We start from the raw sequence: 144,179 nt of genomic DNA on the forward strand, positions 1-144,179 counted from the left end.
TGTCACAAGGACACATATCCCATGAATAACTTGCTGTCCACCAGGATTCCAGTGTCCTTCTCCATGGGGCTAGTCTCCAGCAGATTGCCTCCTAACCTGTACTGGTGCATTTTGTTATTCCTTCTCAGATGCAGTACTCTGCAGTTATTCTTGTTGAACCAGATTAGGTTCCTCTTGGCCCAGCTCTCCAGTCTGTCCAAATCTTGCTGAATGTCATCAAAGCCTTCTGGGGTGTCACCCACTCCTCCCAGCTTTGTGTCATCAGACATAGATGGGACACACTCTGTCCCATCATCAAGGTCACTGATAAAGATGTTGAGCAGGACTGGACCCTGCACTGATCCTTGGGGCACTCCACCAGTCACAGGTCTCCAGCTGGACTCTGCACCACTGATCACCACTCTTTGGGCTCTATTGTGTAGCCAGTTCTTAATCCATCTCACTGTCCATTCTTCTATTCCACATTTCCTGAGCTTGATCATGATGATGTTATGGGAGACTGTTTCAAAAGCCTTGCTAAGGTCAAGGTAGACTTCATCCACTGGTCTTCCTGCTTCTACTCATTCAGTCATAGCTTCATAGAAAGCTATCAGATTAGTCAAGCATTATTTCCCCTTGGTAAATCCATGCTGACTACTCCTGATAACTTTCTCCTCCATGTGCTTAAAGATGACCTCCAGAATGCGCCACTCCATCATTTTTCCAGCGATGGAGGTGAGGCTGATAACTGTTCTTCCAGGAAGTTACATTTTATTTTAATATGCTGATGTAAAGAATGATGCTAGTCATTCATCCCTTATGTTACAGATGAGAGCAAACTTAGGAAGCAAAGTAGTTAGATAATTTACAGAGAGATTTCTTTGAAAGCATGCATGTTCCTCAGTTCTGCTGTATTAATTTTTCCTTGAAATGTATTTTCCTCACAAGTGGCTTTCCCTTTCCATTTCTTTTACATTTGCACTCTTTAAAGTATAAGTCCGATTATGTCCAATAGTATTTTAAGAAGTACTTTCCCTGGAGAATGTTTTTTTGATAGCCAGCAAGGGACTGCTCTTAACTATGACGGTGAACATTTTAGAGAGATTTGTGATATAAAGTGAGTTGCAGACATAACTCACAAGTGCATTTTCCTTGACACAGAAAACTGGCAAAGGGCTGGGGCCTGAGATTTTCATCTCTGAGCTAACCAGTTCCAGGAGCAGTCCCACACTGGGTACTGAGAATCCAGGCAAATCATATCAATAGTATCTAGATGAGAGTGCTTCAAAAACTTAAAAAGTAGAAGGCTGTCTGTCACAATGGTCGAGTGTAAACAGCTGTATTCAAACTTAATCCCAAGGCACTAAATAACTCTTAATGTATCTATGTTAGCTATATTTCTATCATAGCTACTCAGGGTATCTATGATTCACACAGCTTGGCTCCTTCTGCAGGAAAGTTGAGGCTTGGGCATTATTCAGGCCCTCCCACTTTATCCTTCAGCTATATAAACATGACTGGTAGCCAAACAGTGTCAAACAGATTGCCCAAAGTCTGACAAAACTTCCCTATAATCCCACACTCTGTTGGCCTGTTTGTGTCCCAGTGCTGTATTGCACAACATTTCTATAAATTTGATGTTCCACTCAGAAAAATCCTCATAGGACATACAGCAGGACAGCCCTTCCATATGTTGAGAACATCTCTAGGAAACATGACTGAGGAAGGGAGACAGGGGTTCTGGAAAACCTGGGTTACACATCTTCTCTAGTGGGAAAGTAATGAGACAGTAGTAAGGGTACATGTAACCCTTACTCACTGTGATCACAGAGGAGCAGTGGAAAATCAAATTTTGAAATCTGAGATCCCTGAATGTGGATTATTTGAGAAAGCCTAGAGTGTGCCACAGCCCCATGTCAGAGCAGCAGTGGTGTGGGGAATAAACTTTAGAAGGTGAGGACCTGTGGGCTCTACCCGTTGTGGGACACTGTCGAGGTTTAAATTAAGCAGACAAGGTGTGTGAACTGTTAAGGAATATCAGAGTCCCTCCAGCACTCCTGTCCCTCATTTGTGCATGACTTCCTGGCACAGGCAGAATTTCTGTGCTCTTGCTGTCAGCAGGCAGATTTCATGCCTAGCAAAGATTGCTAGGCATGTCAGGCCTAATTCTGCCTAGCTGCAAGAAATTAAATTACCATCTCAGATTCCCCTAGCCTATCGTGGATGCCCTCCCACCAATATTTATTTCCCAAGAAATTCAGGTTCATTGCAATGACTGCTGTTTATTGTGCATACAGGATGTGACTCTGTGGATTACACAGCAATGTTTCCCTGAATGTATCACCTATTATTATCCCCTATTCCCTTTTGCCATATGCTTGTAGTGGCATTTCTTGGCCTTTCCTAGGCAGGATGAAGTAGATTTGACACCACTTTTTTTTGGGTCTTCCAGTGACCAGACAAGCCCTGCTCATAGGGCCAGGTAAAATACAGATCTTAACAGAATGACTGGCTGGTTGTTAATCTGCAACAGGGATGCTAACCCACTGTCCAACCTTCAGGACTTCAGAGGCAGACAAAGAAGTACAGGCTGATGGGTTTATCGTGTAAGACAAACACTGGAGACATGCAAACTGGAGGCTCTACACAGCCATTTCATAATCTTTTACACGTTCTCTCCAGAGGTGTAGGAAAAAATATGCTCTTTCCCAACTATGAGCCAAAGATCAGGGATGAAACTGAACATCTCATGCAAGAGCTCAGACCATAGGATGGTTATATCATTCTCTAACATATTCCTGGAACTAACCAATGACTTTCATTGCATAAAGCAGCAGTAAAACACAAACACCCTGCAGACATCAGTGTGATGCAAATAGCCTTTTCAGTGGCTAACATATCCCAAAACCTCAGATTCAAGATGCAAAAAACAGGCAGAGGGGTTGCCATGCTGGTACCATATGTGATGGAACTACTTCCCTCTGACATGAAAGGAGGCTCAGCCATCTATGATGACATGTGGCTCAGTGGCAAAATTGCCATCGAGACTGTCTTAGGACAGACAGCAAGCTGCTAATGTGACTCAAGGCACTGAGAGAATCTATGACACGTCTTCCTTTAACTGTTAACACCACGGATCTGTGTGTGTACGTATGTGTCTGTCTGTGGGTGCACAGATCTGTACTTCCTTTGGCTTGATGAAACACCTAGATTCCAGGGAAAGGAGCAGGTTGTACTCATCCTGGGAACCTAGTGACATCTGGAAACATCTGGTTGACAGCACCCACACTTTTTTTTTTTTTTTTTCAATATTGATTTGTGCTCTCTGCACAAATCTCTTGTACTCTCTTCTTTTGTAAGAGTAAAGAAGTGTGTTTCGGATGCCCTGACAATGCCAGGAACAATTTTAATTGTCACTACCAGGGAGCAGTTGCTATGGTATGAAGGCATTTAATATTGTATCTAGTGAGCTGTGGGCTTCCTTGCATCACAGGAGAGACAGGCCACTCAATGTTAGGACTGGTGAAGTATAGGATAGACAACTGGGGGGTAAGGTGGGTGGAAAATTGGCTGGAATGCTCAGCTTAGAGGGTTGTGTGAGCAGTGAAAAATCCAGCTGGCGGCCAGTAATTAGTTGAGTCCCTTGGAGCTCACTCCTCCAGAATTTCCACAAGTATGCCCGTGTTCTGCCTTATGCTTCTTGTGCTCATTCACACCTCAGCAAAATGAACAGAAAACCCTCCTTGCTGCTAACTTCTACACTGACTTGTTTATACCCACTGGCTTTCAAAAGTTTAGGTACAAAATCTGGAGAGCAGAATGCTGCCTCCCACCATCTGCAGGCTAGCCTGCATGGGTGACAGGGCTGTGTTCTGGCACCCTGGCACCCTAGTTGGTGGCAGAGCATTCCTCCTTTAACGCGATGCCTGATGTGAGCAGCAGTGAAATGGGACTGAACGTGAGGCAACAATACTGCTAAAAGCATCATTCAGTTTGGCCAAAGTGATTGTTCTTCACTGGTGAGCTGCCTCTCATCACCTGAATTTTTCTGTGGGTCACACAAATCTTTTCAAGTTGCAGCACAGGTGCCAGCAGCCGTCCCAGCACTGCAGCCCTGAGGGGAAATCTGCTGCACCTGCACCGTGGCCCTCTGCAGTGGGGGGAATCCCCGCTGGCTAAAGGCTACTGGGGCAAGCCTTGGTAGCTTCACCTCTACTGTTACTGACTTGTTTTGAATCTTTTTGTATCCTTTGTGACCACAGAGAACAGTGGACTTTCGATTATCTCCAAATAAGAGACTTAGAAACCTTATAGTCCTTCTGAATCAGAGTGGAAGAATAGTAAAATTAAAAGAAAAGTGACACCATTGAGCAAGTGACAGAGGGGAACAAAACTGCCTCTGCTTGGTTCTCTTCCTTGTCAGTGGAACATTTTTTTAAAGATTTCTCAAAAGCAGTTCATATCTCCACCAGACTTTCTGCAACATTTCCTAGATTCTTCTTATTTTCAGATTACCAAGCACTAAAGCCAGCTGGAGAAATGTTTGTGCTTCCACAAACAGTTTAATCCATGATCAGTAAGATTAACAAGACCACTGAGAGACAAGAGAAGTCTGGGTATGCTTCGTGTAGCAAATACACCTTTTTTTTTTTTTTTCCCTGTGGTGCAAAATTTCCTGATTCTTTTTCTCAGAATAGCTTGAGAGAACAGAAGTTTCTCAGTCAGATCTAATCTGCTCTGCCTTTGCAGGAAGTTACAGCTGTCTTGAACAACTTTCAGTTGACACATTTTTCTAAACACATAGCTCTTTAGACATAGCCTTACTGATTAGAGGCAGGAGTGGTTAAACCACAGCTCATGCCCAAAGCTACCAACTAGTTGCAAGAGTACCTTTATCCTCTTGACATCAGCCCAAGTTACGCAGGGTTTGGTTCCTGTAAAATAACAGCAGCTTTTTGGGTATTCTGCTGTGTTATAAGCCTTGCCTGTCTTAACTATGAATGGTCAGGGAGGCCTATTTTTTTTTTTTAAATAAACGTAAATGAACATTTCTCAGAGTATTTGTATCACAAGACATCCTTGGTCTGTGGCTGTTAGTCTAATGTAGCTGTTTCTTGGCAGTTATAATCATGTTTGAACTCACCTTAATGCATTTTTACAGGTTCAACAATTTTACAGATATCTAGATATCAGAAGATTAAGTGCCTCGGCCACAGAACCCAAAAGATAAGCCCTTCTTCGAGGGATTCAAGCTGACATTAGCCCTTGCCTAGAATGAGGAGGTGATAGAAGCCAAACCTAATTCATTGTTTCAGAAGTTATTCAAGTCATATACTGTCAAGACACACCACTGGTCAGAAAAACCCTAAGAAACAAATAGAGCTGCTTGATACAGTCTCTCAAATACTTCGGTCAGCCAAGGGATTCTGCATCACTACCATGATTGTCAATATGAGGTCATTGCTGCTAGGTGATAAAGATTCTTGGCAGTGTAAAAAGTAAGGTAAATCCAAAATGAATCGTAGCATCTCTCATTGCTGTTTATTTTTCTAAACAGTTTATTTTCTCCAAGTCTTTGAAATATAGTAAATACAATTTTCTGAGATTGTAATTTTTTTACTATAGCCTTTAAAGCAGATCTGTGTACTAGGAGTCTGACAGCAGCAGCAATTTGAGGGGTCATGAAAACTAGAGAAAGCATATCCATTTGAAAAAAAAACGGGGGTGTGGAGGGGAAGAACAGATTTCCATTTTTTTATAGCTTCTGCAGGAAATACTTTTTTTGAGGGTGGAACTTTCTGTATTTCATCTCTTCTGAAGGTGATTTTTCTTTTGAGCTGTCAGCAGTATGTGGGCACTTGTTAAAAGCAAAACACCTTAAATTATGAAAATTGTGTGACTAATTAGTGTGCAAAAGTTTCTCTATCAATTTCACACAGGATATTATGCATAAAAATAATCAGTGGAGTTGCCATTTACTGTGTTAGTCTTAGAACAGAGCTGTCTTTGAAATGTAATGACCACATTAAAAATCAAGTAGTTTTTAAAGGGCTCAATGATTTTGTTTATTGTTGAAGGATGTACTCTAGAAGAAGACAGGCAGCTAAAAAGTGTATTCCAGTACAAAATACACTGGGAAATGACAATAAAATCTCATATGAAAGACAGGAGTGCACAATAATCGTATTAACTACTGAGATTTGAATACAAGCAAATAATCTATTAAGCTTCACACAATGCACAAAAGTCAACAGCTTCACAAAAAAATGGTCATAAAAGATAGCACTGAAACTGTTTTATTTTGCTCCAATCTTGCATTCTCTGTAGAATGCTTGGGAAGAATGAGAACAGGTGTGAAAATAACAATAAAGAAATTGGCAGTGCATAAGCTATTTGGATGGCTATGTTCTCTAAAAGATAATGAACACAGAGAGCTTGATTCAGATTCACACTACAGTTCTTTTGCACCTCCAGGATAAACTGTAGGAGATAATAGTCTACTTTAGAGCCTGTTTTGGAAAGGAATGGTAGGAACTACTTTAATATTAATGAGAATTAGCTTGGTACTTTTCAAAGAAAGATGTGAATGTATCCACATTTTTATTATGTTAAATCAATGAAAATACATTATGTACAAATATCAGCAAAACACAACTGAAAATAGAGCCAGTGTAATTAATCCATATATTTTAAAAAAGAAATGTACAGTATTTACATTTTAGACAGTTTCAGAAATGAACACATCCAGATAATGTACCACTACCTAAACAATTCCCTATTCTGATAGAAAATGCATTTGCTGTACAAATATTTATAAATACATATGTATAAACTTTTTAAGTGAAATGTCTGTGGATTCATAGGAAACAAAAGCATGAGATATTCATATTATCAGCTAACATTTAGTTATCAAGTGTCCATGTATTAAACAGTCCAGAACATCATACAGCAGACAGAAGTAGATTTTTGGTGTTGAGAATATTTTGTGTTCTGCTTCTGTGCCATCACACTGGCAAATTTGATTGTCTTTTCTGAAAAACTTCAGAAAAGCAACAGGACTGGATCAGTTTGACTCAGTGATTGCTATTGACTGCACCATGTCAGACAGGGTTTCTGAGTCTACTTCTTCTTTACCATTATCTGAATTTTCTGATGAGATGTAACAGCCAGAATCTCTCGGGCAGTCATTTAACTGTGATTTGTCAAAGCTGGGGTGAGGGCTTAAGCTCTGTGTCTCCTGACCACCCTCACTTTTCTGCTGTTGTTCAACTAGAAAGAGAAGAAGAAAGAAGAAAATATGTCAGAATATATATACTGGGAAAAAAAAAATCTTGAGGTAGCAACACGATTCATCTTAAAGAACTGCAGAAACAGAGTTGGCGATACACACATGACTAGGTCAGTATCTCTGTCAATCAGAAACAGAAGCCTCAGCATTAAAGAACTTAAAATATGATTCCATTACTATAATAGCATAGAAGTTCATGTTGAGCTTGGCTTTGATCCTGCAGTATGTTTTTGCCATCATTCTTTAGGCTGAGGTCCTTTAGCTGTCCACACATAAAACCATGCATTGTCACCACAGACACAGTGGAGGTGGCAGCCTTTTGCCTCCCACATTCATGTATTCCAGAGCCTTCTCATGCAGTTAATCATTTAGTCTACTGTGCTTTGGTTATAATATTTTGCTTTACAGGTGTGTCTTTTCAATGTACCCCCTGCCATATTACCCACTCTGCAGTGTGTACTGTGCTCATCTTCAGAAGTGCTCAGCATAAATAGGTGGTAATCATGTCTTGTAAAGCATCTGACTTTTCAGGGGGAGTGGGTGGATAATGGAAGCTTCCTAAGCTTAGCTTGATATCCAAAAGGTTTTTTTTTCCAAAACACAGACTTCAGAAAAGGCTAAGATGCCAAACTCCTCTTGTACTGCCTTTGAATACTGTTCCAAAACTAAGTAAAAGCAAATAATTTTGACAATAATTTGGCCTTGTTCAGCTGCTGAATGACTAATCTGTTTAAACACAAAACCCTGCAACTCAGCAATTGACAAACCTTTCAAAAAAACTTCAGTGAGTTTGTGCCTTGCAGACAGGGTATACCTGTATACCATCAATCTATCTTGTGGTTAAGCTTTGTGTACATATTTTCTGGCTGTGAAATACATGGTTCACTCAGTCAGTTTCTTCAGAAAAAAAGAGCTATAAAATCTTAAAATCTTTCTCAATATTTTTTTTTTAATCCCTGCTGTCCTATAAGTGTATTTTTACTTAAAATTGTGGCTTGCTTTCCAAACAAAGTATAAGGTACAAATCTCACAGGAAACAGGCGGTTTTAAACTAGATTTACCCCTACATAAAAATGGTGCTTTTTTGCTTGTGCAAAGAAAATTCCCTTATTTCACTTGACTTGTTAATCAGTGATTAAATGAGTTAGCTTGGAATCTTTGGTCAGATTTAAGATATTTTAGTTCAAGTCCAGACAGAATTAAAGTCCTAATATATGAAGGATTTTATTCTATGTCAAAATCTAAATATGTTTATCTTCCAGAATTATAAAATTTCTACAACAAAATTCATACTGGCATTTGTTTCAATTGTTGGAATGTACAAGATCTGGTAAGATGGGAAAGATTTTAAATTTGGATTTTTTATATTCTTTTTAAAATCTATTGTATAACAAAGAAAAAATAAGAAATGAAAAATGGAAATATTTCACTCTGAAAGTACATAAATGGAACAGCACGAGAGTCTGTGCCTTTATTATTTATTATTAGTTATTGTTTATTTATTATTATTGAGTGAGGTTTCAACAAACTTCTTTCACAAAGCATTTTGGCATATTGAGAAACATTTTTAGGTCTTGATGGAAGTAGAAAACATCTTGTAGATTTCTTTGGACTGCTACATTTTATTTAATATTTTCTAACTTTCAGTTACCTAATTAAGTCAATAATTTAATCTGATTTTTAAAGAAAAGAATCCAAAATCTCAACTGAGTCACTTTTGCATCGAGCCTGAGGTTATGGGCATACGCTGACGTATTTAAATGAATAAATGAAAAAAATTTACTTTAAATACTTTCCAAGGAGTAGAGGTGCCACTTTGTTACCAAATAAATTAATGGTTAATTGCACTTGTGTGAAAGAGTCCACTTTTCAGCAGATTTAATTGATATCTGTAACTGATCTCTGTCTCACTTTACAGAACACAGTTTGTCACGTCAAATGTTATCTCTCCTTGCAGGGAAAATATTTGATCACGTAGGGTCTGATTGATTTCTGATTTAAGTCAGGGAGGAATTACAAAAGGCATTACACCCGCGGAGGTATTACTGCTGCTATTAGTAGCAACAGAAGTAGTTTAGCACAAATAACAGCAGATGCCCCAGTAAAGTCTTCTCTAAACTGTGTCATTAGTGCCTTGCACCCATCCCACCAGCACCGAGATGACCCAGGTCCTGGTTGCTGAGCTAAGTCCTCCTGCAGGGCTGTGGGGAGGGGGCTCCCCTGCCCTCCCCTCTAATCCCTTCATCAACCTAATGCTGCTTGCTGGTGCTTTTATCAGCTTCTCGAGCATCATCTGCTGCCCTGGCAAGCAGTGACCTAAAAAGTGTTAATCCTGTTTACATTTTCAAGGTCAGAGAGGAACCTCTATACACACTGTTTGTTTTACAATGGAAAGAAGACCAAGTAACTAGTGGATTAAATAGAAAATGCAGTTTCAGTCAGTGTATTTGTACCCCGTAACTAGTTGTGATAATCTGATTAGTTCCTAAGTGAAAAACAGATCCTAAATTCTTCTGTAGCAATGTCTTTCCCTTGAGTGTTTCAGGGAAAAAAAGATGCAGATAAGCCTGGAACTGAGATTTATTTTTTTTTTTTTAAATATCTGAATTTAGGTCAGTTAGGATAATAAGAAATTTCTATTTAGAAATCATGCAGAATTGTAAAACTTCTAGAACTTTCTAGGTGTTTTTACACTAGGATAATTTTTTACATTCAAATCTGAAAACCAAAAAAAAGTTCAGGTGTTTTAAACCTACTTATATTATATTTTATATTCTTCACTCTGATCAGAAAAATATTTAGAGCACCAACTCTGTCTTTAAGAAGACTGAGAGCAAACTTTGGTGCTGTTTTTTCCCCTCCTCTTTCAGTAGCTTTAAATATTATGCAGTAACTCCTAAACCACCTGAATAGGATACTGAGTATTCTAAATACATATGTAGCATGCAACTTCAGATGTTGCTTCATGAGAAAAGAAACATTTTTTTTTCTCTTTTGCTTTGGGCTCTTACATTCAGTTCTCCTGAATTCCTTTCTCTAACATGCATGCATTCAAGTTCCACATTAGTAAAGGTAAGTTTACTGTCTTAATCTTTTGGCTATCAGAAGAAAGATACAATACACAGGAAGCAGGAACTGACAAAATTAAACTACCATTAAATGTTGCAGAATCATCAGAAATAGCTATCTTATCAACAAATGGAAGTCCTCTCCTTTTTCCACAGTAAAGCGTTTTCATACAAGATAAATAGCTTTCAGTCACTGTTGTCTATGATATGGTCAGTAAAGTCCAAGATATACATCATTTTGACACATATATTCTAATACTGCTTTAAATGATAGGATTGTATTCAGACTTCTGAAAATAATGTGAGACCTTTAGCCTTGGTAATAGATGTGTGATGTATACTTATATTTCTTGCTATTTAGATCTTGGAAATGAGTCTTTGTTTTTCAATGACATAGATGTGCGTGACACATGAAGGGACAGATCTTTTCCCTTTTTAAAATGAGTTTAAAGTCCTGATTAGGAAAGCACTTTAAGCTTAGCTTTGAGGCAATTCAGCTCAAGAATGTGCAGAGGTCACACTGGCTTCTGTGTGGTTGTCAGTCTAAAGGAGATGAGTGGCCAGAGGCTTGGATTTTGTCCAGAGGAAAAAATAAGTCACCCAGGAGCAAGCCAGACTTCATGAATCTGAGAGTTTGTCTTCCTGAGTTTTGCCCAGAAGGAGAACTGGGCTCAGAGCATGATGCTTTAGGCTGAGTCACTTAAGTGCTTTCCTGGAAGGTTACAGCAGTGATATACTCAGCAGCATTGCATACTAGCTAAATAGAACAGTGATAGTTCATGAAAAAGAAGCAAAGAAACCTGAAGTAATTCTGTACATGCATGCAGACTTTTTGTGGACTTATTTATGGATATTTATAGGCATGCAACTTTAAAAATTGCATGCACTAAAGTCAGTGCATGGTTTTTTTGGGGAAGAACACTGAACTGATGTGAGAGTCTATGGTGAAAACAGAAATAAGATTTTTTATTTTCTCTGAAATCTGGAAGCAAACAGTTGTGCTGAAAAAAAGTGAAAAATACTAATACTCCCACAAGGATAAGCTTCCTTGAGTTATCTAGAAATAATATTTCTAGGTCATTGAGTTGTATCGTGATATAGAATGGGAGATTGTCTTTGAGAAATATTTGACCTGGACATGATATTGTGTAATCCCCCATACTAAAAGGAACTGTCTGGTGTAAAATGGAAGTCTTGATGCTAGGTCCCCATGTAAGTAATGTAACAGAGAACTGAAAGTCACATTCTCAGCTCTACTATCTTGCTGTTCAAATGCAATAAAGAGGGAGCAAACCTTATCTGGTATTAGCAGTGGGATTTAGAGTACGATCTGGAACTTAATTGTGAAAAGTAAGCTAAGGAAGTTGATCTGGGGAGGTAAGTGTAAAATATTATCCTCCAGATGACACATATGCACCTATTTTTTGCTATCAAATGATGTGTATGCATTTATCATATCATGTAGGTTGGAACTGGGTGATCTTTAAGGTCCTTTCCAACCCTAGCCATATTATGATTTGATACTATGATATCCAGTGAAGTTAATTCTTCTTTAGTTTAAAATAGCTTTGGACTAATGCAAGCCTCTGGACTTCAGGTATGTACCTCACGACTAAGTGAGAAGAGAATCAAGGCTACTTTGCACACAGAAAAACATTTGTCCTGGGAAGCGGTTAAGAAAAATTTCCAAACTTCTTTTATTACTTTATTCATTAACCATCCAGCAACTGCTATACTTTAAAAATAGCATCATACAAAAGCACAGACATCCATCTCCTGTCTAGAAGCCATCTGGGAGAAGAATGGAAAGCTATTAAGAAATACTTTATGAAAAAGAGCTTTTTTTTTTTTTTTTTTATATCCTCAGCCATGATTTCACAGAAACCAATCACTTTTTCCCAAATATATAGATCTGATCAACTTATAGAAAATCTCAAAAGAGATCTGGGAAGGGAGGGAAGGTTATCAGGAGCTTACAAAACACCTTGCAGTTCTAGGATAGGCTTGCTATGTGAGGAACTTCAATATGGTGAATTTGGGCTGGGACTCCCAGGAAAGGTAGAAAGAAGATAGTGCAGTACCAGAAAGCAAAATCCGCTTGATAAACACTATGTAGTAGTATTTGATAAATAAAATTTACTTTTTCATTTCTGGTGTAAGATGGGTAAAGTTTTTCCTTTCAAATTAATTCACATTTACATCCAATGTAAGATTAAAAAGAAATCTCACTTCTTTTGGACAGCTTTAAGAAGCATATAATGTCGAAACTATTGTTGCAGGTCTTTTGGTTAGAAAATTTAGTAACTTTATTCTGCACCATGAATTACATAGTCACAGGTATGCAGTATGAAGAAAACACTTAGTATAACATACAATAAATGTCAAGAGAAAGACAAGGAAAGAAAATGAAATTATAGCCCCATGAAAACATTTGGTCCTTTCATAATAGCAGATACCACATTAAAGAAATGTTAGTTCTTGGTTTACTACATTTATAGTATAATCTTGTAAAATGAGGCTATGCTGCAGAATGTTTGGATGCTCTTAAAAATATCAGAGTCACAAAAACTCAAAACCCCTTGCATTTCAATTCTGGACCATACTTGTGACTCCATCCATTAATCAAACACATGCTTCATGGAAGCAGGATATAATGCATAGTGATGGAAGTCTTCCAAGCTCAGTGAGAAAAATTGGATTAGCACAGTAAATTTGGTCTATGGCCTTAGTATAGTTTTTTCACAAAGCTTATAAAAAGAGTGAACCTTTACCTGGAAAACTGCTGAACTTATATTTAGAATACTCTTGGCCAGTAAACAGATTGCCTTGTAACTGTGGGTAATTACGCTGCTTACTTCTAACAATGCAGAAAATAAATTTTAATTAAAAAATCATTTATGCTGGACTGAGTCATTCCCATTTAAGAAAAAAAATATTGACCTAGGAAAGTTCAGTTCAGATGCAGAACTCACTTTCACAGTAGCACCCAGCTCCTTGAACCCAATGTTCCAGTTGGATTGACAGGAGGACAGAAAGGTCAAAAGATTCAGATGAAGTCAGACTCACTCTGAACTTATCCCCAAGATCATCTTGACTTTCTGTCTTTCTTTATAACAACTTAAAAGATAGCTTCTACCAATTTTAGTCTTTAGTATCTTCCTTTTTAGAGCAGGTTGTTAAATTCTGTTCTGTCCCTACTGCTCATGACAAATTCTATGAACCTCTGGCAACCAGACAAGGTGAGGATTTGATCCAATTCTGATTCAAGACAGCATCCCAAACCAGGAAAGTATTTATGCATGGCTTACTTTAAAATATATGTGAGTCTTATGAAACTCAGCTGGACTTAAATGGATTCGTATAGCTGGCACAGTATATAAAAAAGTCTTGGTTCTCATCTCTGTGAGTCTTCTTAAATTCTTGGAATATTATTTTTATTAAATTTTAATACCAAGATTTTTGATATCTATCTAAGGTGGATGTGAAGCAAACATTCATTTAATCTCTTGATCTAAGACCAGGGTGTCATCACTGATTTTGAAGCATGGGCCACTTTGGGAGCCTTAATGATGTTATTTCCAGAAACATTAAAACAGCTTAAACTATTAGACAACATCAGGAATGCTGTTTTGACTGGAAAAGTGACGTAATCCCATGCTGCCAATCAGAAAGAGTCCTAGTTCTATAATTAAGGTAAATTTATTCTTTTTCAGTGTATGGGATATGTAAGGACCTTGTTAGGTGTAGTCCTTTCAAAGGTGTTTGTAGAATATTGTGTTAAGACACCTTCAGTAGAAGAAAAACTTGGTGTCATCTTCTAAAAGGTTAGGTGATTAATACTGATTGCTATCCTTATTGTTACACAAAGAATATAAATAGTAAACCATCCTCACTAGTCCAGGATAGTTTGACACCTGTATGATCAGTTAAAAAGCATAAAGTTTTGGTTTTGTTTTTCACACTGTTGTGAAACTGCAAAATTAAATTGTAGCATTTTATTTTATTTTATTTTATTTTATTATTTCTATCCAAAAAGCATACCAAATAAATGGTGCAGAAATTGCAACAAGGCTAGTTACCAAGAAGTATACACATATATACGTAAGCACAATTTAAAGGAAAACCAGAGAAACTGATGTATTTTCAGATGATTTCCAGCCAGATCCCTGCAATACAATACTTGGGAAATGTAGCTTTTTTTTCCTGGATTCATTCTTTCAATCACTACTTACATAGAAAGCCCTTCAAGAGGGCTTCCTAGGCTGTCACCACATGAAACTATAGATCTTCCAAACCCAATGGGCAAAAAGTACCCTTCTAATACATCTCCAGTGTGTTTGACAGAACCTTACCTTTCCCTGGAAGTTGACTAAGAACAAGAAAGACTGCACGTAAAATGAGGGTCCCAAAAAATCCCAAACATACAATAAAAAACAAGGTTGGAAAAAACACAAAGGAGATCAGAGAATATCTACATGGAAAGCTGAATGGATGAAGTAGCCAGGTATTGCTTAGAAACACAGAGAGTTATGTACTGAAGCATGCAGGGTATATCTGTGCATGCAAGTATGTTCATACACAAAAGTGCTGGAGTCAGAAGTGGAAAGAACTGATATTAAAAGATTCCAGGAAGACATTTTTTTTCCAGGTCTCCTTTTCTTTCTTTCAGATGCTTCTCAATTGCAAGTGCACATTTGATGAAATGACTGCTCAGCATAGGGGTGAGTATGTGTGAATATTAATGAAGAGGAAAACATCTCTTGTTTTGGCTGAGTGTCTAATTAAGTAGATGCTTAGCTGTAGTTTCTAGGTATTTGACATAAATTATTTAAAATTAGAAGTCAGGCTAGAAATGCCATTAAAATATCATGAGAATTGTACTTGCTGTTCTGTAGTGTAGCTTTTCCACTCCCAGTGAAAGAAAAAAATGAAGAAAACATAATGATGTTCAATACATGTACATAGACACAGACTGTATTATCAGCTTTTGGACGCTTCCAGGAAGCTTGAGTAAGATTCATTTTGAGAAAAGAATGCAAACCAGCTGTTAGCATATATGCATTTTATTTTTTACAAAAAAATCCTGTAAAAGAAATTTATTGGATAAGGATTCAAATGTGGGGTGAAGTGAGGGAAGCAACAACTGTGTTCTTGTGCAGAATGTAGTTTAAAATTAAAAAAAAATTAAAGAAAAAAAAGAGATAATTCGTTAGTGTAGCTAATTGAAATAAGATCTGTTTTATCAAGATACTAGCATAAAGTTTGGCAAGTTTTATTTTCTGCTCTTGCACAGACCTTGTGACTTTTGGGAAGTCACTTACACTGTCTGAGGGTTGGATACTGAACCATAAATAAGGTTATTCTTAATCAATAATTGCAACTAATCTCTACTGTAGGACCTATAAATAAGACATTTTAAATCAGTCATGTGTTACTAGTATAGTAATCACATATGTATCTAGAAAAGATGTATGGTTTGCTATCCAAACAATTAAGAAAACTGTATCTCATAATATGTTTCATATTTCAAAGAAAAATCATTTAACAGAGCAGTGTGAGAATCACTAGTTCTTTAAATGTGTTTCTTCAGTTAAAACTTGCACATGGCTTCACAAAGCTTAGACACTTACTGTCATAGTCCTGTAGATTTTCAATTGCTGATAACAATCTTGTCCTGTCTTCTGGGTTTGAAATATTTAATTCAATCAGGTGGCTTTCCTGTAGATCCTTTAGGTCCTCTAAAGTTTCATAGCCATTTAGCAAAAGGGTTGAGGCATATTCCTGCAAAAAAGAACCATGCAAATTCTCTCATGTAAACAATATGTTTAGTAAAGGAATAAGCACACTTTCTCTTTTTTTTTTTTTTTTTTTTTTTTTAATTGGGTAGAAATGAGCTCTATTCTACAGTCCGATTGATCACTCTTTGACATAAAACAAGATTTGGAGAGCTAGAGATGACAGAGGCACAGGGGCTCCTGTGGACAGCCCCTCCTGACAGGGGCTCCTCCTGGACATCCCAGCATCTGTACCTGAGCTCTCTAACAAGACTCTCAGCAAATTAGACCAGGACAGAGCTCTGCCTGAAATTATTTAACTGTTGAACTCCTGAACTCTTGTTGGTCACCCTATGAGTGCCTACCATGCTGGGTCCAGGAGGTCCTACCTCTGAGGTAGGATGTACCCTGCCTTTTCACAGAAGGAGCTCTGATATAAGGAAGGGTCAGAAGCTGAGGGAGCTCCCAGCCATGCTACATCACATGTGTTCCCCCTGGAGCTTTGTTTCACCATACCTACTCCAGGGAAAGGAGTGTTTGCATCCAGTTATTAAAATGTTACCTGTAAATCATGTTCTAATTACGCTTTAACACCCAGTTAGGACCCAGGGTTGCAGAGAAGGAGAGAGGCACAGCATAAGCATAGTAGAAAAAGACTATGGGTCTCTAAAAAACTTGAGAAATCAGAAACTCAAATTTTAAATGTTAGTGCTGTAGTCTGAGTGCAGTCCTACCCATGAGGTGTCTGCATTCACACACCTCCTGTGCTTAGGCACATGACTGTGCCTCTTCATGTGATCTCTTAGCCCAACCAAATGATGTGGTAAAGCTCCTATATGTGTGCAGCTCTATAAACCACTCACATCAGATAAAAGACAGACATGAAGCTGCTGTGCTTTGCTGACCACTGAACTTGCTTTTCCACTTCTGCCTGTAAATTGCAGCCAAACTCAAGCACACAGAAAGGAAACATTTCAAACAGAGAAAGGAAAACTCTTGGCTCACCTGCAGGTGGACACAATCCAGGAGCTCTTGCAATGTTTTAGGCTTGGTCCTTTTGCTTCCTCTGGGCAGCTTTATCTTTCTGGGTGCAGCTTCCTCTTCCAAGATAATATCCACATAAATGAACTTGAAGTTTCCTACTTTGTTGTTCAGCATGCCTGTCCATATGCCCATGGGAGTTTTACAGATGATATCTATGATGTCTCCTTTCTAGAGCAATAAAAAGAGGCACACTGCTTACACATGTGGTTTGTTATATGCAGATTTTCTTCGATGGACCAAAACCAGCACAGACAGCACAGAATATTAACTAGTCAGTGTTTAGTAACCTTTTTAACCTAGATTTAGCTCATTTGCTTTTATAAAGTTCCAGCAAAATAATTACAGAAATTGAAGCTAGTCCTTATCTACAAACATTTGTTAAGGAGGGGTGAGCAGCCCCTTCCACCATTTTTGTGATCCACTTGACTACTGAAATGGGGTTGGGTTGCATCACCAATCCACTTTTGTAATGGATAGTGGGCATAGCTTTGGCAAAAAGCAACAGGACACTGTGAGGTTTTTTTCCAAATGTGTGCCAAACAATTTACTCAGCAATCTTATTAATAGGCATCTCAAAGGTCTTCAAAAGGTCTCAAAGGTCTCAAAGGTCTTAAAAAAATCTGATAGAGGAGCTACCTTTCAGTGAAAGGTAGAATCTTACCCATTTTATAGTAAAAAAACACTGGTTACATTTCTCAAGAGCAATAAAGAACACTTAACTCCCTTAATATCTTCCTGTCTGTCCTTCCCAAAGGGTTGAAAAATTTCCCTACTATTTTTAAGGCAACTGACTGATAAAACAGTGGAAGGTGCCTTAGCAGATAGATCTAAAGGCTTCAGCTGCCCCCACTTGTGCATTCACTCTCAACTGTGAGTGCAAAAATGAGTGGCAGCACAGCTATTGCAAGAGGCTTTTCAGTAAAGGTGTTTACAGCCACACTGTGGGAACCAATGTCTCAGCTCAGCAAAAGAGTCATTCTGAGTAATTCTTGTAGTAAAAAAAGCTTCTTGTAAGTCATACCCCCTACAGAACTTGCTCTCATGACCTCAGAATTCAGTCCTCTCTTTGGGCAGGCATCACAAAACTTACAGAAATGTTGAAAGTCGTTAAAGAGATACCTAACAAGTCGCTACATACACTCTTAATTTGGCATCCTTTTATGAAGTTAAAAATCAAACTCTGTTTTTTAAAATATTTGTTAACCAAGACTTCTAAATCTTTTCTGGTCTAGTCAAGAAACTGCAAGTAAAGAGGTCATGCTAATTTTGGTACAAACCCAAGTATGAAATTAACTGTGTTACAGGAACCTGGTTTTGTTAAAATATGGAGCTTAGAGCTATGAGCATGTTTGAAATGGAAACTAAACAAACATTTGTTTAAAGCTCTATAAGCACATATATTATTCTGCACATTCACGGAGGCTCAGAAACTTCAGCTGGGGATGCAGATCAGGATTAGATAGTGGGGCTAAGCCAAGCTGCAGGTGCACTATGAATTCACATTCAGGGTACTGAAATTTTGTGAAATAAATTTAGAGGATTTAAAGCCTTAAGTATTAGTTTATAATTATAAAATACACTGCCCTAGTGACCAAAAAAAGCAGATACCTATGCAAGCAAGCAGACGTTTGCCATTTTGTGACCACTTAAACTGAATAAATGTGGGTGAGAGTGCAGGGCAAATGGAGAAGACTGCAATTTCTGGCAAAGAAATGGCTGTAACATGGACCAGAGAGGAGGAGAGGGAGACTACAGTGAGGTGCAGATGAGGATTTTGAAAAAAATAATAGGTTGTGAAGAAGGGTGAATGCTGAATGGTATAGAGGTGTTTACAGAAAGGGAAAAGAAAGAAGTAGGTGTTACAGACATGAGTAGTCTGAAGGATGATGATATTGAATGCATGGAAAAAATGAAAAGGGATGGGATTTTTTAGTAATGTTCAACTAGGCCCTTGTCTGTAGCTCCTTTTCTCACTCACAAAGCCTGGACACAAGGCCAGAGCAAATTCACAGTTCAAAAGCCTAAAGAAAAACCTAATCAATAGACAAACTGTTTTCATTAAAGACAAAGAGTGCCACTGAGTTTTTATATGTCCTTGTGACTGCAAAAGCTAGGAAGGCAACTTCACATCCCATGATACTCAAGTTTCTCTTATTCCAGACCTTGCATGTGGGAAGTAACATGTATTTTAGTCTTAGGAAATCTATGATGTCCAAGTAGATACCACAATGAGGTACCTACCTGGAGTCAATGCCTGAAAAAGCCCTTAGCTGTAGCTGTCTTTGCAGCATCTTCTGAACTAAGTCCTTAAAGAAGCACTGCAAAACCAGATTGGACTTGCTTTTAGAGTATTACATGTGTGTAAGAGTTAAAAATGCATCAGTAAACATCTTCTTCAGGTGTAAGAAATGCCCTCCAGGAATTCTGACTGGAAAAGAAGAAATCCTGGTGGTTGCCTCACCTTAATTTTCAGAGAGTCAGTGTCATAAGGACTCGGTGTGAAGTCAGTGTGCACTTTGGCTCGACCACAGAAGGGCCCACTGTAGGGAACTTCATCATCCAAACGGAGGCTGTCCCTGTTGCTTGTTCCATCTGAACAGCTGGTCACCCCACCTTGAAGAGAGTCAAGTTGAGAGATCTTGTGAACCAAATGCCCAGGCATGCAGTTCTGCACAGCAGCAGAGACTGTGCAAAAGCACAGAATTAGAGATAGACTGTGCTCTGTGGTTTTGACACACTCCAGGAAAAACACATTCAGTAAAAAGCATACCTGATGAGACCGAAGAAAATAGGCAGGAGATCTTTCATTAGCATCTTCCCTACAATAATCTTTTTCTGGTGATGATAGTAATAGACTATACATTTTACTTACAGACTTTCTGAAATATTACCTCTGCAGATTAATAAAATGTACTCTAAAAGTGCAATTTAGGGAATTAATTCTGCTGAACTTCTCCTGTTTATTCAGAGAAATGAAAACAAGTACCGTGGAAGTTATTTTATTTCATTACAGAGCTAGCTGAAACATCAAAAGGACCTGCATTGCAGAGGGAAATTTTAATCTTATCAACATTTCTGCCTGTCATTTTATCCAAGTTGAGCAATAAAATATCAGCAAAGTAATTCAAGCAAATTTGAGCAAGCTCTGCAATATCCCATCCAAATATGTTTTTAGATAAGAGCAGCAGTGTGTTGGAAGTAAACTCCCATATACAATTTTCACAAATCACATCACAGAAAATTATCATAAAAATGGTTTTGTTTGAGGTGATTGCTTAAGTGCATAGCTCTGTCTCAGGGCCAGATTAACTACTAAGTGCAAATATTCTGGACTGCAGCTCAGGTCCCCACTTAGGGCTCGTAGTGCCGGCAGTGATGGCACAGCAATGTCATCATGGACAGCTGGGGGCTGCTGCCCAGCAAATGTCCACAGCACAGGAACAGAAAGAGAAGTGGAAGCAAATTACACTTCTCAGCAGATATTCTTCTCTTCTCTCCTGCTGGGGGAAGGTTTTGAGTGGGTTTCGAGAGAAGCAAACCGTGTCTCACTGCATCATGATATGAAGCTGCCAGGGGTCAGGCCCCCATCACTGACCGTCTCAGAAACATCTCTCACTTTGCCTGCCTCACACCTGCTGGCAGACAGATGAACTCACAGTCACTTACCCCTGATAGGATGCTTGTGTGGCTGTACCCAGTAACTGTAGCCTTATGGGTGACAGACCTATAGAAGTGATAACCCATTTACAGCATTTCCTATACCCTATGTTATTTTTTTTTTTACTTCCATTAATATTTCCACTCTTAAAAACATCCAGCTTGTTTCTGGAGAGAATATCTACCCTAGCTGCCACCCATTTAATCAAATTACTTATTTCCTGCCAGACAGAAGAGCTCTCTACAGTCACATTTTTGATCACCAGCTGATACCTCAGACTTAAACAATAACAATATTGATCCGATGACTGAATAAGAGGTGTGGGTATCCTGTACTTACTAGAGGAGCTCTGGCCACTGTTCAGGCTATAGAGACTTTCCATAGAGTCACTGGCTTTTAGGGAGGCCTTCTCAGTGTGTATTCCACCACCAGGATCACTGTCATCTTTTCCTTCTTCATTCTTTAATGTAAAAATCAGATGTTACCATTAAGAAATGTATGTTAGACAAATATTTGTTGGGCTTTTTCCTTGTCTTTTAAATCATCATTCGAGATTAACTCATCATTACACTTTATTAAGAACCACTCTACTACAGAAAGCATTTTAGAAGTTGATACTTGGCACTACGAATGCCCTGCACCACCCCTAGAACTCTGTGATCTTGGATACATCCCACCTCCTCTCTGCCCAACTCCATTCCCCTCCTTCTTAAGCAGCTAAAGTGATCCTCTATCTCAGAAGACTGCAATATACCACAACATTGACAAAGGATTACAAGGCAAATTTGCAGGTGGTTTTTTTTTTCTGATTGTCTCAGAGGAGGTTATAGAAAAATTAATTCTGAAAGCACATGGTGAAGAGCTAACTGATGCAGCTGTGTTTTGCATTGAACTTCTGAAAATCATGAGTGCTTGGTGTCAAGCTGGCATCCAAGCCAGGGCAATCTGGAGACAAGTAGCACACACATACAGTATCCAGCTCCATGCTCACTGCATTGCCCCACCTACTCACTGGACTCATTGGACTGGACTTAGAAGCCAATGCCTTTCAGGATTAACAGGTACACTTTTCTTCCACAAAACCTGATGGTTTCTGAAATTGGACCTTTTTATATTATTATTGATATATTTTATATCCATATTTATATCATACATATTGTTTAATAATAAATATTATATATTTATAACATTAAATCTCAGCTTTGGGACTGCAGTCTATTCAGATCCATGTTTCAGTCACAGGTAAGTTAGGGAATAAATGATATAGACATGAGCTTCCAAAGCATGGAATTTTTTCAGCAAGTTAAATCATGGTGTCAACATGCATGATATTCTGATGCAACTGAAACATCCTGTAGTACTTAGGATTTTAAGGTTTATTGTGGAAAATATTTTCCTCATCAGTTGGCTGATGAAGTCAAGCAAAGATGATAGTGCATGTAGAAAGCAGAGACCCATACAGGTATGTATAAGGCATAGCATTGAAATGAAAGACTATATTGATTTTCACCAAGGACACTGCTTGCTACACGAGTCAGCAGCATAACCCATAGACTAATCAGTGGGCTGGTATTAATTGTCATCATTTCCTGCAAGAATGAAGATTGTGCTTCACATGTGTCCAACCAGATAATTTATTGAATTGCTGTCATATGAATTGTTTCTGTAGATGTGCAGAAGGTAAATGTTGAAATTCTTGATTTTTCTTTCTTGTTATATAAAAAGCAGAGGATTGCAACCTCTCAAATTTTATCAAAAAGTGCAAGCTAAACTTATGAAGTGTGAATCCTTGTCTTTGACCTCCAAAAACTGTCTAAAGAGATCTTGTAATATACTAGTTTCTAACTGTGAAGTTTCTTATTTATTTTCCCTACTTATTTGATATTGACAAACATTAGATAGGATGCAGACTAACCACATCTTTTATGATGGCTAAATATGTCGAGCCCTTTTTCTTTGTATTTCTAAAAATTTAGAATTCATTGACAAAACATATTGAGGAAACAGGGCTGGCAGTGTGTAAAACATTTTTTATGTTTAATAAAGATAGATTGATGAAGATTAGATAAGGTAAAAACAGATAAGGCATGTGAGTTGTCATGCTTTCGGATACTGGCTGACCTATATAAAATGGACTTTGGAATTAATTATTTTATGGAAAGATAAATCCCTCTAATGAAGTATTTTGCACAGGTTGAGTATCAGACTGCTGGTGGGGTTCATCCAATACTCCCTTGAGTCCATATCAGGAGATATTTTTTTTGGTGATTCTTATAGATGCATTCCTTGATGACAAAACAGATTTCAGTGATGTGAAGTTCTGATGTCTATCTTGGGCCTTGACTGAATGATGCTTTAGTTGTTTATGTGCATGTATGTGTACATTAACATGCACATGAAAGAAAGGGTACATATTGAAAACTGTTTTAATTCAGTATGTGTTATCATGTTTTCATGGATTGCCATAACGTGAATTGAAACGTGCACAGGAAAAATGCATATAACATTTTTAGTTCACATGTTATCAACAAACTTGAGATTCTTAAGATGTATTTACCATCTCCTCAGAGAGTGCCTTGGTGTACTTTCTACCCATCTTCTTCTTCATGGTAAGGGAAATGGCTCTCATCTTCTTCCCCAAACCTCCTCCATTATTTGCTGCTTTAGTTTGGACTACATCTCCAACGTCACTTATAGTCTCCAATTCAGGTATCTGATTCAAAATAAGAAAATAAGGAACAGCTCACCATGGAAATGAAATTCAGTGTAGTGGAACAGGAATTAAAAAAAACAGGAACAGGAACTAGAAAAAAAAATATTAAGGCCACCAATGCAGTCAATACAACAAAAGTCACTCATTGACATTTCCCTGGAGATTTGTGTACCTAAATAGGTCTGCAGCACACTGCTTTAACTGGGATTAACAGAAAGAAAATACACTTTATGCCAGAAAATGCTATTTCCTACTGTTTATTGTCTATAATTCAAATAAAAATTGAGGGGATTTATGCAGGTTCTTGAAAACAAAAATGTCACATCTGTGGGTTGTATACACATGCCAGTTACTTTGGGAATGCACCAACCTGAAGAGCACTTCTGTCTCTTTTAATTTTTTTTTTTCCTAATCTTTGTATCAAATTACCAAAGTTGAGGTGTGATTCTCTTGTTCATTTTGGCAAGGACTCAGTCAACCAAACAGATTCAGGTACACAAGCTAATTCTCACCGGTGTAAAATATACACAAAAGCTTTTGCATAACTCATGGGAAAGTAAAGTGAAGAAAGTAAAACTGTGTTATACAGACCTCAGCTGAATCATCTGCCTTTGATACTGAGTGATGCCTGAAACGATCAAAGCTTCCAAAGCTGCTTGTGCGCTGTAAAAAAAAAAACCAAAAAACATAGAAAAGATAAATCTTGACTCTCTGATGGTGTTTTGTTCTGTTATTAAGACTTAAATACAACTGTCAAGTCACTTGGTTGTGTTAAAAGTTCCCCGCAGACCAGTGGACCATGAACAGCTACATGCAGCTAGAAATAAGCAAGGAGGTGACTATAGGGGAAAAAAATAGTGATTGTACAGCCAGAAGCAGAAAAATGAGGAAAAGAGACCAATACTTCTTCAAATGGATATGACTGAGTTATTCTACATTAGTTTCACATTAATTATACACAGTTACCTATGAGTTATTTCTAGGTAAGATTGCTGTCCATGAGCTTAGAAAAACAGATGTTTCCATAAATATTATATGAGCTGTAGAGTCAGTTATGGTTGTGTCAACTGTGGCAAATTGCACAGTTTACTTTCACAGATGGAGAGACTGCTTATGGTTCTTTACCAACTGGAATCAGCAAGGACCATCAAGGATTATGAATGTATTTTTTCCAAAATGCATATGTTGCAGAGGTAGTAACCAATAAACTATTGAGGCAGGCTCTGTGCTTTAATTCCCAATCCCCCAATTTAAAAATCGGGTTTTTAAATGTACATGGGCACAATTTTACCCTGTGACAAAACACATAAGAAAAGCTGGGTCACCTGAGCTGTGTATTAGGAGACCATGAACTGATTGGTATTACTTCCTTCTAATTTTCACCCTTTCTGTGTGTGGATAATTAATGTGGTAAGGATGGAAGTGGCAAAGGAGATTTTTGCAAGAGAGGTCACACAGAAATACTTGCCAGACATATCCAAACAAAATTGTCTGACACTGCACAGCCCACAGTAGCAAATGGAATAAATTGGCACTGATGACAAGTCAGAAGGCCCTTCAAGTGTGGCCCTAGCAACAGTGAGAATCCAGACATTTATCAACTCTGCAGTGTATTTAAGAGCTTGCTTTTCTATATTCACCAATACTCAAACCATAGTGACTCCTTTTTTAAAAGTTCTTCAGTCTTCCATACTAAATGAAAGACTATTAATCTATTACTAATGTAACATCAGGTTTCTTGAAGTAGGGTTGATTATTATATACTATGCAAGATCATCTCAGTATATTTCTGGGTATTCAAAATCCCCTCTGAAGGGAAGAAAATACATTAATGATTTCAGACCACCTGTTTACATGTTTTCCTGTATTTATTCATCCATTTACTTTGCCCACATGATTTCAGCCAAATCATTTCCTTGCTTCCCCACAAGCCACTCAAGCCATCTTTTCATCTCATCCCCATGTTTTTAAATCCCATGGGCACCCCATTGTGCCCTCTTTCTTTGTCATCTCCAGCTAGCTCCATCTGGGAATGCCATAAGCTTCAAAAGGGTCTGTGAGTCCCTGGATCTGAGCTATTGTTACAGCTTTCCAATCTTCTCTACCAAGTAAGAGTTTTCATGAGGTAGGCTCATAGGTAGTTATGTAAACCATCCTTTGGGCAACAAAAGAGGAGGACAGAAGGACTGGTTTAATAGCAGGTCCCATGGTCTGCCTTTGTGTTGCAGACATGCTTATTGCTGGCATGAACCTTCTTCCAGAGAAGCTACAAAGAAATCTCTCAGTGATAGGAAGAGGAGCAGAACTGGCCAAACATGAACCTCTGCAGAGAACACTGCTCTTGTTACACCCATCCTCCAGTTCCCTACCCAGGCAGCAGAGATAGTGATGCTATGGGAGTGTGATCAGCTGGCAAAATAGAAACCAAAGACCTGTTTGAGCAGAGACCTAAGTAATGATTTCAGCTGCTGGCAACTTTCTGAGTGTTGGCATGTCCTTGTATCTGTCTTGCCCTCAGTTGCCAAGCTGCTGGTTGCTGCTCTATCTCCTTTTACCCTCCTGTCTCAGCAGCAGCTAATGGGAATCCTCAGTAACAACATCAGGCTCCTGATGCTGCACAGGTGGCATTCAGGCTTTGTAAGAGTGATCTTAAGGAAGGAGTTCATCAAAATGATACCAACAACTTGGAGCACATACATACCTCCCCTGGCTGTTTCCATCCAGGAAGGACCTCGTCTTATTCTGTCCCTGCTCATAAATCACAGAGCTACTACACATACTAGTTCCTTTATCTCTCACACACAGTCACTTTTGAACTAAAAAGAATTTACAGAGGGAAAAAAATATGACAAAGAAAATCTATGGGAAACCATGTGCAAATAATTTGTCTTAAAGTCTCTATTCAAGAAGAAGAATATTAGCTTTCCCTGGAACACAACTCAAAATAAAAGCTCCTTGCTGTTTAATTTCCCTGTCTCCCCACACTAATTTATTAAACTGCTCCCTTCCTCAAAAAAATAATATATATATATATAAATGTGGACATAGCAATGGCAGAGGTGTGAACACAGTGAGATGGAAGAGAAAGTGTATTCACATTTTGGGTCCATGTTCTAACTACTCGGGCTTAAGAAAAAAAAGTAATAACTTCATTTTTCCCCCAATATTTCTGGGCACATCTAACCTGAAAAATATTTCCAGCCAAAGGTTATTTGAAGAAGCTGACACAGATTTGTGAATATTTTTGAGAAGTAAAATGACATTTACTCTTCATTGAGGGAAAAAAAAAACCAACACAACTCTCCTCTTAATTGATTGTAATCTCTCAGGAAATCTTTGTTGTCTAAACATTGTGGTTTATTTGTTTGGTTTTGCCCTGTGAAATTGAAAAGGACATGTTAGATTGTATACTTTAATTTTACCTAAAATTTCCATAAAGAATTTTGCTATTAAGTAGATGAACAATATCCTGTGGCAAGGGGTGATCTCAATAATATGATATAAAAACACAGCCCCAAGGATTATGGTTCTATTAGACAGGATTAACACCTTTCACTGGCTTGTCAACCCAGCCAAATGTGCCCTGCAGCATGGTGTGGGAGGCATAGAAAGAGGGAGGCTGGGATTCTCTGCAGTTTTGGGAAAGTATAAAATAGTCTCACACAGTGATCTCTAAACATACCCTGACCTTTCTGTTGCATTCAATCACTTCAAGGCGTTTAGTAAGAATAGCTGTATATTAAAGTGCAGATGTGCTGCAACTACTTTAAAAGGAACAAGAAGAAAAACATTGTTTATTGTTGCTCTTACCTATAAACAGCTTGAGCACAGGGAAATCAGTTATTCTTTTTCGACCCTTGAAACAACCTTATATCCTACATGTGCAGGAGCCTTGGGCTATTTTGTAGCATACTTCAGTATTGCTTCATCTCTATTAAATATTAATAAGGGTTGCAGGATGATTTCCACTATTCTAGATAATGGTCTTGTTGCACTGGAGAGCACTAAATAAGGCTGCTTCAGCAATTCTCTATACCAACTTTTTCCATTAAGTAATCAATAGCTACCACCTTTTAAAAATGTATTCAACCCCATTATACTGGTAACGAAAAGCAGATTTAGGAGCTCTGGGCTTTGAGGGGAACATGACTATTACTTTCAGTAGTGTCAGTCACTGCATTAGTGTCAGCGAACACCTACTTTGTAAAGACTCGGCCAGGTCTTATTTCCAGGTGAAGGGAAGCTTTTAAAGTAAATGCAAAGCTACTAGGAGAAAATATGCTATTGACTTTTGATACCAGGATTCAGCATCCTATAAAGTTAAGTGATTTTTCTGGCTGCATTCATGCAAGGGCTACCAAAGGATATGTTAAGCAAATATGAATTTGCTTAGTAAAATCTAATGGAGGCATAAGCAGAGGAGAGAGGCTTTCATTTTCCCACAGAAGTCCCAAATTAAATAATTCCTACAAATCGATGTTGTAATTTTCATTCCTACCCCTTTAGTATATCAAATTATCATAGTAGACAATATCAAAGATATTTTTCAGTATTTTAAGTCCTTGTTGCATCTTTCCCTGTATCTTCAGCTACCTGAAATCCAGGAGCTTTAAGTAATCCTTCTAAAGATGTAAGTGCTAGGTAATTGCTGTTTATTTCAATTTGGACATTCTGTAGTTGGCAATCTGGTTTGTCTGTAAATAGTCTATTATTTTTCCCAGGACATGGTATGGTATACAAATAGAAAGGAAAAAAAAAATAAAAGAAAGAGGCTCTGCAATCAGTATCTATCTCATAAAACATCCTTTCCTTGTAGGGCATATCATAGAGGTGACTTAGTTCTTATGATAAACTAGTCAGAGCTTCTCCATGTCTAAAGACAACCTTTGAGCCAACACTGACACCAGTTATCTTGCTAAATAATCATTATGGTTCATAGTCATCTCATATTTTCCTTCAGACAATTCACACTACTCAGCGATCTAGTTCCCTGCTGTTAGAAATTCTGGACCATTATGTTTTGCTTCAAGTCCTATTCAAAATAGCTTTTAAGTCCAGCATGATGCAATGGCTTTGTGCTGACCCTCTCACACAGGGAAATCTCTTCAAATTCCTCCATACATTTTCAATGTTATCTTCCATTCATTCTTAGACTACCCACGTAAGCTGCAGAGGGGCAAATGCAGTCACCAAGAGTAATGTAAAGGGAGCTTGGCATGTTTCCCAATTTTCTTGCTTGCCACAGACATTTGTATTCTTCTCTTTCTGATCAGAAGTAGCCACAGCAGCTCCCAAGAGGACAGTCTGTGCTTACTGCTTTGATCAATGAAGATAAGTGGAGCTCTGGATTTGACTCATTTCATCCATTCTCTGATGCTCCCAGTCCCTTAAGAAGAAGACTACTCTGAGAATGAAATTAAGAGTTACCAAGGTAGGGATGACTACTGCCACTCTGCCAGTTTATCTTTTTGAACGGATAATCAAAGAAATGGTCTCATACCTTTGCAAGAGGGAAGATAACAATTTTTAGCTTTTGGTATGTTCTGTGGACAAAAAACAACAAATCCCCCCTTGCTTCTGTATATAAAAAACAAGAATGTGCATACAAGATTCAGTAACTCTCCAAAGAGCAATAAAAAAAAAATAAAGAAAAACAAAAAAAAAAGAAAAAAAGAAAAAAAAAGAAAAAAAAAAAAAAAAAAGAAAAAAAAAAAAAAAACACAACATTTTGTCCTCCCTGCCACAGGTATATTTTTCTATTTACACATAAGTTACACATCTAGAACTTTTGAACACAAACCAAGCTATTAATGTAACTTTTATAGCCCACAAGAAACATGGCCTAAACCTTGTACTTCACTAGTCAAAAGCAATAAAACAGATACAGCTTGTTCTTGCTAACTCAAATAGGGCAATCTCCTGAAATGGCATTTTTAACTGGCTTAAAAATGACTCTATAAATGACTGGTTGTAATGATGGTCTAGTATTCAGTAACTGCACTGAGCTGAGGAGAGAAGGGTGCAAAGTGTTTTGTGGGCAGAAGTGCTACCATGAAGCATCAAAGCAAACACCCTCATTTAATGAAGGAAATGGCTGGAAAAAGAAAAGCTGCATAAATAATGAGTTAATTGTACTTAGCACTTCTTCAGGTCAATAAACTTTGCTCTCCAAAGTAAACACTGAGCAGCTGTTTTATCAGTACTGCTATCTGGTACCAGCCTCAGTCTCTCGAGCCTGAACTGATGCTGACACAAAGCACGTAGCTCCTGATAACCCATCCCACATGTCAGAGTTTCCACCAGAAACTCAGTTCTCGAGTGTTTTCAAAGGGCAGCATGAGCAGGGCAAGGGCACTTATGCAGCTGAGAGTGAGAGGGAGGCTACAGTTGGTGAAGTTAAATGAGAAGATGGTGGTTGGCAAGGTCTATAAGTCTTCTTCAGGAAGAGGCAAGCCACATAAGAAACCTGAGCAAAAAGGCAATTTCATCTGGTAAAAAAATGCTGTGTTGATTTTTGTTTGTAAGGAACTAAATAAGGAGGCAATTTTAGAAAAATTGCTCTTAACACTTGGCAAGTTTTTTTGCAACTGAGTCTTGCAAAATATGCAAGGGGAGAGAGATCTGAGTCCTCTTTCTTTACATGCTCATTGACCCTGAATTTTGAGCACCGTCATTCCCGGACAGTTGCTGCAAAGCCAAATGAGTTCCCAGTGAGAAAAGTCATTCCAAGTGCTCCTGTGGCAGTCCATCCAATTCTGGGAGTGTGCACACAGGTATTTGCAATAATTATGTAATTAAGGCTTTATTATTTATATGACATTTAATTAAAAGTGACTTTCAGTGGCACACAAAACCATGAAAAGAAAATGACTTTAAAGGAAGGTTAAGGATGTGTGACAAACTCAGAGGAGCTATGAAAATGACAGTTAAGGACTTGGCATGATGAGCACATCTACCTTCCTGCTACCCTTTTTTACCCTTCATTTACACATGGGCAGAAACATCGAGGGACAAGCCTGAAAATCTACCTTCCACAGACCCGTGACTGCAGTAAAGGTGTGCTGTCTGAGTGGTTAAACACTAAGGAGGCACTGCAGGCTTTGACCTTTAATGTATTACATACCAATGTCTTTCCTCTCCTGAAACTTTCTCCCCTCCAAACCTGATGAATTCAAAGACAAGTCCTCATATTTTAAAAACTAATCACCTTGCTTCGGTTAAAGTTTTTTCCCCGCTTACTTATACAGCATGATTTTATTAATGCTGTGTGTTATCTAGGGCCTGACCTTGCAGAGTTCAGATGGATTTCTTGTGCGAGAGGAATTACTCACATGCATGCTTGCAGGCTTTAAGTGAAGTCAAAAATAAACATGGCCAAAGATAAGCTGAGAAGCATGTAGCCCCCAAGGGCTCAGTTTTAAAGGGAGACCCATACCTGCCCAGCACATACGGAGTGAGGCTGCTGGCAATCCTCCCCCAGAGGAGGTGGGAATGTGACTACCATGAATACTCCTGTGCCAGAGCAGAAGTGGTGCTAAGGAACCTACTGTCTCATCATGCTATACATAGTCCACAGGCAGAACAGCAAGGGGGAACACAGCATGTCTGGGGGCTTTGCTGTTCCTTTTGGCAAGCCTGAGAAGTGGTCACAGCTGCCAAGTGCAGCAAACCCACCTGCCCACCCGACAGCTGAGCAGCAGGGAGCAGGCAGAGATTACACCTGCCTGGTGTGACAGTGTTCTGGTCAGAGTTCCTGTGACCCAGCCCTTGTACTAAAGCCCTGCAAGATCCTTCACAGGAATGGCAGTGAGAGGCTCCTTGGCTATCTTACACTTCATTTATGAATGACATGGGAGCTGGTTCTGTTGCCAGGGAGTCACCTGGAATTGAAAGGCAGCTTCTGCATTCCTTGCTAGGGAGAGGCAGGTAGCTGATGGAAGATGTTCCTTCAGATGACCTTTTGGAGGGAAACAAGGTTAAAAAATAACCTCTAAGCCATGGTTAAATCTAACCATTCTAAAAGCTCATTTGGTTTTTCTGAAGAGTAAGCAAACTTTAGAAAACCCTTATACAAGTTTTACTGCCATCCTGCAGTCTTATCCTTGAAGAAAGCTAATGACCAGCAATAAGCTAATTCTAAGAAACTTGGGGGAGAGGGGAGAGAGTTAGTTTTTATTACTTTTAAATGAGTGTTTGATACATCATATTGGTTCCCCTGATTAATGTTCACAGCAAACTCAGCCATTGGAGTTGTAATGTTTCTGCAGGCTTCCCTACAGCAAAGCTTAGCCATTAATTCAGTGGCATATGTCAGCTCAGCAGAGCAAGGTCACTCTTCTCTTTCAAGGGGAACCTTTTTAGAAATAATAAAACTGACAGAAAGTTCTTTTTTGCATGCTTTATGTCACCTGAGGTTGAGTGCTGCAGTTAATATCACAGAGCTTATAAACATTCCCATCTTCAGCAGTCTCCAACCCCACTGGGCTCCTGGAACCTCAACTTTTTTCTTTTTTTTCTTTCCCTTAAAGTAATGTAGTGACAGCTTTATGTGGGGCAGATATACAGTCTGTAATCCTAAATGAGCATAAAATGAGTAAAAAATGAACAAATCTTTTCTTAGGCTTTTTAGAGGAGAAATTTTGGAAAGCACTAAAAGACTGCTGATACTGCAATATCCATTTAGGATGTTAGTGCTTTGAGGAGAAGATGTAGGATTAAGGACTTTGTCTCCATGGATGCTTGTGCCTATGGCTAATGGGAGAAAAATTTAAAATGCTACCAGCCCACCTTGTTTCCATTTCACTTTTAATTGATACTGCAGTATCTGTATAGGCATGGGATGTAAAGAGAACACAAAGTTAATCTATTTATGGAATAATTTTGAACTTTTAAGTAAATAAAAATGTGTTAGTCTTCTGTTATGATAACCAATTGTAACTGGATCTTATTGGTCTAAAAATATTATGGAACACAATAAACAAACTATCTGAAGAGTAAGATCTAAACAATACACCAATTTTTTTCTCTCTCATTATCTCCCTTCAGACATCCTGACTACACTTGATTAATGAATCCATAGTGAGATTAGCTGAAATTGCCTTAATGGAGAAGCACTATAGTGGAGAAGCAAAATTCAGTACAATATCCATCATCAGTCACTGTGAATTTTAGTGTTTCATCAAATCTATATGTTCATTTATTTACATTATTTTTATCTTGGGGAAAAAAGATACTATACTCATTACAGCGGGTTAACTTTTGACTCCTTTAAAATGATCAACAGTGCCAACACCTTTTCCCCTTCATGTGTCCTCCCTTGTCAGAAGGCTGGGTTCCAGTATTGGCTTATTGCCAACCATGGGCCAAAGTTAAGGAGTTTAAGAAAACACATGTAGCACTTCATTGCAGCTTTGCAGCTTCAAAAAATGGATGTGCTTGCATACATATGCCTTGGAATCTAATATACCCCTTGGAAATTTGAATCCATAAAATAAATTCAGTAAGCTTTTAACTTTGCCCCAGTGTGAAAGCTGAAAGAAAGGTTCCATCTCAGGGTTTCCTCTTGAATTAGCACTGCATAAGAATACTTGATACAGAAGTTATGATGTGTTAAGTTATGGGGGTTCTTTGTAGCATAAGTTTTACAACACAACACCAAGGAAAGAATCTAGTTATCTGAAGACAGGATAGCACCCTGATTCTGTTCAGATCACACTTAAACCAGAAATAAACTAATGCAATCAACACTGGGAGTACTGGGCACAGAAAATGTTAATGTATGATGGGCACATTGATTCCTTTTCTCTTTTTGATTATATCTGTGGCAAGGGGTTACTGTGATCACAGCCTAGTGGAAAACTACAGTTTCATCTCGTGAAAAACAAATGCACTAGATGCTTGAAGTATGCTTTCATTCTCACAAATAACAAAACTGAGACTGTGTTCTCACTCCTCCCCTGTGCCTGCAGCTTCCAGGTAGCCTGTGTAGCTGAGGCACTCTAAGCAATGAGATGATGCTACTGAGGCACAGGCAGTGAGGGCTTTGAGGTGTTCTTTGCACCCCAGATTCAAGGTCATACTCCAAATCCTACTCAAATATGGCTTACAGGACTTGGGGAAATGGTAGGAAGCTGAATCTGAGTAGGTTTAGGTTAGATACCAAGAAAAGGTTTTTCACCCAGAGGGGAGTTGAGCAGTGGAACAAGCTCCCCAGGGCAGTTGTCACAGCACCAACCCTGCCTGAGCTCAAGAAGTGTTTGGATGACACTCTCAGGCATATGGTGGAATTCAGGGGGGGGCTACATAGGGACAGGAGTTGGACTTGATGATCCTGATGGGTCCCTGACAACTAGTCAGATTCTATGGTTCTATGGTTCTATGATCACTGAAAAGGGGATTGAGCTACAAGGTTCTAAGTTTTCATTAATAGGTAGAAACATGTTGCTTCTCCCTTTCCTTCAGATACTAACTACAATCTAAAATCACATAGTTTTTAGACATTTTACCATAATTAATAAGGGATACTGATCAGTCAAATGTAACCTACCCTATAGAGACAAGAAGATCATGGAAATACCTCAAGAGACAATAACAAAAAAGCTTTGCCATGTACTTGATGAGTGTTTGCCGTACTGTTATCAGTCATTTTATGCATTTTAGACTCCAACCCGCTTGTACATCAGTGAACCATGCCTCCTTTCCAGCAATGTGAAGTGGTTTTTTGAGTAAACTTCTTTAAAAAGGAGGCAGACGGACAGAAGTATAAGAGACTGAAAGCAATTAATGAGTGGAAAAGTTCAGCATCATTTTTGCACAGGTGAAGGCAGCAGAGAGTCAAGCTGTGTGAGCCCATTCAGCTGTCTCAGCCACTCTGCCAATCTCATCTTCACACATCTGCTTTTGGCTGTGCTGTTGCTAAGTGAAGCTGATTTCTTTATCTCATGGCTGCAGGCTGTTGGTGACAAAGCTTCATTTCTATCTCAGACATAATGGTAGAGGGAAACCATGAAGCTGAACCATAGCTTCTCCATGTTTTCTGGCTGAACAGCACTTCTTTAGTGCTTCTCATCTCCCTGAAGAAGCCATGAGAAACACTGCAGAAAGACATAAAGCCAAGTACTCCAGTATTTCAGTAGCCTCATGCTTTGATTGACTTTCAGTGTAAGTGAAAGAGAAGCAAACCTGCCTCAGCTTCTGAATGGGGTCAGCATGACCAAGTAGAGGAACGTAAATCTTCTGAAGTTCTCAAGGAAGTAACCTGTTAACATCCCATAGAAACCAAGTACAGGAGTGTGGGGTTGCTTGGTTGTTCTTGTGAAGATGATGGAGGAGAGGGAAGCATTATAAGGGAAAGGGAATCAAAATCCATCCAGAAGTCACAATGGTGCAAAACAGAAGATGGATGATCAGATTTTCTTCCCAGAGAAGTGATGATGGTTAGAGATGACAGATGCTTTGCTGTTGATATTCACCATACAAGAAAGATGCCAGTAGGGGTTGAGGCTGGCACTCAAGCAGCCTGAAGACTGTGTACAGGTGAAGCTCTTACTCAGCTTTCTGTGTATCTATGGAATAAGCTAAACATGTATGAGGGAAAAAGTGGCACCAAGGTATATAATGCATATAGTCAAAGAAGCAGCTTCCTTGAAGCAGTTAAAATCTCTGAACATTTCCCTCTGCTGGAATTTCAGCCTCAGATTTGTGAAGAAGAAAAAAAGGAAGAACATGCCCTTGAGTCACTGTAAGTGGAAAGAGATATAAAAAGGTAGAAAGGTAAGAGCAAACAGGCATGCAGAAAAGTACTTCAGAAAAAAGTAGCTGGTCATTCATCTATGGGTGACACCATATATTCCACACTTATGGATTATCAACACACGTACAATACAACTTGAGCTGATGCATGAAAGAAAGAAAGAAAGCTTTTCCTTAGGATGGTTTAAAGGACATATGACTTGCTAATTATTCATAGCATAAATAATCTCTAGCCTGATCCAAGCAGCAAAACCTCTTGCAAGAACACTGACATTGCCAATATCTTGAGAGAATAACTGTTTCTAACTACTGAAAGCTCTGCTGTCTCTGCTGCAATCTTTCAGAAGGTAAAACTTCAGGCATATTGTGATCAAAGAGGCCCAGACTTTTTTTATCCTTCTCTGGAGTGAGTATGGCCAGGGGTTTCTGGCCACAGATCATGGGGTTGATTCTTTTGGCTGCAGTCTTTGTAGCACCCCAGAAATTTCTTATACAAGCTGGCTAGCAATGACTTGACAAGAAACTTCAGTCTGGCTTTATGCTATAAAATAGATTTCTAGAAGATTGTAGAAACCTACTGAAAACTGTAGGCCGCATCCTCTGCCATTCATGCCTGTAGAGACTTGGTTTTTTCCATCAATGACAGACATCCTGGGTAATGTTTAGTTCAGGGTATTTTGGCTTTCCTAGAAACATAATACTGAAGTAAGTCAACTGCTCTGTAAAGCTAATTAAAGAATTAGAAGACAACTAATGCTGATATATGCGACCCTGATATTTATACTGCAGAATTTATAAGAAGGTACAGTTATAAGAGATGTGGCTGATAATCTGGTTTCCAAAAATGGTTGGAGAAGGTGGTTCAGGAATACTTTTTGAAATACTCTACCTTGCTTAGGAAAGGAAACAAAGAACCAAAGTGCATTTGTTACTCTAAGCAGAGTGAATATTAATGTTAAAATATTCCCTTTGGAAAATTTTCTCTCTTGTTTTTAAATATTCTGCTATCAGGACTTATATCTGCATTTTGAGAAAAGCTGATAAAAATTTCAAAGGTGCTGTAATTAGGGTAACACACGAAATAGCCCAGGACTGGAATAGGCTACAGATACAACTTTTTCCTTTGGCACATGAGCCTGTGTGTTGATCTGAGGATCAAAGTGTGGAATCTAGTAATCCTTATCAGGTTGCTGGCAATGGGCATGGGAGAGATGGCTGTTCTTTCCCCACAAAGACTTTGGATCCTTACTTTCTAGTGAGAAAACAGAATGCCTCAGATTTCAAGACTTTAGCTGGAGAGATTTGCTAACATGTATTTTAAGACACAAAAAACTTTCTGAAACTGCTGTTGAAAAAAAATTAAATTGGCTGATGATTGAGAAGTAAGATGATGAAACAAACAAGCAAATAAAAATACCATGGGGAAAAGGAACAGTAATATGACTGTAGAGCTTTCCACTTGCACACAAAAAATATTTTAAGGTTGACTCTAACCTTGCTCTAGTTTTTTATGAAGCCTGAGGGAGACAGGAAGCACCTTCTGAAGTGCTACTTGCAATCCTCTTTTTCCCTATTTGCACATACATGGTTATTATAAATAGCATCTTTTCTTCCTCTGAACCCTCCCTGACAAAGGCCCACAGATATTTCCACCATAAAGCAGGTTCTTAAAGCTACTTCCCAGATGTTGTCATCCATTTCTGCTTATTTAACAGAGTTTAAATGGATTTTGACAAACAGTCTTTCTGCAAGAGGCAATGCAGTAAAGACCTTTAATGACAGAACTATGTGTCATCTTTGCCTATAAGCATAAATTTGCACAGCGGGCAGTGCAGTGAAAACAGCTTATCATCAACTCATCACCTCTCATCATTGTTAGAATGAAATGCAAATGGAAAGGAACATCACTTCAGTCATAGTTGTGAAAATTAGCATCTGTGACATTAGCAGTGGCTCATTATACACTCAAAATTTCAGGGAGACAGAAAAGGAACAAAACTTGCTCTTTTCAGAACTCTACCAGTCTTTACCTTTGAAATAAAATTAAACCCCTTAGCTTTCCCCACTCAAGGATAAATTCTAGTAAATATTCATTAACACTGAGCAATCTCTTCACTGCAGATCTTGTCCTACAGAAAAAGTAATTATGTCTTGAATTATTTTTGGTGTTTAGATTTGCTCTACCTATTTTCTATTTTCTTTTCTTTAAGAGGTATTCACCACTGGAGATTCACAAGCCACTGCCAAGGAAAAAAAGTTGCAATAAAGCATTTGCTTATAACATGTGTCTGCATTACAAGCTCCAAACACTTATGCAAGTGATAAACTTTACTCAGATGACAAATTCCATTGAAGTCAGAGGGACCATAGAAAATTTATTCGTCTAAGTGTTTACAGAAACAGGACCAGTCTTTCTACGAAGAATATATAAAAAGGGGTATTCTGGCCTCAGTGCTATGCCAAAAATGGGCATAGATTTTTGTGGATGCAGGGTTTTCACTTAAGCTTATAAAAAGGGAAAGTATTGGTATGAAATAGTACTAGGGAACAAAATTTAACATTGGTTTTGCAACTGTTTTCTCATAACCCTAAAAACAAATAACAGGCTATCACCTAAGTAACAGAATATTGATTTAATTAGAAGCTTGGACACATTTTTGTCTAAACAAAATACACAGGCATTGACCCTGAATTGTCTTACACACCAGAAGTAAGCTGAGTTTCAAGCACCAGGCACATTTGGAAGCCAAATAAGGAAACAAAAATGTCTCAAACCTTTAGCACAATTATAGATCAACTGTCACCTAGAATAATGACACAAGACTTCCTTCAGTCAAGCCTGAAAAAAAATGGCACAAAGTCGGCTTGGCTTCAGCTTGAAGTAAAGCCAAGAATCATCAGGCAGTTCTTAAGTTTGCTGTGTTGGTAGGAATTTGAGAGAGAGAGAGAGAGAGAAAGGAATAGGCTCTCCCCATCACATTACACCCTGTAAAGTGGGAAAGGCACTGCACAGATATTTAACAGATTATTTGCATGTTCCTTTCTCATTTGCACCTGGTCAAATGTGTAAAACAGTTCAAAGTGTGCTGTAGAGTAGCTGAGAAAGGCTTACATGGTGTTTTATTTGTATTGTGTCAAGATGTGGTGCTGCCTGAAGCATATACAAAAGAGAAGACTAGATTCTCTACAATTTCTTAAGAAGTTTTTTCTCACCATGTTTGTAAATCTGCTCCATGCCACTCTCCCAAGACAATGACATCTGTAACATCACAGGGGCCAAAGAGCTGAAAATACAGGTGATTTTAGGGGTCTTTCCTTCATCCTCTAAGTCAACTGCTCTCTTTCTCTCCCAGCTCTCTCAGGGATGGTGGCACAGACTGCACAAACTCATAGCTGAAACACATATGGTAAAAGCATTTTTTCCCACACCTGCTTTAATACTTTCCTACTCTGCAACTAAAACTCCAGCAATGCAGGAGAGACGCATTCTCCTGGCAGTGAGCTGTGGAGCCAAGGCTGATTCTGGCCATCAGCATGACCATGGACTTCTGGAATATGTGCAAGACCTAGTTTGTTTGACCTCACCTGTCCACAAATAATACTGCAGCTACACCAAGCTACATCCCCTCTGACAGAAAAGGGGGCAAGTGAGGACTGGAAGGAAGTGCTGACCGAGAGCTGCTACTTGGAGGATGATCTGACAGGAGGTGCAGGGGCTCTGTTGGGGTAAATGGTCATTTAAGGTCCTGGATAGACAGATATGTTAGGTTAAACACCCCTGAAATGGAGAGCTTAGTCCTTCAATTTGTTGAATTTCTTCAATATTAAGCACGGTATTCATAAGCCTTAAGACTTTGCCTCTAGATCTCAGTTACCTGGGTTCACAGCCGGTGTGTAATGTATAAGAGTACAGCAGTATGTGCAGTTACAAAAATAAACATTGCTAAAGGATCAGAATACTCCCAGTTTATCTTCTGAAATTTTTTCTTTCCAAGTATTCCTTGGGATGGCACTGGGTATAGATTTTTTTTGCTTAACAATTAATATTTAATTATATATTTTACATAAAATGCACTCAGTAGTTATATGTGTATTCACACATATAACATTGTGTGTATATACAAAAGCTTCCAGATACACAAAGCAGTTATAACCATGACAGCAGCACTACAGAAATTCTGCTGTATAACTAAAAAACCTGCAACCCTTCTACTTCATGGTACAGTATCAACCCTTTCATAGCAGACACTGAGAGTCTTAAGATGCTACTTTTTGTCTATGTAGCACCTCACACATCTGCACAAATTCCCTAAGCATCACAGCAATAAAGTAAAGACAATGCATTGCACACAGAGTACTGCCAGTAGATGTTGAGAATCTGTATTAGTCCTGGTTTGGTAACTGGCTTGCCCACCACTACTAGAGGCTTTATATAGGGACAGCAAATGCCCTCGAGAGTTTTAACATCATGCTTGTATGGTGTTTTTTCATCTTTATCAAAAGGTATAACTGGATGGCAATATTTTTTACAGGAGAAAGCAATAATATCAAAAGGATTAAAAATAAAATCTTGGTGAAACACTTGAATTAATGCACAGAAGTTCATACCATTGTGATAAAGACAGTGGTTAAGATTCTGTTACTTAAAATATATATATTTGGTGTCCTCTTTGAGGGCCTAAAGTAGCAAATCTGATTTCCACATAACACTCCAGATCTTTTGGCTCTCCCATAGGATTTGTGTCTTTCCTGTGTTGGAGACACTGGGCCATGTAAACTGCCTAAACCAGCTGAGGTAGCCCATGACCTCCAGGGTGGCAACAGCAACCTGCTTACAAGTATGATGAGAGAGCAGATGTTGCCTGCTCAGAGCAGGGGCAGCCAGCAAGTGATCTAGGGAAGTCACTTGTGAAATCCTGTAAGTTCTGTCAGGAGGTAAGGATCTGTGCTCCACGTTACTCAATTGGGTATGAAGCAACTTAAGCATTTGCGTTACTTATTTTGTCTGACGTGAGCCTGTCTCTTCCCTTTTGCGTATAGTGCATTCAGCAAAAACATTCTCCTGGAAAGTTTACACAATTCGATGCAAAAATGGGACTACAGCAAGTGAAGTGTTTCAAAGCATGCTACTGAGGTAGCAGGGCATCCTGAGTTACTTTACCAACACCTTTCCATTTTGTAAACTTTTACAAGAAGACAAAGTCAGCAAAGCAAAGTTGATAGGTATGACAGTCAGGTGGTTAGAACTTTCTATCCCTACTTTAGACATACAGTGAATCAAATCCATAACCATGTTATATTTCTGTATTTTTTAGAAGTTAGAATGCCAGCACCTTAATAGCATTGAGTGCATACATAGATGAATAACTAACTGTGTAGGAAAAAAAATTAAAAATTGAAATCAAACTTTTTTAAAAGAAACTTCGTATTCTGGAAGAAGAAAGTGACCAAAACTGGTTTTTGGAAAAATTTAATAGACAGGAAAACAAAGCCCATCCACAGAGTCTCTCAAGATCATGTCTTGCTTAAGCTGTAGTGTAATTAGATATTAATTGTACTTCTGCCCGGCCATAAGAGAACAGTGTGATGGCTGAACAGTAGAAAATATACTCTGTACCAACCAGCAAAATGCTTAAAACCAGTGAAGTCTGTGGAAAAATTGAATTTAACATTGTTTCAAATGCTTAGAAAAAAGTGCAATACACAAAAGCCAATGCTGTAGAAAACCGAAATATGTTCCTGGTGTAATAGTGTCTGCAGTAACCTCTTAGGACCGAAAAGTCATTAAGTGAGGTGTATTTACAAACGATGAGAAGACGGGTATGTAAACTAGAAGATACTGAGTTATTGAGAGCAGAGATATATGAAAAGGCTCTTTTAATCTCTTACTTAAATTCTCAGCATTGATAAATTGAGGTAGAAATGGATACTGAGGTGCCCAGAATTAGCAGTAGCCATTTCTTTTCACGCTTACAATAAACTTCCAAAGGTTATTTTGCACCCAGTCCAGGGATTGAAAATAAATTCGTAGCACATGAAATATCCTTATGCATCTTGCAAAACTCTCACTTTCTTGCAATTCCAAACTGTGGAAAGTGTCCGGTGTAGAACATTATCCATTTATTCAGAGTATTTCTTTCAGGCTAGAAGTATAATCATTCCCAGAAAAATAAAGATGAAAGTCAATGATTGCTAAGTGCCCTCTCCTTTGGTTATATGGGGATGCAAAAGCAAATATATTGGCATTAGGACAAATGTAATAGTTTTTCTAATTCTTCACTGATTGTCACATGCTTTCATGGGACTTCATCAGTTTATCAGAGATGAAAGGGAGTGAGGGTATTTTTGTGAGTTCCTCTGTTACAAGAATCACGCAGAACATATAAAAATAGACCAAGTCCATCACCAGGACACTTTAGCACAGCTATAGCAGCTTCACAATTGTGATTCCTTGAACTGGATCATTACTATTATAAACTATGTATATACAAATAGATTCCTGAGATTACAGCACTGAGGTACTTGCTTGCACATCAGAAAAACCTGAGGCTAGTATTTCAAAGGAAATTCTTTTAAAAATTAAGAATTCCTGCTATTATTCATTAACAATAAAAATGAGACCTTCTTACCTTTGGCTTCTGACTTTTCTCCTTATCAGATACGTTCGATGGTTTTCTCTTCAACATTTTTCATTCAGGTTTCTAGAGCTGATGTGCAACTGCTACTACCTTGTAGCTAAACTAAGTACGACGAAGCCTACTACACAAGTGCACACCGGTTACACAGTTCCTTATTCTATCAGGATGTGACTTCACACAGCTGCTCTGTGGCATGGGTGAGTGACTTGAAATCTTCACTTGGGGAGGGAGTGAGGAAGGAAGGGAGGAAGTGGCAGGGAAAAGAAAGAGGGTTCAGAGTGAGAAATGCTTTAAATCTTCTGTGTCACCATCAGGCCTCAGTAAGACTTTACATAACCTCAAGAAGGTCGTCTTCTTTTCTTCTCTCCTTTTTCCTCACTCAGCCTCGTGGCACTGACTGCACCCTTAATTTCAACATGTGTTGGAACTCAAATGTGGAGGAGGTGTCTGTTCTTCAGATGACCAAGGGATATTATTGCCCAGCAGATCTGCAGTGCACTGTGCCATGTGGTCTCACTGGTCCCCAACAGCTTCCTTTCCTTCTTAGATTTGCAGTAAAGCAATAAAAGCAGTGAGACTAATAGTCACTGTTTGGTAGAGAAGGCAAATTATCTGAAGTTATCTTTTTCTTTTGCATGGTGGAGTAATTTTTTGCTATTTATCACAGAATTGTGACTCCTTAAAATAGCACTTTTCAGTCTTTTCTCGTCCTTGATTTGGTGCCAAAGTTATAGGGAGAAAAAGCAAGTCTAACAGAAGGCTTACAACAAAGAGCCAGAGGACAATGATGAAGGTTCTTTATACCATTTTGAAAAAACAGCCCAGAGGCTAAATGAAAGTGAAGGCATGAAGATAGTTTTGAATTTCTCCTTCATTTTGTTTGATATGATTCGTCAAAGTCAAACAAACAAAAGTCTTGAAAATCCTAAGTAAAATTTGTTGTGACTCATGGGCCACAAAACATGCAACAAGGAAACTTTCCCAAATTTTGCTGAAAGGTGGATACAAATTCTCAATTTCAAATCCTGAACTTCTGGGACACCCACAGACCTTAAGTTAAATCTGAATTCAAGACTATTACAAATGAAAAAGAAATCTGCTTCTAAGTAAGTTGCAAGAATAAGGTTCAAGAGTAAAGTTCAAGAAAAATCTTTGGTAAATTTTAAAAAATTAACATTTTTTCAAAATAATTCTTATTCCAATCAAATCTATTTAAAAAATTTTTGCTCACAAATTTTGCATAGATAGCAACTCTTTCTAGAAAGCAAGTCACTGTGCAGTTCTCTTGCACCAAACAAAAATTCAGAACCCCTTGGGAACCCAAGTACTCACTGCACAGACCTTTTGTCGTTCTTTTAAGTTTAGAGCTGGCTGAACTCAAACTTTGAGGAAAGCTAAAATAAGAAACCATCCAAACTAAAAAGCAAGAGTGGATGGTTGAAAACCTGTAAGAAATGCACAAGTCTCATTTCTTAGAATTGCCTTCTAAATTTTTACAGGAGAAGACAATGCTACATAGGCAGGCAGTCTCCTGGCTGAATTGTTCTCCTCTTCTATTGTATGAATACCCCAGGGAGGCATGAGGCACTGCTCATCAGATAAATCCCCATTTCAGTTTGGACTTCTATTTAAATATTTAAGAAAGGTTTTGAGGGTCTTCTTGGATTTTAATAAATAGTCACCTGATGGGACTAAGACTTAGTGATATAAGAAAAATTATTATATGCTAATGGTATAATGAGGTTTTCTTTTCCAGACCATTGAAGAACTGGGTTGGTAAGAAGGAAAGGAGTAACACAGGTTAACTGCTGAAATTATGCCAAGTAGAATGCAAGACTGCTTGCTACGTTATTAAATTACAGTGGAGTATATGTTGAAACTCAACCCATTAACCAGGTTTTTTGCTTAACATTTTAATCAGGAGTACACCCATTTAGAACAGAGTTGAATTTATTATTGTTATATTAATCATAACATCACAATCTGAGTTCATAATCATTGCTAATATTAATAATCAATAATGAGTCAATAATAATAATCATGACCCCTGTGAGACATGCTTATTTCTATATCTGATAACACCATGTGAGATGTCCATTTAAGTTTCTAACAATAGGGAGGTTTTACTGTGGATATTTAATCAGCCTTAGTAATTTAGTAGGGTCATATGTTGTTAGAAAACCTGTATATATGATTAATAGTAATTAAACCTGATTATTTACCTACCTAGATGTACATTGCAGTATATTATTTTCCTTTTTAACCTGATGCAAATGTGAGGATTAAATGAGACTCTGCTGGTCATTAGACTGTGATTTCCTGTCTCAGGCTACTGTTAAAATCTTCATGATTAATAAAATGGGAACTCATCTGAAGAGTAATATACGAGCTTCCTTTCTGTAGAATATTTATTGTTAAACAGGAAGAAAGAGGCCATTTCAAGAGATATAGTGCCCACCCATATCTATTTCCTTTCCTCATCCACATATCAGAAAAATTATTGCAGCTTGAAAGCTGACCTGATTATGTTCTTGCCCTTGGAAGGATGACCTACACTACTTTTTAAAAGTTACAGAGTAGAGAAAATCAAACATACATAACATTAAGTTAATTTAATTTAGGTAACCAATACCTTCAAAAGGAACTCTTTTGAATTAACAATTAGTAGTGTTGGTGCTTATATCCTCTGTATTTGAAGCTAATTTTTGAATGGGCAGTGAGTAACTTTGTAAAATTAGAAAATTTCTTGTACTTAGTTTTTTGTTGGACATGATTGTAACTAACTTATTCCCCTTCCTAGCTGGTTTTTGAACCTGATCCAAATCCCTGTGAAATCAATAGAAGTTTTTCAGGTGAAATTTATAGGCTTGTATTAACTCCTCCATCCTGAAATACCCATGCAATGTCCCTCTTCTCTCTGGGAAGTCCTATGGGGAAAAAGGCTATCCACTCAAAAATAATTACAATGACCCCATGAGAATAGTTTCCACTGTCATTATAATTATAAAAGGCAACATACCTTATAGCTTATTATTAACATTATTCCATTTTAATGAATGGACCACAATCAATGGTCCTGGATATTCGTGTGCCTCCCTCCCTCATGATATCAAGTGCCACAACAGTTCCATATCCCCTTAGCGGGTTCATCCATTTACATTGCCTGAAAAGAAAGATCATTTCCAGATTCAATTGCAAGTGTAAACTTACCCTTTCAATACCTGATTATTCTGATAAAACTAAAACTAGAATGCAAACTAGATTGAAGTGTTTAGCATACTGGCCACCTGTCAAAATGCAAATGACATGACTTTATTTGTGTTAGCAACACATTTTTCATTGTCTGTCAGACATATCTGGTCAAAGTTTAACTGGAGATTCAAACAGACCTTGGGGCTATACATTGCTTTCCCTAATGCTAAGCAATCCTAGAGTGTTTGAGTCTGTTTATTTTAATTAAAATAAGACACATATTTTGCACAAGAAAGGAATCAAGCCTTCAGCCTCTGCTTTTATGGCCATGCCTCTCCCTGTGTGATCTAGTTCCCTTAGATAATGCAGAAATCTCAAAATAGCAAGTAGAGCTGAGTGAATAATTTGCGGTGAATAATTTACTTAACAAATGTAATCTTTATTTCCTCAAGGAACGTTCATGAGCAGAGCACAATTTCCTCATATGTATTAATTATGGGCCTGGACATAGCTAGATACTTCCCTCTCCTGGTCTAATCTAAGCAAGGGCCAGACACAATTAAATTCACTTCTCCCCAGCAGAGCTCTCCCCATAAACTACCACAGCAAAGACCCTACACAAACTAAAAGGAACAAGTGTGAAAAAGTGAAGCTAAGGTCTCCTTTCCCCACCAGCAACCATGAAAAAAGGCAGATGTTGCATGTAGGGCTGTCTTTATAAAAATTTAAACAAAACACACACTTGATTTAAACTCAAGGGCCGAGGCTGTGATTTTCCAGGGGGATGTTGAGGAGTGGAGTAAGATGCTAAAGTACCATCTTTGAAACTCCCACACTCACTGCAAACTCATCTCTGTAAGCATCCAGAACTTAGTACTAAAAATCAGGCTAAAATTTTTAGGGTGTTCATGCAACAAGGTGTGTACTTTCTTATTGAATAGGCTCCTCTGTGCTTTTCGTCAGAAATAAAAATGAGGAAGCAATAGAAATTAAGACTTCAAAGCTCAATATAGCTTTCAGGAAGCTGAACATGAGCCAACAGTGTGCCCAGGTAGCCAAGAAGGCCAATGGCATCCTGGCCTGCATCAGGAACAGTGTGGCCAGCAGGTCCAAGGAAGTGATTCTGCCCCTGTACTCAGCCCTGGTGAGGCCACACCTTGAGTCCTGTGTCCAGTTCTGGGCCCCTCAGTTCAGGAAGGATATCGAGGTCCTGGAGCAGGTCCAAAGGAGGGCAACCAGGCTGGTGAAGGGACTCGAGCACAGACCCTGTAAGGAGAGGCTGAGGGAGCTGGGGGTGTTCAGCCTGGAGAAGAGGAGGCTCAGGGGAGACCCCATCACTCTCTACAACTCCCTGAAAGGAGGGTGTAGCCAGGGGGGTGTTGGTCTCTTTTCTCAGGCAACTCTCAGCAAGACAAGAGGGCACGGTCTCAAGTTGTGCCGGGGGAAGTTTAGGTTGGATATTAGAAAGAATTTCTTTATGGAGAGGGTGATCAGACATTGGAATGGGCTGCCCAGGGAAGTAGTGGATTCTCTGTCCCTGAATATATTTAAAAAGAGACTGGATGTGGCACTTAGTGCCATGGTCTAGTAACTGCAGTAGTAGTGGATCAAGGGTTGGACTTGATGATCTCTGAGGTCCCTTCCAACCCAGCCAATTCTATGATTCTATGATTCTATGATAGGATTAAAGAATATTTTAAGTTTACACCCTTGATTTGGCACTGTGTTGGCACTCTACCTATCCCATACAAAGAATAGTGCTTCTGATGCTTGAAGAAATTGGCCGTCCAGCAAATCTAATAACTAATGTATGAAGTTTGCTTCAAGAATTTGATCTTTGCTAAATACGTTACATTAGGGGAATTTTTAATGCCATACATCTACTGAAAGAGCATGAGGGAACAATAACAGAGCTAAGCATGTTAAAGCAACTGTCGGGGTGCAGAGCAGTAGGAATTTCCTCATCATGCCAAGTCCCAGGAATTTTGCTTCTTTCAGACTACTGTGCTTCCTGATCTTCCTGAAAAAAAAAAATTGTGATTTTTCTGTCTCTTATGCTAATCCTTTGCCACTAAGGTCAGCGTAGTTACAAAGAAATATGGCAGGGATGGGCTCTGGTGCACCAGAGCTCCTACTGAATTTGAAGACATGTCTGGTGCAAAAAGTGTTTGCTATTCTGTGAGTAAGAAAAGCGTCTCATTTGCCTCAGACTGTGTCCTTGGCATGCTCCCAACACCGACTGGCCTGGAGAGAAAATGAAGCACCAAGAACTTATCTCAAACTTTGATCCCAACACATTCTCTTGCATTAGCAGTAGATGAACAGATCAGTCATACCTATGCTATGTCAGGTTAGCACTAACACTAATAAAAATCTATACTATTGTGACAGAAGGATTCTCAAGGAGATTGGCTTTCACCTATTGAACATAGCCCTTTCTTGTTACCTTGAAGAGTCAGAGCCAAAGTTGTCTCTATATCTTCTAGGTATCCCTGCTGGGAATATTCAGAGTCAGCAAGTTAAATGTCTTGTAAAACAGTGTCACAGGCTATCTAGCATCTGTGTAATAATTTCCAACAGAAATACGTGCATTGCTAGTGGTTTTCCTGTACAATTTATTGTAAGCAGAATATACTTTACTGTCTGTGATGAAAAACTGGCAGGATGCTGCTGCTGTGGGTTCAGGCATGTAAGTGAACAGCACACTGTTTCTCGGAGTGAACATTAATGTAGCTCAAAGCTATTGAGCATCGTTTATGCCTAGAACATCTCAATGGGTTCTGTTGGTGAACACTGTGATGATTAATCAGCTACAAGGGCATTTTATCCCACATAATTTGCAGGTTTATGAGACTATTGTTTAATGATTTTCCAGCTGAGGTTCAGCCTCCCAGAAATGCATTTACAGATAAAGAGTGACAGTTGCCTTGCCCGTCTACTCAGAAAGCTCAAGTATGAGATTTTTGATAAAGGGAACTGATATAAAAATGAATTTAGGCTCTCTGTTTTAATCTCATACAGAAAACATGACATGCTTCATTTGGCATTTAGAAGATCAGCTTAAAGCATAAGCACTGGCAGAGCAGCAGGGGATTTTTTTCAAGGTATGTACAAGATGTCTGCCAGCCTTTCTCTGATTAGAATCAAGATCAACAGAAGTAAATTCTGATTAACTCTAATGCGCAGCCTGCTGTCAGGAAACTCTGTAGTTTGAACCATCTTTTACCAGTAAACATCTCCTGCTGAATTTCTTTACTGATGCTAGAATGTCAAGTCACTGTGCCACCACAGCATTAGGACTGATGTGCAAATGTTAACATGAAAAAAGAATTAAGTGTGCATATTCACTTGCAAGTCTTTGATTTCATTTTGCTTCTAGACAAAAATTTTCTTTCTCCTTGAATGTGGTTTCAAGGGGGTAAAAACCATGTTGGAAGTGAGAGTGGGGCACAATATGGTTGTATCTGTAACTGGCTTTAAAACTTTAAACTTTAAAACTGCAGCCACACTGAACACCCCAATAAAGAAGGCACTTTTTCTGATGGATGTTGGCACCAAGTCTCCTGCTGAGGAGGACTGGCTAGGTCATTGCTGAACCCTGTGTTGTTCATGGTTAGTGCCCTGCCCGCTTCTCTCAGGGCTTCATGAGACACTTGGGGTTGTGGCTGAATGGTCACAACTAAAGAAGTTGCTCCCTGTTAGCTAAGCCTCACTAACTGAGTGGGAACTTACTCTTAGCCCATCAACAAGATGAAGTGAAGCACAGTCAAATAAATTTATTTAATTAAGGATGTAAGATAACATGCTTTATCTCAGGATGTCAGCTAAAAGCACTCATAGAAACAAGTCATGGTGCTCAGCAGGTATAACACAGTGTCAGTAACTTGTCTTTGGGGAGAGAAGGGAATGGAAAGAGGAAGCTGTTTCTGAAACTGTGTTTTGTGAAAAAAGAGGTGAATGCTTTCTTCCAGACTCCCTCCACCAGTTTTGATCCCTTTTCACTGTGTTATAAAACTCCTTCTGCTCTCCCTTCCCCATAAAGTATATGAGCTTGTGAATCTCACGCAGCATACATCTGTAGAGAACCCTTTTTTAACCTCCTGCTCTCACCTATCTGATCCTTTTTACTATTTTTATATGTAGTATCTTGTGTGTTGTGTTTTTGGTTCCTTTGCCTTGCAGCTGCCACAGAAAGCAGAAGTTGATGAAAAGACATCAAAACTTTTCCCTTCAACAGCTCCATGATCTGCTAAAAGTTCTACTGAGCTACGGACGACAAGCTGGAAAGGAGTCTTACTCCAGGAAGAGCAAAACTGAAAGCTTCATATAGGCATGTTAGTTTTCAGTTAGTAATTTTTTAAATATGTGTACAAACTGGTGAAGAGAAATGTTATTATGATCCTTTGGTTTGGGAGGTGAAAGTTCACAAAATTCATTTAAACATCCTTGGGTTCAAACACCTCTATAAACATAAATAATAATGCCTAAAAAATAGCACCGTGGCATACTGTACACACAAAACCTCATTAGATTAATAAAATAAAGTATTGAAGCCAAAAGAAGGCAGAATTAATGCTGTCTGTGATACCCAAATCTCACTCCCATGCATGTGTGTTTAATGACGCAGCTTCAATCATATAGCTTTAGTATTTGCCACATTTCCTCAACTGACTGCCCATTTCATTTTAGTGCAAATGACCAGTCTGAACGGAGATGTCAAAGCTGGCAAATAAACCGTCTGTACACTTGTCCTTCTGGTGCACAAGTTGGTATGTGTATTCTTGCTTGTGCAACAAATGTCTGATGTGTAAAATTACTTCCTATCCCCATTTTGCAAATGAAGCCTGAGGCAGACAAGTGATTTACCTAATATCACATAAGAGGTCTGTGGAAGTGCAGGGAATTGAATCTGCATTATCTACATCCTTAATCGCTGGATCATGGCTCACAGAGTTAAGGAAGATATACTGCTATAAAAAATTGGAATAAGGATTTATTTTGTCATTCTAGTTCAGTGAAATGCTAAGAAACTGTGTAAAACTGATCTATTTTGCAGCTGATTATAGACTGCATGTAATCCTCAGTTTTTAACCCTGTGGTTAATTGTGAAGAAAATATAGCTGCAAGAGAAATTTTGGGGGTTAAACTCCAAGGCTTTCAGATTAAAAAATCTGAATATCCTACCTACCATAGAATGGCCACCAGAATTAGCTGGTTTTGCCTGTTTCTGCCTGTACACATTTTTCTTATTGCCATGCTGATTAAATGTTAGGGGAGTTATGTGGAACCAAAGATGATCTGTGAGGAAGGAAATCTAGGTTTTAAAACACCTACACAATCCATTACTAAATATAAAAATTCTCAAAATATCTGCAAAAATTTCTGTTTCATGATCTTAAACTATCTGAACTCTTAATTTTCCCACTTCCCACACATTGTTTGTCATAATTTCTTCTGGTATGCTATCAAACATAAGTTGTAAGTAGAAGTGAACAAGAAGTTTCATGTCATTTAATATAATTAATTTGGTCCTTTTACTAAAAACTTTCAGCCAGATTTCTTCAAATGGATTGGAGTGTACGCACTTCCAGCAAGAATTATATTATGTTCATATTTCCAATGTACTTTGCTTATGTATTAGGGAACGTGAACTCCTTTAATCAATTAAATGTCTACAGAAAGTCAGTCCAGAACTTTCATTACCATTGGTGAATTCCCTTAAAAATAGAAGAGAATACTCAGAAACAAATCAGTGTCCAGTTCTTTCTAAAATCCCCTGGTCTTCACCTTCTAATGATCAACTGATATACCTTAAAGTATATAAGCAGCATAATTAGAGGTGTGTCCACTCTAGGTCCATTGTTTCCCTTCCAGTCATATTTTTTAAGCTCTATTCTTGTGCATTTTACCCACAGCTATTTTTTCAAAGCTGGGTGAAAACTCATTATTCAAATTAAATTTTCAGCTTCTAAAAACAAGCTCGAAATTATGCAAGACATACCCTGCTTTTACAGCATGTCACACTTTTTTACTGGACTTCGAAACACATCCTTTATAATTCTTCTGTGACTCTGAAAGTCTTAATGCCACTCTGGCAGTGGAAAACCTTACACTTCCATTTATGCCATTGCTGATCACTGATATTGTGTTACTTTTCCCACATTTCTAGGTGAGGGAGATGAAAACAGAAGTAATTTCTTCTGATTTATGAAAGGCTTATTTGACAAATAGGCTTTACAGGAACACTCTAAAGCATACAAAAATGACTAATCAAAGAGAATAACTAGCTCAATCTACACTCACAAAACAAGCAAGCAAACATATTCAGCTCCTGAGCCAGCTCACAGTTTCCAGAAAATTAATGTTCCCTAAAAGAGAAGTCATTTGAATTAGCTTGGGGAGAAGACAAAGAATATCAGGCATTGCACTGCTATCTACCACCTACATATTCTTGTAACTTGAGGTCAGAAAGGATCCTGAGTCATTTCAGGTTGTGGCTTGCTTACTGAAGCCTTAGCCTCGAAATCCTTACTGAATTAGATGTGTGGGAAGCACTTTAATTTCAACTTCATCAGGGACACTGAAGAAATCTGAAGCTAAGCTTTCTTGTTCTCCTGAATAAAGATGAGTGCACATAAAAGGTATCCTGAGCTAATGCAAGCACTGTGAAGATTAAACATTTTGACTACAAATGGGAAGCTTGTCACCAGCACAACAAGCACAAGATCAGGCCAAAGTTTAGGTTTTAGAAGTGAATCTGTGCAGTAGTAAAACCACATTACTTTGTGTAAGGAAATAAATTGCACTTAAAAAGTTACAGTCTTGGATCAGCTTATCCTAAGGCACCTGATGGCTTCATTGGTCAAAATGTCCCTGCCAGCACCAGGAGTTAATGCATTAGCAGAACACAGGATTAAAACACAGCCTGTATTAGCTGATTCATTCAGCAAGAGATGAATGCTCAAGAAGAGGTATACATTTGGGTTTTTTGCTTTGTATGATGTATGAGAAGAAATGATAGCTTTTATAATTTTTTAATATAAAAAAAAAAATGAGAAGAAAACTGTCGATTATAAAATGTTGGACTGACAGCAGATCCATAGAAGGATAATATTATCACAGCATAGATAGCATGAAGCAACTGATAGACAATACCATCTATTTGTCTCCATGTGCAGAAGTTCATGATTTTGGCAATTCTAAAGGATGCTAACAGGAAGTAATCCTTTCATCAGATGGTTTGTTATCAACAACTGTACTTAGCTTAATTATATTTTGACTCAATGATGTCTCATGAACCAAGTATTCCTTTTTCCATTAAGAATTCATAAGCCATTTAGAAAGAATAAGTTTAAGAAATACACAGTTTCCCCCATATTTTTGGCAATTATATTCCTCTTACTACATTCATGACAGTATCCAAAATAATCCTTAATTTATCTCTTTTTATCTGTTGCTCTGCAGTAACTAACAACTATGTCAGAAGAAAATGCGTGAAATCTGCTGGGGTGAAATGAAATATTCTTCTGCAGTTATCTGTAACTATCTGATGTTATGGCATCTTAACATACCTCTGACTGCACAAAAATTCACTTAATTATGATTCTGCTTTATATATACTACCAAGTACCAGCAATCCAAATTTACAGAACAGTCCAGCAATGTTTGGAGGGAAAGGTTTGGAGCTGTTCAGATTTTTAGTAGAGTTAGGCATACATGCCTCTAAGATTAATGAAAACTATGACATAAACCCCTATATTGCTATAATAATAAGGTATTAAAATATTATTAAAGTATATATAAAAATATATATTAAAGTAGGACAAAAGCTACTACAGTGAAGAGCAGCAGCAGCAGATGTTTCACATTTCTTGCAACCTGCTTTGAGATTGCATGGTCAAAGTCACAACAGATGAAGTCACTCAGTTTCTAACTTTTCCACATTTCTATGCAGAAAGTAGCAAAAATCACTGCAGGATGCAGAGTAGAAGTGGTAGATATTTGCTATCAGCACAGTGCAATGGTGCAGCTATAGTAAGACTGGATGCCCTTGCAGGCTTTTCTCTTCCAAGCATAATAAAGCTTAAGAGATGAAGCCTTGCACTTTAAGAGGTGATTTTCTCACACTTTTTGTATTCCACTGAAAAAACCATAAAGTTTTACCAACTTCCTGATGTAATAGTTTCTTAAATAAAGCTCCCTATGACAGGGGACAAAGTAAGGCTCTGCAGATGCTGAAGTATCAGGAAAATGAGTGCTCTTAAGGTCACTAGCATTTCTATCTCTTTGGCTGAGTCCATGTTTTGCTTGGTACTTCCAGGAAAAGTAACCATTGAAAATTCAGTCATGGATCTTGCCTTTGCCTCAATTTTAAAATTAAAGCCATTCAAATTTTACCAGAATTTGACTGCAGCAAACATTCATAAATATTTCTCAGGTCTCACCCCCACATAAGGCTCAAAATTCAAAATAAGCTTTCACAAGGTTCTTGGATAGAGCTTGAACTAGGAATTAGTGACTTCCTTTGAATTTAACCATATGATAGATTTAGTATCAGCACTGTTCCTTTTTGTCTGTCAGATTGTGTATCATTGAAGACTGCAGTTTGGGGGAAAAAGGGTGGTTTCTACCTATCTCCTCACTCTGCAAGAGGTGTTGAGTACACAGGGTGAAGGGCTGAGTTGGTGGACTGATGGGGAGAGGAAGGTAACAGGTGAAATTATCTAGCATGCTATAAAATGCAATAGAAAACCTGTAAGGGGGCTTGTACATGAGAATATGATTCTCATGAAAGAGAAGGAGCTAGGGACAGTTTCCTGTCTTAGAAAAAAAATCCTATTTTCATCTCTCAGCCACAGCTTATCACCTGAACACCATCATGGGCTTGACTGTTTACTGCCACCCTTCCAGCTGCTCTTCATCTCCTCTCTGGGCAAACACTTTGGGTCTCAGCTTGGGCACAGCTGAGCAGGACTTCCTAACACCAGCAGAAAATAGATTTCTACATGGTGAAGATTTGGCTTCCTACCTTGCCACCGAAAAAGAAACAAGTGAAAGCTACAGCTTTTAAAATAACCACTTATTACTGATGGTGAAAGAGCTCGAGTGACCGGAGCAGTTGAAAATTGGTGTCTGAGAAAAGCAATTTGGGGATTTCCAGACATCCTTTTTAGTGCTGTATTTGTGCCAAATAAGGATCCAAATGTCATTGAGAAAGCTTTTCTAAGTCATATTCAGGTGTTTCTCAACAGAAAGACATTAGTTGAAGAAAGTAAAAAGAAGCATGAAACAGTCGAATTGCTTAAGAAAATTGACCAGTCAGAAAGTCCATTAAAGCCCACAGCATTCCAGAGTGCAGAGAAACTGATATCTGAAATGAAATAGCAATCTTCCCACACCATCCTTTGGGCTGTGCAAATGGCCAAGCACAACTTTCAGCTTTGAAGCACATTTTGCTAGAGAAAAGCACTCTCTGTGCTGTTTGGTCATTACTGACCACCCATACTCTTCCTTCCCACTCCACCAACTAAGTCGCTGGTATCACAAGAGGTCCAATAAGCTCTGTAAACCTCGAGATAAACCTCAAAGTTACAGCATCTCTTTGGGAACCAAGATGATCAGGAGCAGCAGAGACAGTACAGAGTGCAGGGTAAGAACAATAACAGCAAGCAAGCAAGGCTGTTACGGGGTAACCAAAACCTATTATGTCTACTAAGGGACAAAGTGAGATGCTGAGAAATGGCTTCTCTTTCAAAAAAAACCCAAGCTAGACCAGGGGGAAAGTAGAAAGCCAGAAGGTCACAGAAATTACAGAGAACCATGGCCATAAAAGCAATGCTAACATAACCATGATGAGTCCATAAGACATTCCTGAGAGAAATCTGAAGAGAAAGGACACAGGCATTGGCATAAAATCACTTGCAGTTTTCCCAATCTCGTTGTTCATTCAACCACACTGTAATGCATTCATACTGGATAGAAACCAGTCATCTGAAGCTATCTACTCTCAACCTGAAAATGAGAGAGAAAAGGTATCTTGCCCTGGAGGACCCTTAGTATTTATAATATTCCTTTCTCATCTCCAAAATCTCAGGTCTTCTCTGTTCTTGAGATATGACTGTCATCTTTTCACACACGGAATACCAAACACAGGTTGCAACATAAAACTCTTCTTAAGGTGTGAATTACTAAATCCTTCTCCTGTTAAACCTAACCATAATTCTAAGATTCAGCAAGAAGAGAAGCCCAGTGGTTCTCTGCTGATTTGTCTCCAATGGGAGATGTCCTGTCCTCTCCATTTCCTCTAAAGGATGCCTGTGTTATTTATTCATTTAGGACACACTGCTCAGTTATTGGGAGAGTGGATGGGTCAGCCTGGGAAGCATCTTGTTAAAGTACTGAGGGACAATAGAAAGGGACTCATCAGCTTTTCTGTCTCTGTCTCAGACTATCCAGGATAGTCTGGGAACCCTTTTGTGAAGAGGGCACCTCAGCTGTGACCCCTGTGCCTATTTCAGGGCTTTTCAAGCCCATAAAGCTCCTGTACTTTCTAAGCATCTGTCTCTAGATTTTCCATGACTTACACAAGGTTGTAAAAGTCTTATGCATAGACTGAAGAAAAGCAAGAGGAGGCTGAAATGTATTGTTTAAAAATCATATGGAAAGGGCACTCCTAAGTGTACTACTTTGTTAAATTAAAAAAAAAAAAAAAAAAAGAGAGAAATAAAAAGTCTGAGACAGCCTGCTAAACTGTCTTCTGCTGGGCTAATCTTGAGAAATAAATCTAAAACCAAATAACCTTTCACAGTAAGGTCAAGTGGCTGTTAGAGTGGTGTCTGGACAATCTTTCCTTCCATCCTCTGCCTGCTTTTCAGATGAATCATAACATTACAAACACTAACCCAGATCACTTATTTCTCTCCCTGCTATATTTTGTAGTAAAATTAAAATATGCAGGCTAGTAGTTTATCCAGGAACTTTTTCTTTCTTTTTTTGCTGAAGTATTCAGTATTTTCTTAATTCTGTTCTTCCACTTTCTAAGGAAGAACTATTTACAAATTGTATCTCCATAGGAAGAATATCATTAACAACAATTTCACATGGCAATCTCAAGGCGTTAAAAAAGGCATTGCTCTGTGTTACCCCCAGCAAAATTTTGACAAAATAACTATATTGTAAACAGCTGAACAATTCAGAAAAAATGACCTGTGTCTAAGGTAACAGCATGAAGTTGCTAGCAGTAGCATCACTGATATAAAATGGTAAAGCAGCACACCTGGTTCTGTATTTAACTAAAAGATAGAAATACAGACTTCTAAATATTTTAACAATACATGAAGGTGGGAAGGACAGGTGAGAGCTGAGGTGTGTCCAATGTCCCTGTGCCAGAGGCAGTCAGCTAGCAGAGGGGTTTATGATGCTCTTAGCTGGGGGCAGCTGAGGAAGAGTAGCTGAAGAGTTTAATGGTTCTGCTGTAGATGAAGAGGGCTGTGAATTTTGCAGTCTGTTCTCACAGTACCTGTTTAGGATATCTCTGACAGTCTTTCTGCTTTAGGAGAAAAAAACTATGGCAAAATGAAACCATAAAGGAAGCTGTGTGAAATGTTGATGAAGAAAAAAGGGAAGGAAGGAGTCAAGAACCTAGAGGAAGGGAATTAGCATCATTCATATTTTGTCTCTCTAACCAGCAATCTATCATGAAGAAATCCAAGTCTTTTTTTCTTGTGATTAGGGGAGAACATTAATTTATTGCCTGCAATTAAAGCTTTAATTAAGCCTAGGCTCAATAAGCTTTGTGTATGTTTCTGTGTAATACCTAGATATTTATTTGCCCCCCAAATCAGATCAGCCACAGTTTGCTGACTGAATAACAGAGTCTTGGATCTTAGTTTTGCACCTACCATTTTTGTTTGCCTCAATTCAGGACATAATAACTAGCATTTCAGTAGTACACCTCAGGCATACATCTCCTCATCATGCTACAGCAAAGAAAATATAGCAGTAGCCAAGCCAAGCTCAGCCAAGAAAATTAAATGATACTTTACTCACCGAATTAGAAAGAGTATTATGGAATATATTGGTTTTACAACAGAGCAACATCAGAAAGAACATCTGCATCATCCCCCAGTGTCTGATCCCCTCATAGCAAAATCACCAAAAATCAGCTTGTTTGATTCTTAAAAAGCAAACCTAAAAATCCTGTCTTTGTAATCTTCAATTGAGCCAGTTGGTAGAATGGAAATGCAAGGAATGAGGGATCTTGCCATTGACTGTAATCTAAATCTAAAGACACTAAGCCTACAGAGATACATTAAAATCAGAGACCCCTTCAGGAAAGCAGATGGCAAAATAAACACAGTTAATGCAGGGGGAAAAAAAAAAAGCACTAAATCACTAAACCTCTTGCTGCCACTTAATAGTAACATGGACAAATCCAACCAGGGTAGAGAATATTACTAGCCTGTTTGTGGTAAAATGAAATAAAATTATGTGAATTGACAGTTATGCCCTCATAAATCTGACTGATACATCTATTATTACTATCTTTCCCTGGGACTTCAGCCTTAGCCTGGGATGCTGGAAGTTGCTTTCATTAGAAGCAGGCACATGATGGAGCCTAGCATCCCTGACACATTTACTGGCAGACAGAAGGACTCACCAGACAGATCACAGCATTTCTTCACAGCTCTCAACTTATTTCTGCCAACTTTCTGCCCAAAAGATCTCCCTCTAGGGGCTCCCTTTAGGAGATTGTAGTGCTGAGGCTGTTGAGGGTTTCTCTCATGCACCTTTCACAGCTTTTTTTTTTTTTTTTTTTTTTTTGATAGTTTGTTTTCTCTCTCTTCTAATTCCAGCTCTATCATTTAAAGCTTAGGCTTTCTGATTTCTGTGTCAAATCTTCTGGGCTGCATTCAGCTAAATAAATCACAGGTTTCATGTGTTGCCTGTTTTTAAGCCTCCTACTGTCGTTGGAAAGGACCCTAATGACTAGCTCCATGTATTCAGAAATATGGTTGCTATATTGACCCACACACCTGTGTGTGTGCACCTTTCCTAATGATAAATGAGAAAAGGCTGTTTACATCAGGAAACTCTCTGATCTAAGCTTATGGTTGTTCAGGTCTTCATTTGAACACTCAGCTGGCAGGTTTCAGTACTCCTGTGGTTTTGATGCACTTTCCTGGGAGCTGGCCTTACTGCACAGTGAGAACCAGCTCTATCCCTGGAGAACTACAGAGGGAAGAGGCATAAAGAGAAAAGAGGATACTCTTTACTTCTTCCCTGATCTATTCCAGCACCCTTCATGTGCTTACCACTATGTAAAGTGCCAGAAAACCTCCTGTGTGCAGGGAGGGGAGAAAAACCTCGTTGCAGGGTCCACCTTTTGTACCTCACCAATTAAAATTTTACTAATGTTTCTTTTTCTAGTTTTAAATAGGCCTTAAAAGAACAAAACCAAAAATCAGTACAGTAATTAAAATACAAAAGCTTCCTCCTGGTAGCTGTCCAGAAAGATAATTTCAGAGCAATATTAAACTCTACTGCTTTGCCTCTGGCCCTAAAAAGGTCTTATTGCCACCAAGACACTTGCAAAAATAGGCTCCATGATCTGACAAGATCCAAGAAGGCAGAAACACGAAAACCTCCTCAACCCCTCTGATATTTGTATAAATAACTCTGGTGTCCTTTACTAATATTGCAGTGACTTCTAGGGGCCTGATCCAATCCCACTGGCCTCATTGTCCCTTATTGACTTACTACCCCAGACTTCCAAAAACTCTTCTAAGCCTGGAAGGATGAGTTTTTAATGTACAGATCTAAAAACAGTGTCTGATGAGAAACAGAATAGCCTAAAGCCTTCCATCCCAATGCTGCTGATGTCTGCATGGTTAAAAATGGACTACCTAGGGCTATATGAACTCCCTGTGTTAGCCTGGCCAATGCATTCACATCCATTTACCAGAAATCTAAATTTGGTTTACTGCATTTCATAACCATGCAGAAGATGACAGTAGCTCTTTAATGCTGAGTCAGAGGAAAAAAAAAATCCACTTTTCATATGTATCAGCAGAAAAGAAACCACTTGTACTCACCCAGGAGTACTGTAGATCCATATCAGTTAGGGAATATGTAAGATGTGGCTGATGAGCAGAGCAAGTACAGTTTTCCCATTCTTCTATTTTTGAAATGAAGAAGTCACAAGGACAGAGCTGGTTGTCAGGAAATGGCTTCCAGTCACTCCACAAGTGAAATTCAGTTTCTGAATGGATTGAAATAGTTCCTAAATTATTAAATCTGGAAGTGTACGTGCGGCCCAGAGATGCAGAAATAAAATCTGTCCTAGTCTCAGTCTCTTCTTTTCTCCTCATGTTCTCTTTCCAGGTCTTCTTGTCTTGAGGCTTTGACAGTTTCATGCAAGAAGTTAGTGCTTCTTCATCCTCTTCAGAAAGGTAAGCATCTTCTAATGTGTCTTGAAAAATGCAAATACTTCTGTTATAATATGTTGCAATTCAAAGAGAAAATAACACACTTTCTTTTGTTTGTTTTTTCTTTTTGTTTCTCAAATTATGTCTGCTGCATTTTATACAATGACAAAGCCAAGGACTCCATAAAAAACAAATAATAATTATAATTAGGGAGATGGAAAGGATTTTGTATTGGGTCAGACATCTGAGCCAAAAGCAAGATTTATTCTCCATTTGGTAAATATGTCTTGTTCACTCAAAAGCCTGGAAAATTGTTCTGGTTCTGCTCTGAACATGAAAATTTGCTAATTGAAGGTCATATAGCTGCATAGTTGCAGAGAATATGAGTTTAGCTCAAATATTGGAAGAGGCTGGAAAGCTTTTCTGGATAATTCCTCTGCCCACTTCTTCCAAGTAAGTATGTTGTAATTATAAAGTAATTGCTGAAATTTAAATTTCATCATGCATTTCATCCCAAGCAATGCTTTGGCTGAAGCAGTTGTTCAGAATTTAATCTCATTTTGCTAGTATTGGTTTTAGAATAGTCATATCACAAATGCACCGTACAGTAAATTCATGCACTGTTAAATTAATTTTAGCAAAACAAGTTCAGATGAAGAACTGCTGCACAGTCATGTCAGTGATCTATGGGAGACTCCAGAAAATAATCTGAGCTCAGCAAAAGTTTAGAATTCCTGTCCTATGGCTCGAGGCAATCAGGTATGATGAGAGGCCAACTTGCTTATCATGCTGCAGACCTCCTTGCTCTCCCAGCTGCTATTAACACAGACAGATATCTTTGCATTTTTGAGTTTTGCCTTTCTGATCTGAAACGTGATACAAAAGGAGGAACTACTCTGAAACCAAATTGCCGCCAGCATGGAGGCCCCAGTGTTACACAGTTCTCTGGAGCTAAAATCCCCAGTTGCAAGAATGCTGTTACAAAACTCAAGCTAGCCTGGCAGGAAACACGTTTTCACGCTCTGAGGAAGTCAGCACTGAAGTGGTATCACACAAACATTTCAGCTGGGGTTTGAAAATCGTGGGTGGTGAATGACAGACCAGGACAGGATTGTTTACAGTCATGTTCAATACAGTGTCATGTGCTAAATGTTGGAAAGAATGCTGATAGGATGCTTTACTTACTGAGGGGGAGCAAAACATGTTTGACATCCTCCAAGCTCTGTGCACTCGTTTTTTTGGTTCGGACCAATTTCTGCAATCGTTTCAATGTTCCCATGGATTCTGCTTTATCATCTGATTCTGTATCCTGGAAAAAACCCAAAGACATTGCAAGTATTCAAACCCTACAAATAAAAACTGAGGGTAAAGTGGTGCTTATTTTGAGAATTATGAAGTCTCAGATCACATAATTAATCATCTACACAATGCTTTAAAAGTTAGGCACTTCCTTGCTTGGGACCCATAGATATAAAAAGGCATCAAACTTATATCTGTGTTCATATTGCTGTTTACATATGACTTTTTTTTTTTTTTTTAAACCTAAGTTTGACAGAATACTTAATTCCAGATTAGTTCCAGAAAAACAAAAAATTAAATATGCATCCACTGCATTAACCAGAATTATTTTAGTTGTACACAGAAATCCCATATGTGGTGAGCTACTGCATTTAAATGTGTACAAGAGTACGTTCTGAAGTATTCATGTCTTCCTTTATTTATGGCCTCATTTTCTTTCCTAGATTAAATGACAATAAAGACAATTCAAAGCTGTGATTGTACATTCCAACAACATCCTCATGGAGAAATTTAAGATTTGGGTACTACAGGCTCTTAGAGCTGAAACTTTGTGAATGTGCAGCCATCTCACAAGCTTCCACTAATGTTAAATCAGCTGTTATCCTGTAAATCACTCCAGAAACACTTGAGGTCACTTCTAGTCTGACTCTGAACTTCTCTGTGACCTTCAGAGACAACTTTCATCTTTTGACAGTAAACAACCTTTCTTTCATAGTCAGATCCTGTGTTTCACATAGGATATCTGCTTTCCATTAGAAACAAAAAGTGAATATATTAGAAATTAGTAAAACCATACTTCACCCATAGCCACTTCTTGGAGCAATCCTGCCTGGCTTCCACAGATAGTCACCTATTTACACAGGTTAAAAAATTGACCTATTGGTGTAAAGCATCTTCAGCACTATCACAAATGATTAAGTGCTAGGATTGATGTTATCAGAGGTAGAAATTCAGACACCTTTATTATACTCTCCCCAACAATTAGGTCACACATCATAGATCCTTTCTGCTCCCTCATATGCATAATTCTTTGAGACAAAGTCATCAGGGAGTTTGCCAGCACAGTCTAATGTGTAGTGGGCAGGCTGCTTAGGGATGGGTCTCAAGAGATTCTGAACTACTGAGCTGTCATTTGAGTTAAAGGCTTTTGCAAAGTGCTAGCATGAGGCACATCTGAAGCCCCAGTACCCACATATAACAAGTTACATCCATCTCCAGAAGCAACAATAAGAATGAGGGTGTATGTTAATTTCAGATAAATTAAAAAAAAAACCCACCACCTTTCTCTTGACAGATAACTGCTTATATCTGTGCTTCAAGTGCCAAAGGCTGAGATATTTTTCAATGGAGACACAGGTTTTGCAAGCAAAAATAGAAGTCCAAGGCTTCCCCATCCAGGCAAGGGGCATTTTTCTGTGTATTTAGCTAGTTTTGTGTCACTAGACAACTGTACTGAAATTATACTAAGTTGAAACAGAGTTAGTGAAAGCTAAGTCTGAAGAGATGAGATGTTCCCTCATGTATTCAGCTGTTTGATTTCAAACTTTAAAAGGGTTTGTACCAAATTATATACAACACCAGTTCATCTTGGTCCAGCTATAAATTGGCATGAGTTTTTAATAGCATACAGAATCTGGTATATTCTAGTCATGTAAGACTTCTGGGCTAACGAAATATCAGAAATCACCTTGACTTAGTGCAATAATCATATATCTGTATGTGTAAAACTATACACACAAAATAAATTCGAAATGGTTTTACTCTTCCAGGCACTGTTCTGATGAAATGTTCTTAGCTATGTAAAAACTTATAATTATTATTTCTTTATCTCTAGATAAACCTTTAATAGTATCCTTCATGGTTGACATAAATTATTAGTATGATTCTTTTCATGCTGATAGAGCTATCCTGACTTCTTTCCATAATGCTAGTACCCTAGGAGCCCTCCTCTTGCTAAAAAAAATGAGCAATGCAGAAGTTCCCACAGTAGCACTTGGGTTTGGACTCCCTTCTTCTCAGCAGTGTGTTACATTCCCTGAAAGTCTGTGGACTGGGACTCAATCACAGGAACATAGCAGGAAGACAGAGGGTTGAATGTAATCAACATTTCGTGTCTCCAGTGTCTTCTGTAAGTTATAGTTATATTAGTATTTTAGTTTCAAGCTGGTGCATGTATTTGAAGTGAATTTCACAGCTATCCCTGTAGTCTGGGTTTGGTCTCAAAGTGGCATCATCTGAATTCATTGCAGATGAAATTAAGGTTAAAGATGCTTTTCAGAAGTTTAAGTGGTGAGCTCCAGCTACTATTAGAAGTCCAACAGAGATGATCTGAACATAGTTAGATCCCTCATAATGCATAGAGTGTGGACATCATCTCCTCAGCACCAACTATTCCATTGTGCTGATACTGACATGTTACTCTGTGCTAGTTACTAATATAAACGAAACGTAGGTGCTTTTAATTTGTGCCATTAGATTAGTTATTTTGTAGACTAAGAAAACCTGGCAGTTTTGATTTTAAAACCCTTTAGATATTCTTCATGGTAGGCTAAGGTCTCAGCAGACAGACTTTAAAGCTCTAGGCACTTTAAAGTCCTTTTATAGCTTGCATCTGACTATTCATCATCCACTGTGGGCACGATCGAAGCACCCTTAGAATTTTCATGTTCTGATTTGTATTTCAAGCCCACTCTCCCAAATTCAAGATAATAGATCTGCAGTTTGATATTAGCTAAAGAGAGAAACTGAGGTGTAATTTTTCAGTCTCTCATTGTGTGACGTCTTTGCAAAATAAATCACGGTGGGTTCAAAATGCTAATACTGCTCTAATATAAGATCTCTTGTAGTAATAATAATTTGTTCACTTACAAGGAATGATTCAAAAGCAATGTAACGACTCTGAGTTATGATCTGGGATTTCCATCATGGATACATCAAGATAGACAGAAGATAATCTATTCAGATAATTTTATTAATGGCCAACTCTAATCCTCTTTGCCTTAAAAGCACTCATTTGGTAGACTCTATTGTTAGGGAAATGTCATAAGTGCTTAAATAATAAATACAGTAGCCCCATTTTAAGAAGAAAAATGCTCATGCAGTATCACTTGGTGATGCGACAGCTTTTAAATTTACAGTATTTTATTTTGGTTTACCTAAGCATTCAAATCCAGAAGTTTAACTGCCTGTCCAAAGTGAGGTAAAACATTCTTTGATGTAAAAACTGGACAGCCTCTCAGGTGAACTGACAGTCCTGGGTTTACAGTTTTGGTGTATTGTCCTGGCAACCCTCAGCCACAGCTTAGTGAAAGCATTCATAAATGTGAGAAAAAACTAATAAATGTTATTCTCTGGTTTTAGGCAATTTTCTTCCTGCTGTTTGTAGTATCTGGAACATGGTACCTCTAGTTGCTGCTGTGCAGGATATGAGAGGAGGATGTGCAGTGGCAGACTGTGCAGCACTACTGGCTGGCCCAGTAAGACACTAATTTGGAGTGTGCAGCTTTCTAGTACCTTCCTTCACTGTGGAAAGATATTCCAAAAGGAACAATGGGGAAATATTGAAGACCAATGAACAGAGCAGTAAGATTCCACTCATGAAATGCTGTTCCTTTTAAAACACTTTTAAATTTCCGCCCCCTCTGTGTTCTAAGGTCAAAGCATATTGTAGCTGTGCTTGTGATTTGCCCAGTCTATAAGCAAAGCTATCTTTAAGGAATTAATTCCTTCATGAGCATGAATATTCTTTATTTCCCTGCTTAAGAGGTTTTAGTAATGTGAAACTATATCATTGCAACAAATAAAAATGAATTGTGTAAAAAGTAAGTCATAGGCTGCACTTTTGTTGCAAATAATTTGCATGAAGAGCACACGAATACTTCTGGACAAAAAAGATATATTCTAAAAATGTACTTATAAATATGTATTACAGAAGAAAAAGGCCTAAATTTTGTCTGTTAAACTGTTTCCAGTTTATCCTAACATATTCTAAACACCTTAGAAAGCTTTGCTCACTAAGATGTTATGAGGATTAACCTGGTGACAGCAACACAGCAATCTGGAAGCTAAGTGTAAAACACTGTTGGTCAGATTGCAGTAATCTCAATCCTGTTGAGCACTTGCTTTCCTGGGTATAAATGCATTCATTTCAATAAAAATACGTGCACAGCATGTCACTTCTCATCATAAAGAATTTAGTCATGATACAGTCTGATCTTTGTCATTTTTCCTTAACTGGTTTGCCTTTCCCAAAGAACTGCAGTGTTTTAATCATGATCATCTATGCACTTAAATTCAGAGTACAGTGCAATAATGAAATGACAAAAATTTCTGTATTTTTATTGTGCCAATCATGCTATCACCACAGAAACTTTTTGGATAATTTCAGTAATACCCCTGCTTCATATAGTGAAAATTAAAATAGTACATTCTGATACAGAACTCTCTGTAAATTCTGTAAAATTCACTGGCTTTGGATAAATTTTATGTTTTAAAATATTGGTAAAACCACGGTCAACCAATATATAGACAAGCACTGTACAAAATTCTTTGATGTGCTCCTGCCCATACATATCTGAACTTTAAATATTCTCATTATTTTAGCCTGGTGCTTCAGCTGCTCAAAAATGGCTGCAGAATAAAACTAGAGCAGGCTAGGATTACAGGCAGATTTTCTCCAGGGAATCACAGAGCAATAATAAGATATTCTATAAAAGATAAAAAAATATCATGATTAATAGCAGAGCAATAATAAAGTATGCTATAAAAGATAGAGAGATATCATTATTAATAGCATGGATAGGGATAAAAATCTTTCAACTTTTGGGAAAGCAATGTACAGGAAAGGAAATTCTACTAAAACAGCATGTTCTTGCAGGCTGCCAGCTGCTGATAAAAGAAATTAACAATTTTCATGGCAACTCACCACTTCAGTGTTACCAGCCACAGTTGGATTGTGAACTTGTGGTGGAATCCACTGCTCATAGTTTATCACCTAGATTATAAGGAATGTAAAATAAGAAAAATAGAACATAAAGAATTAGTATTGTGTCATTGAATACAGATTTAGACCTCAGTAATCTTTCAATCCAGTACTGTGTGTATAGAAAAGCAAGAGCTGACATACATCAGCTGACACAGGTTGAAATCTATTTGATATTGAGCTGTCCTAATTTAACATCTTTGAGACATCAGAGTGAATATGGTACAGCAGTAGAGCCACGCATTATAACATGGAATGCTGGGATCTCACTCTAAATCTCAGGTTCTTGTCTCAATGAGCAGAAAAGCCACAGAAGACTTTTCCTCTAGCAGCAGAAGCAGCAATCCTCCAGCTGAGGAGCAAGTGTCAATGATGCATTTCTGAAAAAGGTCTTGTTCAGTTCGCCTCATTTTGCCTGGGACGTTGAGCCCCAAGGGAGTGAATTTGAATTGGATTAACAATGCAGAGAAAATGGGAGGACTCTCAGAACGAAGCAAAGACAGGACTATATACACTTTCATCATCTGCCCATAATCCATTTCTTGGTCACAATGTCCTCGTGACAGGAACACCATGAGAATACACTTTCCCTGGGGCACTGATGCAGTCCCTAGTGGGCAAGCCTGACAGTGCTTATAGCTTATCAGTGGAAGTAATGAACACTGGCCTTTTTTCTTCATGAATATGAATGAAACTTTGAAGGCTGAATGCAACCTAAGAATTTACGTGAGAAATGAGGCATGAAACATTTTTTAAAATGTATTAGCCCAAAGACTGTATTACTTCATATTTTATGTCCTTCCCAATATGCTACAAAGGGTTTGAGCCATCAAGGGAGCCCTGCTAGACTTGAACAAACAAGAGCAAAGATGAAAAATAAATGTAGAATGTAATGCTATTTTTTATGGTAAGGTGCAATTATTATAGCGTTGCTCAGGTTCCTCAACCTGCACTTCTGTTCAAAGCCCTTATTTTCCAGTATTAACAGAATGAATGAAGTAAGTGCCTGTTGAGGAAATGGAGAGAAATTAAGGGATGTTTATTGGAGTTTGGTTTGGAGGTTTTTTGTGGTTTTGTTTGTTTGTTTGCTTTCTTTTTGTTTTGGTTTGTTGTTTGGTTTGTTGGGTTTTTTTCCTGAAAGAGAGAAGGGAAAAAACCCAAAAATGTTCACAATGTTCATCTATTCTGTTTACTTTTACTTGTAAATTTGGCTCTTCCCTGCATCACAGAGTCAGGGACTCACACAGATCAGCTGAGGCAGGAATGTTCCTCTGAGGATTGTTTAATCTAACTCCCTGCTGAAATTTCCTGTATTTCAGTGTGTGCTTATTGCCTATTGTCCTAGCACTGCTCACTAATGAGCAGTGTTTGACTGTTTCTTCTTTACTCCCCTGGTCAGTTGTTTGTGGATGTGCATCAGATCCCCCTGAGCCTTCTTTACTCCAGACTGAACAGTTCCAAGTCTCTCATCCTCATATGCCAGATGGTCTAGTTCCTTAATGATCCTCATCGCCCTTCATTAGATTTATTCCAGTAATTTCCCAGTTTATCTTGTACTGGAGAGTCAATAACTGAACCCAGCACCCATATGTGGTGGGCCAGCTTGCCACTGCAGAGCAGAGGGGAAGGAAAGCATCACCTCCTTTGACCTGAAGGCAAAGCTCTGCTTAATGCAGCCTAAGAGGATGTTGGTCTTCTCTGCTCCAAGAGCACATTGCTGGCTCATGGTCAACTTGTTGTACTCCAGGACCCCAAGGACCTTTTCTGCAAGATTGTTTTCCATCTGAGAACCCCCCCAGCTTGTATTAGTGGAAGAGGTTGTTCCTCCCTAGGTTCAGGATTTTGTACATTTAGTGAATGCCATGATTTCTCCAGTTTGTAAAAGACCTTCTGATAAGCAAGTACAGCTCTCTGGTGCATCAGCCACTCCTCCCTGCTTTGCACTTGGTACAAATTTGCTGAAACTGTGCTCTGTCCCATCGTCCAAATGATTAATGAGGATGGCAAACAGTATTGGACCCAGAACCAACCCCTGGGGTGGACACTAGGGACTGGCCTCCAGTGGGACTTTCAGCCATTAATCACATTATTCTAAGCCTGGAAGTTCAACCTGTTTTCATTCCATCTCACTATCCACTTTTCAAATCCCTATTTCATTAGTTTCTCCATGATATGGGGGACACAGTTGAAAGAGTTGGTAACAATAAGATAAACAGCATCTAACACTTTCCCCTCTTCCAACAAGCCAGTCATTGCATTGTAGAAGGCCATCAGGATGGCCAGGCATGATTTCTGTTTCATAAATTCATGCTGACTATCCCTAATCAACTTCTTGTCCTGTATATGTTGAAATATTTTCCAGAAGGATTGGCTCCATCACATTTCTAAGGCATGAAGTAAGACTGAGTGGCCCACAGTTTCACTGATCTTATTTCTGGTCCTCTTGAAGACAGTGACACCCATGGAAGATTATACTCCAGTTTTGTGAGCTATCCCACCACATTTCTGGGATCCTAAGGACACTGCAGCCTTGCAACTGCATGCAGACCTCTAATTCCTCTTGTTTGTTCCCTGTAATGTGTGCATCAGCACACAGACACCTCATAAGGGCACTTGGTTGTGTTGATTTGGCAGAAAAGTGTGAGACCTTTCCCCATAATGCTGTTCTCTCAGCATTTCCTTATTTCTGTGTATAAAGCAATGCAGAAAATAAAATAGACATAATCAGACTATTTTGTATGCTTAGAGGGGTATTATATCAATGTTATCTTGATGATAACAAAGGCCAGAGGTAATAATCATGAGCACTCACTCCTGCAGGGTTTCCGCATGAGCCCCAGATTCATTTAGCCCCAGAAGTAGTCAAGATAGATGAGGAGTTTGACATGGTAGATGAGGATTGGGTTAGGGATCAGCTGAGTAATCTGGACATCCATAAGTCGATGGGTCCAGATGGAATGCATCCAAGGGTGCTGAGGGAGCTGGCGGAGGTCATTGCTAGGCTACTCTCCATCATCTTCAGTAAGTCATGGGTAACAGGAGAGGTGCCTGAGGACTGGAGGATAGCAAATGTCACTCCAGTCTACAAGAAGGGCAAGAAGGAAGACCCAGGTAACTATAGACCGGTCAGCCTCACCTCCATCCCTGGAAAGGTGATGGAACAACTTGTTCTTGTCACTATCTCCAGGCATATCAAGGACATGGGGGTCATCAAGAGCAGTCAGCATGGTTTTATCAAGGGTAAATCATGTTTGACTAACCTCATAGCCTTCTATGAGGAAATTACTAGGTGGATAGATGATGGAAGAGCGGTAGATGTGATTTATCTTGATTTCAGTAAAGCATTTGACACCGTCTCTCACAGCATCCTTGTAGATAAGTTGATCAAGTATGGGTTTGGTGATCATGTAGTGAGGTGGATCAGGAACTGGTTGAAAGGAAGGAGTCAGAGAGTTGTAGTCAATGAGGCAGAATCTGGTTGGAGGTGTGTGACTAGTGGAGTCCCTCAGGGGTCGGTACTGGGACCAGTGTTGTTCAATATCTTCATCAACGACTTGGATGAGGGTATAGAATGTACCCTCAGCAAGTTTGCTGATGACACTAAGCTGGGAGGAGTGGCTGACACACCAGAAGGCTGTGCTGCCATTCAGAGAGGCCGGAGAGTTGGGCAGAGAGAAACATGATGAAATTCAACAAGGGGAAGTGTAGAGTTTTGCATTTGGGGAAGAACAACATGGTGTCCCAGTATAGGTTGGGGGCTGACCTGCTGGGGAGCAGTGTAGGTGAAAGAGACCTTGGGGTCCTGGTAGACAAGAGAATGACCATGAGCCAGCAATGTGCCCTTGTGGCCAAGAAGGCCAATGGCATCCTGGGGTGCATTAGAAAGGGTGTGGTTAGTAGGTCAAGAGAGGTTCTCCTCCCCCTCTATTCTGCATTGGTGAGGCCGCACCTGGAGTATTGTGTCCAGTTCTGGGCCCCTCAGTTCAAGAAGGACAGGGAAGTGCTTGAAAGAGTCCAGCGCAGAGCTACTAAGATGATTAAGGGAGTGGAACATCTCCCTTATGAGGAAAGGCTGAGGGAGCTGGGTCTCTTTAGTTTGGAGAAAAGGAGACTGAGGGGTGACCTCATCAATGTTTTCAAATATGTAAGGGGTGAGTGTCAAGGAGATGGAGTTAGGCTTTTCTCAGTGGTGACCAGTGATAGGACAAGGGGTAATGGGTGTAAATTGGAGCACAGGAGGTTCAAGTTGAATATTCGAAAAAATTTTTTTACTGTAAGGGTGACAGAGCCCTGGAACAGGCTGCCCAGGGGGGTCGTGGAGTCTCCTTCACTGGAGACATTCAAAACCCGCCTGGACACGTTCTTATGCGAAGTGCTCTAGGTGGCCCTGCTCTGGCAGGGGGGGTTGGACTAGATGATCTTTCGAGGTCCCTTCCAACCCCAAGGATTCTATGATTCTATGATTCTATGACTCTATGAAAATGAATTTTTTAAAAGGCAGGCTGTAAAAATCATGGTCAATATATCTTAAATTAGTACCAAGGTTTGGAATTATCCAAGTCTCTACAGCTTGTTAGAGACATCCCCCCCCCCCCCCCAAAATTTTCCAAAAATTAGAGAAGTCAAAACTAGAACTTTACGTTTAAAATGGAAAAATGGTTTATGGGGAGATGCTTTAAGATATTTTAAGGAAACTTCTATTTAAAGTAATTACTTCTTCCTTCTTCCCTATTATTTCTTCTTCCTTTTTCCCCTCCATATTCTATCTTGCCTGAAGAATGGCCTCCAGGTTCTTAACCAGAAGTCAGCCCAGAGGCTAGATAAGGGTAGACAGGGACAGAGCCAGAGATCCTTCATACTCTTATGGGAAAACAAAGAGTATTCTGTCTTCTTATACTTAGAAGGCAAGAGGAAGCAAACAGAGAAAGGGAATGAGAGATACAGAAAAGAGTTCTTTTGTCCTTTCTTTTCTACCTTGTTTTTGGCAATAGGAAGAGGGCATAATAATCAGAACAAAATAGCAACACAGAGACAGATAAAAACCTTAAGGAAAAGCAGGTGAAACCTGAAACTGAATGACTTTGAAGTCACCAATATGGGCATCTGTCTCCCAATACACAGTTAATTTGCCTTGTCTTCTTTTCAAACCACGTCATGTCTTTGGCCTACACTGAAGCTGAGCACTGTCTAGAGTTTATGTCTTCACAGCTCTCTGCCTTATTTTAGATGCCTTCAGGGTGATGTATGTACAGTTTTTTTCTTTCTTTTAATCTAAACATACAAAAGAATTGCTGACTTTTTATAGAAACAGCAGAGAAAATTCAGCTTGGAGCCTTTTATAAAGTTCAATATTCACCTTGAATATAATATTCTTTTTTAAAGGAAAATCTATCAGATCTTCAGCATTAAAATAATTTATAGTGTTCATTCCTCATGTAAACACACACAAATATTTAGGTGCATGTTAGACACCTTTGGTCAGATTCCCAAACTGGATAAACTGTTGTGTCATGTGAAATCAACAGAGCTAAGTGGATTTGCAACAGGTATGAGCTGGCCCTCTAAGTAGCATGTTATCAGGGCAAACATAGGACTAGAAGTGAAATAAAAAGCAAATGACAGTTGTTCTGATTCCAGATATTTGCTGCTCGCCAGCTGTTGTTACCTCCTTTTATATTATTAATATTCTGCAAACCCAAGGGTCAGAATTCCTTAATTTCTCATACGAGTAGGACATCTAATTAATGTACTATGAAGAGATATCATAAATGTTCATAGAAATTCAGAAAACATTAGGGTAGATATGCCAATATGGATCACAGGAGACTGATTTAAAGACATAGCAGAGATTTTTCTCAACACAATTCCAGCACATCGATTTAACAGAAATGTATTCATTCACAGAATGAAAAAGTTTCCAAAGTAATAAAGTCCATATGGTCTGTATAATGAAAATTGTGCATAATTCAGGAGGTGACCAGAGCCTTCTTTTAAAGTCAGCTTCTAAAACACATGGGCATACTGAGTATAAAGTTTGGGATAGGCAAGTCCTGAATGGTAGCAAGAACTAGGCATTTCTGATTTAATGAAATTTTAGATTCTGAAAAAGAAGAGTAGTTATTTACCTGGCATGTGGTTTCTTCTATCTTCTTTCCTTGCATCAAATGTATCCCACCACCAGTAAGATTATCTTCTGTGAATTATGACCAAAAAAGAAAGAAAAAGAAAAGAAAAAAAAAAAAAGAAAACTTGCTTTAAAATATCCTGGTTTAATTTATTCGGAGGAATATCACTTGAATTGCACTTGATGTTTGGAGCTGACATTTTGATTCTCTGAAGTTAATCTTATATCTTTAAAGTATGCATTTTATCTCAAGCTGCTTTGAAGTAGGACTACAGAACAAATTGGCAAACTGACTCACATAAAGAAAACTTGCTTGTGCTTAGTTATAAACTGTACTTAATCCTCAGTTTACTAACCCAAAACTGCACCATTTCCTCTTGCCCTACTAATTTACAGCAGAATATAGAACATTCATATAATAAATAAAGGCCCTGAGAAAAAAAATTATCTTTGCAATTGAGATCTGTTTATATTAGCTTAGATTAGAAATTGCTTTTAAAGGCTGAGTGTTGCCCCATCTTTTCCAAGAAATTAATGTTTTGGTTAGTCTGCTTTGAAAGGTCTATTCTTACTCCCACTCTTAAGGCAAAGCCTCCACAATTACACTAATGTAGAAAGGCTCTAGAAATTATGTTCCATCAACAGAGATATCAGAAACACTCAGCTATTTTATAGGAAAAAAACCCTAAAACCAAAAGAAAAATTATCTGCTAATCACAACTCAAAGTGCTATCTTATTTTTCCAAGGTTACTAGAAATCAGTAGGAATGTCTTGGTTTGGTATTTTTGAGTCATGTATCCTAACTTGGCCTCCCTGTTGCTGCTGAGGAATACTTTACAATATCAATAATTCTGGTTGCAAAAGGACAGCTAACCAAAAATACAGATTCACAAATGCTAACTCTCGGCAAGTGAGACTGCATTTTTTTGTCTACAGTCAACAGAAAAAGAAAGATTAATTCAGGGTATCATTCCAAGTGACTGAGATTCTTCAGCCATCTCATGAAAAAAAGTGTTTGAACATGACCATGATATTTCTATTTTAAAAGGTAAATAAGGCCCCAGTGCTCAAAATGCCCCTGATTATGTTGTAATTAAACAAGACTATAATGTGTGTAACGATGTAAAAAAAAATCCTAAATTCATGTGAGTGAAAAAATTAAAGGGTCACAAGTCAGTACTACTTTTTTTGTAAATTATTTTTAAAGCTAATTCCGAATATAGAGCCTTTTTTAGGATTCATATTTTTCCTCAAAGAAAATCTTCTGCAAATAAAAGCTGTTACAAAATAACAAAAATAATCCTTTAAATTTTGGAACTTGGATGTTGTTAAACTGAACCAAAACTCACGAATTACAGTCTGGGCATCTGACAAAAACATTGCAACATTTTTCATGTCCTAGTTCCCCCTTGAAACCATAGGTCAGCTGCATTGAAAGCCTCTTCAAACAATTTCCTTTATTTGCCATGTGCGTCATCGGAAAGAAAAAAGTGAGTCACAGAAAACTTTATTGCACAAGTTAGCCTTTGGAGGTATCTTTAAGACCTTCTATGATTATAGAACAGTGTCTTTCTTCTACAGGTTGCAATAAAACCAAAAGCTTTTCCAAAGAGTATGTCACATTCCAAAATCTAAGGTGACTGACCAGATTTTAAGATATCTCAAGCACCTGGAAATCTTCTTGAAGTCACTGGGGGCCAGGTATTCTGCAATCCAGTTGTCAATTTAGGTATGGAGCTAGCCAGTCTTCTAGAAGCAGCATAATTCATGTCAAGTAGTACTTATGCAACAGCACTTTGCTCATAACTGGGCTGTTCCTGGTCCCCAGGCTAATTTGTTTTCCTCTTCTGTAGGCATCCCTGCACACTGTGCCCCTGTGCTCTGTAAGGGTACTCTAAAATTTAAGTCTTGAACTGTTCAGTCCTCTTATACTCTCATCCAAAATAGCATTATTTGGCAGGTGTTTGCAGCTAAATCAAAAAGACTTGGGGCAATATATATGACCTTAGCCTGAAAGACTTCTTACAGTGACACTGTTTTTAATGTAATTTTTTTTTTTTCAAAATCAAATGAACAACAGCAAGCTTTAGTGGTACCTCCCAAACAATTATCTCTTTTGCTAGCCATTATAATATGCATTTGCAGTACTCTTAAACCAGCTCTCCAATCCACTGAAACGTGGAATAGGGTAGATGGGTTAAAAAACAAAAATAAAACATGCAAATGTGTATGTAAAGTGCAGTGTTCTTCTCCTCCTAGTCTGGTAATGGGTACCTATCACTTTACTGTGGAGTGGATTAGGAGCAGTGTAGAATTATGTCCATTGACTCTGAGAGGTCTTAGCTCTTTTCTCTTTGCCTCCCTAATGCTCTTTCATGGCAGCCTAAGGACTATGACTGGCATAGTCAACTTTTCCAACAATGATAGTTTTAGGTTGACAAGTCTGGTATTGGAAACTTGGATTTCAGCTTGAGAGCAACAACTGGTACCCCCACTATTATGCCTATGGTGCATATATATGTGTGTGTGTGTTTTTAATGCCTTAGAAAACTGGTTTTTTTAGAGGTTGTACACACAGCAGCAAGAAGGACCTAATCCAAAGGCTACCAGTGTCCATGGATGGCTTCTCATTGACTTCAGTGAGATTTGGATTAGGTGTGTGAATACAGCTTTGAAGGAAACAAAGTTGGCCACCACACGTGGGTTATCATATCTAACAGAAACTCATATTATGCAGTAGACTTGCAAAACTTTAAGGATCATTTCTGTTAAGAGAAAGGTTTGATCGATCTCTTCATGGGAAGTTGTTGCTGCCCCATTCCCTGGAAGTGTTCAAGCCCAGGTTGGACAAGCCCTTGAGCAACCTGGTCTAGTGGGAGGTGTTCCTGCCCATGCAGGGCCTTGGAACTACATCATCTTTAAGGTCCCTCCCAACCCAAACCATTCCATGATTCTATGGATAGTGATCAAACATCTTGATCAATAGCAATACATTGTAAATCTCCTTGCATTGGTTATTATCACTGTGTGAAGGGGGCTTCCCTTCAATTTTTTCAGCAGTAGGGGAAAGGGATATTTTTATTTAGCTGCCAGCTTTGCTTCCTGTTCTGTCCAGGCCTCTGGTCTGCAATTACACTGCTTGTCAGCTTTTAAAACATGCACTGCTTCTTTTGGATGCTTTGGCTATTTAAAAGAGTTAAATCTTGAGCATAAGAGACTGTGGAAGAAGGTTAAAAAAATTTTCCGTCTGTTTCTACCTCTGCACTAGCAACCTCCATGATAGTTTGAGGAATCGTTCAAAAATGCTTTTGGTTACAAATAACACTTGCTGGAGAGAAACGTCTGGTTTTTATTTCACCTTTCATGAAAATCTTTTTCCCTTGCAAGCCAACGAGACTCACTGAAGGTATCTTTTCCCCTCATCATTTAATCAGAAGAGCAGAGCTCCTCTGAATGTACCTGTCATCTCTTCTTCCTGGTTCCAGTTCCAAGAAAACAAATTTTCTCATACATGGACAAATACAACAGGTATTACATTGTCAGATCTACTTTCAAAGCATTCAAGTATTTATCTTCAAACAGTGAAGTGAATGAAATCCAGAGAGAAAGCTGATGCCTTGTCCTGTGCTTTCTTTGGCATATCCAAGTAACAGTGAAATTTCCTAACAGTGCATGATATCTGTACAGGAGATATTAAAAATTATGACAAAGGCCATCTTCCCCCTTTCTTGGCTTAGGTAGAAAACAAAACATGCAACCACTTTAATCTCATATATCTTGGCTTCTATTTCTGCTGAGTCTTATATCACTTGGTCTGATTAGGCAGCTGTAATAGATATACCTTGACTTTAAAAAGTACAAATATAAATTCTATTCCTGAAAGCAACATTAATCAGATTACCAAAGCATTTTGAATTTTACGAGTTCAATTTTTGTTTAAATAGATGACTGATAACTTTCTCAGTTATTCTAATTAATGTATACTGATCAACTCTTAAACAGTGTCACTACCAATTTCCCATATATTAGCTGCAAGGTTGTTTCAATAAAGTTGGTCAAAAAGGTTGAGAAAGAAAGTTGGACAAGAGTTGCCTACAAAATTTTGCCAACTCTCTTTTGCACCTGTCACATGAGTTTTTTTCCTGAGAAAACTTACTGTTTCCCCTGTTGGATATCTGAGACTGTGTAAAGTACAGAGAACATGGATTTTCTATAGCCTCATGTTACAGTTGGCAAGCCCTATACAACAGTGGGCTATATGGCCACTTACTGCAATGCAAGTTGTGTGGACTACAGACTGAAGTGGTCAGAGTGTGTTTTTAGCTTCCTAGTTTTAAGGAGAGCTTTATTTTAAGTAAATTAGGGCTTTTTATTTTTTGGATTTTTTTCTGGGTTTCTTTTTCCCTGTTGTAGACAAGATAAATTTCAAAAGGACCTGACAAATTTTTTAGCTAGATTCTTGGTGAAAAATGAGAAATTTTCCTACTTGCCCTTTAAAATACTTTGTGGAAATTGCAAAATCAGCTGAAATATCTTTAACAATTACCTTCAAGCTGACAGTGCCTTCTGATGTACAAATCATTTTCTGGCTTCCTGGCATCCTGCCAAAGTGTGCCATTCACCGTTTTCCTGTCTAAAGTAAAAGCACAGAGAGTAGTCACCTGAATTCATAGCAAACTTGTGAAATAACAGGAAAGTCTACAAAAATAGTGTCAGAATGTAAATCAAGCAAGCTTGCAGAAGACTGCAGCGTCTGCTCAAACACAGAAGTGAATTGATGATGATTTCACAACATAGAAAATGTGATGCACAGATGGTATTTATTGTGGGCAGACTTCAAGTTTTATCATCTTTTGCTGCTAATATCTCATTTAATACTGTTAAAACATGATCAGAATGCTTGTTATCTTAACCCTGGTTTTAAGACCTAGAAGCCCACAGAACATCTGTGCCTTTATTTTGCTTCTAGGAATTGTATAAATATTGTTTAATTTTACAGTTAACCAGCTAGTGTGTTAGCAAGAAATAGCATCAAAGATGCCCACATTTATGTCACACATGCTTCAAGGTTAGCACTGTCTCAGCTTGAATGGGAAAATCTAGGCTGGCTTTGAGAACAAGATGGCCATTCCCCTGTTTTCTCATTGAACTTCACAAGAAGTTATGCTTCATAGCATACTGATAGCTCTTAAGTTTCTGTACTTCCTGGGTCTGTTTCTTTTCAATATGAGTTTTCACTCTATGTCAGAAAATTTTCATTATGAAAACTCTTGTCAATTCTGCCAAGTGCTAGGGTTTTGTCACAGCCTGCATTCTTCAGACTAAATGATATGGTTCTGCATGAAGGTCTTCCCAGGGCAGGGCCACAGATGAAGTCTCAATATAGGGGAACTTTCACCTGTCTGAAACCTTGCATTATTACAGGCAGATACAATAGTATTTTTACTCAGAAAGGGCTAGATAAAAGCAGCTAAACCCAAATAACAGAGAATAAATAATGGAATGTTAACACAAAGCTCAGACAGAAAAAAGGAGAAAAAAGTAACTTTTACTTTTCAAGAAACTGATGATTTTTACCTCCTACGGTGGATTTACAGAACTGAACCCACTGAATCACAACTCTGGATAATAATATGCAGTGTTGAGATGGGTTGAAAAAAACCCCAACACTTAGTTTCTTCCTTGGTGAACTTGTTTGTGAAAGCTCAAACAAAGTAATTTATCATGGGAATGGGTGGGAACCTGAATTTGATTAGATTTAAGTTTTTTGTATATAAGTGAATAAAACAAGCACTGGGCATGTTAAACATTTTTCATGCTGTCCCATAATACATTCTTGATTTGGTTTCTATGTCTAACTGGGTTGTTTTCAGGTATCTACCTACAAATCTGTCTATGGAAAGCAGGGGTGGGTGGGGATGGGGGAAGGCGGGCAGAGAATGTATTGACAGCTTAACTGTGTTTTTTCCTTTCCTTTGCATTTGGTCCAACAGCTGGATAGCAAATCTGACTCTTAATTAAAGTTAGCTCTCTGAGATTAGCAAGTATACAGTAAATGATTTAAGCAGTTACTAACCAAATGCTTCATTTTCAGACATGGACTTCTGGATGGATCTAAAAGAATTAAAAGAATTTACCATTAGCTGAAAGTCAGAATGAAAAACAAAAGCACATTTAATCAAAAATGGATATTTTCAACCTAATTCTTCAAAGCGTGGCCCAGGGATTTAGCGGGGTAATTCCCACTGGCTTTAATTGGAGTTACTTGCTTTTTTCAACCACCCAACCATATACTCCCACATGCCCCTCAAAGCTTTGAAAGCTTCTGAGTTTTCTTTCTGTAAAAAAATATGTTAAAAAGTTCATGACTGATTCAGGGAGCCCACCAGGAAGAAAATAAGAGATACTTTTCTTTAGATGTGAACTGAAGTGTCCCAAAATTTCTAGGAACTGGTGTCTGAACACATTTATGTATTGAACCAAAGAGTTAAATATAAATATATCAGCCCCATGACCATGTGTGAAATGTTATTGACCAAACAGACTTTGAGCTTTTTGCACATTCATATCAAGGAATAGTCTTAACTCAAGGTTTCATCTGTGTTCAGTGGTTTATAGATGGCAAATTAAAGAATATACCAGTTTCAGAAAAAAAATCTTTGCATTAACATAGATTTGCCCTGTTAATTTTCTTCACTTTATCCATAAATCCTAATAGATAGTAACTCATAATTAGAGAGTGGAGCCAGAAGATAATATTAGATCTGTGACAATGATCAGCAGAGGGTTAAGAACACAAAAATTGAGATCCATCTCCCAACTTCAGGTTTATAGGTGCTGAAGGGTTTCCTGAGTAGGAGCATGCAATTGACTATCAGGTTTTTAAGAAACTGGTTCTTAACCAGCAGTTCTTTTTGAAACCACTTGGAAACACTTCCAGTGTTTCACAATTTAATTCTTACTGCCTAAACTAGTCATACTTCTGTTTGTTTTATTTCTGCTGCTTCATTTGGTGGTTCTTTGCTGCCTTGTAGAATAGCATGGTAATTTCTCATAGACTTTCTCCATATCTATAGAAACAGCCAATGTGAAAATTTCTGCATTATCACTGGGGGTATCTTGCCAGGATAGTGATGGCAGGATACTCACAATGAAATTATTTTCATTACTAAATCTTTCCATGTTGAGTGAAATTATTTTCACCCAGTTTACTCATTTTTTTATATTGATTAGTCCAATGACCTAGACGAGCCTTCTAAATTCTGATAATTCATTTATAATAGGCTTAGTTTTAGAATAAATTTGTTTTATTTGCATTGTAAGATTTGACACTATAGCTACAGACTGGGGCAGACTTAGTTCTGATCTAAGCAGGAGAATCCCAGACAGCTAGGAGAATGCATCATATTTGGTAGAGTTTAATAGGGCAAACCTTAGGTAGGGCCTATGCAGAAATTTGGGTTCCTTCAAAGTGCCAAAGAATAATAAGAAACCCATGAATGATAGAAATAAGAAACCCATGAATGATAGAGGTATATCCATATTTTAACTAATGCAATTCTGGGAGCATTTTCACAGGGCCCTGACTCATCAAAGCTCACTGAGATATCACAGCTCTGAGGGCACATATCCCCATGTTTGCAGTTGTTAAGTTATTAGTGCTTTTATCAGATTACTAGAAATAGATTCAAACCCTTACTTAAGACAAAGGAGCTCTTGATTTTCTTTGAAATATTTAACTGTTTTGAATTTTATCAGCAATAGAAATAGATAATGTTGATGTTCTGAATTTACCGGAGCCCCACCTAAAAATAAACTAGCCAAAACCCCAAAACATTTAGGGATTTTCATGTCTGTCACAGCCAGACAGAGAAGATCTGTCTATATCATTCCATTAGGCAGGATTTCAAATTTCATCTGCAGGGGATCACTTCAGTAATTCAATAGCCTTCAATCTGAAGCCCAAAAAGTATTTTCAAAATAAATACCTCTTATTTCTAAAATATATTAATTATGAGACCATATCATAGCATTGTGTTTTAACGAACAGATGCAAATAATTTTGCTGGCACAAATATACTGGATAAAATACAGTCTGACCTGTTTTCTCTGAATAATGTTGCAAAGTAATTTTTTACTTGGATTAAAACCAAACAAAAACTCTTCAGAAGATTATCAGGTCAATGGCACAAACATGCTATAAAATAGGTTACCACAGCAATCTTTCAGAAAAGCAGACATATGCTTAAACCAAGCTCAGATTAACTGCATTTGATTTTAGCTGTCCTGAATCTGATATTTTGGGGAGAAATCTTCATGGATATGAAAAAAACATGGCAAAAGAGCTTTGGTAATGCATTACAAGCTTGTAACCTTCTTCCAGCTGCAACATTAATACATGTACTCAATGATAATTAAAGCAACACTGGTAAACATTAATAAACCAGAAAAGGTGCAGACAGATGAAAGATACAGACAAATATAATGACAATATGTGGACCTTGAACTGGTCTCAACTTACTTTCTTTTTTTGGTCACTGTGTTCTCAAAGTCAGGCAATTCCTTTTAAAAAGATAGAGAAAAAAAGGTCTTTGAAAATCAAAATTTTTTAATCCATATATAATCTTTTCCTCACTGGAAAGACACTAAATGATGTACTTCTGATATGTGTTTTTAATATCTATTAACATTTCCAGCCTTTTCCAACAGCTAAAGGTGAGGAGGGGATGGTGCAACAGAGAATATATGAAGTGTTATGTCCTGATTTTAGGAGGCTTCAATATGCATGGCTTCCATAAACTGGACAATTGTAATAACACCACAGGAAAAAAAAAAAAAAAAAGACTCTGACCCCAAGGATGAATACTGTATTTCTTCCACAGCATGATTCTTTTAAATTTTAGGAGAATAAAACAACTACAGCTTACAATGCTCATGCACAGGACACAGAGGGATGCAGCCTGTGTAACCCCATTGCATAGAGAGGAACGTGCAAGAAAGAAGGAAACTCTGCAAGCAAAATTAAAAGTTGTGCAAGTTGGCCTGGAAAAGCTCTGAGGGGCACTGAATCAGAATCAAACACTGTCCTGGAGGCAAGATCACACAGTCCCTAGGGCACAGATAACATGCACCCTGACAAGATGTGGGAAGGAAAAGAAGAGTTATGTGGGTGTTCAAAGAGTGAACAAAAGGGTGCCTCACTCTGCAAGTGATGCCAAAACATCTCGCTGAATCTTTTCTGTCACAGTTACCCTGGGACTTGGAGTTAATTTTATCTTTAAGAAAACCTGAGGATGTCATGCTAGGAGAGAAGAGATCTCTGATCCCTATACTATTTTGATATTTCCTGAGACAGAATATCAAAGCACTATATCACTTTCATATCTATTTCTTCCAGCCTGGAAAGCAGAAACTGGGATAAAAATGTCCATGATGAATGCCACTTTAATCTGCTGTGCAGCAAGAGACATTAAGAAAAGCACTAAACATTCATTATTTTGTAAATATGGAAACTTCAGTGTATGGACCTGTTTCTCATATTCTTATGTTTAATTTATTATTTTTTTTTATAATACAGTCTATACCTGCATGGTTCTTGCAACAGTAATTAAAAAACATTTTCCAGATTGCACGATGAAAAGCCAAAGCATGCACTACATAAAATGATGTATTTATGTGCATAATTGAGTATTTTAGATATTTTTTTTCCCTTTGCTCTTGGTGAAACCCATCATTAATTTTTTAAAAACTTCTTTAGGGAGGGTGCATTAGGGAAGTAGTTTACTCCACGGAGGTTAAGTTAGCTGAGTGTAGGAGGTCCTGCTAGCACCTAGACATTCGTGAATACTAAGAATATGCAGTTTCCATAGAATTATTTTTTTTCTGTGTGTAGATTTGTTAACATATACAGTACGTAGATCAAAAAAGTATACAGAATCTATCGCCTACTTTGGAATACTGCAAGTAATGTAAGATAAATTTCTTTCTAAAAAGAAATTCAGCATTTTAGTCTTGGGATAATTTTTTTTTTATAGTTTTAAAGAAATTACTAGTGAGGTGCACATGCACACAGCAAAGTTGAAAAATGTTGGAAAACTTATTTATTTTTAGGCTCTTTCAAACTGATAGTGTCACTATCTTATTTTCTAAAAATCAAATATTTTATTTCAAAGAGGTTTTTTAAAATAAGCATTATGCATGGAGGTCAGAGACCAAAGAATGGTTCAAATTTGTGTGTGATTTAGGAAAATAAATTGGAGGCAAGGCCCTCTCCTAAGCCTCACTGTGGTCATGTCCTTGGAAAAACTATTAACTCTCATCTTCACATGCCAAACACCTGGTATGAAACATGAAATGTAGAGATGAAAATGTAATCGTTCACTCCACAGTTTGTAACCAGTGCTTCAATATCAGTCTCTTAAAACCAAGCAAAGGGTGCATGTAGGGGCATTATGCCATACTGATGTGAATTCACTGGATATAATGGGATGCATTGCCACAGTGACATGTGACAGTGGGTTTATGTGACCATTTTAAAATGGCACCTTTTATTTGATACACTTCTTTCTGCTTTGTCTGAATCCACAGGGTAAATTGGGATACAAGAATAAATGGTTCTCGTTTCCACTTTTTTTTTAATTAGCTTTTCAGCATTTGACTTCATTTTAAACAATATACAACTTTAATCTGAAGGTAAACATCAGGAAGTTTTTAAAGTATTATATCTTAGAATGCAAATTAAGTTTCATCTATAACCTCTCCTCTATGTTCTCCAAAGTTCATAATTATCTTGTTTATGGGAAAAAACTCTTTCCTTCCCTATGCCAAATATGAACAATATTTCTTAAAAACAAAATACACATGTGGAAACTCAGCATTATAACATTATTAATAAAGTCCTCTCCTCCCTGCTTTTATCTAATAACTCTGAATTAAAGATCTGAATTAATCCCTCTGCTGTTTACAAGCTGCCTGAAAAAGTTAGAGTACCCATGTCTGTAAAGACAGGAGTCTGTAAGACTTGCAAACAGGAAAATTATAATTTCAGATAGCTAGCCCTCTTCTGTCCCTCACTGGATTCAAATGCCAGTTGTAACACTGCAGATTAGAGCAGGTATCATGACCGATTGTGATTTTCCTGTCAATAACTTAGAAAGACTGATAAATTATGTGGCACTTTTTTGATATACAGGGTAGTCGATCATATCAAGGTCAGCAGTTGAAAAATATGTGGGAATCATGGCATTTGGTGATTGCAATCTGACAGGAAATATATGAAAATAGTTTTAACACTGAAGACTTTTCTTGAGAAGCTTAAGACAGATTGTGTGGTAGCAGACTGTAACACCAAGATACAAGTGCTAGAAATTCAGCTAAGGCAAAGAGCACCCATTTAATTCATTACTGTTGGCTACCAACTGCTCCTGAGGAAGATTCAAGTCAGCTTTGTTATGAATAAGGTTGAAAAAGCAATCTCAAAATCTATCTTTGTTCTTTCTGTCTGTGAATATTATTGAAGCCGAGCAACAAGCAAAATAATGAAAAAGTAAATAGGCCAATTTCCTGAGAGGATTAAAAACAAAAGCCAAGTGTATATAAGAGACACATGACAGTACCATATGCAGATACTAAACAGGCCTTTTAAGTTATTTGGAGGAAAACAGTGTACATGAAAGGGAGATCATTCTTCATCCAGTATGTGTCATTTGGACAGATATTTGCCCAGGATCAAAAAAATAATCATGGTTCAAAAAGGTAACCAAAGAGTATGTTCACTGAATTACATCCTGCACAACTTCAGTGGCCACAGCACCCTTTATTTCTCATGTCCCCAGAAGAATGTCACAGTCCAGCTGTGATTATGAATCACAGCAGACAAGATAACTGCAAGAGAACAACTACCTGGCTACAGTATAAGGAAAAGTTTCCTCTAGGACTTCTCCTCCCTTGTGGAGGTGGAAGAGGACCAGACCTTGAACACCTGCCCTGTTGATTTCCAAAGTTCTAAAGAAAAAAAGGAAGGAGCAAAGTCTTCTGAAGAGGAAATATGCCATGTCAGGCTGCTCCACCCTGAGGAGATTTAACAGTTCTATGGATCTGCATGGCCATGGTTCAGCCTCCCATTTAAACATACATTCACTCCGATACCTACTTAGCAGTGCACTTAAGAATGTGCATTACTGAATAATGATAGATGGCTGAATGGGGGCCTGAGGGAGCCAATAATGTTCTGAATTTATCATGCTATGGGGGCCGCCCTGCAGCCTGGAACCAAGTGACAGAATTAAAAATGGGAGAGAAGTACAAATGGGCTCAGTTAATAAGCTTAACGGCTTCATCCAAGGTGTAGGTCTAATAACTCACATGCTAGAAATAGCAGATAAGATTACATATAGTCCTTTGGCCTTAGTGACATTTTTCCATAGGTCTGACATGTCATCACTAATCCTCTTTTCCATTTCTAGAGAGTATTTTATAAATAATCGTGTTGATTCTACAGCCAGCAGAGTGACACAGCAGCCAGCTGTTATTTTTAGTTAAGTGCTGAGCTGAATATTCTCTTGAAACAGAACAAAATTAAACCCACAGCCAGTCTTAGGAAGCTTCTTGCTAATATCTAGTGAGCCAACAGTTTGCTTACCCATTTGGCATTGCTTTTATTGATGATGAAATTTAAATTCAGTGATGAATGAATGTTCCATCACTTAAACATCCCCTTAAGGAAAACAGAAATGTATGATAAGAGTCAGCAGACACCAAATTGCTGGATTCCATTATTCACTGCTGTGTATGTATATCTTCATGGACTATGCAGTGCCATCCCACAAAACCAGCACTGAGAAATGTGAAAAATGTTTTGCTACAATTTGTACAGATTAACACAAAAGATTTTCTAGTCCTACGCTAGTAGCAAACCTGCCTCTCTAGGCTGGGTAAATGAAAATAAAGTTCTGTATTGGATAGGCTGATTACATTTTTTTTAGCCAGAAAATTATGAAGCCTAACTCCAGAATAATATAACGCTGAAGTAATGCTGCCAAATCAAAAAACAGAACAAAACAAGAAAAAAGCAAGGAACAAAAATCCTGACATAAACAATCATGCAGTCTTACTGCTTGGAAACGACAGCAGAGCACAGTGCTATGGATATGCATTTACCAGACCTTGACAAAAACATTATAATTTCTAGTAGTTTATTAGGACATCATATGCCACATTCTGGGTACAAACCAAAAAAAAAAAAAAAATCTGCTTTTAGTTTTCATTTTACATTGTCTAAATATTGTTCCTAGCTGATGAACCTTTACTGAACGAGAAAATATTGGTTAAGTATTCATGAACTACTAAGTTGGTTTGTAGTTACGATGATGACGGGAGAAAACGTCAGGGGCTTAACTTTATTGTCCAGCTTTGTTACTAGAATGTCATATTTCATTAAGATTGTGTAACACAGCACTAGTTAAATAGCTAGGGCTTCACACAACCAAAATACTTTGGGCATGCTAGGGTCAAGTTACAGCCATATTTCACAGCCATGACTAAACACACTTAGTGCGAATAGTGAAGAGGTGGCTCACTCTTATAGTAACAAGGTCACAACAAGGTCTCCAGCAGTGTATCTCCAGCAGGTTCACTGATGATACAAAACTGGGAGGGGTGGTTGACACTTCAGAGGGCTGTGCCACCATCCAGTGTGTGACCTGGACAGGCTGGAGAGCTGGGTAGAACCTAATGAGCAAGTGTAGGGTCCTGCACTTGGGGATGAAGAACCCCAAGCACCAATATAGGTTAGGGATGGACGTGCTGGAAAGCAGTGCTGAGGAGAAGGATCTCGGAGTCCTAACGGATAGTAAATTATCCATGAGCCAGAAGTGTGACCTTATTGACAAGAAGGCCAATGGAATCCTGGTTTGCAAAAGAACAATAAAATCCTAAAGAGTGTGGCCCGTAGATTGAGGAAGGTCATTCTCCTCCTCTATTCTGTCCTGGTGAGGCCACAGCTAGAATATTGCATCCAGTTCTTGGCTCTGCAGATCAAGAGAGACAGGGGACTAGGAGAGTCCAGCAGAGGGCAGCAAAGATGATTGGGGGATTGGAGCATCCCTCTTGTGAGGAAAGGCGGAGAGAGCTGGGACTTGGTAGCCTGGAGAAGGGAAGGCTGAGGGGAGACCTTTTCAATGTCTGCAAATATCTAAAGGGTGGGTGCAAAGAATAGGGAGCCAGACTCTTCTCAGTAGTTCCCAGAGACAGAACGAGGGGCAACGGGCACAAGCTGGAACATGGGAAGATCCATTTAAACATAAGAAAAAACTTCTTTACTATGAGGATGACAAGGCACAGGAACAGGTTGACCATGGAGGTTGTGGAATTCCCTGCTCTGGAAACATTCAAAACCTTCCTGGATGCAGCCCTGTGCAATGTGCTCTAGGTGATCCTGCTTTAGTGGGAGAGTTGGACTACATGATATCTACAGGTTCCTTCCAATTCTGACAATAGATTTACAGTCTGCTTTCATAATGGGGAGAACCCTGTCAGACAGGAGAGCATCTCCAGTCTCCTGCAGGAATGTTATGATGTAGGCACATCTCAGAGCCCAGACTGATCAGTGTGTGGTGATGTTCTGAGGAGTCACCTCAAGAACTCTGTACTGCTACACTTTTAAAACCAGGACCATTATATAGAGCACCAAGGTGATTATCTACAGGAGACAGACATGCACAGAGTGATATTGTTGCAGAAGCAGGATTTAAGAAGAAAAAAGTTCATTCCATTCCTGTCAGAATTCAACAAGTGCATAACACAATTCCTCTTACTCTATCAGCTCTAGCACTCTTTCCAAGTAAGTCTTGTATGCAAACACACTTTGTGATATTGCAACTACATATGCCCAGCAATCTCATAGGCAAATGGTATCTAATTCAGCCTGGCACAATTTCTGCAGGGAGGACAGCCTCTCTTTGAATAATGAACATCCTGTTTTCTGTTTACTCCTTCACCAGTCTCCATCATATGTTGCCATAGATACAGTAATTAAAAATGAAGGAGCACTGTAAATCAGAGAACAACGATACTAATAATAAAGGATTAAGTAGGTTAACATTATTTAGGAGGATAAAAACACAGAAGACAACCTCCTCCACACGTCTGCCTAATGAGATCTTGTAAAATGCAAAGTTTGTTCTAGAGACCATCAGTTACAAAGTTCATACAACTCACCCTTTAGAAATACTTTTTTTGTTGTTGTTAATAAAACAGTCAATCAAAACCCCAAAAATAAATGCTTAAGACAAAGTCTGCTAGTATCTGGACCCAGTATTTTCATTTTCTATTTCTTGCAAAGGGAAATTCTTTTCACACAGTGAAGCTGCACTAATCTCACTTTGTTGCTATCTGTATAGGAACTCCTGACCTGTTTTTGAGTGTGCTTCTTAAGACTGGATGGAAATCAGGTCATTGGCTACAGAGATGAGATTTGAACAGTGGCTCTAAAGAGACTAAATAGTTTCAACAGTTAAGTCAGATGAACACACTTGTGCCTGCATACAGAGTAATATTTTTTCGCAAAATATGTTGCATACTTTGTAACCAAATTTTACTTACCAAAGACACAGACCTATCAGGTGGTCCACAGTTTACATGCATGCTCAGTGGAGTGTTAGCCCGGCTTTCAATAGCTGCTGTATCCTGGGATTCTTGATGCTCTGGGACAGGCTCATACAAGCTGTCCATTGAGCCCTCCTAAAAGACATTTAAGCAGATTTTCAGAGAGGAACACTTGTAAGCACATTTTAAAAATAGTAATTATAAAATCCAAGCAGTTTCTGTGATTTAAAAAACAGAGAGTAAATTTCCTCCCCTTTGTCTGAAATCTTTAATTTACTTCTTTCTCTAAAAAATCATATATAAATGGATTATAGTAAGTGGCTAAATGCTGGAGTTCACAGCATCATGGCTTAGATTCCACAGATTGCCAGGGGTAAAGATGAGGGTACAGCAAAAATGAATAATATTGCCCAGAAGGTGTAAAGTCAGGTGTATATTTATACACAGAAGGAAAGTCCATGTAAAAACTATGAACATTTTAAACCATTAAAATTTCTAATTAAATTATTTATATTTTTTTTATTTAGTACTTCTTTATGGGAAAGAAGTTAATCTGATGCAGAAATGTAACCCCATTCCTTATAAATAAATAGAAGGATTGTTGCCAGCCCCCAGAATTTGAGAGGCATGATTTAGGCCCAAAAAATAATGAGAATGAATAGAATTAAAAATAAATTCTATTTGCTGTTGAAGTTTAGAGTTCTATATTATAATGCACATGGAAAGGTTCTTTTCTTCCAGACACTAGGAATATAGATATTTTAATGGAAACTAAGATTTTCACATTTATCCTACAAATCTGAGAGCCAGGATTATATATACACACCACCATTCCATAATTCAAGAGTCACATGAAAGCAGATGGCAAAACTAAAGATACTCTCACTAATGAACCTAGATTTTAGATGCTGCCACTTTGATCTTCACTGAATATATTCCCAGTGAATTTTGATTACTGATTTTAACTGCATTAATTAAGGAATAAACCAAATTTATAGTGGTATGACTTACAGCAGAGCAACACTATTGAAATTAACAGGATATATGATAATGTAAAAGCAGTTGTTTCTGTAGTAGAGAAGATAAACACAGATGTACATTTGAAGTTATGTTGTTAACATGTAAAACTTTATGGCCAATATTATTGACTGGTACAACAGTTGTTCAAAGAAATGATTAAATTTTGCAGCCACAGTGTTTATCTATGAATCTTCATTTGTTTCAGTCTAGTAGAGGTTTGATAAGCCATAATAAATATTGAGGGAGAAATATTACAAGCTGAACCTGTTGAAAATACTCAGTTTATCTGCTGGAGTTTATTCTAGGGACTGATGAGTTAATGTGTCCTGGGAAAGTGATGAATGGCTTATGAAACACACGACACACGCCTTGTGCTCCTAACAGACTGGGCTTTGACAGCAACTGTGTTTACTCTTAAGAACAGGACTTTTTCTTACTGTAACTGCACTGATGATTCAGCCTCCTGACCTGGAGCTGTGGACTAAACACTTCTAGACAGAATTAATGGGTTTAAAACCTTCTTACATACTTTTAGGATTCTACAATGTAACACTATACTTCTCCCTACAAAAGGTAATAATAAGGACCCCCTGAGAAATAGTCTCAGGAGCAAGGGAGCAGAACAGAGCTGGAAGATCTTTAGGACACTTTCCATAGAATGCAAGAGCTCTTGATCCTCTAGCATGAGAAGTTAAGCAAGGAAGGGAAGAGACCATCATGAAAGAGCTGAGACCTGCTGGCCAAAATAAAAGTCCAGAAGAAGCTGCACAGGCAGTTCAAGCAGTGACAGCTATCTTGGGAAGAGTATAGGGGGACAGGCTCAGTTGGGAGCCTGTTACAGGAAGCTTGCTCATAGGGAGGCTGCTCAGTTGTGTGGGATGAGGTCAGGAAGGTCAAGGAGTGGCTGGATCTGAACTTGGCAAGGGATACAGGGAATAACAAGAAGGGCTTCTACAGGTTTGTCAGTCAGAAAAGGAAGCATGTGCATCCACGCTCTGACAAGCAATGATGGCAAACTGGTACCAACAGAAAAAGAGAAGGCTGAGGTTCTCAATAGATGTTTTGCCTTGGTCTCCACTGGTGACATTCTACCTCACCTCCCAAATTAGTGAACCACAAAACAGGGATGAGGGGGTCAAAGTGCCTCCATCTGTAAGTGAAGATAAGGTTTGTGACCACCTAAGGAATCTGTCTATGTGCAGGTGTGTGGGATCTGATGATTCCCCCAGAGTCCTGAGGGAATTGGCTGATGCAGTTGCCAACCAACTCTCCATGATATCTGAAAAGCCATGGTAGTCAGGTGAAGGCCCTGGTGACTGGAAGAAGGGAAGCATTACACCCATTTTTTAAAAGTGTAAAAAGGAGGACACAGGAAACTACTGACCTCTAAGCCTCAGCTCTATGCCTGGGAAGATCATGGAACAGTTCCTCTCAGAAGCTCTGATAAAACACATGGAAGACAGGGAAGTGATTCAAGACTTTACTAAGGCTTTACTAAGGGCAAGTCCTGCCTGACCAACCTAGTGACTTTCTACAGTGGAGCCAATACATACAGATGTCATCTATCTGGACTTCTACAAGGCCTTTGACACAGTCACAGCATCCTTCCCTGTAAGTCAGAGAGATGCAGATTTGATGGGTGGACTCTTTGGTGGATAAGGAATTGGCTGGATGGTTGCATCCAGAGGGCAGCTGTCAATGGCTTGTAATCCAGATGGAGAAGAGTGAAAAATGGTGTCCCTCAGGGGTCTGTACTGGGACTGATGGTGCTTGATATCTTCATCAATGACATAGACGATGGGATGGAGTGCATGTTTGTTGATGACGTTAAGATGACTGTTGTGGTCAACATACCAGAGGGATGGAATGTTAATCAGACGAACCTGGTTAAGCTGGACAAGTGGGCCCATGTGAACTTCATGAGGTTCAACAAAGTCAGGTGCAAGGTTCTGCACCTGGGTAAAGACAATCATTGTTATCAATACAGACTGGAGGATGATGTGACAAACAGAAGCCCTATGGAAAGGAACTTGAGGGTACTGATGGATGAAAAGATGGACATGAGCCAACAAAGTGCACTTGCAGCCTAGAGGGCAATCACATCCTGGGCTGCATCAAAATAAGAGTGGCCAGTAGATCAAGAGAGGTGATTCTTCTCCTCCACTTTGCTCTTGAGACCCCAGGTAAGTATAGTGTGAACTTCTGGAGCCCCCAACATACCAAGGAAATGGAGCTGTTGGAGTGAGTCCAGAGGAGGAACACAAAAATGATCAGAGGGCTTTAGCACCTTGCCTATGAAGACAGGGTGAGAAGGCTGGGATTGCTCAGCCTGGAGACAAGACTCTAGGAAGACCTTATAGTGACCTTGCAGTACCTGAAGGGGTCTGTAGAAAAGCTGGAGATGGACTCTTTACAAGGCCATGTAGTGATAGGACAAGGGCAATGGTTTTAAACTAGAGCAGAGTAATATTAGATATTAGGAAGGAGTTCTTCACTATGAGAGGGGTGAGGCACTGTAACAGGATTCCCAGAGAAGTGGTGGACGCCGCATACCCTGGAGGTCAGGCTTGACAGGGCTCTGAGCAACCTCATCTAGTTAAAGATGTCCCTGTACACTGCAGGGATGGGTGGACCAGACGACTTTTAAAGGTCCCTTCCAACCCAATGCATTCTATGATACTGTAAGACAGGACTTCAGTGAAGAGAGTATTTAATTAAGAAGTGGAAGCATAAAAGAGTGTGAAAGAGCCTTGGAAAGAGAAAATGTGAGGCTATAAGAGGGGAGCAAATGAGAATGAGCGCTCAGGGAAGGGAAAGAAGGAGAGTGTGAGCAAGAGCTCAAACAAGAAGAGAAAGCTCATGTGAGAAAAAATAAGTGCAAGGGTGTGAGAAAGGGCAGATTAGAATGAAAAAGCAAATATATGGAACATCAGAAAGTACATGTGAAAGAGTGAGGGCTTGAGGAGTAGATAGTATATGAAAAATAATGGGGATCAAAGAAAGGGGATGAACACAAGCAGTGGAGCATATAAGAAAGCACAATGCACACAAGAGAGAACATAAAAAAATGAGTGCACGAGGAAGAACAAGCACTCAGAAGAGAGAGCAGGTGAAGAAGATAGAGATAAGATTAAAGGAAGAGAGAATGCATGAGAACAAGTTGGAGAAACAGTGAGAGATAGAGTGAGAATGACTGGGCAAGAAAGTGCATGTGAAAGAGCACATGAGAGAGAGATACTAGATGAGAAAGAGAAAGCTTGCCTGAGCAAAAGTGAGTATAAGGGCACAGGAAATAGTGTGAGCGCATGAGGAAGCACATAAGTATGTGTGAGATGGAGAGTAAGTGCATGAGAAATATCAAGTGCATGTGAGGAAGTTCCAGGGAATGAGAAGGTGTGAGGGCATGAGAAAGAGGGAGGACCCGTAAAAAAGGGAGGGGACTGAAGAAAGGGAATGCACAGGAAGAGTGTGAGCATGGGCAAGAAAGTGATTGAGAGAAAAAGCATGAGAAAGAGTGACCATGTGTGCAGAGGAGTGTGTGAGAAAGACCACATAAGAAAGAGGGAAATAGTGCATAAGAAAGAGAATGTGTGGAAAGGTGAGAGAAAGAGATGGCACAAGGAAGAAAGTGAGTATGACGATGCAGGAAAGAGTGAGTGCGCTATTGGAGGAAAGGCCACAAGGTCACATGAAAGAGTTCAAGGTTGTCAGAAAGTAAGTGAAGGTGCAACAAATCAACCAGGAATGAGAAAGACAGCAAGAGCAGAAGAAAAGGAGTGGGCGCGAGGAAGAGCAAGTGTGCAAGAAAAAGTGAGAATGCATGAGGAGAGTGTAAGCCTAGCAGAAAGAGAAGGTGATAGAGAGAGAGAGAGTGAGAGAGAAGGAGAAAAAAAGAGTAAAACCTTACTAAAGCAATAGTGAGAGAGGAAAAAGGAAGGTGAGATTGAAAGACAGAAGCTAAAAGAGTGCTAAGAGTGCTAAAAAATTAGGGGATATAAAGAGTACATGAGAAAGATGAAGTGAGAATGCCCACATGAGAAATGCCCAGTGAGTGTGAGGGCATGGGAAGACACAGGCACGAGAAAGGAAGGCACAGGAGTGAGATAAAGTGCATAAATGTGTGAGAACATGGTTGCACAGGAAACAGCAAGCATGTGTGTGGAAGAATGAGGGTGTGAGAAAGAGGAAGGGCATGAAAGAAGCAAGGCCAAAAGATGGGAAACACTGCAGAAAGGGAATGTAAAAAGGGAGAAGGGGGTGGGGACAGAGAGATGGAGTGAGAAAGCAAGCATGAGGGTGTGAAAAGGATCAAGCACAGTGTTGTGAGAAGGGAGGTGAGGGCACAAGAAAGTGAGAGTGTAAGAAAAAATCGAGGGCATAGGAAAGTATGCCTGCATGCAAGAGAGAGTGAGCATGCAAGAAAGAAAGCATATGAGAGAAAAAATGAGAAAGTAAATGAAAGTGGAAGAGAGGGAAAGCACCTGAGAGAGAATGCTCACAGAAAAAAATTTCTCATGTGAGAAAGAGTAAGCATGAGGGAACAGGAAAGGAGTAAAGAAAGGGCAGGGTTGAGGGCAATAAAATGTTAGTGCACATGAAAGCAAGTACACAGGGAAGAGCAAGAGTGCAAGAAAGGCAAGAGTGGGAGAAAGGAGTTCAGAAAGGAAGCATGCAAAAAAAGTACAGGCATGCCTGAGCAAGGGTGCAAGAAAGTGTGAGGTTACAAGAAAGGGATCAATGTGTTAGAAAGGAAGCACTGATATAAGAAAGGACGTGATGGCTTGAGAAAAGGCTCAGAAATAACAGAGTGTAGGAAAGAGTGCACATGAGAGAAAAATGCAGGAAACAGAGTGGAAGAGCAAGAGAAGGAGGAGAAGAGTGAGGGAGAGGGCAAAAAGTGAATAGATTAGCAGGAGGAGTGGCTGAGGGAACTAGGGTTTTTTAGTCTGGACAAAAGGATTCTATTATTGTATGATTGTAGGAAATAGTGCAGAGTGGAGAGAAAGGCATTTAGAGCATGAGAACATTAACATACAAGAAAAAGCAAGCATGCACAAGAGTGCATCTAACAGAGGGAGGAGAGAGAGAAGACAGTTGGAGAGAGAAAAAAGAAACAGAAAAAGAGAGAAACAAATAGACTGAGCATGAAAAGTGTGGACATGAGAAAGAGAGGCAAGGAGGCATATCTGAGAAAATGGAAGTGCAGAAAAAAGAGTGAGCACATCAGAAAGCAAGAGCATAAGAAAGTGAGAACACTTGAGAAATGGAGTGCACAAGAAGCATGAGTATATAAAAGAAAGGGAGCACAGGAGAAAATAAGTGAGAGTAGGACCAAGCAAGAAAGGAAAGGAGGGAGTGAGTAAGAAACAGAGAGAGTGAGAGAACATGTGAGAGATGTGAAAGAGAGGCATGGTGCAAGAAATACTGTGTGTCTGAGAAAGCAAGCATGAGGTTGTGAGAAAGACTGAATGTGAGGTTGCAAGAAAGGATGTAAAGTAGTTAGGGTGTGAGGTTGTGAAAAAGGACATGAGGTTGCAAGAGAAACGATAGTGTTGTGAGAAACCTCATGGGATCCAAGAAAGGGCATGAAGATTTAAGTAAAGGAGTGGGCAGAAGAAGATGTGCATGAGAGAGGGAGAAAGGGGGAGTGAGAGGGAAAGAGAGAGATGAAAAACGGGAAACCAAGCCCTCAGGAGAGGAGAGAGAGCATGTGAATAAAGAAAGTGTGCTGGAAGGAGGCTGCATGAGAGAGGTGTCACGAGAAATTTTATGCAAGGGCATGAGAAAGCATGAGATTAAGCTCACAAGAAAGTGATGAGGGTTGCAAGAAATGGGGTGAAGGCATGAGAAAGTACAATAGGAGTAGAACAAGGATGTAAAGAGGGAGTGGATATGAGAAAGAGCAGCTGAGAAAGAGCAAGCATGGGAGAGTGATTGCATGTGAGAGCAGAAGAAAAAGAAAAAGCTAGATAGAGAAAGGAGCAAGGGGTAGGGGAGAGGGAGGTTTTGAGAAAGGAAGTGATCAACAAGGGGAGAGAGAGATATAGTGTGTGAGGTAAAGATAGAGTTTTCGCTAAAGATGTGGGAGGGCACAAGAAAAAGCTTGTGCAAGAATCCAAGCATGGGTATGTGAGAATGAGCACAGGGTCACAAGAAAGGCACGAAGTCATGATGGTGACAAGGGCATGAGACATGGAAAAGGTGCACCAGCATGTGAAAAAGGAGTGAGCATGTGCATGAGAGAAAGGACAATGGAAAGGGGTGGGAGGGCATAGGAGAAGGAAGGAAAAGGAGAGGGGGAAGGGGAAAAGAAAGAAAAGGAGAAAGGGAAAGAGAGCATGTGAATAAGAGTGTGCAAGAAAGAAAAGCATGGCAGGAAAAAAAAAAAAAACAAAACATGTGCTATTAAGTGAGGATGTGATGAAGAGTGAGAAATAAGCCACAAGAAAGAGTGCAAACCAACAAGAAAGAGTGTGAGAAAATGCCTAGATTCATGAGAAGGGTGCAAGGGGTGTGAGAAGGAGAGTGCGATCATGAGAAGGAGTGGAAATTAGAAAGATTGTAAGCATGAGCAAGAAAAAGAAGGCATAGGAGAAAGTAAAAATTTGTGTGAGAGACAATAAGAATGAGATAGAAGGCAAGAAAGAATGAGTGGGCATGAAAGGGAGAGAGTGATAAAGCATGTGAGAAAGAGCAACTATGAAGGTGTGAGAAACATTGGGCAGGAGAAAGGGTCTGTGTGCACAGACATGAGCATATGTGAGAGGAACTGTGTGCAACAAAACAAGAAAGCTGAAGCATAAAGAAAGGCAGTGTGTGAGAAAAGGAGAGAAAAAAAGACTGATGGAAAAAGAGTGCAAGAGAAAGGGAGACACTGAAAAAGATTGTGAGACACATCATGCAAAAAGTGTGAGAGAAAGAGCTCCAACAAAAAGACAGCATGAGAATGAGAGAGCTTGAGCAATACAAAGAGTGAGCACAAGGGCACAGAACAGGGTGAAGCAGACACAAGAAAGTGAGCACACAAGGGACAGAAAGGGGGTGTGAGACAGGACAATCAAGTAAGTGAGTGCATGAAAGGAAGGACAACAAAGTGAGGAAGAAGACTCAACAATGAGAAAATGCTCCTTCAGTTTACAGAACGTTTCTTTGGTGATTATTTTTATACTTTTGAGGAGTGTATTTGCCTTGCAGAAGGGAAATATTGAAAAAAATAACTTTCTTGTAGGGCAATCAAAAGTATTTAACTGAAAATGGAGATTTTATTGCTTCTTTTGTTTAATTGTTTGGTCTACTTTTTATACCAAAATCACAATGTCATCAAAATGTTCCATTGCACACATCAACACTTTCAGTAGTCCTGAGCACACTAAACATAACAAAGCAACAGGAGAGATACCAGAAGAAAGCATTAACTTAATTCTGGAGCATTTAGTATATTTCTTTTCTCCTGTATAGAGCGAGAAAGCCTCTTGAAGTCTTGGCATAAGGAATTTTATGGGAGAAAAGATTCTAGTGCAGATTTAGAAGAAAAAAAATTGTTTGTAGCTCTTCTTATGATATTACCATGGCATGCAGAGACTAGATTGATCATAAGGTGGAGAGAGGTACATTAGTAATGCAGTAAGGTCATTCTCCAGGTCAGTGTTTAAATGTGAACTCCTGTGTTTGGTGGATGATAGCAATCCAGCTAAAATGGAAAAGGAGTATATGAAGATGATTACATGGGAGGCATTACATATCTCAACCACTCAGACCTCTTCTACTCATACCTCACACTACATTTTAGAGGGCCATCTTTTCACATCCAGGTAATCCTTTGTTAAAACATGTATTTTTAAGACAAATCAATTTCTAAGTAATCACATCCCAACAGCCACAGGAGCATTACCATCCTTGTATTTACTCTATGGAGGCTCCATTTAGTTAGCAATTTATCTACTACACCTCTTTTGTTAACACTTATTTTCTCTGCATCTTGCATCATAGAAACATTACATTTTAGAGCCCAGGGCTGTTTGAGTTTATAACATTAGTGTAATATATTTTACATTGTGCTAGAAATACATCTTTAAACCAGCTATCAAAATAAAGTATCTAACTAGTTCAGTGCTACTGAAAGTCACTAAGACAGTTAGATTTTCGCTCACTACTTTATGTTTTACTATCAAAAGAGATTTTTAGCAATATATGATGTGAAAGAGGTGATATACAGATACAAGGGCCTTATTTGCCTTGAAGTCTAAGATCAGTGCTCAACTTGAACAACTGTTTTGAGCAACTCTGTGATTATCTTTTCTCTACTGCCCACCCTTCTTACACAGGTTTCTTACATATGAGATGTTGGCACCTCTTAAGTATCTGAAATTCTTACCTTTCTTCTGTTACTAATGCCACTGTTCACTACCAAAGAAGATAGGATCTAGTCTTTAAGTACTGCCTTGTGTTAGGAAGGTTTTCATGACCCTCATGTGCTTCTTATGGAAGCTTTACTGAAATCCAATTTTTCTTTGTAAAGAAACATATCTGGCTGTATCTCTCTGAGTAAAGGAAATGATGGACAAGAATGAAACAGGTTACTGTAACACTATCATCTGCGTGGGAATTCCTTGTCAGAACAGTCCCTGGCCCACTCTTGTCTTATTTCAACAGACATCCAAGAGACTCCTTGGCACAGTTGCTAAAACACCATCAGCACTACACTTGACAGGCAAACTGCAGTCAGCTGCCTTGCTTTGGAGAATTTGCCAGAAGAGACACAGGTGCCTGTGTGCTGAGGAGGCTCAATGCCCGGACATGTTCCTGGTTGCCTGGACACTTTATTAATTGGAGCTTCTGTAAAGAAATCTCTGACAAGACTGTTATTTGGCTAAGTATACAACCATTGGTCAAAGATGGCCCCATCTAAGTAGAAATTTCTGCTGCTCCCAGAAGTAAATGTTATCAATCCAGTAAAAATATAGCGTCAGAAAAGGACAAGATTAAGGACAAGATTAAATGGTAGTGCTCCAGGTAAATTCGTGCTAACTATCAGGTGTATACTTTATGTATTGGAGAGATGATTCAAGAAAAAAATACAAGAAAAAATTCTACCCTAACTGCAGGACTTGGTGATTCGGTAATATCTTTTATTTCTCAGATTTCTAGCATGGTCTCATTTCTTTCAGGTGAGGTATTAAAATAGATAGCTTAGCAACATAACTTATTACAATTCCTACAGAAGTGGTTCTTGATTTGGACACTTCATTGTATACTGTCCATAATACAAATAGTATTGTTCTAATTTACTTGTCTGAGATGCTAAGCACCCTAATATGGAAAAGACACAGCAAATTCAGGGTCTAATGTTGACCTTTTAACATGATATGCCTACAAAAGAAGGGACGCTAAAGCTTCTTGATCATTTTGTAAATGGAAAAGGGACACAATTTTTTGAAGGCAAATCTGATTTGTCTACATATCCCTTGAGACCAAGGCAATGAGTTTGATGCAATATTAATCTCAGTTGAGAAACCAAATAATTCTGAACTCAGACACAAAGTACTGCTGGGGAAACACCTCATGCTGGAGATCAAAGGGCTCCCATGAGGCAATAGGTTGGAATAATTTCTGCCTACCTCCCTGGGAATGACAGGGTCCAGTTCAAAACCCTTAAAACCATCTTATGACTCTTGAGAATCTTCAGCCTCCACATCACCATCTGATAGACTTGCTCATAACACTATGTCTTTTCTGGTAAGAATATGTCTCAGTTTTACAGACAGGTATGAAAGCAAATCCACAGAGAGCCAAATCTCACAGCATAAATTGATGTTGCTTTAACTACTGTAGCAATTACACTACTTTGGATCAGTCAGAAGTCTGGTTCTTCTCTGTTCCCAAGCAGAATATCCCTGTCATTTCCTCAGGCTGTGTCTTACTACAACCACTATAGTGTACAAAGTGGAAAACTATTTTCTGAGCTATAAAACTATGTATTTTAAAATATATATGAATATGTACTCACACATGTACACACAAGAACACACTTGTTGCAGTCTGTAGTTTTTTCAGTCTTTGTGAGAAAAATACTGCCAAAAGAATACTATTTTTTTGAACATTCTTTCCGTTGTCTGCTGATAGTCTAAACCTCTCTTCCATGGTTTCATGTTTACCAGTGACTCCAGATATTTCCTTTGAGTAAAGCAGCAGTGGTTTCTACTCATCAGTGGCTATTTCCATCTACTTAGCAACTGGTTACTCTAGTGTCTTCCAAAGATGTCTTCAAAGACTAATTATTTTGCTGCTGTGCATTATTTCTAACTCACTTCTCCTGAAGAGAACAATACCCTCATATTGATATTTCAACCGCTTTGTTGCCAGCCTTTTTACAGTCACAGCCTGACAGAGTAACAGTGGCTATTGTACACACTTGGATAACCAGTTCATTTCCAAGCTAGACATTCTGATTACAGAAAGAAACTGCATTGTATTGCATGCGTAGAGGACTGCAAAGGGATCTAGGTTTCATGAAATACATTATTGGCCTATGAATTATCTCCAGATCTTGAAAATTTGTGATATGTTTTGCCAAGGTGCTCAAAAGATTAACACAGCAGACAGAATGGCTCACATGGAAAGCCTGTAAAGAAAGGAGGTTATCTTCTTAGCAGCAATCTTTAAACAGAACTAATTATTTCATTACAGAAACTATCATGGCACTAGCTTTCACTTGCCTGAACCTTCCATTATTGCTGCAGTCATTAGATCTGTCTCTGAAACTCCAGCTGCCTCACACCCTGTTTAATAGAGAAGATGCAACTTGACCCACTCTCACCCACTCATTCTACTCTGCATTTTTCCCTAAATATTGATTTATCAGCTGATACATTGCTCAACACCTTTTTAAAAAGTGAACTAAATAGGATGCAAGAAGCTTCCCCAGTGGAAGAGCAAAACGTTGATAAAACAATTCTGTCCAAAATAACTGCAGAAATGAATATTTTCAAGCTGTTATAGAGTGCACCATGAAACCACTGTTGACTTTGAACAAACACACAGGTATCCACATTAAACTATGATCAAAAGTGTAATTGAATTCCTATGGTGTTATTTTTTATGAATGACTCTTGTTACACAATCCTAAAATACCACTGCATTTTATTCTAAGTATCCTAAAACAGCTTTTAAGCTTTATGATCTGGAGAACACCAGTATTCTGCACAGGGGGGAAAAATACTCTAAACATCTGGACAGAAGATGAAAAACAGGCAAACAGATCTACTGTGCTGTGTAAATACAGCAAATATACTCATCTAATTACTACTACAAATACTGAGCATTGCTTTTGACAGATGGTTAATCTTTAAAAACAGAAAAAGTTTCTGTGGATTACCTATCCTGATCTACCTGTTCATTCTGTTTTCTCGGGGCAAGGAAAGAGAGGGAAAAGAAAAAAGGGAAAGTGAAAATTTTAAAAAAAGAATAAGGTTTTAAACAACCTCCTCTGTCTGCGAGTAAATATTGCCATATGACTAGATTACCCCTGATAACTATGTATTCATGCTTGGCTAATTGAAAACGAATGCTTGAAAAGTTCTAGTAGTTCTCCCAAGCTTCTTAAGAAGCAAAACAGGTACTATGAACCCGAGAAGAAAAGTCTAGCTTAAAGCAAATTATAGTGTAGATATATTCAGTAATTTCAACATACATGTGAGACATTTTACTATGTTGAGGTCAAATGCCTCATGTTTAAATCTGCATGTTTTTCGCAGATAGTACACGGTACATTAATTATCTCCTTTTTTGCTTAACCTCAGTTTTACGGAACCATAATTTGCTATGTGTAATTTCTCATACATAAATAATTTTGTCTTTGCTATAGAGACTCACTGTTGTTACACAACCCTCGCACAGTTTGTGGCACAACACCTAGATATTTTTCCATTCAAACACACCCACCAGTTCAGTTTGGCAACTCAGCAACCCGCTAAACAAAAACATGTGTGTGTACACTTACCAGAGAAAAACAGAAAAGATTCATGGTGGGCTTGAGATCCACTCCAGCTTCCAAAAAATTCAGCTCCACAAACTCCTGCCACACAATGCGGCTCGTCCTTGCTCTCCCAGCTGTTTGTACATTTCACCCTGGAGATTACTGCAAGATAAAATCCCTGCAATAATCCACTGGACTCAGAGCCCATTATCAAATGAGACAGGCTTCCTCAGGCCAGTACAAACTGTTTTCTGAATTAAAGAACAGAATGTTTACCAACAAACAAAAGAATGCTCTGATTGATTGTGGTGGACTCAGGAAGAGCTCTCTTGCAGGCTTTTCTTTCTATTTAGTTTATCATCTAATAGAAAGAAAACTCCTTCTCCCTAAGACTACTGGAGCATACAATTAACTCCAAGGCAAATCTCCGCTTGCTCAGATTATCAAAAGACACACAGATTTTCTTGGAAAACACTGATTTTCTGCACAGATGAATTAATTTACAAATTTCAGTCATTATTGTTTACTACAATTGGAATGGAAGCTTGGAAAAGAAACCTGTGTGCCACTATCAAATTATTTAAAATAAATAAATAAATAAATAAATATCTTCACATTCTGGGCCTGTACACTAAAGAATAATTACCAAAGCAGTGTCTGATATGTTGACTACTCTATGATGCAGCTTAGAAGTAAAACAATTTTGCTACTAGAAAATATGGCAAATCTGAAAATTAAAAACTTCAGAGTATTCGAAGCTGACCTGTAGATTATGGTGAAAGGTATATTCTATACGGGCAAGTAGATGAGAAATAAGCAATTGTAAAGAAAAAAAAGTCTATGTCACTAACAGGTATAAATCAGCAAATTTAAATAATAAATATAAATTCCATTACCTGCAGTGGAGTAGAACTACAGTCTGAGGAAGAAATAATGATGAAAGCCTTGTGATTCTCAAATTGTTTCAGATTGCAAAATACCTGGAATTTGACTGCTTTTGGAATAATGTTGCCTCCCAATCCACAATTATATTCCCATGGCTCTTATGTGAATGCCTTGAGATTTGGTTACATGAACAAGCAGTAAAAGATAAGATGAAATTCACCACCGATGGAGAGGTAGTGTCATGGTGTGACTATAATCTTGATTTCTTTTCTTTGGGCCTAGAGCTTCGTATTTGTAAATGTCAAGAATCTCTTTCATTGCTCCTACTCCTGACTGCAGTTTATTCCAGTCATTTTGCATCCTGATACTGCACCTCAGTGAATTTGAAACCTCTATATTTTGGCAGGATAAATAAATTTTAATATGAATTATTTTCTATTCTGAACCAAGGCTGACACAAAAGCATGCCAACAAACAGTAGAGGAGAGGTAAGACAGGATTTTAAAAGGAAAGGATCTTTAGTTTGCACTTTTCCTATCTGCTGTGAAGTGTATAAATATATATTTTCAAGGCTTTTCTCAGGCCTCCTTTTCAGTTATAATTTCAGGTTGGTTTCATATATTGGAAAAGTAGGGTTGTCTATGAAGAGCTTCATAAAAAGCATTATAGATAAGAAGCCAAACAAGAGGCTTCTCATTAATTCATCCTACAAATCTGGGGAACACTAACAGATTTTGTCAATAACCAGCAGTTAAATTTTCCCAGTGAGATTAAACAAAAATAGGCTTCTAAGAGACCTAGCTTGGCATAGATGGTCTTGCATTTTCTTTGTGGCTCCCTTGCTTGTTTTCTTATGAGGAGGCAAATGCTTATCCTCCCTGTGCCTCAAGTTCTCCAGGAAAAAAAACTGAAATAATATCAGAAACCTCATGTGCGAGGTACTGTGAGAGTAGTGATCAAAAATATGTTGTCCCAGTTATGAAGAATTACTTTTTTTCTTTATTTTTAATGCCTATTTAAAGTAATAGATATTTGGAAAACTCCTGAAAGATGAACAAGCTAGCAAAACAGTAAGACACATTAAGGAATCAACACCTAAGCAATTCAGGGGAACGTGTTTTTCATTAAGACTGATTTAATCTCTTCATTTTGTATTGTGCCATTTCAGGGGCTCTTGCTATGCATATTTACTCTGAAACCTTTAGGAGGAAGTTTTGTAATTTTATATCTCAGATCCTCAAGGAAAGAGTAGCTACAAAAGCACAGATCTTATACTGAGCTATTTAGTTTTGGGTTTGGTCATATTTTAGACATGCAGAAAAGAGAATAATTTGAGAGGAAAATCAAATGAAAATATAAAAAGCAGACTGTATCTATGCTTACATACATGGGAAACAACCGTGTAGAAAGGCAAAAATGCAGAGCTGTACAAGACAACCTGCTGCAAGAAGAGATAAATGGTCATCTGGAAACTTTCTGTGGCATTGGGCCAACTCTTGTTTCAGTTGTTCTTGCTGAGCCATTTAGACAGGTGCAATTCATCACATCAGGCTTAAAATCTCATGAGCTAGGCACTATTCCATTGAAGTAAAATGTGAAAACCAGAGGCAGGCTTTTTGCAAATACAGAGCTGGAGATTGAAACTGGGAGTCCTAGCAGTTTAGACTCTGTGGAAGTGCCTCCTGAGGCCATGCCCTAGATGGCTTGTTTGATTTCCTCTAGTCTCCAAAACACAGAGCTCCAGCATTCAGTTTCTCCCATATCATACCCTGCTACATTCATTCTTTTGTTTCTAGCTGTGTCAGCTCCCTGTATATATACCTGTACCGAAGACATTAGAATGACAGCAATGAGTGGAAGTTACTCAAGTCAGGTTTAAAATACTGAGTTCAAATATCCTGCTTGAGAAACAGATAAACTTAACTCACTCTGATTTCTATTCTGCTTTACTCAAGTAGCTTTAGGTGAAGACTTGAAGTGGAATCCCAAAGAATCATTCTAGATGCAAGCCTCCAAGACCTTAAGACAAAAGATTAAATATTTGTTACTGGATGGTTTTGAGTGTTTCCAGTGTTAAGACTCCAGGTATGAAAGGGTAATATTTTAGATCTCTCCTAATTCACTGATATAGCCATTTTTAAGAGTGAAGCATGTGACAGACTCAGACTACAGATGACATTACCTGTCAGATTCCAGTGCTGGGCTAATAAATAAATTGCCAGTGGTGAGGATATACTTATTATAATTAAGATGCAATAGTTTGTGACTGGTTGATCTGGATGAATAATATAAATAGAATTCTCACCAAGATTTCTTAATCCCACTTGATATCTCAACTGTCTGTGTAAATTTTTTCAGCTTTGAAAATCATTAAAAGAACTGCAACTAAGTAGAACAAATTTGAAGATAACATCAGTCTTGTGACATCTATGCACATTTTCTCTAGTATGAATAGAGTAATTTGCAGCAGCAGCATACCAGAGCATCAAACCCAAAAATAATGAGAATGCATGAACCAGTTTTACTAAACAGGAACACTGGAACCATCATTTCCTAGCTCTGCTCTGGCTCTATTGTTTGCATTTAAGTCTTCTTCTTCATTGCTACATGATTTCTACATACTTGACATGCACATCCTTGCAAGTAGTTCAAACACATTAAAAAAAGAAAAAATGCCCTCAAATCGAGGCTTTCATATATTGAGGTTCCTATTCCTGCACAATGAAAATACTTCATAGCTGAGATCTCTAGGCATCTGTGGGTTTTTCAAGAGACTGGATTTCAGCTGCACCTTCACAGTAACCTATAAGCTAGCCTGGCATGCAAGCAGTTAGGATCAAGCCATGATTTGGGTACTCAGAATTCCTCCTTGGCTCTGGGCTTCCAGTCCTGTTCAAGTCATGCTACTGATGCAGCTTCACCTATCACTGTGAACTCACCAACACAGCTGTGAAATTCACAGATTTCTTTGATTTTCTCAACCAAAGAAAAATAATGTATTAGTAGTTGTTACCTGGAAGCATTTCAGTAAAGCTGGAACTAATATCTACCCCTTTTTTCTTCTCCATTCCTATCTTCCTCCAACAGCATATCTATCCTTAAGGAAAATGTGCATTTACTTCTCTAAACATTATGTTTTTTACCTCTGAGCATCTTCTTGCAGATTTAAAACCAAGAGCAATAATGCTACTGTCTGATATTGTGTGGGTGTTAAATATATAACTAATCATATGCTAAACCATCACATCTCTCTATTCACTCCACATAAAAGGCTGAATTATTACTTTATCTTGAGCTCAAGGTAAACATAGTGCATTGCTGCTATGCTCCATAGGCTATTCTTGTTTGAACAGGAAGAGTCATAAATTAAGCTAGTTAGAGGCTTCCTCTTTGTTTCAGCATGTGTCTACTGAATAAACCACATATTCTTTAACATGAGAAGGCAATCATCCAGGTGGCACACGGGATTAAACCCTGCCTCATTTTAACTCCTTCCATTCACTTAAAATAAGGAGATGACAAATTTGTGTAGAACACTTGCCTTGTTGACTCCATCCCACAGCTGAGTGCTCTATGAGAAGCCATTATTTGATCCTAGGAAACTGCTGCTATAAAACAAGTTTAACATTTTCTAACATGAAAAACCCCTGAAGATACTCCAGTTGGTAGAAAGCTCCACTTCAGACCACAAACTCAGCAGTGTCTCTAAGACAGAGTTACCAACATTTGGTATTCCTGAATCAAATGTTGCAATGACTGGCTCTAAATTACATCTACTTAGCATTTTGGAAAGGACCCATGAAGTACTAACTAAAAATCTGCTTCTTTAAACATTATTGATTTTTTCCCTTTAGAATCTTCTTCAATTTAGAGACAGCTTCTTCATTTCCTCCCTTTACATTCAACAGCTAATTAAATATTGGTGAGGAAAAAGCTTCACAACCCCCTCATCCTTGCCAAAGTGCAGTATTTCCCTCCTCCTTTGAAAAGACAGTTTTACAGATGTAATGATCAATTTGACACAGCAGTTTTTACACCTTTTCAACAATGATTTCTGAGAGTTTAGTTCAGTTAAAGAATATTTTAAGATTATTCAACATAAATAGCCATAGCATCTACTTTAGCCCAGAATATAAAGACACAAAGGGCCAGTATTCTACTACTCAAAATCAAACAGGCAAGTAAAATGCCCTCACAGTTTTCAGAACCCCTGGAAAGGTCAGTGGCCAATAAAGTCACTGGCAAAACTCCCACCAAATTTGGTGCAATTAGAATTTCATGCACTTTCTCTTGCTAACTGATCTCATTTGATCACAGCATCATAAAAGCACATGGTATTTAGCATGCAATTCATTGTAATATTCAGCCATGCCTTGAAGCTAACATTCCTTGTCATATAAATAATCATACTGGTCTTTCCCTTGTCCCAGAAGATTTACATGCTTCAGAGCAGTTGTATTTTAATCAAAGGTAAAACTACACCTCTGTTCTAAAGAGGAAATGCGTGATTCCTAAATGGAAGGGCCAGGTCCTCTGCTTTATAATTTTACTTAAACTCAGTGAGTCTGGCCCATAAACTCTTTATTGCTATCTTGCACTATACTGCAATTTAGAGTGAAAACTACTAACTTCTATCATCAGGTCAATTTATGTATTATCAGACAAAACTGATGTCTACAGTGAATTATGGGTATAGGAGTCATTATCTTCCAGGAGCACCTTGAAAACGAGATGTCTAATCTTAATAATGTAAGTTTCCTGGTTAAATAAATCCCCTGTGCTTAGTAATTCTATGCATTTATAGAAGAGATGTCACCCCTCCACCTCCCTAGACTTTAAAAAAACATTTTAAAGCCTCATGGGGATTTGAATCCTCACTAAACAGAATTGATTTCTGTACTTACTACTTAGTATTCTTAATCACACAGTTCATGCATTTTGTTATGTAATGGATTGGGAAATTCAAAGAGCCAGCCTGTTTTGCAAACATTTAGCTTCCCATCACCCCACTTCCCTTTTACTTTGATGGCTTTTTTTTAATATCAAGATGACAGTCTTATTAAGCACACGCTATTTGAAACAGCTCCAAACAATCAACACTGCCTTCTAAGTCTGTAGCCACCCAGGCCTTTTGTGAGTGTTTTAAAAGCAGAACTTCCAAAGGCCAGCAGAGGTTTTCCAATGCACTCTGCAAGAAAGATTGCCTCTTCGCTTTTGCCTCTGAGAAGTCAGGTTAGGGACTTCAGTCATCTATTTCTTCCTTGAGAGCCTGATCCAAAGCTAAACAAAGCCAAAAGAAATACATCTATAGATCTGAGAACTCCTGGCAACTTAATTCACAATTCCTCTACTAATTTACATGCTAACTTGGATACAGCCTGAGGACAGTCTTCTAGTCTAACTTCCATTCACTCCCCGTGACCACAGGCACCCACTCTGGCTCCCCAGCAGCACCAAAATTCCAGGAGATACCCACAGATGGCTGCTGACAGCCCCCAGTGAAACAGCAAAGAGCCAGTTGGCTTGAACAGCCACCCACATCTAGATGAGCAGCCTCTGAGTGGAATGTACTATTTTGTACTTACCACCATCTTATCTGCAGTTTTTCTGGGCTGGAGCTGGTTCACAGCCAGCCAGTTGAGACTTGCATTTGCCTGTATTTGCAGACAAAACACCAGACTGAAAATATTCTGCTGACTTTGTACACTGAGACTCTTGGGTCTTGTCTCCGTTCTCGTTTCCATGTAATAAACTGAAAGAGAGCAAAGATATAGTAGCATCTAGAAGAGAAAAACTAAACAATTTAATTGATGAGTTCCTGGTTTACGTTTCAATTTTCTCTTCAGGGTGGTGTGGGTCTCACCTTTTTGGATTAGGGACTCAGAAATTCCCCATTCAGTTTTTATACATTTCGTGAATCTACCTGCTGCCAGCAGCATGTTTTTTCACAAATCAATGCAAATATGCTGTAGAAATACCACATTTTGTCCACACTAATTCTAAGTCAGCTTCAGTGGCTTTTTAAAACCATCTTCCTGAAAAAAGAAGCAATTCTTTTTTACAACCAAAGAGACTAGCAATCCATATCCATTATATGTTAAAGGCTATGCAGTTGTTGTGTCAAATAAAAGCTTTTCTCTGACACTCTGCAACCTAGATTTCAATTTGTGCTTAGTAAAATAGTGATAAAACCTCATCTTCCAGGCTAGTTTTGAAGTCAAAAGTTTGATACCATGTGTGTACCAAAGCATCTCAAAAGCACAAAATTTTCTTAAAAGACAATGGTCTAAAACTTTAGGATTGCAAATCTAACCATGAGCTAGAAACAGCTACATAAACCAGTTCATGTTGCAGCAAGAAATATGCACTACTATGCAAAGCTCTTCCCATCTTACTATTTTACATAGCTTAACAGCTCCACTCTGTTTGGACAGGTACTTTATACTGTTTAGAAGCTACTCTGGATAAACCCTTAGTTGGTAGCTATTAGCAGAGCTTCACATTTTTCATATGAATTATGCCAGGTCTTCCAGTGTCACCAAACAGTTACATCTGGGTAGCTAATTTTTTGCGACAGAGCTATTTTTCAGAGGCAAGAATACATCAACTGCTGCAGTGCAAATTGAGCTGTTTACATCCCTGTGCATGTGATTTGCAAAGCCTCCAGCTTGGAGTGTCCTCATTTTTGACTACCCATGACCCTGCTATACAGTCTTAGTGCCTCTTCGTGCATTGTAGCACTTCACTTCTACAAACATAGCACGCCATGTGAGAGACAAACTATATTTGCCTCTTAGGGCACTTCTAAAAAAAAGTGGCAGTGTCCATGCCCCGTGGCAGCTCACGCCTTTATGTACCTGCAAAATATGCCGTCTGTACCCACTACTGAGGACATTACTGGCTTTTATAAAGTTAATAAAATATGCAGAAGAGTCTGATGTTAAGGGGAAGAGGTCTGTACACTGCTGTCAGGGCATGGTACAGGAGCAACACATAAGACATTAGTGTGTTCTAAAATATTTGGGGAAAACAAAACTTAAATTTATCTCATGCGAGTAAGAAATTGCATCAGCTACACACTGCTTGTACCAGTTTCATTAAACTCAGACTTATACAGTGGGAACTGTAGATGTTATATGCAGCCCTGGAATAACCTTGGCAGCATACCAGCACATATTCATTTCTGTGGAGAACAGCCTTGCTTGCTGTAGCTGAGTTCTCATGGTAGCTCAGGCTGCCAAATTGTCTCAGAGCTAGTAACTGGATATTACCACTCATTTAAATCCAACCTAGTTAAGCAAGATGCTTGGAGCTGGGAGTTCCTGAAATGTTACTAAAGGTTGAGTAGGTAACCTTTCTTCCCCCACCACCCTGACTTAGCAGAACATGATTACCTCAGGCCACTCACCAAGAGCCTATGATGTTCCTGAAAGCTGGAACATACATGAAAAATAACAAAACAGTAGACAGAAAAAAAAACCCAAATAAAAACCCCAATGAAACAAAAAGTAAAACAAAAACACAAACAAAAATAACAAAACAACAACTAACAAATCATCACTGTCAAGGAAATTTTAGCTTTGTTCTGCTTTAGGAATGAACATCATATCAACAGGAAAATTACTATCATCGTATTAACTTATAGATGGATTGAGAGGAGGGATACAAGGGAAACTGCACATCAGCATTTCTGTATTTGCATAGGATCTTCTACCTGGATAGCTTAACTTCTTTTAACTTACAAGAAAAAGCAACAATCATGACAGTTCTTGAAGAACACTGGTATCCAGAGAACTGCAAAAAGGGTACAGAAAATAGATAGTTACAGTTCAAAGACTTGTACATCAAAGAGTGACCCATCCCCCTTGTGACTTCCCTTGCTCTTATTTCACTCAGGTTCTTCAAAGTAGGATTCAATGGAATAGATGACTTTTTTATCCTAGATAATCATGGAACAGCCAAGATTTACTTTAACTCTATTGAATCCAGATGTGGTTCAACAACCTGTTTTGCTGATAAAACACAAAAGAACTGCTGTATGAAGAAAGTAATGTCCAGAAATAGTCTATCCAAACAGCTTAGTAAATCCCACACATATTGCTGTAGTACTACAAGCTGTTAGAAGTAATTTTCTCCACTGTAGTCTAAAACTTCAAAGATGGTTCTGCTGGACATACATTCCCACCTTCATTGTAGGCACTCACATCATACCATTATTATCAGATCTAAAATTTAACAATCTCTAACACGGTATCCTTTAAACTCTCCAATGACATGAAAAGTGGTATTATCCCCATGTTTTCACACAGCTGAGCCTATGGTCTGGATCACTAAAAGGCATAATCATAGACATGTCATCTAGTGGTCACTGATGATAGGATGTCTGAATTCAAAATACTGATTTTCAGATCTGTAGTTTAAGCTGCTCCCTCACTCTTCAGGTGCCTATAGATATTTAGAAATGTAAAGTCTGCTTTTGAAGAAACCCAGATGTGGTAGAGCTATTGACCCCACAGAGCAGCTAGAGAACTACCCTACATTTAAGCTAAGTCATAACTCCATGTCAGAGTCTTTGAGTCCCTAAAAGAAGCTTTTAGAGTATAAGGGTAATGGAGTGGATAGGACTTGCACCTTCTGCTGCCTCTTTACCCACCAATTGCAGTTCAGCAATTGCAGCATCCTTTCTCAGTACAGGCATTTAGGGCAAAAATTCTCTTTGTGGTTTCTGTTTTCCTGTTCTGTATGATTTCTTCAACCACCAGCTAAGAGGCTTTATCCTTCTTCAGAATCTGAATTAGCTGCTCTGCTGTGTAGATACTAATTACATGTCAGTTGAGATAAGGAAGGGGTGTGAGCTACAGAGCAGGGTGGGTGGTTGTGCATGTTTGCACATGACTCTCTGGCCTGGTTGACAGAGCAGTCATTTCGCAGGGGATACAATTGGATTCCCCAGACCCAGCTTCAATAAACATTAAACATTAATTTAGTACTCTGAAGCCAAATGAAAATTGTTGCAGTAAGTAAAAGAAAATGTTTTGATCAACTGTCTATAGGTGCTCAGGCAAGAAGTCTGCAGAAGGCAGAAATCTGAACCACACTCCAGGGGTGTCGTTTTGTTTCCACAGTACCCAGCAAAGGGACTTGCTTGTCCTCAGAATTAAACTGGAAATAGTTTAATACTCCAGCTAGTTTCTAAAATCTGCAGTACCTGTAGTACAATTGCTAACCTCCATTTCTTTATTATCTCTAAGCATGAGCTCTGGAGGGGCAAAGGAGGGCATGCGCCTTCCTTGTCCGTCAGCTCCCTCTGCTCACTGCCTACCAACCTCCTTCCTCAAATCTCTGGGAAACTATTGGAGAGAAACTGTCAGAGTGAGAAGGGAACTATTTCAGATAGACAATGGGAAAGCCAAACACAATGAGCTGATTGCTAGTAGCTTGTTACTGTGCATAGTACTGACCCTGTGGAAGTCAGACCATTTTAATAACAGCACCTTGTTGTAAATGGGGAGGGGGAAGTCTTGCTTAGGAGAAAATGATGACACTGTGTGAAAATTGAACAGGAGAGTATAAATGTGTATGCATGTATGTGTCCCAGCCCAGAACTGGAAACTCTGACTGCTACTACTGTGGTGGTAGCCATAGCTTTGTTGTCTGTCAGTTGACACTAATGTAAAAAAGACATATTGTTTGTTTCACAGAGTGCAACTGAGGCATGTTATTAAGTGATTGAGTGGTAAAAAATAAAGGAAAAAGCCACAATATAAGGGATGGAATGACTACAACAAAGCTGAAGATAGACTTCTTACAAGGACATGTATGGATAAGATAAGGGGAATGGTTTCAACCTGAAAGAGAGTAAAATTAAATTAGATATTAGGAAGAAATTTTTTACTGTGAGGGTGGCAAGACACTTGAAGAGGCTGACCAGGGAAGCTGTGGATTCTTCTTCCCTGCATGTGTTCAAAGCCAGGTTGGATGAGGCTTTGAGCAACCTGGTCAAGTGGGAGGTGTCCCTGCCCATGCAGCATGGTTGGAACTATGTGATCTTTACGGTCCCTTCTAACCCAAACTAATCTATGATTCTACATGATTCTGTGAAGTATTTTTCTGAATACAACTAGTTACAATTTCTGACACTGCTGAAGATGAAATACTCCTCTGTTCTTTTGCAAACACCTCAATATACTGAGCAATATGTTTGCTTATGTGGTCTCAGGTACCCCAGAGATATTTTCCCATCTCCAGAAGGTATCCTACACTTGCATGTTATCTGCTAATTTTACATTAATAATAGCAGAAGATAGAATCATAGAATCATAGCGCTGCTCAGTCTGGAAAGGACCTTCAAGATCAATGTGTCTATTACCCTATTTCTGATGACCCAAAATAAGATAATAAGATAAGCTGAGTCCAGCCTACAAAAAGCAAGTGGGAGCAAAGATGAACAGAACAAAAGCTAGGAGATAAGAAACAAGTCTGGTAGCAGATATTTGCTGTGCAAACTGAGACAAAACAACATGTAACAGAGGTGCAGTGCAGATGTCTATGAGGTGTTGAGGCCTTCATGCAGAAGTCCTATTGAATTAGAGAAATCTTGCTCAAAATTTTCAAATCAAATTACCACTTTTAGGATGAAGTGTATATTCTTGAGACACAGAAGTACTTGTGTGTACATATATATACATACACTGGATTTAAACTGGTTTAAAATAACACCTAGATAACCCTGAAAATATAGATCTGCTGCTCTTTTATTAAAATCCATGTTATAATAATGGGTTTATTTATAAACTGAACAATACTTCTGTGATGTCATCTGTTTTACAGAAAATCATGGTAAACATGCACTTGAGTGTTATAATTTTTTTTTTTATAGAAACTCAGAAAGAACAGAAAAACTGAAAAAAGCTCTGCTAGATAGAAATGTACAGTTTAAACAGAAGTGTTTAGGAAAAATACCAAAGCATACAAGTGAAAACAAACATAAGGGGGGGCATATAATTACAAGGGATAATGAGACTTTGGCTGTAATCTCTTGCATGAGTTTGTATTATCAGCTGAATCTTTGGATAGGCCTGACCCAAAGTCTGCTAAATGTTAATGAGGATATTTCTTTAGATTTTAGAAGGTTCTGAACTTAATCCTAAAACATTTTGCTTTTGTCATGTGGAGCTCAGTGTATGAACAGAAACTTTATATGATGCAAAGTATCACAAATAGTGTCTCACTATTCTTTATTTGTAATTCAGAAAAAATAGCCTTTTTTAGAACTAAAGAATCAGGAAAACAATTTTTTCAGCAGTGCATTTCTAGGGCCCATGCACTTAGATTTTGGCTTAGTTGTACCATGATCAATATTTCCAGGTGAAGCAATTAATTTCCTCAGTTTGGCATACGAATAAAACTCTTGCAATGCAACTTTGACTTTCATTTTTGTTGCAGTCTGTTATTGCTAATGAAAAAAAAAATACTTCCTAGCTTCTCCAGTGTATCTGAAAGATAAATTGTTAACACTTAAGAACTCCCCAGGCAATAACGAATGACACAGTTTTCTGTGTTATCCCCGATAAAGTTTAGGATATGGAAAGCAGTTTAATCCTCTTTCTATACTCTCCCATCTGTGCTTTAGAGCTACCACAGTAAATTACTACATACTGAAGCATTGCTTCAGATGCAATTTCATATTTTCAAAGCTGAGATAATTTTACTCTACAGTGTATTTTTTAATCTTTGTAAAAAAAAGTAAAATGTTTAAGGAAGCCAGGTCAGATAAAACTGTTGAATATGAGATGGATGGTAGTTTTCAGTGAAGCAGACCTTTTACAAAGGTTGCTTGAAATACTGAGTTAAGCCAAACTAATCGCTTTGCTTACAGAAAATCTGCAATGCAAAGTGTTAAGATTTAACTCAGTTGTGCTCTTCTGTTAATTATGAGAGACTCTTTATGCAGCAAAAATTGCTGACAAATTGCTCTTTTAATTGTACCCTAAATATGCCATTGCCTTTGCCTAATGTCTTTGATTGTACTTTCATATTGTGGAATGAATTTACTTGGTTCAGTTTTGCCATTAACCTGTTCAGTCACGGTTGGGGCTCATTTCTTGCTCTGGAAGGAAAGCCTAAGTTTTGTGCTGGATTTGTCCACATTTTATCAGATGTGCATTTTGTTGCTGTCTAATCATTATGGATAAAAGGACTGATTTAGAATCTATTGGAGTAAATTGACTGACTCAGTTTAGAGGCTGAGCATAAGCAGCTGCTCCAAGAGCAGAAGTGAATACAGAGACTGATTTAATAAACTTCTTTATCTTGCATTTTTCTGTATCCACATAAAAACCTATATTCAATAACACCACAGGAATCAGTGTCTTACTAGGGTCACCATATGGCTGTAGAACAGCTGGTTAATGTTAAACTTTCACAAAACTGAGGTTTTTCTTAGAGGAAGCAGTAGATACTTTGAAGAATCTGTAGCCACAGTGCGGCATCTAAGACAGACAGTCAAAAAGCATCAGAACAATCTGCCAGAGAAAAAGAGTCCCTCTGTATCCCTTTGTTACTTTGAATTTCAAAATGCCATCATACTATATCTTGGCACCTACTTGAAGAACACATCCATCCCATCTGATGACCTAAGCCCAGATAAAAAAAAAATGTCTTTCTCCTCTCAGCCATTTTACAGCAATCCAGCAGTTTCTCAAAGACTTGACCATTGCTTCAAAGACTAACAAACTGTCAAGCCTGAGCCAAATCTCCAGAATTCAGGGAAAGAAAAAAGGTCAGCGCATTTTTCTGACAGTGCAGGTAACCCATCTCTGCAGAGGATAGACTGCTGATGTTGAAACAGAGCTTCTTCACACTGTAAATGGCAATAAGAAACTCCATTTCCTTTTGTTTTCCTCTGTGTCTTCATTGCCCCATTCTCACTGCTGGGACTGCTGAAACACAGGCTCCCATCTATCCTACCCGCACGTGTCTGCTTCTCTGGTGTAGGGTGGGCAGTGAACAAAGACCACCTGAGTGGACTAACAGGGATTTGAGCTCATCAGCCAGAGAAGTGACTCAGGGACTTGAAGACAACTTGGTAGCAATGGAAAACTAGTGAGAGTGGCTAAATTATAGTGGCATGTTGTTGAAAGAAGAGCAATGTGGCACAGCTGTGCTGCTGTAAAGATGGAAATTTCAGAAAGGACTTGAAAAAAACAGAAATACCTGAATGTGAGACATTTCTGTAGTCTCAAGGCTGTCCCTTCGGGTACCTGGTGTGATGTTATTGATACTGACAGTGATCCAAGGAGATCACTTGTAGGAGAAGCAGGGAGGGAGAGGTCTAAACCTTGCTTCTGGGAGGGAAGAAAAGCTCATCTCCAAGCAGATGCCTCAAGAAACAAGAGAATGAGCTACCCTGAGCCTGAGAAGGTCAGAGAACAAGGGAACATGCTGGTAACAGCCTGCTTCCCCCCTACTTCCCACCTCACCTCTGTCCTAACGCCCTCCGTGGCTGCAGCCTGTGGGATTCTGCCTCCTGCTCCCCAGAGATGGCATTTGGCTCCCTGTGCACCCCTAAGGCCTCTGAAGAACAGAAGGAGGGAAAAAAAAAAAAAAAAAAAAAAAAAAAAAAAAAAAGGAGGAAGGGGGAAGGGGACATAGATGCTCTTCTGCAGCTTAACCTGAACCTCATTTCATAAAATTAAATGAGAGATGTTTCTCAAGGGCATGACAGAGCAGAGAGGCCTCCTTGAAGTAGGGAAACTGCTAAAGCCTCCCAGCTAACACTGACATATTTTCTGATAAGAGAAGATAAAGCAAGATAAAAATGCATTCTTCCAGCAACTCCTACAATCAGTTCAGGTAGATCATAACATGTGTCATAAATGCCAAGGCCAACAGTCCTGACATCATTTGGCTTTTACTTAGGATACAGATAGAACATGATAGGCTAATTATTTATGAATATTGCTATTTGGACAAAAAAAATAAGTAAACATATTGATATGAACACTTTTAATAACCTGATCCAAAGATAGTTCATGGTGTCCATTTCTGGCTTCTTTTTTTTTTTTGTGACCGTGATACTACTTGTCTGTGTATTCTTTATTCTGCTGCTGTATGCAATAATAATTTAGAAATACACAAACAGAAAGCAAGAAGGTTTTTCAAATGGCTAGCTAAAAAATCAGCTAGTTTTTATAACTTGTCCATGAAAGAGTAGGAATACTATACTTGGTAGTGTAGAATTTAAATTTAGATCTTGGATGCAAATATAGAGGAAGACACATAGTCTTCTTAATGGATCAATAAGATTAGTTTGCCTTTTAGTGAACTTGCATGTTACATCCTAAATATTTGTAAAACAGGTGACAGATGTTTTGGAAGTGAGCATTCATATAAGCTTCTAATACAATAAAGCTGGAATTTCTGGAATGTGCAAAGTTACTGCTTGATAGTTACACTGTGTCTCTGCAGACATCCTAATATAGGAGGGATGTAAATAAAATACTTCACATATCCAAAATATTAAATATTCAAAGTATATGAAAGGTATATAGTAAAGCACCAAACCAATTGATGGAACATAAGTAAACTGCATGATTTAGGCATAAAAGGAGAAACCATAGAAATCCTGACTGGGATGTAGGTGACTTCTTAATTATAAAGAACATTAATAATAAACAGTACTTAACTTATATATCACCATGTCTACCATAAAAGTGCACCATATTTCCTACTAATTGTTAATAATGTTCATGGAATTGTTTAGAAGGAAGTGCTGCATTCAATAGCTATCAGAGAACTTTACCTGGGCTGCCATTTTCTGACAATCAACAATTAATGCTCCTTTTCAGTGGAGCCTGGGGTAAAGGCAACCAAAGATACTTTGTGAAACCAGAATATATGACATGAAGAGCTGGGAAAATATCTAACAATACAGTAACATGACAGGTAAGAAGGTTTTGATAAAATTATGAAAAGAATTCTTTGTTATTTTGTTTTAAAGGAAAATTTGCACTCCCTCTGAAAATGCTTTCCAGGAAATGTTTATTTCCTAATCAGTTCTAATCATAAGTTATTAAGGGCACTAGTCTTTTTTCCTTCCTCTGACAAGAGAAAAAAAGCAATTAATTGACACAGATTATTCTCATGAGTGTGTCCAACTGTGCCAGAAGAGTATTACCCATAAAAGACAGTAAGCAGCATTTGAAAATATTAGTGTGACCAGCCAGGGACAGATGATATTCGGGCTCCGAATATAAAGAGAGTAAAGGGAGAGAAAGAGAGAGTAAAGGGAGGGTGGGGATGTTGGAAGAAGCAGGAGCAAAGGAGGATACAAGAGAGATCCATTCATTCCCTGCTTGGAGTTCACTTGCGGACACAAGATCCAGTCTGTTTCTGCAGTTTTGTAGAAATGTCAAGAGTGTTGAAAGCTGCATCCATCATTTCACCAAAGGGGACAGGGATTTGACCCTGTTCACTCAGGCATTGGCCCAAAGAGCTGGCTGTGTTTGTATGCTGTATATGTATATGGACTCTATTAAAAAGACTGACAAAGGCTACCAGAGGGCTTTCAGGAGATCTGTATAATGTTCTCTGAGTGACTCCATCTGTTTTTTGGAGATGAGATGTCAAAGGGGTAGCTGAGCCCAGTCAGACCCACGAACCCTTGAACACCTTCATGGTAGTTAATGCTGTGCTTTCCACATAGCATGTATAGACTGTCTATACACTGAATTAAATAATTGTGGTTAATTGGGAGTGGCCTTAATTAAACTTTTGCCAAGTTTAGTTAATCATTCAAAACACATTTGTGAGATTCTGCAAAATGAGCAGCTTACCCTCCACCTTTTTGAAATTATTGTTAATCATTCACTAATGTCTGCATCATCCTATTTAAACCTTTCCCCTATGGCTTTAGACTTTTCTGCTTGCTAATCCACCACAGGGGAATGATATGTAAAGATGCAAATACATTTTTATAGGCTTTTCCTATTTGTGGTGGTAGCTTCTATCAAGCCATATTTATAGCCTCACAGAGAATTATTTATAATTCATTCATCTCACATTCCATGGAATTAAAGGTATAATTCAGTTTACCAAACATGCAGCTCAGTGTACTGAGCAGTGAGACATACTGCAGCTGGTTTAGCCATCCTGCACTTCACCCCATCTTTCTGCTTTCAGCCAGCCTTCTGATTCAGTGGTATTCTTATATGTCAAACCAAGTACTACACCAGAACAACAATGGACAATAAAAAAAGAACAACTTTTAAACCTCCAAGATGTTTAACTGTTACTTAGCTGTCCCAAATTTCTCTAAGTTTTCCTTCTTCCTGAAGACTATTTTCTTTACTGTGCAGCTCTCTATTATAAAATTCTGTTGATAAGAACTATTACAATCTTGGTCCTAACTCTGCTGAAGTCCACTATAGACAATACTTTCCTGTGATTTATACCTCATTATAAAAATCAAATTTCTTGGCTGTGAAAAGTAAATTGCAGAAAGCTGAAGGAACTAACTCCCTGGCATGCAGAGCCATCACACCAGTTTGAGGGTGTAACTGCAAATGTGATGGGAGGATATCCTTTAAATACAGAGCTCTCTTAGGAAGAAAAATGAAAAACTGATTATCAAGTTAGTGAAGAAACTGAAAACTTTCACCTAACCTTAATCCTAACAACCAGGGTGGGCTGAGACTTGTCCCCTAGTCCGAAGCAATCACCCAGATAAAAAAGCTGTTAGAAGAGAAATTGCTGTGCAGGATACCTCTCCTCTTGCCAGCCTTTTTACATGACTACAGATGCAGATCTAGGCATTTTCTTTCTCCTTAGCACTAAACCTAATCTTCATTGCACTTTTAACCATAAGCCTAAAATGTATTGTGCTCTGAGCCATAGCCTGGGACCTCAAGCCATGGCTGAGGTGAAGAAGTTATTACAGAATAAATCTTTTGTAGCCTATCCCTTCTCTTGGTAGCCCCTATGAAACCTTACTCTACCCAGACCACCAAAATAAGTCTCTCTCCTAACCCTTTGCTTATTGATAGTGCTAATCCTAATCCTAATGGCAGATATGGACTAAGCTTCAGCTAAAGATGAAGACCAGTGGGAAAAGAAGTATTTTGGCAACCTATCACTTCCCTTAGCAACCTCTCTGCAGCTGCAGTCCAATTGGGAAAATAGGCTTTGCCTGTCTCCTAGCTCTAACCCTAACTCTAAAGTGAAAGATGAGCTGCGCCTTAACCCAGGGTACCAGCCACAGACCAGATGAAGAGAGAGAGGTCAGGAGAGAAATATTTAGGAGCCTAATCCTTCTCTCTGCATTCTCCTTGCAGTCACACTCCAGTGAAAGCTCAATGCTTTGTCACTCTCCTAACACTAACCCAAAAGCTAGTAAGCATCATGGTGACTGTACAGAACTGCCTTTGGTAGCTTCTTTCCAGCCAGTTTTCTGCTTCTTTCGAAAACTAAACATAAACCTAAATGTTTACCTTTGGCTTGGCTCAGCATTAGCCTAAGCCTTCTAGATTTAAAAGTAGTCAGGGTAAAATCTTTCTGCATTCCAAAATCTTTCTACAATTCCCTGGTATAGCTTTTGCTCATCCATTCCAACCAGTGCTCTAGGTTTTGTATTTAAATCCAAACCTAACAATACATCCAACCTTAACCTCAACATTATTACTTGGCCTTTACTGAACTTTAGTCAAGGATCTGCCATGCATGGCTATCTAAAAAGCTAGGAGACTGATACTCTTCTAGCCCACCACTTCCTTTGGTAACCCCTTTGCAGTCTGGCTCAAACAAGAGTCCTGGGCTTTGTCTCTAACCCTAACTCCAGCCCTACGGACTGGCCTTTGTTCAGCACAGACCTGGCATTCCCTGACATGGACAAAACTAAAGAGCCATGGGAATAAAGGTTTTGTAGCTCAGCACATCCCTTGGCAGCTACATTGCAGACTCACTAGCCTTTGTCTCCCTCCTGGCACTGAAAGCAAACCACTTCAGAAAGATCATGCTTGCCTCACAACCCCTGGGCAAAATCCAAATTAAAAAATGTTAAGTAGAGCAATATTCTTCTAACCTACCACTTCTATTGGCAGACTCTTTCCAGCCCCACTCAGTTTCAAGTTCCAGGCTTTGTCTATCTCCTCCCTCTGAAAATTACCCAAACACAGACTGTCACAGAGCTCATCCTTACCCCAGGACTCTCAGGCAAGTTGTCAGGAAAGTATTATTTCTGTAGCCCATATCTTCCCTTGGTAATTCCTTCCAGATCTGCTCAAACAAAACCTCCCCACTTTATCTCTAATAAGCCTAATCCTAGTCCTAAATATTACAGAGAGTTCAGTCTTTCAACACGATTCCCATGCATGGCCTAGATTATGAATTTTTCAAGGTAATAATTTTTCATAATTTACCAATTTGCTTGGAAGCTCCTGTGCAGACTCATTCTAAAACAAAATCTAGGCTTTGTATCTCTCAGCTCTAAGACTATCTCCAATGCTAAGGGTGGTCTGAATCTTACTCCTGGGCCCCCAGGAATAGCACTTTTGAAAAATGTTTAGAGGAGAAATCTTTCTGCAGTTTACCACTGTTCCTTAAGAGACCCCTTACAGTCCCACTCCTACTGGAGCTCTAGATTTTTTCTCCCTCTTAACCTTTACCCTACCCATCCCTAACCCCGTGTCTTGATACTGGCTGAGTCTCAGGAGAGGATGCTCAGGAAAGGCCTGGATGACAAAGTTGTCAGGGGGATTACTTATCTTGTAGACTGTTGTTCTTTTGGCAGCCCTTTTTCTGCTCCCCTCTATAAGTAGCACAATGCTGACCACCGCAGAGGGCTCAGCTTTAGATCAGGAGACAAAGACACCATCCACATGAAAGTGCAGTCAGTGCAAAAGTCTTTCTGTAGCCCATCACTTTGGAAACCCTTTCCCACACCACTCCAATGGGAGCTCTTGGGTTTCTCTTATCACTTAGCTGTGGCTTCAGCACCAGGGGTAGGATAAGACTTACTGAAGAATCTCCAAGCCATAGTTGAGGTGGAAAATTATTTGTAGAATAACGATTCTGTAGCCCACTGCTTTCCTTGGCATCCCTTTTGAAGCCCTACTCCAACACTGGACTTAGTCTCTCCCCTAAACTCTCCCATAAGCTTAGGCTTGGGTTGGTGCTTACCCTAGAATCCTTCTTTCCATCTCTTACTCCACAAAATACCCTCTAAAAGGTCATGATGAAAGAAAAATTATCTGTCACTATTATAGTTTTTTGAGTTAGACTGCATTTTTGGTTTACATTAAAGCATTTGTTTTTCTAGCTAATTTGCTAAATCAAAATAAGAAGCACAGCACAGGTTCAGCAGACCTTTCACAATGTCTTTCTTTAGTAATCCCATCAACCATTCCTCACCAGTGCTGAAATGAAACCATACTTACATTCCAAGCTTCCTCCCAACCATTGATAATCTAGCAAAAGACAAATTTTTAAATTAACTGCATAGGGCATACATTTAAAGTAAAACAAAGGATCCAGGTTTATGTTTTTTATTTAAAAAAAACAGAGATGTAATAATAAATTTGTTTTATTGAAGATTTTTTCATTAAAATTAATGACACTACTTGATCACATAAAGACAAAGTCTTTCTTACACACATAGATAGATATCACAGGCTCCAGCGCCCAGCATAATTCTGCAAATTTTCTTAATTTTCCTCAGCTATTTTTCAACATTTATTTATTTATTTGCTTGTTTATTTTTGCTAGTTTGAAACATTACTTCTTCTATATACTTTAAGGCATGCAAGTTAACTGTTTGAATGCACCAATACTATTAGAGGTTTATAACTACTGATAACTATTATAACCCTATATATACTGAAACCTTTTTTTTCCAGAGAAGTTATGCCAGCTTCTGCAGAAAATATCACTGAAGGTCCTATATAGCCATCTGCATTCCCGACTGCCACTGACTTCCCCATCCACATGACCAAGAAGCTGTTGTCAGCAAAGTTAGCAATAGACAGCTGGGGGGTTGAATCTGGACCAAGGTTTGAACTCCCACCTCTATCTCAGCAGTGCAACACCTCAGCTAGCTCATCAAAAGTTCACAGTTAAACTCCCTTAATATTTTTAAAAGTTTGCCTGTATGCTGTATGTATGAAATTACAGTAGATGGCATTATTATTTAGGAATAATTATTATTCTATTATTTAGAAATTATTTTTTTCCTTCTTTCTATTTTTATGTGGTATTGCTATTTCTTGTAGGAAATCTTAGAATACTTAGGCTATCCACACAGTTCTTTTTCCTGTAATTCCTTTCTCTCTGTTCATGCACATGTGTGTCTAACCCCTTAAGTAGTTTTAACTTCATTCTTTTCTGTTATTCTTTGTCATAGCCAATTTACCTTAAAACTGAGAAAAAGGTTTGTATTACAGTTACTGCTCTGTGTATCCCATGCAGATAGAGCAACCTAAATCATCAAAACAAAAAAATTTGACATATTCGAATATGTCAAATGCACTGAATGATCAAGTGGAAGAAGAAGAAAGCATTTCCTTTACCTTTTTTCTGGTTTGATACTACTAGACTTATGTATCATAACTGAGGGGATCATATTTTTACCCCAATAGGTAATTCTTGAGTTGATATGCCCCTTCAAGCTTTAAAGGCAGCCATCCTCTCAAAGCAAATTCTGAATTTAGTAAAACCTGAAATTAGCAACTATACCAGGCCTTGGACCAAAATGGTTTATTACTGGTCCATCCCCCATCCCTAACATATCTGAAGAATGTCATGGCCTTACAATGGCACACTTTCTGAACCCTTTCCAATTTCAGATATTTCCTTTCTCTTCTAAAACCTCATTGCTTTTGCATCAATTACAGCCTGACCTAAAGCCACACTGGCAGTGAATGTGATATATAGTAGAATCCATTTAAATGAATTTCTGATGAAAGAATAAAACTGTTAAAAGAATAAATCTACTACACAGATTTATACAAATCCTGTATATGCACTGAAATCCTCTTAAAGGAAAAACTGATGGAAGATTAAAATGTTAAATGAATTAAATCCCAGCATCCTAGTGAAATATAATGATTATTTGACCTATTAAATTAATAGCTCCACTGACCATATAATGGTAAGTATTCTAATATATGTCAATTTTAAATATGTAGTGAAAAAATGTAAAGCAAACAGTGATCAATGGGATTATCTATTAAGATAATAAACTTACAGAACAGCAGTGCAATGTTCTTGAAAGGTCTTTGTTCACAAAGGCATGAAGCTGGCAAATCCTTCATTTCTGTTGAGAAAGAGAATGATTTTTAAAAGTTATAAATTGCACAGAACAAACATAATTTTTGCTTTGCTTGATCTAATATATTAAATTATATTAATTTCAAATATTAAGATTTCTGAGGAAGCCATTCTCTTCCTTTCCATCTGGAGCATCTACTAGTCATAAATTTTTAGGGATCTGTTTTAAAAAAGGTGTTGACTAACATCTTCTTTTATGGCTGTCTGTATTCCATTTTATGGAAAGTATCTTTTCAAACTGTTCAAAATATTTCATCATTAATGATAATTTTTTTAATTTTAATGTATAATCAAGAACATAGCAAATAGACATAGTTCTGATAAATACTGTGTCCATGTATTTCAATGATAAAATAAAGATTAAGTATTTTGCTTTCACCCATCAAAAGCACTGTTTTAGTCCCACTAAAATCCTGTGAAGTGATCTCATTTTGAAAAATTGTGCGGTTTATCTGTATTTCTTGGGTTTGGCCAGCCCTTCAAGTAACTGATTTCAGGTTTAAATCCCAGATTAAACCACTAAAAACGTGCACTCTAAATCCCCTGGCAATGAGTTGAAAAGGATTTTATACATCAGCTTCCTACCTGAGAAGACTTGAGTTCATGTTCAGTTTAGGTCATAGGTGAAATGAGTTTGTCAGTCGCAATCTCGTCTGTAATGAATTTATATCTTGATCACAAAATTACTGTACTAGCCAATTAAATATTGCCTGAAGGGACTGTTCATTAGAAATGGAGATCCGACAACGGGTATAAGATACTGAAGTGCATTTTCAGTGTACAAAATACTATACAAGCCCCGGATAGTTCTGTCTTGGTAGCAGGATGCTATGCATGGAAATGGCATCCTTCCTTCCATCAAGTCTTTGCATTTGCACCACTCAGTGTTTCTAAGACCTTGCACATTTCAAAAATTTCATACCAAGACATACTATAAAGCTTGAGCCTTCTCTGCAGAAAACGCTCCCTAGAAATTCATGGGTTTTTTTAATCACTGCTTATGTGACTGTGATTATCCTATTGCCATTTAGCTCAAACCTTTTATTTTTGAAGGACGCATGGATAAGGCAGAGCCTTTATTGCAGGGGTGTGGCTGGCAGTGAAACATGCTGAAAGCTACAACTTTCCTGTTCTGAAGGAACAAAGGGTATGTGAGAACTGCAGACCACCAGAAGACTGCATATATATGGGTACAAATGTATCAGTCCTTTCTTACAAGATGTCTTCTGCCTGTACCCTTCTTGAAAGGAAAACCAGATGGAAATGAAAGTTCAAGAGGGATACCAAGCCCCCTACAAGAGCTTAACTTCAAGTGCTTTGAGTTTCCCTGTTACTTCCCTGTGAGCTTCAGAAAAATTTGGGGAAGGGAAAAATTGACTACCTGCCTGGCAAAATGCAAGGAAAATATATCTTGGGAGATATGATGGTGGAAATCTTTCAAGGTAGAATTTCTCCTTTAATTTCCCTTGCTACTCGGACGATGTGCTCTTGTCTTCCACTCACTCTGAGATCTGGGAAACTTACGCCATCCACCACACTGTTCTGATAATCAATGCACAGCAACAGCCATGAAGAAGACAACTGTAAATAACCATACAAACACTCCACTGATCCCTAAAACTATATTCTGCTCTACCAGAGAGAGCAAAAATCTACACTGAAAATACAAGTAGGCATCTTAGGTCGGGGTTTTGCAAATTAGACATTCAACAAAGAGGTGATCACATTTGAATGGTGATGGTCATGTCTGTGAGGTTCCCTTGTTGAGAAATGCTAACTAGCTGAGAGCTGGGAAATAAATAGCTCCTGATGACAAGCTGCTAGAGACACCAGTCACTGGAAAGAACAGGAGATGGCTGCATAAGAGACAGGGGGTATCCAAAATCAATTAGGAGTTGGCAAAGCTCAGGCAAGAAGGCACATGAGAAATATAGATATAGAACCCTCTTTGGCTAATGGTTTTGCTGGGCCAGGCAGAAAAAGCACTTTTTTGTAATGATGTAGTGACAAACTAGATGAAGTCTGAAGCACATTCCAAGAAGCCTTTCAAAGCTAGGATATAGAGGATTCTGCATATACATACAAGACTTAAATACCTTCTGGGAGATATACAAGCATTATTAGCTTTATAGGACAGCAGAAAATTTTTAATGGAAGGGAGGTCTTTATTGTTCTGTGGCCACACATAAATAACAGCCTGCATAATCCAATATTTACAATAAAATCTTTGGCCACACTCCAGAGAAAACCACATTTCCATCCTTGTCTCTTGGGACTCCTCTTCTAAAAGACTCCGCCTTTCTAAAAGTTCAGCCCACATCACTTTCTAGTAGTAAAAAAAAAAAAAAATCAGCTCAACACAGTTGGTTATATCCTTATATATTATATCCCCAAATATTATATCCATATCCTTCTGTTTGAACACTCATATCAGCTACCTGCAACCTGTCATCTAACCCCTTTTTTGCCAAAATCCTCTTTGAATCCTTACTTTTCACACTGGTGAAAAAGACTGAACTAACACAAGAAATACCTGAAGCCTGATAAAACGCTAATATCGCTAAATATCACTCTAAATATCAGGTATTTATTGGGATCATTGCCCCAGAATAAGCATCATAATGAGAAAGATTCGATATGTTTGTGACTCAATATGAATATAATTGGTATATCAAAATGAATAAACTCTGTATAATGGTCCTGGGCTTTTCTGAAAGAAAAGGTTTTAGTAAATTCAGTGGGAGAGATCTGATGAAGTGAGAGGGAAAGAAAATTGAGTATATAACTGGAAAAGTAGACCTTCAGAGTGCTAAATAGCACTTTCAAAAACAAATACATGAAAAAGAGAAAAAAAAATGCAGAACGTACTCGTAAAGGCACATGAAGCTAAAGGTACATATGCAATTTTTAGTAAGATAGGAATTAAGATAAGAAAGGCTGAAATATTATTGTACTGTGAAAAGCTCAAGAAGAGTAAGGGAAATTACAAGGTAAAGAAGGGAAAATATACAGATAAAAGGCAGATGGAAGACAAAATAAGATGGCATTGAGGCAAAGAGGAGCACAATGCAGGAACTTTCACCAAAATCAGAAAATATGACACTTGCAGAACCATAACAAATGGTCATTTCATGAAAGAAAGACAAGTTTTCATGGGAATAAATTTCTGTCAACATGTGCAGAGAACTTGAGAGTATGGCAGTAAAAGATTTCAGAAGCAAATGCAAGCTGGAAAAAATGTGACTGAGGTTCTGGATAAGGGGTTCAGCTGGTATGGAAGAGAAAAACTTTAGTCATGAAGATTGTAAAATGGAAATGGAAGGAAATTCTACAGGCAAAAGAGGATAGAAATAAAGCAACACTTCAATGTATAATTTAAAGGAAAATAAACACCAAACCAAACCCATCTCTCCCCCTGAAGAAAATACTAATTACTAAATACTAATTATTAAATAATCTACAGCTGGGGAGAGATGCTTCCTAAGGTTTTGGGGTCTGGATTCTGTTTGTAAAATAAAAGTTAGGGATACATTTTTTTCTCTTTTCAGATTTTAGAGACTTAGAATAACTCCTTCTCTATCTTTATGCATTCTGTGTACCCTGTGGAGTAATTTCATGTATAATTTTGGTCTCCTGAAAGTGCAGTGAACATTTAGAAACAACATAAATCACTAGCTTATTTTTGTTTGAAGGGTCTTTGAGAATTTTTGACTCATTCTTAGCCAAGTAGTTCTTTATCCCTTTGTGTTCAGTAATCTGAGAGCTGCTTTCAATAGATCTGGTCCTGAGAGTACTTTTTCTGCAGAACTCCTCCTCTACAGCACAATAAACAAATAAGAGAGTTTCACCTCAGTGTATCACCTCAGTGGTTCTGCATGACTTTTACTTCACCTCTTGAATCTTTTCAACACACTGTCAAACTGACTGTGCTCTCTCCTTATCTGAGATTACTTCTCTCCACAGAAATGCAGGTTCATTATTTTCTTCAATGAAATTCTAAATCTGTTCTCTAATAGATTTCTAATCCCTAGCAAGCCCATGCATCACAAAGCAACCACTGTGCTTGCCATATGGTTTAACCTGATTTTCAGTCACCCTGCCACAAATTTTTCATTAGGAGCATGTGATTAGGAAAACACCAGACCAACAAGAACGTGGTTTCCCTTTCCGGCTTCCCCTTACTATTCTGAGGAGATTTTGACCAGCACACACCCTCCAGTTGCTACAGAGAGCTGTGACTCATTACTCTCACAAATCTCCTGTTCTTCATTTTAAGTATATTCAAGAGCATCACAAGACCTTGCTTCTCAAGCTCACAGTGATGGGTGCACTGTTCCCTGGACTTTGCTTGTGCACTTGCTTATAGAAGAATCAACAGACCTTTCATTGTTGCAATAAGGATGGCACTATAATACATAGCATGTTTCCATGCTATCATACTGTTAAAAAAAATAAATGTTGTGTGCTATTTTTATCCTATTTCTGACCATTTGTCAGAATCATTGATATTCTTGTGCAGATTTTGCAGCAATAGGGGACTCCGTCAAAATGCCCGTGGAGAATTTCTGCTCATGTAACTGTGTATCACCTCACTATATCCTTATTTCATCAACTGTGTGGTTCTCTCTCATACCCTGTTCCACGCCATCCTGAGATTATACTGTATATTTTCCCACAGTAAGTTGTGTTAAGCTCCAAAGTACAGGAATTTGTGCAATATATACACATCAGAGGATAATGATTCTTACATATCTAGTAGAGAATGTGAAAAAAATACCTGCTTACTATTCAAAGCAAATTAATTATCTAAAATAAAACTGAAGGATATTTAGAATGACCATATTTAGCAAGGGTTTTTTGATCTTTGGGTGGAAGATGTTACATAAGCATTGAAGATTTTGTGTTTGTGCTGTTTTCTTTGTTGGTATATCTTGACGTGGAGGAGTCTGGGGCTTTTTAAGTGATTATTTAATATTAATTTTAGTGAAACTCCCCAATGCTAGGCTATACCAAGCATCTTGGGAATGAGTCCTCATGAAGAACGAAATTTAGAAAGTAATTATGAGGTTTGCAGATCAGTGGAGATATTGCTCTTTTCACAATTAAAATACACAGAACTTGTTGTTTTCAATTAATTTTCTGTTCAATTAATATTCCATGACAGAACAACTTCCCTTTATCTTGTATACACTGGAATCAGGACTGACAGCACCAAGAGTAGCCGTGGCAAGAATCAGGCACGAGCAGTGTGCAGGCAGCTGAGCAGAGGCATGGCAATGCTTTTAAATCAATAATACAAACATCTGACAATGCAGTGTTTGGATAAACTTTTCTCTCAGCAATTTTTGCATCATCAGCTACTTATTTCAATATTATGTACGTCATCAGTACTTTGGCAGACAGCCCTTTTTATTCATCTAAATTCTTCTCTTGTATAAACAGCACATATTAAAGTTCAGTTTTGGATTAGCTCATTAATCCTCACTTGTTACAGGCTGCTTTGTCAAAACTCACTTGGTAGAGGCATCGTTTGTGTTCTTGCATCATCTGAACTTGTGAAGGCAAAAAAAAAGCTGCAAGAATTTCAATAAAGGTCTTGTAAATCTTACATTTATATCTTTGACCAATAATTTCGCTGTGGAAAAATATCTGCATCATCGTTTTCTGCAGGCACAAGTGTCTGTGTTTTTATTCCTGATCAACATTAGAACACATTCCAGTACTTGCTTGCATGGTGTTTTCCCTGCTGATCTAACAAAAAATTTAAAGGGTATGAGACACAGCAATTTCCAAGTAGAAGTAGAGCTTGTGAGCACAGCCTACAAATATTAGACAGTTTTAAACTACCATTTTTTGTCTCAAAGAAACCCCCAGTACTTTTGTTTTGTCCTTTTGATTTAGCTTTTTTTGTTGTTGAAAAGGCTCTGACCTACTATGACCACAGGATTTAGTGCTGTAAACCAGCTGCATACGGACTTTTAAAGATGTTCCCAGTTTGGGAAAATGTACCAAACCTATGTCAGCAGGTTGGTTTGCCTGTAACTTTGTGGGTAGAAACAAGCCTCAGACCATTTGGAGTAGATCAGCTCTGTATGTTAAAGTAAGACTGAAAGCTATCAATGACACTATTCTTTTTTGCATTTGAATTGACTGCTGATCTCACCAAATCTCACTGCTGATCTCACTGTAATGAAGGAGGTTCCAGCTCTAAAAGCTGCTCATTGAGAACAAGCTCCCTTAGAGAGACAAGAGCATTCTTCAGTCCCTCCTTGCATTGCTAACACTTCTGTGAACCCAGATGGGACAAGGGACTTGAAGAGCCCTCTTGGAAGAAGTTTTGCCTTCAGGACTTGACATTTCCCAGCTGGAACCATATCTGTTTCTGTGAAAATTGAAAACCAGATTCATATTGTTGCAATTAGATCCTAATTTTTTTGATGTGTATAAATCATTCACACTGTGGACTTAAACTCTGTGAAGTCAGCATGAAAGAAGGAAAAAAGACAATTCACTGACCAAAAAAGACCCACACACCCATTCTAAAATCTTCCACTATGGTCATTTCAGATGAGTTAAAATGTGAAGCATTTTCTGGAAAAATTGTCAAATATTTAAAAGTAAAGCACAGTTTAGAAAACAGCTCTTCCACAGACAGCTCATGAAGAAATGAACAAAAAAAGAAATTTTCAAAATTTACATTATTAATGAGTAATTACCAACCACTTCTCTTTTCTGTCTATCCATTGCTGGTGAGAAACATCCCATAATTAAAACCACATTTTCTTCTCTTGTTTAATACTTTAATATCCTATGTTCTTCAGCAATGTTGTCATATTTACAACTAGTACAAGTAGGGCTCTCTCACTGACTTAGGTCCTTCCCCGGTGTAAATCACATATCTGCAGCTCTACTTTTCTCCCTTTTTCCTTGCTCTACTTGAATGAAGAATTTGTTAACTCACACACACAATCCCACTGAATTATTCACCAGGGTAAGTGTGAGGGAAGGGAAGGTTACATTGTTAGGCTCCCTGAGTCAGACTTCTGATGTGACTTTAGCTACAGACTTCTTTTTTTTTTTCCAAAAAGTGTTTGGAAAAAGAGATGCATACTGACCCATTTCATAATAGCCATAATTAGCTGGTTAGCCTTCCTTTTGCTCTATATCCAGCCCTCCTGACTGATGGGAACTATGTGGAAGAATTTACATTCACTTGAACCTAGTAGAAAAAGATGTTTAGAGTCCTACAAATTTCTTTTGAGGCTGTGTGGTTGTCTCAGTACAGGTAAACTGTGGTATACTTTGGAAATCATGACTCACATCACTATATCTCTGTATCTCACATGAAGTGTCAGTACATCTTGTAGGACTTTCATATCCAAGGGACCATAACCCAACACAATATTCACAAAATGGATGCCCCCTTTGATCATGCCTACTGACACCATATGTGCCGGCAAATGTCATTCAGATCCACAGCACTGTTGCTATCGAACCCCTGAAGAGCACAGAGCAGCCTGCGTTCAAAACCATGAACTGCTGCCTGCTGCACTCAGATGAGCTCAAGACGTATATCACCTGGAACATCTGATGCCCATCTTCAATGAGATGCACAAAACCTCTGAATAAACATCATTACAAGACACAGGGCTTTTGTCTAACTCTCTTGGGAGAATTATCCATCACTTGGAGTCTCTGCAAACAACCAGTCCTACAAACCTCGAGGCACAAAGAAACTACAGGTACCAAAGGACTAGACCTTTGTGTTGATAAATGGTGGGGCTAGAAAGAGCCATCACACTCGGGAGGGAACCCCCTATTATTAGGTCAGATAAGTGCCCATGGTCATTAAGCTATCCGTGTATTAACCCCACTCCATTAACACATTTGCATAACTGCCAGAAAGGCACTAAAACATCAAGAAGTGATGTCCCTAGGTCTTGCAGCAGTTACTGAAATGTACTCAAAGCAATGCCCTTGTTTCTTTCCCTCCAGCTTTACCTTTGGTGATACTATTCAGGGAAGATCACTGGATGAACAGGTTATACAAGCAGGACCTGCTTGGAGGAACAAAAATAAAAAAAAAAAAAAGCTAAGCGTCAGATCCTAAGCTGCGCATGAAGGATCCCCATTGAGCTAGGGCAGTTTTAGGATCTCTTGAAATTGTATTGAGAGTTTTGTTGGGTTTTTTTGGGTTTTTTTTTTTTTGTCATGTCAATGTATCTTAGAGCTATTTTAAACTGGAGTCTGCTAAACACTCCAAGGGGCCATTATGACAGTTTGAGATTACCAATGAATCAAGATTCCTGGTATCCCCCTTTGTAATATTTGCTGTAGGGTTGTAGGGTGAAAATTAAAGACACTATCTCCTTAAAGCTCTACCACATTTTCTGACTTCTCAGATAAAATTTCTCTTCTCCAAATCCCGTTATCATTTTATCTCATTTCCCCTGGCTCCTTCCATTGGCTCTACTGCTGGTTTGTTCTTTAATCTGCATCCTTCCTTTCTCATCCTGCCACCAGCAGCTCCATTTCTCATTGAAAGCCCTCTCCAGCACTAGTTTCAGCTTCGCCAGGTATTTTTTAGGCTGCTGTCAGCTCTTCTCACATTCAAGGCCCAACTTTCTCCCTGCATCCTATGACTTACTCCCTTCCCCTATCATGTACCATAAGATGCTACAAATTTTCACATGCATTTTCTTCCTTCATGAGCTTCTTCAATACATGAACTGCAGTTTCTTTCACTTTTTGTTTTCTATAAACTCTATTTCTTCTTCCCAAACTCTTTGCACCCAGCAGGTGGTCTCTTCATCCATCTAGAGCTATTTCTCCTCTGAATTACTCTTAATCTTTTTTTCTTCTAAAGTGATCTTTGAAAATCTTTTTTTAGTTCTCTGAAACAATCTTCTGCAATTACAGTTTCATTTAATGGATGGGATGGTGGTGGTACAGTCTTTATAAACCTTTAATATACCAATACACCTTTTCCATTGGTGTTTCAATGACTTCAGTTCTATTCAACAACATTGTTTCCAGTGAAAAGTAGCATTCTGAATCATGCACTGTATTTACAATTTTTTTCAAGTGCAATATCTCAGCTGTAGAGCCAAGCATGTTTTCACATACTCTGTGAAAACATCAGAGAAGCTTTATAAGCTTCCAGAAAAGCTGGATAATTTCAGTCCTGTTCCCTGTCCTATGATCTAAAAGCCCTATCTCTCTCTTCCTCAGTTTGGATATAGCTGTCCTTGAAAAACAAGGATAAATCAGACACATTCCTCCTTATTTAGATACACAATTAAAAAGCAATGACCAAAAAAACCCCAAAACAAAACAAAACAAAAAACCCACAAAAAAAACCAACCAAAAAACCAACAGACCAAAAATTAACAAAAATTCCCAAGAAATTCTGCATGTCCTGTATATCTTGTCTCCTCCTGAATCACTCTTTCATTTGCAAGGGCAAAATACCTTACAGTAGTTTCCCAAAGTTTAACATGATGCTCAAGTAATATTTTCTTGTCTTTCTTCTGTGGGTTTCCTTTATCAAGGAGTGTTCTCTACCTCAGCAAAGCAGCTTTATCTCTCTTCTTAGCCCATATGGGGCCAAATCCTCAAGTATTTATTCCCACCAATGAAGCTGGTGGGAGGGCTGACTCTGTAGGAACCAGATGTGTCCCATTGAATAATTACCCAGGGCTGAACAAGCTCCCAGAAACTGTGTGTTCAGGCAACTATTCACATTTAAAGGTTGTTGATCAAAGCAGGACCCCCACTAAAAGAACATTCCACACAGCTTTCCGATATTGTTCTCACTGGCTTCCTCAGATAAGTATTTCCACACACAAAAAACAAACAAAAAAATAAACAAAAAAACCCCAAACCAAACAAAAAAACCCAGAACAAAACATCAAACAAACAAACAAAAACCCAACAAAAAAAAACCAACAAACAAACAAAAAAAAAACCAAAAAAACAAGATATAGATATGATTTCAACAAAGAGAAATGCATTATTATTCAACAGAAGATTGGAATACTACATTTTTCCCAGCTGTAAGCTGATTTGATTTTTAAACAGAGGTCACCCCTTTTTTTCTGTTATAGAATACATGCAAAATTTCCTAGTAGATGCTCACTTTCAAAAGTTTTAATAAACAAAAATACACAAGAGGGAAAGGATGGTGGAGCTCTTAATAATGTTGAGGAGTATACAATAATGAAAGCATTTAGAAATTTATCTTTTATAGTAGTGCCACCTGGTTTCTATCTTACCTTCCACATTTTTCTTTCCAGCCAGTCCAGGTACATTCTCTGAGAATACACAGGAGAAAATTTCTTATGCTAGTGAAATCACTGAAGATTTGGTGCCCCATTTTAGCAAGAATATAAAAATTTACAGTCAAATTGGGTGTCTGAGTCAAAAGCAGTCTTCAAATTTTAAAATGTTTTTTCTGGTAAAAAGTGGAATGAACTAGGCAAAACTTGAAACAGTCAGAAAACATTTCAAAGACTTTGAAATGTTGCTCTAACATCTTAGTAATGATACTACTCCTTGGTAGATGAGAGTGATATTCACATTTTTTCCCTTGTTCTCACAGATGTATTCCAACATCTCAACAGAGAAGTCTCTGTTGCCAGTGGGATAGGAGATAACATGGAGAGAGAAGGCCTAAAATTATGGAGGTTCATCCAAGGAACAAAATCTCTTTTGCAGCCGCTCTGGACAGGGCTTACTGTTTCCTAAGGCATGAGGCAGAGATCTAGACATCAGAGATTGAACATCAGTGCAATACATCTTTGCTCAGGTGTCATGGTTTAATGCTGGGCCAGCAATTAACCAAATGATGGATGCTCACTATTGATCCCCCTCCCTGATAAAGAAAGGAGAGAGAACAAGGGAGAGAGACTTATGGGTTGGAAACTAAACTGCACAGCTTTAATGAAACAGTAATGATTAAAAAAGGAAAAATTATTAAATATATAAAAATATATATACAAAAATGACACCACATTCCTCTCTCCTTTCCCTCAGTAATTCTCACACCACCACCGAGGCTGCAGGGCAGCCCTGGAAAAGTCCAGGCTGGACTCCTTGGGTCAGCAGCAGTCAGGAGCTGGAGGCAGGAACACACAGATTCAGGCTGGCATGGATCAAAACCACAGGAAGATGGATGGATGGAATCCTCACAGGATGCTGAAGAAAACAGGAACAGGTGGAGGGAAGCAAAGGGAAGAGCAAAGGGTGAAGGCAAAGCAGTTTGACCCTCATGATCCCTCAAATTTATACCGGGTATGACAGGTATGGGATGGAATATTCCATTTGGCCATGTCTGGTCATTTGTCTTGTCTGCTCCTCCCTAAAGGAGGGTTGCAGGATTGACCTCTTTACTCCCTTGCTCTTTCCAGAGCATAACATGTTCCTCAGAGCTGAGCAGTGGCACTGGTTCTGCATTCCATTTTCTAGCTGTAACTATAAACACTGAGTGTTATCAATCCCAGAAGCAGACACTGACTGAGAAACTTGCTGGTAATTTCAGCAAGAACAGCTACTTAGGAGAGACTTAGCTGTAAGCAAAAGACAGAAAATTTGCTCTATCCTAGCCCAAACCAGGACATCAGGAAAGAGGATCTTCACACCTGAAAATGTCTTTTTCCAAGTAAGACAAGCGGGGAAAAAAATAAAATGTTCACTGGAAGCTTCCTACTAGGGCTGTTTCCTAAAGAAATCTGCTTGTAAATTAATATCTTTTGGCTTTGACTTACCCCCCTGAGCCCAACTGGACACTGAGCTGCAAATTAGAGATTCCTCCTAATTGCAACTGCTCTAGCTCAGCTGGTGCCTGAGTGACAGTATCAAAGAAAGATAGTACAGGAATCCCTGCTTTGCATGGTGAGGGAATAAGAAATATTTTTATTCTTTGCACTCAACTTGTTTTCTGACTTGGCTTTGGCCAGGTACATCAGATTTATTAAACCCAAATGTTTAAGCCTATGGAAAATGTGGGGTAGTCCAAATTCATGATAATTTGGGAGCTGTCCTGCTGCACATGTCAGGGGAATGCACAGACAGGGCCCATCCTGGGAGCAAGGGCAGGTTGGGAGCACTGGGGCAGCCTCCCTGTCATACAGCTCCAGGGAAGGCAGACCTTGCACAGCCCAGGGGTCTGACTCTGCACGGAAAGCTCCAGGGTTTAAAGTGCTTGAGCTCATTCAGTGGGCTCTAAGCTGGCCTCAGGCCTCAGTGAGGGGACACTGCTAGGGCCCTGCCAGCAGAACCCCAGTACAGGGTGCCATTTATTATCAAATGGTCATTTTATGCTGAAAGCTATGTCCATACAATAGGGCACAGCTGCTTTTGCAATGTTTATCCGACTGGTGAAAATAACAGGAAAAAAACCCAACATTGCTGGGGCATTGTTAGGCAACGGTTAAAGCAGACTGCTTTTTTTATGTCTTTTTATGACTTTTTAAATGTTGGTAGCATGAACACCAGGGGCAGCTCTCACCTTGGCATCAGTGGTGTCCATCCCCACCAGGACAGCCTAAACCTCCTAAGGACCGTCATATGTCCTCATAATCCAGGACAACATAAAATCTTCCTGAGTCCTATGTCCCTCTTGCACTAAGCCCTGCAGTACATAGGCTGGCACCACACCACTGGGCTCCTGTTCCATTGCCCTTGGTAGGGATGCCCACCACCTAAAAGTCATTAGAGCTGCCACTAAAAAAAATATATTCAGAAAGACAAATGAATATTTTGCACCCTCAGTAACCCACTTCTGACTAGTCAGTTGACCAGCAGTCTGTAATTGCATTTGGATTAAAACTTACAGAGCTCTTCGATTTAATTTTTTTTTGTTTGTTTGTTTAAATCTCTGCAAGGAAGCTGAAAAAGGTACAAAGCAAAACAGAACAAATTCTGCAGGGAAATTCAAATTGCTTTGGGAGCTTATTGCTCCCAGCACTGTCAGATGCTGCAGTGGGAGGGAGCAAGCTGGAGGTGGTCCGATATCATTAAAAAAATGCCTCACTGCAATTGGGACAGATGAGTTATAACCAGAATTTTGGTTTCAGATGAGACATTATAGAACCTGGTCTGACTTAGCTGAAAAGCAGGGTCTAAGAACCACACTACCACAAAGAAATAGGTCAGTATGGATGAATAAGGCTTTGATCTTATCCTGATCAAAATGGCATCCCAGCCACAGCAAGCAGGGGAGGAAGAAGGCCGGGTGGCCAGAGAGAGTGGCTGTGACTCAGGTTCATTCTCTGATCTCTTTCTGGGGCAGACATGGTATAATCTAGCCCTTAATATGCGAGTTACTGGTAGAGAGTACTATAAATATGGAACATCAAAATGTCATTTGCACAGTAACTTTAAACAGATATGTCCTAGCAGTCTCTTCCTTCTGTGCAGGAAAGATAATAATCTGTTAAACTTTCTCCTGGAACCATATTTTAGCATTTTAATTAGAGACCCAACACATGCACTAAACACACTCTCAGTAAAGGTCATGCCTTAATAAAGTCAGTACAGCATGCTTCTGTAACCTAGCAAGGTCACTACCTGAGGGGAATCACCAACAAGGCAACTGGCTTACTGCCAGAACAACCAGCAAAGTTGCCATTGCCTCTTTCAGGAGGCCACTGATGCTCTGTTGGCCAACAGAGAAGGGCAGGGAGGCAACCTGCTGCCACTTATCCACACCAGTGCCCATCCGCAGGAGAGAAAGTTAATTTAAATGTAACTATTATTTCTTTCTAGTGGAGGGCTGCTACTGGTCTGAACATTTTTCACTGGGCTGTTACTGGTGATGGATGCCGAGAAGGAAGCCTAAGCCTTTCTTCCTCCTTTGAGCACTATCTCCCTCTGCTGTCCTGTTGATGCTCTGCACTTTGTCTCCAAAAGGTGACCTCTGAAGGCTAACCAAAATAAATTAATAGAAAACTTGGACTAACACCTTGTAAAATTTTTGCTTAACACTATTTAGTTTCATCAGAAACACTTCAATGTCAGGAAGGGTCAGTTTCAAACACTGGAGGGTTTCCAGTAGAAAATACATACATAAAGACAGCTGGGAAATGCATTTTCTTCTTACAGAGCTGCCCATCAGGTTTCCATTACTAGTAAGAAGAAATAAGTAGTAACAGCTTCTTCTCTGGGAGGGAAGTAATATGAATTTTTAAGCAACAGAGATTATCTGAAGAGAACTGCACTCAGCTTTTGCTTTTTAAAGGAAAGAAAACATGGAGCAAATATATGACTCCAAAAGGTGTAATTCTTGCATGTCCCTGTATCCATATGTGACACACCAGGACACAGAGGGCCATTTTTGAGGATAACTTATGAAAAGTATGCTACTGGTTAGCACTTCTGACAAAACTAAAATAAAGGTTGAATAATGGTGTTTCTCTGGCAGTTTTCATTGCTGTGGATGACTAAGTCCTTGTCAATTTGGTGATCTTCGTCACTGCATCAGACAGAATGCTATCAGCCTCTCCAAAAGCCTCTGAGCACTTCTTTGTTTGCAAATCAACTGAAGTCAGCCTCCGTCCTGAGAGGCCAATGTAGTTAGGATTTTGCTTCAATTGATATTTTTCCACTGTTTAATGAGAAAATCCAAAAGTTCATTTCCATAAGCCCACTATTAATGTAAAGTTCTTGAAGGAGTAAGGTGAACTCACACTACTAGGTTTGAAGGTTCAATAGCTATTTATATATTCTCCATGGATGAACCATGACAATACTGTCCCGAGTGCCAAAATGCTTATTAAATAATGGATTACAACCATGTGGTTACTTCCTTGATGTTTTACTTTTCCAAACCCAAGTAAAATAGCAATTTGTTGATTGCATAGCTTTGAATTCTTGCAGGCAGTGTCTTAAGTTCTACTGTCATTTAACAGGAGCAAAAAATTATTTACTCTTATTAGGTTGTGAGTCTTTCAGCATAGTCAGTGTATGCATGTAAGAGTACATTTTGCTCTTTGGTAGCTGATGTATACATTACTGTTCAAATTCTTCTTCTTCAAGTATTTTTAAAAGTGTGAGACACTGAATTGTATTTTATTTACACTAGCAGTGGGTGAGGTGTTGAAATTTTCATTATTCCAGTTTTAAATAGTGCTGAAAAAGGAGAGTAATGTTTCCCAGTCAGCATCATATGTTTTTTTCTATGACCTCCAAGTAGGAACACTGGGAGAGCCTTGCTCCATACAAATTAGGACAGAGACTCGAACAGAGATTCAGCATCATTCTGTCACTCTGTGCAGTAGCCTCATGCATCCAATTAACTAATGAAATCTGAGTGATTGGGGCAAAAAAATAAATCTTTTTGTCCATAACCTTCCCCATTTGCAACAGATGAAAGTGTTCAGTAAGCAGTGGCACTGCCCTCTTGCAGTTACAGTGTAAAATAATAAGTGGGGTGTGGTGTCAGACTGGAGAGAAACCTGAGCCACAGACATTAATCTGTCCAAGTGGATCCAGGAGAACAAGGAATTTTCCAAATCCTCTGCATTGTTAGGGATCCCAACTGCTCATTGGCAGAAGAGTTAGTTCTCACATTAGCTGCCTCTGAAAGTTTTCCCAGGTTTCTAGTGCCCAAAAACCTGGTAATGCCATGCTCTCTCTGAAACTATAGAAAAACTTCCCTAAAAAGTGTATGACTTTTAATTTGGGTATTAGCTAACTGGTTTAGCATTCCAAGCAACAAGAAGGGTAATAATTGCCCTGAGTATCTGATACACATGTACCCAACATCTAGACAATACTGAATTAGTATACTAATGATGTTACTGCTTTAATTAACACTGCTACTGTGCTTGTACTGGACTCTTTCTCAAGAACTGTTTGGGATACTGCATAAGACAAGGACACTGGGGTTTGGGTTTTTTTTTAATTCTTCTTTTCTTTTTTTTTTTTTTTCTTTATTGACAAAGCTGCCAAGTTCACAGAAGAATCAATAACCAAGGATATTCACATAGGATAAGATTTACAATGCATGTTTCACAGACAGTAACAACTGGGACCTTGGAGCACTTACTGAAACCAATGAAATGACAACTGATATGTCCTCCAGTGGATCTATGTTAAGATGCTCTGTCTGCAATAATTAAAAACTAAGTAATCTCACCTGTGTGAAAAGCTCACCATAAAATCAGCTTCACTTAGTTGTGTAACTTGACATGTTGACTTTTTACATCAGCAGCTATGTCCTCTAAACCAGCCTCTGGTCTCACTGCACTACCAAGCACCTCCTTCAACTCAAATCAAGTAAAGGACAGTAATGCACTAGCCAGTGTGCATATTCTTCTCCAGAAACCCCTCTTTCTTTTCCTACTATTTCTTTCAGTATTATGTATGTGATCATCTGGCAGCACGCTAATTATACCTGAGCAAATTACACTTGAGCAAACACATAAAATATTTTTTCATACAGTTCTTTTTTCCACACATAAATTTCATAGTAATTATATCTCTCCCTCAATTATTTGAGCTTATTTAAGCAAATGTGCCCGCTGTCAGTGAAATACCTATGTTTTTGTTGTGTACTAATAGCTGTGCAAGACCTAGATACCACTGAGAACAGGGATTCCCTGGGTATTCATATAAAACACAGTATAAATTAAATGGATTCTGTTTCTTCCAATCCTCCAGAAACATCCTCAAAATTCTACCAAAATCAGAACACATACACTATAACAAGTAGCCTTTTCCATGCTACTTTCATACACATTTCTACTGCCTTCATGCAGCACCTTTTATCCAAAGAAACAATGAAAGAAAAAAAAAAGGAACTAACCTTATCTTCAGTTACTGTATATAGGAAGCATTATAAATATTATTAATTGCTTGGCTCTCTTCCTTCTCTGTCATATTTCCCTCAGGTCTCTGTTCCATGCTCAAGGCCATTATTTGATGGGGGTGGTATAAAGTCATAACAGGCTGATGTAAATTTCCTTTGAGATGTCTTATATATCACAGATACCATGAGGGAGATGAAACAGCAGTTTTATTCCAGCTCATAAGCAAGGATGGAAGAAATGCTTCATCTGAAGAGAACTAAACTGATGCCCATCCTCTAATTGAGGCCAGTACAGTATATTATTCTTCAAGTAAATCTTTGATAACACTTATTGCATTTTTCAGGTAGATCTTTGATAACACTCACTGCCTTTTTCAAGACCCCTTCTGGAAGATGGGCTTGTAATCTTGAGGAGGAAATGAACAGCTCAAAAACTAAGAGAGATAAAGAAGATGTCTGTGTCAAGAGTCTTAGACATGCTCCATCAGTGTACTGAATTTTATGTTTCTGCTAAATTAAAATCAGAAACTCATTACAGAAACTGAGACAAGAAAGTAGCTCAGGCAGTCACTTTTTAAGATCACTATCCATCTCTGAGCAGTTTAGAAATAATTTGTCAGTCTAATGTAGATGCCTGGTTTGGCAAAGTGCAGGTCTACAACTCGGACACTTTTGACATCTTGGTTTTCCTGAGCATGCCAAGAAAGCCACTTACTGACATTAAAAAGTTTAATTAGGAATTCACGTGGTTAAATTTACAGAAAATTATGGAAACCTAGGAAAAGTATTCCTTTCACAAATACTATAGTGAGTCCATCCAGATAAGTAAGGTAACAGTTCAGCTGAACATGTTCCATACCATGAACAATCTATGTCCAGCATTGGTTTCATATCCACATACTGCCTTTAGAAATCACCCGTTATTTAACATGCCAGGTGACCTTCATTCCAGATGACCTTGTAATAAAATACCGATAAAGTGACATTTCAAAATATTTCTTATTAACCACAGCCTCTAGCTTTTGCCCAGCAGCATCTTTGTGTTGTTCAACTGGTAACCTGATTTTTCCCCCCAGAGGATTCCACCATCCACATTAGCAGTATATCAGATCCTGTGCAGATGCAGGCACTTCATTACACCATCTGAGGTTCTACAATTCAGGCTTTGATCCACTTATAGCTGTCACAGTTGTTTGCAAATGAGCCAGTTCATTTGAATAAAGTGGGGGGGGAAGTGTCACTCCATGTCCTATAGATATCTTTACAACAAAGTGATAAATACTGAATTTGCTACATCAGTAAAAAATGTTAAAAACATAGCACAGCTCAAGAGAAAAAAAATTGCTGAAATCCAGTTCTAGTTCAAATGTGGGCAAGAAGCTGCTTTTACACACAGGTTTTGCTCACAGCAGTTTAATTGATGAGGCAGCAATATCTTTGCTCAACTAAGTATCATCTTACTCCTAATAGGAAGGATCATTTTCTGTTCAACATATATAATGACAGTATTTTGCCATCAGAATCAATGGCAGGCCTTTGATAAGAAGTCAGGTGTCAAAAGATAAGAAAAGGTGTAAAAATCTCAGTGGCCAGTATTGGTTGAAAAGTAGTTATTTATTTACACAGTTATTTAAAATAGAGCATCAGAAATTGATGATGAAAGAATGAATGAATCAGGGGAGCCAGGAAAGTGTCTCAGTAGTAGAAGTTGGCATAGCTGATAATTGAGCTGCATAGTCAAGGAGATAAAAGATGTATGTGTATTTCCTGGAGAACGGGTTTCCCAGAATTTTGTGTGCTATTGATTTTGTTTTCATTTAAGTGACATATTTGGTTTTCTAAACTTCTTTCACTAAGCCTTTGTAGTAGTAAAATCAGAACTGACATAAAAAAAAACAAAACAGTGATGTCCTCAGATATTGACACCAAAATGGGCCATATAAGGGGTTGTACAGGTAGAAACTGGCAATGTTGCAAATATTCTAAAAATTTCAAGGGTGAGGTCTCAGCAAGACATTTAATCCTTTTAATTTAAGTGGATGTTTTCACTGATAAAGATAGCAATCAATAAAACTATGGAGAACAGCTAACAACAGTTAAAGGGGATGGCACCACTATAAGACTTCTGGTCTTCTGAGTCCCACTGCATGGTTGTTATAACAGTTCTAATTCATTTATCTTTCTCAGTATATAACATTTTAAAATTGCTTTACCTTAGATTATCAAGGTCTTAACCCTATACCTTTGAAATCTCAGAAATTATCTTTTGTGCTAAACATTTTTTGCTGTCTAATGCTGAACTGTAGAAGACTATTGTATCTCCATCTTCGAGACATACTTTCAAAATGCTGATAATACTGTATGATAGGACTGTCATATATAATTACCAGGCTAGCAGTTATGAGGACATTGGTATCTGATTCCCTTAGGTGTACAAACACAGGACCATAACGTTGCAAACAGCTGTCCATCAACAGCTCTGCTTATCAATAGCTACGTGGAAGGGTTTAAATTTCTTCTCTCAGTGCTTGTGAGCTAATATTCTCTGCTGCCTTTTCTGCAGCATGCAAGGCCAGCCTAGCTGCCAATCCATGCTCTAATCTCAGTGAGACCAGAGGAAAAAAAAAAAGCTAACAAAATTTACTGCAGTGTCTTTAGAAAGATAGTGAAGGTCAGACTAATCAATCTCAAGTAAAAATGACACTGTGAAAATGCCCATTTTATCTGTATCCATATTAATTCCTACCTTACAGAACTTCAACATTCTGCTTCTCAGAGCAAGTCTCAGTTCTGTTTCTAGGAAAGCACTTCCAGCTTTTCTATGGTCAGCTGCTGAAATATTCTCCTAGTTTATTCCATGCCTGTTCTCATTCATCACATTCCGTACAAAATACTGAATTCCCAGCAATGTCCCATAGCATCATCTGTTTCAGTCACGTAACTGAGAAGGTGTTGTCCAGTATTTCATAGCAATGTAAGTATAAACTCATGTAGGAATGTGGTCCAGCTAGGCAGCCCTCAGTTTCTCATCCTGTTATTAAAGCAGTTATTCAAACAGAACTAAAATCAATCCACTTAGAAAAACATTTTTAAAAATAGTTATTCCTGTAGCTAACTTCTCAGCTGGTATAAATTAGCAAAGTCTGATCGACTTTGTGTTAATTTAATCCTCATTGGCCTTAATAGAGTAATACTAACTGGGGATCTAACACTAAAGAGTTGAACCTCTGGAAGCCACAGAGCCACATTTGAAAAAGAACAGCATTCTGAAGCATATTAAGATCAAACAAACAAACAAACCAGGTCAACAAACAATACAAAAAACCCAACAAAAAACAAACAGAAACAAAATACCCCAAACAAAAACAACAGCTCCCCCCCCTCAAAAAAATAAACAAAAAAAACCACAACAAAAAATACAACCACAGGGAAGGTAGCTGGGTGGAGAGAGGGAGAGACTGCCACAGTGGGATGGCCATAACAGAATTTACTTGTGAAGCTACAGCACAGAATTCACATGAGAAATGCTACAAGTTTTTCATCCCAGAGCAAGGCTTTTTTTAGAGTCTTTCTTAGATCTAAGTGAATCCAACCACCAGGCACAAAGCCTGTGGAAAGCAGGCTTCACAAGGTTTACCACCTGCAGATCTGCTTCTTCTATCTTTTTATTATTTGCTTTGATTAATAAAGTTTTCTTGTGTTAGTTACCATGAAAAGCTGCTTTTCATTTGGGTTTCTTACTGTTCTTTGAAAAATTTTCCCCCGTGGGTGTCTAACACATCTTCCATCCCTGTTATAGCTGCTTGCAAAATTCTGTTTTTGCCATTTTGAGTAGGTTTAAAGATCTATTTCTGTAATAACACCAAAGTCCTGCCTTGGCAATTTATGAAGACCTTCCTTAAAATTCAGATAAATTATGAACTGTCAATGTCAATCTTGAGTGTAATCTTATCAAAAAACTTGAGGTTAATTAGGAAGGATCTCATCCTTCTAAATCCATATAAGCTTAACATAATAATTGAGAGTTAAGATCGATTACTCATGGTATGTCAAGGGTATGAACTTATACGGTAATGATTGAGTGCTTGGCCTGAATGCTCCAAAGTCAAGGTCAGAAAGCATGCCAAATAAAGATTTAAAATTTCTTGAAGTCACAAGTTGGGGGGTATGGGAGGGAATGGCATGGAAGTCTTAGGTGTAGAACTAATAGCCAGGGTGCATACTGATCTGAACTTTTGAGGCCAAATTCAAAAGACATTGTAATAGTAAACACAGAGAGAATGGGGAATTACCAAATCTGAAAATGTGGAAGGAAATAGTTTAAAAGCATTTTCATTTAGTGATTCATTGCACAAACACATAGAAAGTTTTCCCAGTGAGTAAATAACTTTTACTGAAGTTATTAGTTAAACAGTAGTTATTGAAAGTAAAGCCCTCTGTCCTGGGCAGTGCATGAGACATTCATTGTGCCACCTTAATACCAGGCTCACCTTAATATGACACTGACCCTGCCTTCCAGCTATGATCTTCATAATATTCTCCAGTTCTCTAGAAACACTTTGTCACTCTTACTTTAATCATATCAAGACAAGGAGAGTTCTAAAGCAGTCCTCCTCCCTCTGAAAGGCAA

At 38.5% G+C, this 144,179-nt stretch overlaps 2 protein-coding genes across 4 annotated transcripts; both read right to left on the bottom strand.

The window, feature by feature from the left end:
- Positions 1-6,806: 6,806 nt before the first annotated feature.
- On the bottom strand, positions 6,807-60,781 carry SAMSN1 (SAM domain, SH3 domain and nuclear localization signals 1). 3 transcript variants are annotated; one of them, XM_030458861.1, is made up of 9 exons: positions 60,717-60,781; positions 59,199-59,575; positions 24,116-24,187; positions 23,369-23,524; positions 21,151-21,271; positions 19,615-19,766; positions 17,115-17,321; positions 15,966-16,116; positions 6,807-7,248 (listed from the first exon to the last, which is right to left on the bottom strand). In XM_030458861.1, exons 2-9 carry the CDS (start codon positions 59,517-59,519, stop codon positions 7,043-7,045), a joined length of 1,386 nt encoding a protein of 461 aa, XP_030314721.1. In that variant the 5' UTR covers positions 59,520-59,575; positions 60,717-60,781; the 3' UTR covers positions 6,807-7,042. The 3 variants fall into 3 exon arrangements, with proteins under 3 accessions (XP_030314721.1, XP_030314730.1, XP_008501152.2); XM_030458870.1 differs by lacking the exons at positions 59,199-59,575; positions 60,717-60,781 and adding exons at positions 38,489-38,559; positions 38,948-38,995; XM_008502930.2 differs by lacking the exons at positions 59,199-59,575; positions 60,717-60,781 and adding an exon at positions 41,905-42,071.
- On the bottom strand, positions 60,709-100,624 carry LOC115599048 (putative uncharacterized protein ENSP00000383407). Its single transcript, XM_030458881.1, has 8 exons — positions 100,558-100,624; positions 87,537-87,674; positions 80,458-80,498; positions 78,013-78,050; positions 76,483-76,569; positions 71,937-72,004; positions 65,755-65,823; positions 60,709-60,840 (listed from the first exon to the last, which is right to left on the bottom strand). Exons 1-8 carry the CDS (start codon positions 100,579-100,581, stop codon positions 60,709-60,711), a joined length of 597 nt encoding a protein of 198 aa, XP_030314741.1. The 5' UTR covers positions 100,582-100,624.
- Between the last annotated feature and the right edge of the window lie 43,555 nt (positions 100,625-144,179).

This window comes from Calypte anna, chromosome 1 (assembly GCF_003957555.1).
Source record: "Calypte anna isolate BGI_N300 chromosome 1, bCalAnn1_v1.p, whole genome shotgun sequence".
NCBI classification, from domain to species: domain Eukaryota; kingdom Metazoa; phylum Chordata; class Aves; order Apodiformes; family Trochilidae; genus Calypte; species Calypte anna.

Bases quoted from the DNA above. Each gene is read 5' to 3' on its own strand.
- SAMSN1 (XM_030458861.1), bottom strand. From the start codon at position 59,519: ATGAAACTGTCAAAGCCTCAAGACAAGAAGACCTGGAAAGAGAACATG. The intron at 16,117-17,114 runs GTGAGCCAAGAG...TCTTTTTTGCAG, and splicing joins TGGATTGTGTCCACCTGCAG to GAATATGCCTCAACCCTTTT. The intron at 7,249-15,965 runs GTAAGTGTCTAA...TTCTCTTTCTAG, and splicing joins AAATCTACAGGACTATGACA to TTGAACAACAGCAGAAAAGT.
- LOC115599048 (XM_030458881.1), bottom strand. From the start codon at position 100,581: ATGAATCTTTTCTGTTTTTCTCTG. The intron at 87,675-100,557 runs GTAAGTGTACAC...AATGTCTTTTAG, and splicing joins ATCTTTTCTGTTTTTCTCTG to GAGGGCTCAATGGACAGCTT. The intron at 80,499-87,536 runs GTAAGTAAAATT...TCTTTTTAAAAG, and splicing joins CTGATAGGTCTGTGTCTTTG to GAATTGCCTGACTTTGAGAA.